The sequence below is a fragment of the Cervus elaphus genome, chromosome 24 (genome assembly GCF_910594005.1).
Source record: "Cervus elaphus chromosome 24, mCerEla1.1, whole genome shotgun sequence".
NCBI lineage: Eukaryota > Metazoa > Chordata > Mammalia > Artiodactyla > Cervidae > Cervus > Cervus elaphus.
Window position 1 is genome coordinate 30588753 of NC_057838.1, and position 144179 is coordinate 30732931.

Consider the following 144179-nt stretch of genomic DNA (forward strand, 5'->3'; position numbering starts at 1 on the left):
CCTTTCTATGGATGGGGCTGGTTGGAGTGGATATCAGAAAGTCTGTAAATTATGGTTTCCCTTCCCTTGCCACTTCCCGTGTCATGTCTGAGGCACACACGTATCATCCAGTCATTCCTCATTCATTTGATCCATTCCCACCCTTCTGTACCATACACAGTGCTGGCACTGGAACTGCAACACTAAAGATACAGGAGTGGTCAATGTCCCCCTGCTGATAGTCATCTAGACAGGAAGACAGATTGAGAAAAGGATCCTCAATGGGCAGGACAGGAAGTGCTGTGATGAAGTCTATGCTCATATAGGGCACATGGCAAGAGCATGGAGCACAGGCTCTGGGAGGCACCTGGAAGTGACTAAGTTTTAAAACGCAGGGGATCAAGCTGGAAAATTGGAGACTGGTGGAAAAGGGGGAAGGAAGGGGTTGCAGATGGAGAGCAGAGTATGAGCAGAGGCTCCAGGAGGGGAACATCATGGGATGCAGAGTTATAAGCAGTGAGGAGCTGCCGTATGAGGCAGAGAGTCACAAGAGACAAGATTCAGCAAAGTGAAGGAATCGCGACCTGGTGGGTCATACTTAGAAGGGAGGAGTTTCTCTTCAAGACTATAGGAGCCACAAGTGGGCCTGCAGAGCTCGTCCCCACAGTGCTTATCTGACGACAAGCATTCTCACATCTTGAGCCGCCTGGCTTCCTCCCACGTCATTCGTATCCTCTGTGGTACTGGAGGATTTCATTGGTTGAAACTGCTGACATCATCTGTTGCTCAAGGATTTCAATCTTGCTATGCTTTAGCCCTTGGAGAGCCAGGACTGTGGGCTTACTGCTTCTCTTCTCCTTTCAAAGCTGGACTTTATTTATGCAGCATCGACAAGGCTCCAGGCAGAGTTCTGCAGGCTCGAAATTTCAGTTATTGTTCTCGGAAAACAAGAGACTCATCTTCATTTCACTGGTTTTTCCAAGCATAGCTTACATAAGACATGCCCAAGATTCCAACCTCTATCTTTTAGCCTCTTTACTTCTATGGAATAAAATGTAGACATCTTCAACATGATTTTAGCAGTGTATGAAACCCTATAGCTTATACCAGCTTTCCTTGTCCCCATTGTTGGGAACTGTGCTGTGCTGTTGTGATTTATAATAAATATATTTGTAGTCTTCCTCCGCCTTAATGGAATAGAGCTCCTAAATCCCTAGGAATTTCCTAAGTTATCATAGCAGTAAAGGTGCTATATTAATGAGGTGATTTCCACATCGGGACTGGTTGCTTGAGGAGTCATCCATGTGATTACAGGGTTAGAATTTTCAGTTCCAGCCCCTGACCTCTAGGAAGGAAGAGGGGCTGGTGGCTGAATAAGTTGCTAATAGACAATGATTTAATCAACTCTGTGCAGTGGAAGTATGTGTATCTGTATGGAAAGCCTCCGTAAACAGTCAGAAGGACAGGGTTCAGAGAACCTTCTGGTTGGTGAACATTCAGAGATTTGGGGAGCATGATGTGCCAGGAGAAGGCAAGGAAGCTCCACATACTTCCTGTATGCCTTTTTCTGTTGATCTTTTCCTCCTGGGTGTTCCTGAGTTATGTGCATGCGTACGTGCTCAGTCATGTCCCACCCTTTGCAACCCCCTGGAGACTGTAGCCCACCAGGCTCCTCTGTCCATGGAATTTTCCAGGCAAAAATACTGTAGTAGGTTCTCATGTCCTCCTTCAGGGGATCTTCCTGACCCAGGGATGGGACCTGCATCTCTTGCATCCCTCTGTTGACAGGTGGATTCTTTACCACAGCACCACCTGGGAAGGTCCTGAGTTATATCCTTTTATAATAATCTGGTAATCTAATAAGTAAGATGCTTCTGTGATGTAAGATGAGCTCTGTGAGCCTGTTTAGCAAACTCATTCCTCTCAAAGAGGAGGTCATGGGAACCTTGGGTTTATAGCCACTTGTTCAGGGTCAGAAGCACAGATGACAACCTGGACTTGCAACTGACTACTGAAATTGGGGGAGTTGGGGGTAGGGGGACAGTCTTGTAGGACTGAACCAATCTGATACTTCTCTGGCTAGGTAGTGTCAGAACTGAGTTGAATTGACTGAATAATGAAGGTGGATTGACTTCCTATGAGCAGACTTTGGGGAGAACCTGGGGGATGGGGAGAGAGAGGAGTACTAGTGGACTACTTATTAGCAGAAAAAGCAATTATTAGAAGAAAAAGAAATACAGTATCTAGTATCTGAATGAATCACTGATTTTATCTCTTTTATGAGCCTTGGCCAATTAGCAGAAGTTGTCTGGACAACTTGGTTGAAGAAGAGTGTAGAGACTGATTCGCTGGATCTGATGGAGTGAAGATAGGGTGGCTACTCAGATGTCATATATTTGACATCCTTAATTTATCGATAGGAAGGGTGTGACCACAGTGGAATCACAAATGGGGATGGGGAAGGCCAGCACACTGCTGTCAGAAGATGTAGCTTAATTCTCCCCCAAGGGTGCAGGGATGAGCTGAAGTCCCTTTTTAAGAATGCATCTATCGATTCCTCAATGCTGAGGGATATACTCAGGGGCAAAATGCTTACACATTAACGAGGAAATATCTTCCTATGGATATTTTCTAAGGGCTCATATTTGAGAGAACATATGCTGTTTGATGCTCTGTGCATGACAGAATTAGGTAACAAGCATCCAGCCAGGTTTAAGTTAGGAAGCAGAGTTGTAGTGACTCTGTCTCTGTAAGACCCCCCTACCCCCACCTCCACCCCCAGTCATGTAAGTTACCCCCATTTGTGAGCCCCATTGCCATTACCTACTAGGCACCTTCTCTTCTTAACTGACTATTTGGGGGAGAGAATCTCACAGACCTCACAGGCTTGGAAGGCCCAGTCAGAGTGCTAATAGAGCGATCAAACCTTAGATGCCACCGTCTTGAAATCTGACTGATGCAGGTGAGAAGCACAACTCCTACCCCATGTGTCCTCCTACACGATTGCAATTAACATTTTATCTGCCCTGTGTCTCAAGTCAAAGCTTTGGCACCAATCCCTGGAGGATGAGGAAGGACCTTAATTACAGAACAGATGCACTGGCTGTGCCTGCTGTATTCCGATGTCACCACCTCTGAGCTCCAGAGAGAGGTCAGGCAGATCCTGGGGCTGTCATGTGGCTCAAATCGAATATTTTAATTTAGAGACTCAGTAAGTTGCCCCATCAATTAAGACTGGCTGTGCTTGCAGCCGACTTGCTGGGGTGCAGCCAGAAGCTTTGATTCATTTCATTTCTTACTGACCCCATCGCACTGCGGAGGGATGGCCAGCATTTCAGTGGGTGGTGGCGAGCTGCCAGGAGCAAAATGAAGACTAATGATTGAGAAAGATTTTAAAGGGTAGGATTGCTCTTTGAAATGACAGCGCATGTGTCATGCTAGATAATTGATGGTGTTTGGTGGGGGGCCAGGGAAAGAGGGGTATACTCTTTTATCATGTGTCAGCAACCAATAAATCCCTCTTCTGAGTGAATTATCCCCAGGCAGGTTTGCTTTGTGTTCAGGTAAATTTCAGTGCAAGCACACAGAAATTCTTCTTTATGTGGTTATTCAGGAGTTCAGGCTCTTTGCATCTCCTGATGGTATCAGTTCATCATTCACTCCAGGAGGGAAGGAGTGTAGACCAAGAATGGGGGAAGGTGCTTCCTTTCAGAGGTAGTGTGGGGCCAACTACTTCCTTTTTGTATCCTCAATCAGGATTCATGCAGATGTGTCTATGTGGAGGAGCAGGGCTGAGGGAGAAAGAGGTGCAAGAGGTGAAGTTGATCCAGTCATGGAGGCAGACGGGCACAGTGACAGTGAGGCAGCCTGAAAACCAATTTCCCTTCACCCTCCTACACTCTTGGTGGGAATGCATTCTTAGGTTGGTATAGCCACCGTGGAAGAGAGAATGGAGGTTTCTCAGAAAACTAAAAATAGATCTAACATATGATCCAACAATCCCGCTACTGGGTATATACCCAGACAAATATATGCAAATACATAATTCAAAAAGATCCACGCACCTCTATGTTCCGAGCTGCATTGTTTACAATAGCCAAGACATGGAAGCAACCTAATTTTCTATTGACAGATGAATGGATAAAGAAGATGTGTATGTACACACACACATGCATGCATGCACACACATACACACTCTGGAATACTGCTAGTTCTTAAAAAAAAACCCCAAATAATGTCATTTGTAGCAACCTGAATGCAACTTGAGGTTATCACACTAAGTGAAGTAAGTCAGAAAGAAAAAGACAAATAACACATGATATCACCTATATGTGGAATCTAAAATATGACAAATGAACTTATCCACAAAAGAGAAACAGACTCTTAGACACAGAGAACAGACTTGTGGTTGCCAAGGGGAAGGCAGGGCAGGCGAGGGATGGACTGGGAATTTGGGGTTGGTAGACTATTAGATTTAGAATGGTTAAACAACAAGGTCCTACAGGATAGCACAGGAAACTATATTCAATATCCTATGATAAACCATAATGGAAAGGAATATAAAAATTATGTATGTGTATAACTGAGTCACTTTATTGGATAGCAGAGATTGGTACAAAATTGTAAATCAGCTGTACTTCATTTAAAAAAAAAAAGAAAAAACACCCTATCTCCCTTCTTTCTCAAACTCACAAGACCTTGTCCTCAGTCAGTATGCAGTGAGGTTACAGTGGGCTCTTTTCCTGTTTCTAAATGTACAAACTTTGCTTTTCACTGGGTGCCCAGTTCAGGGAAGCGGCTGACACTAGATCTGTGGGGACCATTTTTCTGGGCATGGTGAGCAACCCTGGCAGCTTCAGAGAGCAGCTCTTGGCTTTAACTACAGGTGAGTCTTTGGAATTGATAGCAGACAATTGTACAGACAATCCACTCTGTACAAAGGGGAACAGAGGCTCATGACTCACTCCCCATGTTATTGGTCTCAGGTGAAACATAATTTAGAATAAAATACTGTTTTAGCAGTGACACCAAAGCTGCTTAAAATATGCAGTGACTATCATTGACGTTGGCTGCCCCAGTCATGATCTTGCTTATTTACAAAGAAAGGGACTAGCTGTCAACCCTGGCTTTCTTCCACAGTAAATCATGAATAATTTTTGTTAAAGTTTGTATTTGAAATGTAAACATAACTGGGCCATTATGGCCAACTGCCGTCACAAACATGCACATCATTTGTGTGTCCAGATGAGCAACTCAGAGCTGCAGACAAGGGGGTGCTCCACAGCAATGCATTGGTCTACCTCCCTTCCACTGCAGAGTGTTCAGAGTGTTAACAACCAGCAGGGAAGTGGACTCATAACTAAATGTCTCATCAAGGAGCGAGGACAGGATAATACGCAGTTGGCAAAGTGAAGTTTGATATGGAATTAAATCTTGTCTCTGGCTCCAGACACCTCGGTTGGAAATGCAAATCTTTCCTTTTAAAACTTCCTCACACATGAAAGGAACGATTCCCGTGTTTTAATGGGCTCCAAGGGAATTGTGCCCTCCCACGGGCAACTGAAGGAGCATATTTCTTATCAGGTTATTGAGCCTACAACGCCTCTCTTTGCTCCCACTGCCAGCTCCAGCAAGGAAGCTGTGTTTGGATTCCGTCATGTTCTTAAACTTAGACTTATATTAACTCTGAATGATTTCTTGGAGCGTGTCACTAGTTGTGACAGGATAACTCCTGAGCTGAATGATTCTGACTCCATCAGAAGAGCACCTGGGTTTCTTGCCGTGGTGGAAGGAAACGGAGGCGACAGCATGGCCCCTCGGGGAAGCATGCTGTTTACTGTGCTTTTTCATGGAAGGTTTCCTTACAGATCCGACAGTAGACCCTGCGGGGCCCTGGGCCTCAGGTGGCACTGGTTTGGCAGAGGCCCCTGCCATAGGCACTGGCTATTCGTGGGTGAGGAGAAGTGTGGTGTGTGTGTGTATTCTTTGCCACTCATTTTCAAGTGGCTGATTTTGATTCTCGCATTGGGCTCATGCTTATGGTGTCTGCTTTGGGGGACCCCTCCAAAGTTTTCTCGGAAAAAGTTGTAATATGTGAAAGAAGACATCCAAGTAGTCATTCTCGGAAAACCAAGAACCATCTTGGATGTTCTCATGCTTCTTTTCCGGTGTGGTATTTGGGTTGTCATTGGGTTGGGTAAAAGTGTGTGCAGGAACCTTGACATCGCTTCAGACTCTAAACAGCCTACTCACATCTGGCCACTGGCCCAGCTCCAGAGCGTGAATCAGATGGCTGAGGGGTGACACCAGGGAAGATGAAGGATGGGGTGATTGGTTGATGGGAGGCCTGAATCAGAGCCTGGAGACTAAGCTCCTGTGTCCTATGTGACATCCACCCAATTTTGGGTAAAATCATGGTCCTCTTGAAGGTAGTTAGGGATGCCAGGTCTGACTTCTGTCTCTATCATTGACAGTCTGGCTTAAGACTATCCACCGCTCCCTATCGACCCCTTGGGTCCTGTGTGAATGCCGCACCTTCCTCATTTACAGCTGTTTCATTTATATCCGTGGATTGTAGTAAGGGTCTGTTGAGATCAGAAGCATGAAAACATTTTGAAAAGTCAGGGATACTTGACAGTGTAGGCGATCCACCTTCTCAGAGATACAAGCTAAATCCTCTGAAGCCAGATCTTACATGACAGCAAATACATGAAATAGGCTTTCATTATAGGCATTTGTTGGAAAAGTATTTGAACTTGTTGTATACAAATGGACTTGATATCAGAATTGTACTAGGTCAGAGCAATTTCTTCTGAAATGATTGAAATGAGGACCTAATACAGACTAGGCTGAATCTGCTTTTTGTTGGATTTTTTTAAAAAAATTTTTTGTGAGAGGGTGTCTCAAAAGATGATTGGAGTTAATAAGGATCTGATCTCGTTTCTGTTTAAACTGCTGATTCATGTCCCAGAACCAGTGCAAACCTGGGCATTAACATAGTGACTAAGAGAAATAAATGATTTCAAGCCAGCAGCATGATGAATGGTCAGAACAAGTACACACTGGCTCTCACAGCCCTTTATTACAATGTCTCATTAAGCAGTCCAGTATTTCTTACAACACAGAAATAATTAGCCCAGCAGAAACAGGTGAGGATGCCAGGTCTTTCAACTTCTTTGGATATAAAAATGGAACTTGTTGAGGCAGACTTTCTGATGATGAATAACTTGTCTCTTCCTCCTTTTTGCTATCTGTTGAAAACAAACTACAGGGCTTGTTTGTTAGAAGGAAACCTCAGAGAAAATCTAGTCTGTCCCTCCATTTGCACAGATAGGGATATGGTGGCCTTCTCGGATATATGTTGGTCACTCAGATTGTGTTCAATTCTTTGAGACCCCATAGACTGTAACCTGCCAGGCCTCTTTGTCCATAGGATTTCCCAGGCAAGAATAATGGAGTGGGTTGCCATTCCCTTCTCCAGGGGATCTTCCGAACCCAAGGATCAAACCCAGGACTCCTGCATTGGTAGGCATATTCTTTACCATCTGAGTCGCCAGGGAAGCCTATAGAGGAAAGTGAAAGACAAGAAGGGATCTTAACAGGTGCAGCTAAACTAGATGTTTGTCACATAGTAAGTGCTTGATAAATGCTTAATGATAAATGTTTGGGAGGAGGAAATTTGATAAAAGAAGTGGGAAAGTAAGACACTTGGCCGGGGCTTACAGGAGTCCAGAGCTCAGAATTCTAGACCCACGTCTACCATCACTAGTTTGTACAAAGCACATCATTTCCTTGACTCTAAGCTTCCTCCATTCCTATTTTGAATATTATTTTCTGTTCTAGTTGCCTTGGAATAGTACTTAGAGTAGGTGGGGGAAAAAAGTATAAATGCACTTTGGAAAATATCAGCTAGTCTCCTCTGTAGCTAGTAAACTTGTTTTCTAGATGTACCATCAAGATCTGCTGTCTTGAAGGTAATCTAGGAAGCAACAGATAACATCTAAAATGAATATTTCACTTACAGTTGAAGTGAGTGCTTGTTATTTATTTCTCCTCCAATCACCTGTTGTAGGGGGAAACTTATATGTCTAGGTCCCAGCTGTAGGATGGAAATCAGTCTGGAGTATTTTGATCATTAGTGCATATTTCTTATATCCCTTTTAAGATAATATGCAAAGCTAAAAAATGGTGTAATTTCAATTTTATAGGAGTTCAGAATCTAAGACTGTCAGAATAACACTGCCTGGAGTGTAGGGCAAGAATAATGAAGCTACCAAAGACAGAGAAGGATAATCTCCTGTATATAAAAAAAAACAAAACTCTCAGTTTTCAAAAGTGTCCTTAACACATTTCTCTGTTTCTTCTTGATGCTTCACAAGTCGGAGGGTCAAACTCTGTTATATGCAAAGCCAGACTTAGTTAACAAAACAGTTCAGGACTTGATACTCATATTCTGCACAAAAATTCAGCCAAATAACAGCTCACCTAGAGCATTTAAAAATGTGGACATGTGAAAGTCTTACTGACTTTCAATAGTAGTTGCATGCCTTTCTCTGCTTCAGTGGTGTAAAAGTCCCATAATTCTTCTACTTGAAATATGTCATATATCCACAGATTTCCTTAGAGCAATAGAAGTAGAAGTCAAATAGTTGCAAAGACAATTCCCTATGAGTGATAATAGAGTGAAACCTATTATTGCATCTCTTGTCTTTCCAGCATTAAGGTACTTTCCATGTTTCTGTTGGTCATGCCATGACCATCACAGGATTCCCTAGTTGAGAATTCAGACTTGTCCCCAAGGATGATTTCTTCATTCACAAAGGAAACAAGTCTGCTTGGCCACTGTGTATGTAAACCCTTTCTACTTGGAATAGTTTGCCTACCAAGGAGGGCTTTCTTAAGACCAAGCATGATTCCCAGAGCCCCATTCATGTCCACCACCATTGTGTCAGATCAAGGACATCACTCGTGTCCTCTCATGGACAATCACCATGACTGATTATAGGAGGTGTCCAGTTTTTTCATGACAAGCTTGATATAGTCACAATAGCAGGATGTAAAATTTAACCATTATCCCAGATATTAACTACCTTTCATTAATGAAAGCACAGGTTTATATTTCTCCTCTGTTCCCTCTACAAAGTCTGGAAGAAGTAGATTGTGTCTGATGTTATCTGCATTTTGCAAGAGTACATCTTTCCAAGAAGGAAGAGTGGTTTCCCCAGACCAGTGTTTGCCAAATTGAGATGTCAGGCTTCCTTGCAGTTCAAAATGGAGATTCTTGGGTTTTACCTCAGACTGAGTAAATTAGAACTGCTGAATTTGAGTCTCAAAGTTCTAAATCCATAACAGACTTCCCAGGCCATTCTTATGCATGCTAATATTTAAAAAACATGGCTCTTAGCTTTGTCAGAGTCCCAATTATGTACCGACCCATACTACAGAGGAACTCGATGATGGAGAGAGGGAGAGGATGCTCTGATGAGCTGGAAGAAGATGCCAGGGGAAGAACAGGTCTTGCTTCTGCATACTCAGACAGAGGGCTCCTGTTCTCTCTAGATAGAGCTCTTGTCTTGTCTTGTCTAGGTAGAGTTGGTCACCTGCAGGTCATTCTCTCATTTAGGCAGCCATCATCCTGATTGGATGGATTGTCCCAGTGCTGCAGGTGACTAAAGTTGGGTGGAGGACCAGGTAGAAACCCCCCTGATTTCAGCTGACCGTTCCCATTTGCCAGCCATTACTTTTCTCTCCGTCTCACTGAGGCTTGGCTTTACAATTTGAACATCCTCCTCTTGTCTACACAAACACAGCCCATGTGACTGTGCCTTAGCTCGGTGGGTGAGTGTGGGCTGCCTAACGTTCTGATGTCCTACATTGCTTTGCCACAACTCCTTTTGACTCTCTCATCTACACAAATCCATCCTAACCTACTCTTTTCCATCATTACTCACCCCAAAGTGAGTTAGCAGAGTCCCTGCAAGCCCCACTTTCCTAATGTTTGGAATCTTTCTATTTCTAACTCAGAAAAATGTGCGGCTTGATTACTCTGGTTGCTGTGGTTACGGGTCTCATTTCCCTCCAGCTTTGTCCTTTATGTTCTGTCTGTAAGCTTTTCAGAAATCCATCTACTGGGTATCTTGAGGAAATAAAGCGTTAGGACATCAAAGTGGGGCATTCGTAAGCTTCATTTGAGACAATAATCACTAGTGCTCCTGACAGTATATTTAGAAAAGAACTACTGAAAAATTTGTCTTCCTGAATTCTCCCATTGATTCTCCACATTTTCCAGATGTTTTTGCCTGAATATTTTCAGGTTTTCCTGTAGTCCTTATGGTCAGTTTTTATCTAGTAAATCTTAGTGCAGGTCTTAAATATTTCCCAAAGGTTCTCATCTCCATTGGCAGGTTAATGGTCTTCATTCTGATTTTTCTCTTTATTGGGAATTTTTTCAATGTGAAATGCAGAGACTCATCGCAGTCCTCTGTGAGACCCACTGTTGACAAAGTATCATCTGTTTTTAAAATATTTAAAGTATGTTTTAATATTGAAATATGCTGTTTTTAAAATATCATCTTAAGTTTCCACTTGTGCTGTGTGCTGTACTCAGCTGTGTCCAACTCTTTGTGACCCCATAGACTGCAGGCTCCCCATCTCAGGCTCCTCTGTCCATGGGATTCTTCAGGCAAGAATGCTGGAGTGGGTTGCCATTTCTTCTTCCAGGGGATCTTCCTGAGCTAGGGATTGAACTCGTGTCTCCTGATTGTTGGCAGATTCTTTACCACTGAGCCACCAGGGAAGCCCATCTCAACTTATTAGAGCAGTGAAGTGACCTCCATTTTTCAGAGGATTCCCCAGAAATTCCATTAGAGACAGTGATCATTCAGGGTTCTTCTGTATTTGATGCAATCTGGCCCTAATATGTTGTTTTGAAAACATTTCAGGTGGCTAAGAATTTTTGCCTTACAGAGTTCCAGCCTACTCAACAAATTAAATTTAGAAATAAAAAGGAATTGGCACTCCATGTGTCAGCCCTTCCACATGGCAAAAATGTCTCAGTGATTTAGACACTTACCGGTTTTGAAAAATAACTGCCCTTATTTTTTGGTCCTCTTTTCAAAAGTAGATCATTTGAAAGAAATCATCCACAGATTTGAAAAGAAAAGACAAACTGAATGGCAAATTTATGGGTAACTTGAACTTGACACGATGTTGAAGGAGAATTTGTTTATATTCTGGGCAGAGTGGACATGAGATTCTGCAGTTTCTTTACAGAGAAGATGTTTCAGCAAAAGCACAATTGGAATGATTAGTGCAGTCATCTGGAAACAACTTGGATTTTATTTTAGCTCACCTTGTGTCTTTACAGATTTACCTATTCACACTCATGCCTAGAGCCAGGCTGACAGATTTGTCAAAGTAAGAAAGGCATGTGGTAGAAGGCTTTTTAATGCTTGATGAAGCATGACTCCATATGGAACACCATGAATAAATTCATTCTTGGGATTCGTAAATAAATGCATTAAGTGCCTCAAATATTTAATTCACATGTTCCTAATAATATTTGTTGACATGGATGATAATAAAGCATAATGACTCCTAACGTCCTAAATGGGGGTAGTCCCTAGGAGCTGTCATTAGTAGGGAAAGTTTGAGAAAAGGGTTGGTTTTCAGTGGCTAATTATAAATGCACTGCTCTGCTTGAAATAGTATTCAATGGATGGTATAGCCAAGAAGAAATAAAAACAGCTTAGCGATTGTATACTCAGTCAACTGTGTTTTTTCACTTTATGGAATATATTTTGCCCATTATATCTACTGTGGGTTTTTTAGCATCAGAATATTAATTTTAAAGATAACCACAAAGATGTGATGAAGGAACTGTATTTGAGGATACATCTTCAAAATTCAACACACTTAAAAGCACCAAATGACTTTCCCTGAATTAATTGATCTAACAGCTGAACACACGGTCTTCCAAATCTGATTTTCCAGCAACTCTATTAAGAAACTGAGCAACAGTAAAAGACCTTAGCACTGTCTGCTTAGAAAAAGACAAACAAAAAAACTGTGGTTAAAGAAACCAATAACTGAGTTTTTTTTTGTATTAGTATGACTTTCTACTCAATAGAATATATTATTTATTGAGTTACAATGAGGAAGGACACAAACCCTCCATCTCTGACATTTTTAAGTGGTAGCCTGAAGGCCTAGCCTACTTTACTTTCTAAGCTTCCTGGTGGCAGAACTCTTGTTTAAGGCTAAGACTTGATCTTAGTCTTAGTTGTTTGGTCATGTCTGACTCTTTGACATCCCATGGACTGCAGCCCGCCAGGCTCCTCTGTCCATGTAATTCTTCAGGCAAGAATAGTGGAGTGGGTAGCCATCCCCTACTCCAGGGGATCTTCCTGACCCAGGGATCATGCCTGAGTCTCCTGCACTGCAGGCAGATTCTTTACTCTCTGAGTTTATTTTCTAAGGTTCCTGGTGGCAGAGCTCTGGTTCAAACTTGATCTTAGGGAGACACAAAATGGAGCGATAATTTGCCCTGTTGGATTTCTGAGTTCTTGCTCTGTCCTGAAGCACCAAAGGAAGTAAATGAGTTTAAGTGTATTTAATTTTGTTATATTTCTTTGAAAACTGTACATCTGAATAGGTGATAAATCTTTAATTAATCAACACATGGTTTGACCAGAAGACCAGAGTGGATAACAGAGAATTTCCCTCTGTGCTTTTGTTGTTTTGCCATGTATCTGCCCTCCAGCAGGGACTTCTCTGCATTGTCTCATTTGCTAACATTTACAGTATTATTCGGCTATTTGGTTGGAGGGGTTTCTCTTTTTTCCTTTTTCCAGTGTGAGGAATTGTTGACCTTTTGAGTACACTGCGTTTAATGAGGTCCCCATGCTGCTAAATGAACCGAGATGCAAGCGCTGGTCATTCAGGTGATGGGGCGAGAACTGTGCAGCTAAGCTATCTGACTCAGACACCAAAGACATTTTCCTCTGAAGCATTTGGTGTCACTCCTGTGTAATTTGCATGCCGGTTAATATAAGCCTCCAGTCTGTACTGTGTTAAGGTGTCCTGTCTCTTAATAGCCCCTGAGGTGGTAGAGGATGATTGTATGTTTACAGCTGTTCTTCATAACTTACTTGAGAAGGTAAATAGAAATAGGGAAAAAAAATCCTTATTTTGTTTGTGGTCTTTGAAATCTGTACCCAGGAAATAGTCTTTGAAATCTGTATCATTTTGTGGCCCTATTATAAAATTTAGCTGAGTCCCGCATTACTCTAAGTGTGCAAAACCCGTTGTAATGTTACATATTATCACAAGGATTCAGATATACTCTGGGTCAAATTATGGCTGCTAAACTCGATGGAAAATTATTGGGAATTAGTTAATTAATTAATTTGGCTCTGGCATGCTACTGGATAGTGACCGAGTGTCATTAAGACTTCCTGGATGGAATGGCATGTTTGAGGGGCCTCGGAGGATGAAATCAGAGATGGCTAAAATCGGGTAGGAGGTATTCTGGGCATAGAAACAATGTTTGCAGAAAACCTCTTTTCATGGTAGAAGAATTCTCCCTGTAAGTTGTTTTAAAATATGTTTAAGACATCCCAAACAAAGTAGAGCCTTTGGAAATCAGTTCAAAAGCTGTAAAAACTTACTGAGTAAAAGCTGGTAATAAATTTGAAAAAGATGATTTACATAACCTAACACAGTGGTTCCCAGGTCTAGTCCAGGGCAGTGATAGGGAGCTGGCTCTCTGGTGATGGACTGCCTAGGTTGGGACCCCAACTTCTTCTGACTGGTTTCCTACAAGGAAGTTTCCTGCCATTTTTGGGCCTCAGTTTTCTTACTAGGAAAGCAAGATAACCACAGTCCCCAACTGATGGAGTCATGGTAATACTGAGCAACTGCTCCATATGTATTAGCCATTCTTGTCATATTTTTAATTTTTCCTGAACTCACATCCATAGATGAGTTTGTCCAGAATGACCAGGAGAAGCTTCGGAAAATAAGCTTTCTTGATTTCCTAACCTCAGAAATTTTGGTTCAATGGGTAGGGGATAAAATACAGAAATTGAAACTTTTAAAAACTGTGCCCAGCTTGGGGTCTAGTGCACGAGATGAATGAAGAAACTCAACCTGGAGAGCTTTTGTTACTTACCCAAGATCAAAGGGAGATGAGACAGAGACTGGTCCAGGAACTAAATCTTTGAGCTGCGAGAGCTGAAATTCACACCTCTGTGCCTGCTCCAGTTCTTTTAAGTTTCAGGAGACAGTTTAAGTTAAACAGAATTATTATGTATGAAACATAATACACACCGAGGAAACCAGAGTTGAAAGAGGCCCATGTGCCCCAGTGTTCATTGTAGCACTGTTTGCAATAGCTAGAACATGGAAGCAATCTAGGTGTTCATTGGCAGATGAATGGATAAGAAAGCTGTGGTACATATGCACAGTGGAACATTACTCAGCTATCAAAAAGAATGCATTTGTATCAGTTCTAATGAGGTGGGTGAAACTGGAGCCTATTATACAGAGTGAAGTAAGTCAGAAAGAAAAACACCAATATAGTATAATAACACATATATATGGAATTTAGAAAGATGGTAATGATGATCCTATATGCGAGACAGCAAGAGAGACATAGATATAAAGAACAGACTTTTGGACTCTGTGGGAGAAGGCGAGGGTGGGATGATTTCAGAGAATAGCATTGAAACACGTGTATTACCATATGTGAAATAGATCGCCAGTCCAGGTTCAATGCATGAGACAGGGCGCTCAGGGCTGGTGCACTGGGATGACCCTGAGGGGTGGGATGCAGGGGGAGGTGGGAAGGGGGGTCCAGGATGGGGGACACATGTACACCTATGGCTGATTCATGTCAATGTATGGCAAAAACCACCACAATATTGTAAAGTAATTAGCCTCCAATTAAAATAAATAAATTAATTTACAAAAAAGAAAACATTTAGAATCACATCATAAATTTCTATACAAAAACTTTTGTGATTTTGAATGGGTTTGCATACAAATCAATTTTGGGGGAAATTGCAATTTAAACATTATTGAATCTTCTATTGTGAAATTTCTTTATAATTAGGCTTTTCTAACAAATTTTTTCTTTCACATCTTTTATTAGGCTTATTCCTAGGAACTTGATACTTTTTGATGCTATTATAAATAAAGTCTTTCAAGTTTTTTTTTCATATTTATTGACTCTGAAATATAAAAATATAATTGGCCTTGTATACTGATACTTATATCACACAACCTTGCTAAGAACTTATTAATACTTACAGTTCATTAGAGTATCTCTATAATAAAACCATTTGTTGACAATTAAAGTTTTACTTATCCTTTCCAAAAAACAAAAAACATAAGGACGGTGTTAAAGCAACCATAGCAAAAAAAAGAAAAAAAAAAAAACCAAAACACCTTTATTTACACCTATAAGGAAAAAAAAAAAGGAGCTAGAAGGAATTTAATCCCACATGGCTGAAACATAGGTCTATCTAACTGTGGTAGCATGCTCTCAGAAAAGGCTCTCAGGGAGCCAAACGCCTAAGCTGACTGGATAAGTGTTGATCCCAGGGCTAAGTGAGGGGTGGTAAGGACATTTCATTGTCGGAGAAATATGCCGGATGAGGTGCTTTCAGTTACACATACCTAAGTAGCAATTGGAAACCTAACCATGTCTGTTACAGTATTTATTTTTCAAACACCATTTGTAAAAGAGAATATATGTTTGGTTTAAATTTATATTTTATAAATCATATAAAAGCCAGAGTTAAAGCAAATATTAGGTGTATTTTTTTTCTTCTTTTTTGGGAGGCGGTGGAGTTCTTTGCTCTCAAAAGAGATCTGACTCAAAGGAACACTTGTGACTGAGTTTCTGTCGATAACTCTCAGAATATAAAATGGTACATACATATCAGATGCTGCCAGTATTTGGCACATCTGAAGCTATTTGAACAGTTATTCCCAATAAATCTTTCTGGCTTAGAAGGTGTCTCTGGTTTCTGGCACTTAGTGGGGACTTATTGACTGGTGTTTGGGCAAAGGGTTGAATGAATGATTAATTCAGTAAGTAAAGAAGTGAAGAGTGCCATAGCTTTTTGCCATCTTTGACCTCTTTTTAACAAAGTAGTTTGTGGCTTATTGGGCAATTATATTGTCTTGGATTCCTTGCGTTTTAGAAACAAACTGAGACTGGCTGAGGAGATGTTTTGAAAGGGAGGGCATGCGGAAACTGCAGCTCTGAGGACCGAGGCTGAAGGTACAAATGGAAAGCCAGCCCTGGTCCCTCCCTGTCTCAGCCCTTCCCAGCCGGGGTCTCTGAGCTCAAGGCTCACCTTCCCAGAAGAGAGCTCCTGACACCCATCCCCAAGGTGAGCGCCTTGAGGAATAGTCCCACCAAGACTTTACTGCACGGGGGACGAGGGAGTTAGAGCAGTTCTCCGAACACAGTTGGGGTGTTTTCTGGGAAGAGGAGGAGGTAGACAGACACTGGACAGGCAAAATCCACAGAGGTCCAATATGTCAATAAGCATAAACCCTGCCTTTAGTTTCAGAAGAAACTCAGGTTACCAGAGTGAAGAAAGCCATATTTACACTGCTTTTGTCACAGTTGCTTTTTGAACATATTTGAAAACTTAACATTGTTGACACAGGCTTAGTGAAGGACTTGCTGAAAGTTAGTGTGAAAACAGAATAGTTGCATGTTCCCTCAGTGGTCACACTTCATCTGCTCTATTTAGGATAGATGCTGGCTTCTAAGAAAAGTATGATGACTTAGAATATTCAGGACAGATACTGACTTCTAAGAAAGGTGTGGTGCCTTCGAACTTTGGGGCATGGAGGTCAGAGGAGTGGAACACCGAGACAGTTTCTCACTTCAGAAACTTCTAAAGAGCCCAGACCAAGGGGATATATGTAATGATGCTTGGATGGGGGAAGTAGAGAGGTCTGTCCAGGCAGCTGATCAAAGATCAGGTGTTTGAAGTTAGGAAGATTCAAGCAGAGTTTGGAAGTTTCCTCTGTCAGAGACTCAAACAGGGACATGTGCATTTGATGAGGGTTGAGTTTCTTACTGTCTAGTGTCTTTTCCATAACTCTTTTGTGGAGATGCAGGAAAGTGAGTATTAAAAAAACACTTAGTGGTATTTTGAATTCATTATTTTGAAAAGTTCTATGGGATACAGTCCATGAGAGGTAAAGAAATGACTTCTCTGCTTGCCTGCCTATATCATGTTTACTGACTATACTACAGTCAGGAGGAACCAGGTCAAGGATGCAAGATTTCATCAGTTTAACCACTTCTTAATTATGAATAACCATGCAGTGAGAAGAGCTTTTTCAGTGAGGGAAGCAATGAATAATTTTGAATTTTTCAGATGTGTTCTTCTTTGGTGACATTTACAAAGTGTATGTGACATGTGTTAATTATAGTTTCTATGCCATTACTTCTGATTATAGATGTTAGGAAGGCTCCATCTGAATCTGGGGAGCTCTTGTAACTCTCTGTGCTCAGGGTTGCGGACTGGTGATGGCTTAATTACAGGCCTGCCTTGGTCCCACGATAGATGGACAGGGTTTGTGCTGTTCATGTGTTCACAGTTGTGCTAGATGTGTTGCTGTTGAAACCCTCCTTCCATCTCCTTAAAGGGGGCCCAGGCATCAGACTGGGAGCTGAGGAGCATCTTCAGTTTTTTGTCTTCCTTTTTTTTTTTTTAATGACATTTTAAATGTTCAGAAAATTACAAGGGATGATAAACTCCCATGAATTCATCACCCAGATCTGACATTTTATTATACTTACTGTAACTCCCCCTTTTAATTTCTTGAATTGAATACAGGATTACAGATAGAGTTGTAGTCCACTTTGAGGAACACATGTTGGTAACCAGAAATGAAAAGCAAAACACAGTGAAAGGGTAGCTTTCTCAATGCCAACTTCACATTCAATGGAAGAAAATGAAATGCACATTTTCAAGCACCTCATACATGATTGACACACTGCCATTTCACATCCATTCAGTGCTGAAAAACTGACTTTCCCAGGCAAAAAAAAGGAAAACCAAAAACCCAATTGGCAGTGTTTGCTGACTTTGTCGTGTGTAAAGACACCCAGCATGGCTGGTTTTGAGCTATCAACAGTTTAACAACTGACTTGCAAAATTCCTGAGTATTTAACAATCTGCTCTAGTGAGCCTGGACACGCTGGCTCCAGCATACAATTTCATATGTTCAACCATTCAGCAGATATTTATGGGAACAATTTGTTGCTGAAATGTCAGGGAAATCACAGCCTTTCTTTAAAGCAGCCTTTCTACTGGACTCTTTGGTCCTTAGAGATTTGAAGGGATTTTCTTCCTTCTGTGGATATGGAAGCTGAGGCTCAGAGAAGCAGTATAGGCGCTGCTGTTGATAACATGCCCACATCCCCTTGGTGTTCACCTTGTCTGTGCATGTGACCTGATTTACATCTGTCCATACCTGTGACTGCATGTGTAGAACTGTCTGCCCACCTGAGCTTTCTCTGTTAGCAGGGCAGGGAGAAGAGTCTGGGGAATTAGCAGCCCCTGGGAGATGCCCTCATCCAGTGAGGGAGGGAGTTAATGGATGATACCTAGTCATCTCCTTCACCCGTCAGACTAAGTCACCTTGAATTGCATGTTCACACTGATCTTCCACTAGGATCTAGCTCATGGGATTCAGTTCCCCTTAGTGGTAATGAACTTGAAACTGTGCCTTTTTTTGTCTGCCTTCCCTTTGTTGAATCCCTACACTCCTACCTGTATTTCCTCCTATCACCTCTCAGTCCTGCCTCACAGTCTGCCTCTGGGGAGACCCAAACTAAGACAGGCTCCAGTGTCCAGAGCTCTGCTTGCTTTTTCCCACCCCTTGCCCTGCTTCCTGGAGCTCATTCTTTGCCTTCCTTTTTCCAATTCACTGCTGAGAAGCCAGCATTTCCATGAGGGCTGATAGCTCTGGGAGAACTGACCTCTTTCTCACTGGGGTTCCTAGTCTGGACGCCAGGGAAAGAAGCAGATTGACCAGAGATAAGGCCTGCAGGACACTGCATTCAAGGAGCAGATTTAATCCTGGTCCAATTTTGTTTGAATCTGATCTTCCTGTGTGTTAGGCTGAGCTGACCTGGAAAAATCAAGAATGGTGATCAGGGACTTCCCCAGTGGTCCGGTGGTTAAGATGTTATCTTCCAATGCGGGAGGTGCCGGTTTGATGCCTGGTCGGTGGAGCTGAGATCCCACATGTTTCACAGTCACAAAACCAAAATATCAAAGCAGTATTGTAATAAATTCAAAGACATCTTTAAAAATGGTCCACATTAAAAAAAAAAATGATTAAAGACAAAATTTTCTCATGTGCAAATCTAGAGCCCGGAGTTACCTTGAGGAGGCTGACGTGTCCTTATGCTAACAATCACTCCCTCCCCTCTCCCTGACCCCAGCTCTGCTCAGCCATCCAGTGTAGGAAGTACGTCCTCCATAAGGGTCCCCCCACCCCCGACAAGTGGACAGGCCTCCCCCAGTTAACTATTTCTTAGTGACTTTACCTGTCATGTGCTCCTGATACATCACCTATTTTAATTTCATAGTATTTCTGTGCCTTTTTAAAACATACGTGCTCCCCCATCCCCAACAGAAAGTCCACAAAGAAGATATCTCTGTAGGCCTGCTTTTGCTCTATTTTAGGTCTGTAACATTTAACATGGTGTCTGGTATATAGTAAATGATCAGTAAATACTTTTCAAATGAATCCATAGGAGAAAGAAAGATCAAAGACTAACTGCTTGTTCTGTCCGGGTGACCCGAGATGGTGACTCCACCCTTGTTCTTTGTCTTCATTTCTCCACGTGACTTCTTGCCCTTGAGTGTCTTTGACTACAAAGAGCACAAGCCTTGCATAATGTGATTTGACTCGGGAGTCAGGTGTGTGTTAAAATTCTAGCTTAGCTGTTTAGTGAGCTGTGTGGCCTTCAACAGCTTGCCAGAAGTCTCTGTTCTTCAGTTTTTTCATTTGCAATATGAGGAAAGGAGTACCTAGCTCAAAGTGCTGCTTTGAAGAGGAAAAGGTTTAACTTAAGTGAAGTGCTTACAGTAGTTACTGGCTCCTAATAAAAGAAGCATAGACATGTGTTCGCTCAAGATCAAGTCCTCAGTTAACATTGAGCTATTACTACTTTTTAAAAAACAAAAAAGAATGAATTGTGCGTTTCCTCTAAGAAAGCCCTTCTATGCTTGAAGATAAATTCCACGCTCTGATCGTGGCAACATGAGCTGCCCCTGCCAGCCTCGTACTATGTACTTCATGTACTATGCCTCTCTGCCCTCCTGGCTGAGCTCCAGGTCTCTTGGCTCCTGTCCTTTTCCTCAAATATGGCATAGTTCTCCCTGGTCCTACTGTCCCTACTCTTTTCTTTGCCTCAAGTTCTCTCAGCTCTCCTCTGCAAGCTGGTTTGTTCAGGAGTCACCTCTTCACCGGGTCCTTCCCTGATCTAAAGCAGCTCAGCGTCCAGCCACTGTGTCTTGGAGCACTTAGTCTAGAGTGTAATTATCTCATTTAGTTGTTGAATTTCTCTCTCCAACCAGAGAATCAACTCTGAGTGCACTGAATCCTTGCACCTAGAGTGAGCGTCAGTATCCGTACAGATGTCAGGAAGTTGTGGTGTTTGGTTGTAGATAACAAAGCCTGACCCCGGGACCCCCAGGTTTCTCCCACGTGGCCACTCAGCCTTCTTCCCCCTTCCCCTCTATGTTGTGCCCTCCCTGCCCCAGCCTTACACTCACGGCAGCATCTTGCGACCTACATCTCAGCCCCTCCAGTGCTCTGGCTGCTGCCCTGAATTCGTCCCAGCCTTCAGGCCCTGTTGAAATCCTGCTGGTCTGCTACTTCAAACCTTCCAATGTCAGTAAATGACAAGATCTTTTCACTGCCTGGTTTCTTTCTGCCTCCCTCTTAATGACTGTGCCCTAACCAGACTGGCTATCTTTTGTTCCTCAGACATGCCAAGCCTGTCCCCACCTCCTTTGAGTATCTCAGTCTTACCTGGAATTCACATCCCTTACCTTGTACACTAGCCTAGCAGGCTCTCTCTTTGATTTTTCAGTTCGGTGAAACCTCTTATCCCAGTGTTCAATGGTACCCTTAGAAATCTATGTTAATCTATGTTTTGACTTTGTTGTGTCTCTTTAGAGCCTTCACTGCTATTGGAAACCATCTACCTGTCTACAAACCTCCCTATATATCTCACATACTAGAACATACTCTTGTCAGAGTGGGAAACTTTGCCACTCCTCTTATTCATCACTGTATATCTAGCACCTGACACAAATAAGTGCTTAGTAAGTGTTTGTTGAGTGAATGGATGGCAGACTGAATGTATCGATGCCCAGGTCTGTCCCCTTCTTGGGATACAGTGGTCCTCCCCAGACTCTGTGTTGGCTGAGTGGAGTTTGAGGGCATAATCTGTGCCCAGAGACCCTGATGCTCTGGATAAAGCCACTGTCACCATGTTGCTGGCTCAGAGCTTTCCACTGCGCTCTGCTTTCTTCCCTTCCTCTCCTTTCCTGGGTGTTGTCCTGCTGTCAACATCTCTCCCTCAGTCTCTGAGCCAGCAGTCTTTTTCGGAAGTCAGCCCAGTGTGGCTTTAGATACTGGTGAATCCAGGCTCAAATCCCAGCTCTTCCACTTAAGAACCGTGACCTTGACTGAGTCACTTTGCCTCTCTGAGCCTGAGTTCCCTCAACCACAAAAACTGCTGTAGAGAGAAATATCAAATAGCTATCATCTTTTCAGGGGGCCCCTTGAGGATTAAATGAGATACAACATCAAAAGGATTTTATACAACAGGAGGTGCACGGTAACAATTTGGACACTGACAGTCAGCTGTGGTTTTAATTTGGCTTGTCTTCAAGTCCGTCTATCTTTTCAGCTCAATGAATTTTCACCCAGCTTCCCTAATAACTTTCTCCCAGCCAAACCCCTATACTTAGACTTATCCATGAATTAATGACCATGCATCATTTTGAGTGACAGCCTTGCAATTCTGCAGAAACTCAAAATGAGACCCCAAAAAAGAAGCATCTGTATCTCAGCAGGGCTAAGAGCTGTAGCTGTGTGTATGGTCTCATCAACACATCAACCTCAGAATTCCCTTTGCTAGTTTCCCTGGTGGGGAGGGGCTCAGATGCTGAACCATGAGCATCACAGGTAGCTGATACCTCATAGTACGATTTCATCTCTGGTGATAGATGTAGAGTTTCTGTAGAAATGTTCTGATGTGATTATAACGTGTGATTTCTACAAACCCATAGAGGGGAACAGACCCTTCAAAACTAATGACAAGATCAAATAGTCCTCATGGGTCTACTTGCATAGCAGGCAGACCACTGAGAGGCTGAGCCATCTCAACACCTGTCCCAGTCTTATCTAGAATAGAGTATAAATATGTGCTCACCTGAAACACTGGGTCTCGCTTGCTGCCTTGGAGTTGTGCTACTGAATTTGAAGTCCCAGCCCCTCCCACCTTCTCTGTCTTGATGCAAGTTATATATTCAACGATTCAGGTCCTTGCCTTTCTGATATAAACTGCTGTCACTAACAGTTCAGCTGTCGCATTGTTCACAGTGAATTTCTTACCACTCACTTTCCTAGCAAGACCTTGCCTATAAGTTAGAAAGCCCTCTTAGAAGATGAAAGCAAGTACAGGAAAACTGGGTAATAAAATGCTCAGACATAATCATTAGGATTTGTGGAGGATAGTAAGTGATTATGGCTTTGTGCATCTCCCTCGATTCATTAACTTGGAATAAAAACCAGTGTTGTAAAGTAAGCTGTGGTTTAGGAACCAACCCTGACTTATCTTCCAAGCAGGCTAAGATCCTGGAAAAGCTTGAAAGCATTTAGTAAAGCCATTTACCTATTGTTGTCCTTTCTATAATTCTTTGGTTATGAAGTGTTATCTTTCCAAATATCCCATGAAAAGAAATTAGAAAGAGACCAAGATGCATTGCATCAACAGGTAAGAAATCACACCATTCTGGAAACACCACTTCATTAAGAATTTCAGTAATCCATGCTCATGCTTTATTGTGGATTAAAGCTTTATGATTGAATCTATAGGACGCTCCTAAATCATAAGTAAATGTGAAAGTCTACTTCTGCCTCTAATTACTTACAACAGTTTTCCTAGAATGATGAGAAACCTTGTTTGTGGCAAGGCCTTCAGCCAGATGCACCATGTACAAAAAAGTGTATAAATTTCATGTTTCAAAAGTGGATTCCTGCAAAAATTTAATTTTGACTGCCTATCCCAATCTTGATGGAAAGCCTTTCTTCATAACCTCCTCAGTTGTGTGTTTTTTTTTTTTTTCCCACATGCATTTCCTAAGCTCTGCAGATGTGCACACGTAGGAACACTGCTGTATTTGTTATCTACTGATGTTTAATAAATCACCCCCAAATCCGTGACTTAAAACCATATTTTTTATAATTTTGTATTTATTTATTTATGATCTTTGGCTGTGCTGAGTATTTGCTGCCGTGTGGGCTTCTCTGTAGTCGCGGCGAGCAGGGGCTACTCTCTAACTGTGGTGTGTGGACTTCTCATTGCAGTGGCTTCTCTTCTTGCAGAGCACTGGCTCTAGGCGTGTGATCTTCTCGTTGCGGCTCCTGGGCTCTAGAGCACAGGCTCAGCAGTTGTGATACACAGGTTTGGTTGCTCTGTTGCTTGTTCAGGGGTCAAACTCTTATCTCCTGCATTGGCTGGTGGATTCTTTATCACTGAGTTACCAGGGAAACCCAAGCAGTATTTTTTTTAAAACTTTTTTTTTTTAATTTCACAGCAGCATGGGTCAGAACTCTGGGCATGACTTAGCTGAGTCCTATGCGTTCCCAACGAGGTTTTTAATCTTGGTTATTTCCTAAGATGGCCATCTCATCTTAAGTCTTGGCTGGGAGGGGATCCACTTCCAAGCTCACTCAAATGATTGTTGTCAGGATTCCCTTCCTCATGGGCTGCTGGACTAAAGGCTTCAGTTTCTCCCCGTCTGTTGATCAGACGGGGTCCTTTGGTTCTCTGTCACATGAGTCTCTCTACAGGCTAGCTTGCAACAAGTAGCCTGCAGGGTCAGAGAAAGGAGACACAATAACGCAGTAGGGAGTATGAGCAAGACCGAAGACAGGCATTTGTTACCTAATCTTGGAAGTGACATCCCTTCTGCCAGATTCTCTTTGTTAGAAACAAGTACTGTGTCCATTTACACACAAAGGGAAAGGGTTTCTCAAGGGCACGAATACTGGGATCTAGGGCTCATTGAGGGCCATCTTAGAGCATGCTTCTCAGAAATGCTTAGAACAAAAATCTAAAATTGTTTCGAATCTAAGGTGACTTAATTGCAAAGTAACAGCACTGAACTGTGTAGAGAGAGACAATGTATCATGATGTTTAAATACACAGAATTAGGTGACAGGCTGGAGTTCACATTCTAACTCTACAGTGTCCAAATTTATAAGAATTTGGACAAGATATTCAGTATCCATCTGTAAAATGGAGATAATTTCTGCCTCACAGGGTAGACAATACAACATTTTCAGCATGTTGCTCATTGCATAGTAGATAGAATTAACAATAGTAGCAGTATTCTGTGTGACCTATACAGATCAAATTCCATTTTTGCCCTTGACTTGCTGGTTGCGTGAACCAGAACAAGTCACTCCATTTTACGGTGTCTCTTTTAGTTCGGAATGCATTTTGCTATTAATACAAGTAACAGAAAACTACAGTGGCTCAAAAAGAAGAAAAAGAAAAGATTATTCCTCTCTAATAGCAAGGCATCTGAAGAAGATAGACTCGGGTTGAATGGGTAGACTGACAATGTGGTTTGAGACCCTGGCTCTTTCTTTCTTTTTCCTTTTGCCCTACTTGGCGTGTCGGCCTCTGTGTCCATGCTTGTTCCTTCATGGCTGTAGCAGAGCTCCTCCTTCTCCATCCTCATCTCTATGTTTCAGCAGGAAGACAAGAAGGAAATCCCTAAGATCATGGTAAGGTGAAGTGTTAGAACAGCAGGTATATAGGCACCAAGAAAGCAACCAGTCCAAGGTTAAGGAGGATACAAACAAAGAAGGCTCCAAAATTTGTCCAAGAATAAAAGGAAACTTATAGGCTACTTGATATGATAAAAGTATATTGAGAGGAGATTTATGGTTGTGCTGTAAGATCAAGCAATGGCTTATTAATAGGAAGGCTGAAAACTAGCTGGACAGACAAGAAGTTGAGGCAATGCTTAATTCCAGGGGAAGCAAAATGTTATACAAGGGAAGGCAGTGAAATCACAGAATGCTCCAAGAATCTGAGAACTGTGAGCAGTATTTACAAAGCCATACCACTGAAGATTGGTTTAATACTCAAGAAGTACTGGGGGGAGGTGTGCTTGTTTTGTGGGGGTAATATAAAATAGTCAAACATTCATTTTTAAAAATATCAAGTTAAATACTAGAAAAAAAAACTATAGTATTAACACATAGGAGATACATGTTGCTCAGAAATGTGGAGGTTGATTTTAGAAGTTGCAAGTGATTTTCTCTGGGCAGTCAGCCTCAGGGCTAAGAAGGGTTGAATAGACAATGCTAATTCATCCTTGCCTCAACCCCATCACAAGGCAGGGAAAAGTCCATGAGGCTGAGTATAAATAGATGTGGCAAGGAAATAAGATTGAGAAATTAACTATGCTTTAATTTTTATACTCTTATCATGAAAGAATGAGAGCCATATTTCCTTGCTTTTTCCCAGGGATTTCCAAGGAGAAAGTTAAATTAAGCATTTCTTTGCCCGGGAAAGGGAGAGCTAAAAGAAGTTCAGCCTCATTTTAAGGGGAGATTTTCAGTTTTGAAGAGTAGGGCAGAAGAGTAAGAGTGGCCAGTCCTGAGACTGATGTAACCCCAAGGACAGTGCAGGTCCTCTAAGGTGGGGACTGATGATAAACTTAGCCTCAGAATCCAGTAGCTAATCTGAACCTGAAATATCTGAATACTGGGGCATTTGAGACTTGCAGCTTTGAATGAGCCAAAGCCCTTGATCAGCAAACACTTTTGTGAATATCAGAAAGCCCTTCCTCAAATTTCTTATGCTGAATTAGTCTCTTGAGGATTCCTGTACCACCTAGGAGAGGGAGGAAGCCCCTCTGATGATCAGTATTGGATCTCTTGTCAGCCCTAACAGTTGGTGTTCCAACCTGGCACATACATACAGCATACTTTCTTACCTGGTATGAAAAAGATAAAATTGTACTTATTTCTGCAACTTCCTTTGCCTTAACCTCTTCCAGCCTCATTCCAAATAACCCAAGCTGCTTCTTGCTCTGGGCATCTGGTAGACCATTGGTGACAAACAGTCTAAGACCAACTACCACCCAGTGGCAGATGACAGACTGCAGGGTGTCAGTTTCAAAATCATTTTGAAAGTTTATGTAAAATACCATCTACTCTAGCAAAGAACAGTGAACTCCTGAGCAATTTTATAGTGCATTCTTCCATTCTTCATGGTCAACAAGGGTTATTAGAGTCAAATAGATTTTTTCTTGTGGGTGACAAAGACAGCATAGTTGTTAAGAGCAGAGCTCTGAAACAAATTGTATTCAGATCTGAGATGTACCACAAAAAATTTGTATGATCTTGGGCATATCACTAAAGTTGTCTAAGTCTCAGGTTTTACCTTTGTGAAATGGACAAAAGAAAAAATGGTAGGTAAACACTTAACACCTCTTGAAATATACTAAACTCACAATTCGTATTTATATTATTAGTATTTCTCTTCATAAGAACTTTTTTCCTTGTTTCTGGCCTGTCAGTAGTTGGATGCTGGCTCAGTCTGTCTTTTCACCTTTTCTTTGTAGCCTACTTATACAAAAATAGAATGGAATAAAAAGAAAACAAAACCAAAAACCAGATGGAAAGTCTAAGTTAAAGTTATCTGCTAAGTGAAAAAATACATTGCCAAAACCTTCCTACATCTAAATGTGGTCTGATCACTGTATCTCTAGACATGCAATTCCCCCCAGCTTTTGCCCACAACTCTTGGCTCTAATGGGCTATTGACTCAAACTTAATTTGGTTTCCAGGATATGGTTTGTGTGTGTGATGTACAGTTTGCAAGAAACACAGGGCTAGTTTTGTTTTAGGAAATGAAGATTAATAACCAGCAGCTGGCCCATTAATAACCTAGGGTGTGTGGGACAAAAACAAATTTTTAGATATATTTGTAATCCTATAAATATTGGTGAAGCAGTAAACTTCTGATTCTAAATTAGTTAAATTTCAAAAGCCATAAAACACTTTTACTGCTGCTTTCCTCTTCTAAAATATCCAGGTGGGACCTTCAAAGAATAACGTCTACTGTCTTCTTTTAAACCAATCTCATTTTTGCGGGATCTGTGGAGAATGGATTTGTATTAATACTCAACTTCTTATTTGAGGATCAGCATAAACTGGTAACTCCTAAGGTGGCACCGTCCGACGTGAACATAACGTGTTTGTGCCATGTTCTTACCCTTTTTCAAGTCTGAGTAGTCTGGAAGAGAATGTTTTCACTTTGCATTTTCAATGTGATTTCCTCCTATATGTTCAGATGTGGCTTCAGTCTGGGAATGTTGCCTTTTCTGTACTCAAGAATCAGAAATCATCATTTTTGCCTTCTGTGGTGCTGTTTACAAATAATTTCCCTGTCTTTTGTTCTTTATCCTAAAACCATTCTTTACCAAAGGTATCGTTATCCCCTGGTGAGGAAAACAAGGTTTAAGGACATTGGGTCACTTTCTAAAAATTAAGTGATAGAGATGTAAGATCTCAGGATTCCAGACCTCCTGTTTTCATTATGATCCGGAAGGCTCTGGGTGACAGAATGACTTTATTACCTTTGCTCTCTGCCTTATATTCTGTCATGAGATTACTCAGCATTCCTTCCCCTCCTCCTTCTGCTCTCTAGAAGCACTTTTCTATTAATCTTTTTCTAAGTTTCAGTCCCCCTCTCCCAAACAGACACTGACACAAGTTTTGAGTGCAAGCTGTTTCTCTGGGGGATGACCCAGGTAGCACAGTGAGGGAATAAGGAGGTAAGTCAGGTGGGAGGAAAATCAGTAAATTGCGTTTCAGTGAGTGAGTTACCACTGTGGGCAACCAGGTCTCAGTTCTACCAGACATGCTTTGTAAAACCCATCTCAGAGTGAGCCCAGGAAGAGGTAGCCAACTCCTGTTCATCATTGGTTAACATTTGCTTCTGAGGGTGTTAACTTACTATTTTGCCATGCAGATGGGCTGGCAACCATGCTCTTGGGGCCAGAGAAAGTCCTCAGGCAGAAATACAGCACTTGAGAGAGGGAGCTGTGTGCATATATGATTTCTGTCCGCTGAAGCTGTGGTTTCTGGTTAGGCAGAGGAATGTGGAGGGTATGCACACTGTCTGCTGTAGCCATTTATTGTTTTGTGTGAATTCTAATTATTTATAACCCTTCTTTCAAGGCATTTGCTATCCTCTCTCAGGCCCCTTGCTTGTGACAGACAACTGAACACACATCTTCTTTATCCATTCCTCTGTTGATGGACGTGCTTTAGTTGCTTTCATGTCCTGACTATTATAAATAGTTCAGTGAACATTGGGGTGCATGTATGTTTCTGAGTTATGATTTTCTCTGGGTGTATGCCCAGGAGTGGGATTGTTGAATCCTATGCTAGTTATATTTTTAGTTTTTTAGGAAATCTCCATTCTCTTCTCCACAGTGACTTTTGTTGTTCAGTTGCCCAGTCGTATCCAACTTTTTGCAACCCCATGGACTGTAGCATGCCAGGCCTCCCTGTCCCTCACCATCTCCTTAATTTTGCCCAAGCTCATGTCCATTGCATCAGTGATGCCATCCAGCCGTCTTGGTCTCTGATGCCCTCTTCTCCTTCTGCCCTCAATCTTTGCCAGCATCAGGGACTTTTCCAGTGAGTCAGCTGTTCACATCAGGTAGCCAGAGTATTAGAACTTCAGCTTTAGTGACTTCAGCTTCAGTTGGTATAGTGACTGTACCAACTTTCATTTCCATGAGCAGTATAGGAAGATTCCCTTTTCTTCACACCCTCTCCAGCATTTATTGTTTATAGATTTTTTTATGATAAAATTAATTTAGAAAAAGGAAAAGAAAACTGAATCCAAATTGGCTTTGAGTACAGGAGGAATTTATTGGATCATATAGAAGGAAAGTCCAGTTCAGTTCAGTTCAGTTCAGTCCAGTCACTCAGTCGTGTCTGACTCTTTGAGACCCCATGAACCAAGCTCGCCAGGCCTCCCTGTCCATCACCAACTCCTGGAGTCCACCCAAACCCATGTCCATTGAGTCGGTGATGCCATCCAACCATCTCATCTTCTGTCTTCCTTCTCCTCCTGCCCTCAATCTTTCCCAGCATCAGGGTCTTTTCAAATGAGTCAGCTCTTCACATCAGGTGGCCAAAGTATTGGAGTTTCAGCTTCAACATCAGTCCTTCCAATGAACACCCAGGGCTGATCTCCTTCAGGATGGACTAGTTGGATCTCCTTGCTGTCCAAGGGATTCTCAAGAGTCTTCTCCAACACCACAGTTCAAAAGCATCAATTCTTCGGTGCTCAGCTTTCTTTATAGTCCGACTCTCACATCCATACATGACTACTGGAAAAACCATAGCCTTGACTAGACAGACCTTTGTTGACAAAGTGATGTCTCTGCTTTTTAATGTGCTATCTAGGTTGGTCATAACTTTCCTTCCAAGCGTCTTTTAATTTCATGGCTGCAATCACCATATGCAGTGATTTTGGAGCCCAGAAAAATAAAGTCTGACACTGTTTCCCCATCTATTTGCCATGAAGTGATGGAACTGGATGCCATGATCTTAGTTTTCTAAATGTTGAGCTTTAAGCCAACTTTTTTACTCTCCTCTTTCACTTTCATCAAGAGGCTCTTTAGTTCTTCACTTTCTGCTATAAGGGTGGTGTCATCTGCATATCTGAGGTTATTGATATATCTCCCGGCAATCTTGATTCCAGCTTGTGCTTCTTCCAGTCTAGCGTTTCTCATGATGTACTCTGCATATAAGTTAAATTAGCAGGGTGACAATATACAGCCTTGACGTACTCCTTTTCCTATTGGGAACGAGTCTGTTGTTCCACGTCCAGTTCTAACTGTTCCTTCCTGACCTGCATGCAGGTTTCTCAAGAGGCAGGTGAGGTGGTCTGGTATTCCCACCTCCTTCAGAATTTTCCACAGTTTGTTGTGATCCACACAGTCAGAGGCTTTCCAGAGGGAGGTCTCTTTTAGGTGTTCCCTGATACAGGAGCCCTTTGTCTGTGTTTCTTCTGTGTGGTGCCTGTTTTCAAAATGGCTTTTTTCATGGTCAAAAGTGGCTGCTGTCAGCACCTGTTTCTATAATGTTCTAGGTTTAAATCCAGTAGAAGAGTGAACATTTTGTTAAGTTAGAATGCATAAGACAAGTTGTGAACTTCATTCTTACTGGACTACTTCAGGTCATATGTCCACCTTTGAACTTTGGGATGTGATGTGCTGTGTCAGTTGTCTTAGACCTAAATCTTAAGTCACACCATGAGGCCAGATGGGCTCAAGTTGGGGAGAATTGGATCTTCAAAAGAAAGTTGAGGCTGTCCCCTGCAGTAGGAATAATAGATATTGAGAAACCAATAAACCTCCAAAATAATCACCTGAGAAAGTGACATGTCAATATTTAGCTCTAAATGTCATTTCTTAAAAGTGTTTTAGATGTCTTGGAGCAGGAATGGGATAGAGTATAGTGGACAGCATTCACTAATATAGCCCAAGAGATGGTGGACCCTGCTCCATGCTTGAGTTGCTGGGTTCTTTTAGCCATTTTGGTGGTTGCTAATATATGTGTTCAGGAAATCCCTAACCCACTCTGCAGTTGTGCAATTCAGAGAGAATGTCCTGGGCTCACACTGTGGGCAAGGCTCACGTCCTCTGCCAGTGGTCCATCCCCCTGTCCACTGCTCTGCCCTTAAGTTCTTCTCTCATCATTGTCTATTTTGGATGAATCACATCAGTCAGTCCCACGAGGATATTGGAATGCAGCGTTTTTACTCCTTACTCACCTGCCCTTTCGCCTGCGCAGCCAGCCCCTGAGTCATCATTGACTGAACGTCTTTGTGTGCCATGAAGAAGACAAAGACTAATACAGACAAGTATTTTGACTTCAGAAGGCTAAAAATCTAGGAGGGGGTCTTAGGGGAAAGAAACAGTTACGTACAAAAATATCTAATGTGAGAAATCAACCAGTGCCATTAGTCATAAATAGATGAATCCCCACTCATTTCAGAAAGAGAAATGATTTCTGGTTTCCTGGGTAGAATCAGGATGAAATCTGATGGGAAAGGGAGAGTAATTAAATTAAATTAGTGTTTACATTTGGGGATACTTGAAATGTGTGGCATAATCAAAGTTCTTATTCCAATAAATTAAACATATCCATTTGAAGTGGCAGCTTTTGCAATTCAGATTATTCCAGATTATGACTGATGTTTAACTCATTCTCTAGGAACGTGTTTTTTTCTGTTTTACTGAAATAAATATATCTAGTTTAGTTTTTATTTCACCTGATGTGATCCCAGCAGGACGAGTGTCAGTATTTATTCTCCAGCAAGAAACTGACACCTTGAATGTGAATGAGTTTGTGGAATAATGTAGCCCATGGGGCCGCTGCCATCATGTCCATTCTGGAGTAAATTAAATACAACACTGAGGTGGAGATAGGATTTAAAGATAAGATGTAAGAGCCAGAAAGTTTAACACTAAGCACAAATTAGATCATTAGACCATAGAATCTTTTGCAACCGGGAGTGTCATTTATTACTTTTTGTACCTTCCTCCAACTTTGGGTTCAGGCTCTGGCACATAGTAGGTGTTCAGTAATGGAATTTAGGTTTAATTCCTTGGCTTTCTCTGGAGATTCCACCGTTAATGAAGAATTGTGTGTGCACCAACATCCCCTGCCCTGCTGTAAACTCTTCGAAGGCAGGGACCAGGTTTGACGGCTCTGTTCTTCGTTGTGTCCATCTGCAGCTTGGAGCACATAGAGGCTCCAAGACGTCGGTTTATGGTACTTAATGTTGTTAAGTACCAAAGTTACTTTCAGCATACCCAGAATATGAACCAGGGGTTCTCAAAGAGCTCCTTAAATCCTCATAATGTGAAGTATTAACGTTTTCAGTTCTGTCTCCCGAATGAATATTGTTCAAGTGAACCTCAGTTTTCCTGAACCATAAAACTCAAAGTTGGGCAGAGGGAAGATAATATCTAATGATTTCATAGGGCAGTTGCAAGGGTAGTGTGAGTTACCATGTGGAAGTAACTGGCAGAGGCCTCGGCACATAGTCGGAATTCAGTAAATGTCAGGTGGTTCGATAAAGTCAAGCAGATCTTATTTTGAGGTCTAGCTTTTGCCTGTGAATGATATTATAAGCAATACATAGCTAGTGACTTTTAAACTGATTAAGTTTCTCTCTTTTTTAAAAAATTATTTATTTATTTTATTTGGAGGCTAATTACTGCAAGGAGATCCAACCAGTCCATCCTAAAGGAGATCAGTCCTGACTGTTCATTGGAAGGACTGATCTTAAAGCTGAAACTCCAATACTTTGGTCACCTGATGCAAAGAGCTGACTCATTTGAAAAGACCCTGATGCCGGGAAAAATTGAAGGCAGGAGGAGAAGGCGATGGCAGAGGTTGAGATAGTTAGATGGCATAACAGACTCAATGGAGATGATTTTGAGTAAACTCCGGGAGTTGGTGATGGACAGGGAGGCCTGGTGTGCTGTGGTCCATGGAAGCGCAGAGAGTCGGACATGACTGAGTGACTGAATTGAACTGAATTACTTTACAACATTGTGATGGTTTTTGCCATTCGTTGACATGAATCAGCCATGGGTATACATGTGTCCCACCATCCTGAACCCCCCTCCCTCCTCGCGCCATCCCTCTGTCATCCCAGAGCACCGGCTTTGGGTGCTCTGCCTGCTTCATGCATCAAATTTGCACGGGTCATCTATTTTACATGTGGTGATATACATGTTTCATTGCTATTTCTCTCATATCGTCGCACCCTCACCTTCTCCCACATGGTCCAAATGTCTGTTCTTTACATCTGTGTCTCTTTTGCTGTGTTGCTTATAGGGTCATTGTTACCATCTTTCTAAATTCCATATATATACACTAATACAGTGTATAGGTGTTTCTCTTTCTGGCTTACTTCACTCTGAATAATAGGCTCCAGTTTCATCCACCTCATTAGAACTGACTCAAATGTGTTCTTTTTTATAGCTGAGCAGTGTTCTATTGGGTATATGTACCACAGCTTTCTTATCCATGTGTTTGCCGATGGACATCTAGGTTGCTTCATGTCCTAGATATTGTATACAGTGCTGCAATTAACATTGGGGTACATGTGTCTCTTTCACTTATGGTTTCTTTGGCGTGTATGCCCAGCAGTGGGATCGCTGGGTCATATGGCAGTTTTATTTCCAGGTTTTTAAGGAATCTCTACACTGTTCTCCATAGTGGCTGTACTAGTTTGCATTCCCACCAACAGTGTAAGAAGGTTTCCTTTTCTACACACCCTGTCCAGCATTTATTTCTCTTATTTAAGCAGCTGCTGGTTTTGTAGTTGAAGGCTTTCAGTAGATGAACCTAGAGTTTGATTTTTCACAGGGAGTCAGTGTAAGAAATATCTGGGTAATGTTATGTTTCTGATTCAAAATGGTGATTGTAGAAGATGCCCAGTTCAGATGTTGTTGGCCCAGCTGGGGCATCCTTCCTCCAGGGCAGGGAGTGCTGGCTGCCGACAGCTCACAGCTGTGTCCTGCATTGGAGAACTGCCCTTCACAGACAGGACTGTCTCACCTGGAGATACCTGGGACATTAGGTCTGCCTCCACCTTCTTCATAGCCGCTGGCAGATGTTTCGACACCAAAGTTCCCTTTGCTGCAAGTAAAGTTGACTTCTGTGGTGTCATTCCACTTCAGAGCTCCCCGTGGATCAGGCTGAGGCTGGACCACAGTCAAAACCACATCTTAGCTGGGCTTTTCTCCCTGCCCTATTCCATCTTCCTTCCTGGATAAGGGTCCTAGTTTCAGACTCTGATTTTAGGGGTCCCAACCTAAGTTAGAGATGGACTGAGCCACAACAAAGAGATGTATTGTCTTGTTTGTATGGTTTTCAATGTAAGACAGTGCTTTGTTAAATAATGGCAGCTGGCATATATATTTCCATTTGTATTGTGTTCTTCATTTGCCAACTTTCCCCTAAAATAGTTCCACTGGGAGCAAGGGTTATTGTTTCCCCCCATTTTCACAATGAGAAAAACAAAACCCAGGTTGGTTACCAGCTTGAATGACCTCATGAACCCAGGTCCTCTGGTGCCATTCTTTTTTCCTCTTCATCGTTGTCTCTCCTCTTCATCCTGGTCTTTCTCTCCTGATGTGCTCTTTTAGTTGAAATCTTCATTTTGTGGATGCAGAATCACTGACATTGCTGTGCCATTCACTTCTAAACACTGAAGTTTCTGGATCACCTTGGATTCTGTATACCAGAAAGCGAAAATGGAACAACCCATTTGAGATGGCTGATACCATCTAAATGTCAGAGTGTTATTGCTCTGGGCACAGGCCACTGCAGAACTTCCAGACCAAAGACGAATGGTTAAAATGTGTTCTGCAGGAAAGTGTATGATATTTCATGCAAAACAGAATACAAAAAGTCTTTGCATAGACAAACAACTTCTCAGAACTTTATTTTTCAGAGAAGATAGTGTGGGCGGAAATGTAAATCCTTTGCATGTCTGTGTCAACGAATGGGTAACATTTAAAAATGTTAATTGATACTAGTTAATTTTACCACCAAGAACTTATTAGTTTGTCTCTAAAAATAGTATTTTTAAAACTAGTATAGTTTGCAGGCCTTGGGAATGATAGCTTACTGTGAGAGAGGAGAAACGTAATATGTGTCTCAAGAGTAGATGCCTATCAAAATAGTTTTATTTATACAGTCACTGATTTCTAGATAATACTGCCTCTGACAAAATCATAGCAAATTTTATCATGTCTTGTGTATAACAAATCTGACACCATGGTGACATGGCGGTCATTGAAAGATGGGGATAAAAAATTTAGTATTTTAAATCACAGCACAGCCTCAGAGAGAGAGAGAGCAAGAGACTGACAGATTGATTGGTCTAGGAAAAGTGGTTAAAGACCCTTTACTGAAATGCTGTCCTTAGCCATTACTTGGCACTTGTTTATTTCTAAGTTTTATTTTGTCTGTAACAGTTCACTCTACCAATATATAAGATAATTAGCCTGCACTTTAGTGTTTTGGCTCGGAAACGTTATCCATTGCATGGTGTAGCAGGATAATCACTTGATGTGTTTGCTGGTGTGTCTTAATTCCCAGTAAATAGTTGTGTGTGTTTTTTTTTTAAATCTATTGCCCTTCCAGGCAAGTTACAGCATCTGTTGTTTCAGGATACACAGTTGAGGCACATCTCAAATAACATAAAAGTCAAATCCTTTGAGTTTTAAAGCAGACTTTTCAAGTGCATCACAGATAGAAAAGTTTTGAGACGGATAACTTTTCAGTTGGCAGAACCTGACCTTTGGAGCTTCTGAGTCCAGGGCACTGAGGCCCTACATTTTCAAACATAAATAGTCAGGCCCTGCAGAACATGGGGCTGGGTGGAGCCAGTCTCCCTGCCCTCCCAGAATAGATAATGAGCCTGTAAGAAACATCTGGTTTAAACAAAGCAGCAGAAAATCACCTGAAGAAATAGAAAGACAAATCCCACCTTCAGTGGAAGGAGGAGATGGTTGAAACCCAAAGCATGACATGGTTGGAAAGGCAGACCAAAGAAATCCAAGTTTCATAGGAGTGTATGTGTGAGAGTTTCCTAAGATACAGTTTCCTAAGATCTTAGGGGTATCTTAAGAAATTGCAGATCTTAGGAAACACCTAGAAAAGAGCAAGCAGGCTTCTTTTGGTGACCCTGCATTCATGTATGTATGTATTTTTGGCTGCATTGAGTCCTAGTTGTGGCGCACGCAAGCTTCTCTCTGCCTGTGGTGTGTGGGCTCTGTAGTTGAGGCACATGGATCAAGTAGCTTGGTGCGTGGGCTTAGTTGCCCCATGGCATGTGGGGTCTTAGTTCCCCCACCAAAGATTGAACCCACCTCCCCTGCATTGAAAGGCAGATTCCTAACTACTGGACCACCAGGGAAGTAACAAGCAATTTGACTTTGGTGTGAAAAACATAAGTGCCTTGGGGGTAGGTAGGGCTTGGGAAAGAGGAATGTGGGCAGACAGATGGAGTCACCCTGGATTCAGTTTCAATCTGAGAAATCGCAGAGGTGGGTCTAAGTGAAGCATCACAGAGCAGCCATGTTTGCTGACAGCATTCTGCCACTGAGGCAGCGGAAGAAATTTATAATATGAATAATCTCATAGCCATTTTTTCTGTTGTTGTTGCCATTGTTTTTTGTTGTTGTTGGAGAGATGTAAAGGCTGAACAAACTCCCCAAAACTTGGGTCAAAGAAAATTCCTGCCTGCTTGGAACACACTCTTCATCTCTTATCCATATCTGGCTCATAAGAGTTTATCTCCTTCAAAGATGAGTAATTAAGAGAAAGTAGCACAAAACCATAAAAACATCCTACAAGAGTAAAACATAAACAGGAAGACAGCAGGAGATACAAATGACAAACGTTGTAGAGAGAGGCTGATCCTGGTGGGGAGCCAGGGACATTTGCTAGCAGAGCCCCTGAGAAACAGCCCTGCTCTCTCCCCTTCCACTCTCCAGGCCCACTCCCCACCCAGTTTTGGCAAAGAGTAGGGTGAACAGCATTTTAAGTTTGGGATCTCCAAGTCAGCGCACCCTGGTCTGAGGCTGGAGAGGTAGCAGATCTTGTTTGTCGAATTCCTCTGTATTTAGTAGGTCACTGGTTGTACTGCATAAACAGATGCCATGGTGTGCTCGGGGGGAGCAGGCCACACACCCTCAGAGAGACTCTTCTGGTCCCAGAGACACCTGAGAGAACAGCCAGCTGTTTCTATCCCTCCTACCGGGCACAGAGTCCTTAAGTGACAGCTAGAGCCAGATAGACCTTGCCTTACATCATGGGCAAGTGTGAACAGAGGCTGGAAGGACTGGTGATGTTCACAAGAATTACTAAGCAAATAAGTGATGCTCAGTTTTAGATTTGTGTAAGGAAACAGATCACTCACCTAGAGCCAGACATCCTGGAATGTGAAGTCAATTGGGCCTTAGGAAACAATACTCTGAACAAAGCTAGTGAAGGTGATAGAATTCCAGTTGAGCTATTTCAAATCCTAAAAGATGATGCTATGAAAGTGCTGCACTCAATATGCCAGCAAATTTGAAAAACTCAGCTGTGGCCACAGGACTGGAAAAGGTCGGTTTTCATTCCACTCCCAAAGAAAAGAAAATGCCAAAGAATGGTCAGACTACTGCACAATTACAGTCATCTCACACACTAGTAAAGTGATGCTCAAAATCCTCCAAGCTAGGCTTTGACAGTACATGAGGAATCAGAGATCAAACTGCCAACATCCATTGGATCATAGAAAAAGCTAGTTCCAGAAAATCTACTTCTGCTTTATTGACTATGCCAAAGCCTTTGTGTAGATCACAACAAACTGTGGAAAATTCTTAAAGAGATGAGACTACCAGACCATCTGGCCTGCCTCCTGAGAAATCTGTATGCAGGTCAAGAAGCAAGTTAGAACTAGACATGAAACAACACACTGGTTCCAAATTGGCAAAGGAGTACGTCAAGGCTTGTATGTTGTCACCCTGCTTATTTAACTCATATGCAGAGGACATCATGTGAAATGCCGGGCTGGATGAAGCACAAGCTGGAATCAAGATTGCCAGGAGAAATATCAATAACCTCAGATATGCAGATGACACCAACCTTATGGCAGAAAGTGAAGAAGAACTGAAGAGCCTCTTTTTGAAAGTGAAAGAGAAGAGTGAAAATGTTGGCTTAAAGCTCAACATTCAGAAAACTAAGACCATGGCATCAGGTCCCATCACTTCATGGCAAATAGATGGGGAAACAGTGGAAACAGTGAGAGACTTTATTTTTTTGGGCTCCAAAGTCACTGAAGATGGAATTAAAAGATGCTTGCTCCTTGGAAGAAAAAGCTATGACTAACCTAGACAGCATATTAAAAAGCAGAGATATTACTTTACCAACAAAGTTCTCTTTAGTCAAAGCTATGGTTTTTCCAGTAGTCATGTATGGATGTGAGAGCTGGACTGTAAAGAAAACAGAGTACCAAAGAACTGATGGTTTCAAACTGTGGTGTTGGAAAAGACTCTTGAGAGTCCCTTGGACTGCAAGGAGATCCAACCCGTCTATCCTAAAGGAAATCAACCCTGAATATTCATTGGAAGGACTGATGCTGAAGCTGAAACTCCAATACTTTGGCCACGTGATGCAAAGAACTGACTCACTAAAAGAGACCCTGATGCTGGGAAAGGTTGAAGGCAGGAGGAGAAGGGAGGATGAGAGAATGGATGAGATGGTGGATGGCATCACTGACTTGATGCACATGAGTTTGAGTAAGTTCCAGGAGCTGGTGATGGACAGGGAAGCCTGGTGTGCTGCAGTCCATGGGGTTGCAAAGAGTCAGAGATGACTGAGAGACTGAACTGAACTGAACTGAAGGAAACAGAACCGATTGTGTGTGCATGCGTGTGGCTGTCTGTGGAGAGAGAAAGAGGGGAGGGAGGGAGGGGTAGAGGGAGAGTGAGGGGGAGAGAGAGCTGCGTTTTAAGGCACTGGGTCCTGTGTGGACACCAGCAGGTCCACATTCTGCAGGGCAGACTGGCATCCTGGAGATGGAGGGAAGAATGGATGTTGCAACCTCAAGTTTGAAGGCAGAATTCCCTCTTCCTCAGGGGAGCTCAGTCTTTTTTCTCTTAATGCCTTCAGCTGATTGGATCCCTAGTCCTGTTATGGAAAGCAATCTGCTTTTCTCAAATTCTAATGCTTTACATGATATTTTAAAAAATAATTTATTGATTTTAATTGGAGGCTAATTACTTTACAATATTGTGGTGATTTTTGCCATACATTGACATGAACCAGCCATGGGTGTGCATGTGTCCCCCATTCTGAACCCCCCTTCCTCCTCCCTTCTCATCCCATCCCTCAGGTTGTTCCCAGTGCTCCGGCTTTGAGTGCCCTGTTTCATGCACTGAACTTGGACTGGTGATCTATCTCACATATGGTAGTATACATGTTTCAATGCTGTTCTCTCAAATCATCCCACCCTCACCTTTTCCCACAGAGTCCAAAAGTCTGTTCTTTACATCCGTGTCTCTTTTGCTGTCTTGCATATAGGGTCATCGTTACCATCTTTCTAAGTTCCATATATATGTTTCAATATACTGTATTGGTGTTTTTCTTTCTGACTTACTTCACTCTGTATAATAGGCTCCAGTTTCATCCACCTCATTAGAACTGATTCAAATGTGTTCTTTTTGATAGCTGAGTAAAATTCCATTGTGTATATGTACCACAGTTTTCTTATCCATTTGTCTGCCGATGGACATCTAGGTTGTTTCCATGTACTAGCTATTGTAAACAGTGCTGCGATAAACATTGGGGTATACGTATCTCTTTCAATTCTGGTATTTTTATCCAAAAATTACCTTCCCCATGACATCGAGACTGATATTTGACCACATATCTGGGTCCTGTGTCCTTGGCCAAGTTGAGACATAAAATTAACCATCAGGACCCCAAACCAGATCCCCAAAGCTTCCATTTCCTGTATTGCCTTGGTGCTTCTGTGCATCTCTGGGGTGAAAGGAAGGGTGGACATAAGTAGATAATCTGCCACCCAGGAGATGGGGGCTCAAAGGAAGACTTAAATTCAGCTGTTGGAGAAATAGTCACGTGTCTGAAACACCCGGGTGTGAGAATTGACACCTGTGCTTTGACCACTGTGGCTCCAGAATCTCTGCCTGGCAGGCCCCCCCTTATGACCTTCCCTCCTCTGGACGCCTCTGTGTGTCTTTGTAACTCAGACCCCACAGGTTCTCCTTTCCAGGAACCTCTCTCCCCCAGAGTGCCCAGTGTGACTGCATTCCTCTTGTCTTTGGTGATGATTTGCTTGTTAAGCCTCCTTCCCTTGGTTTCCTTTCCTTTCTCTCCTGGCATCACCTCCCCAGTAAATTGCATTCCTCCAGTCCTTTTCTCAGGGACTTCTCTTAGGATGCTCAAAACAGTGTCCCTCCCAAGAGCCTTTTTTCCTTTAATCATATCATAGGTGCTTGACAGACAGTCACCATGAGAGACTGAAGTCAGACGCATAGAGGATTATGCAACTCAGGTTATGAAAAAGATCAGCTTCACGGGCTGCAAATCTGCTGAGACCTGTTTTCTCCTTGTCTTTCTTACTTGCCTTATTGACAGTGCTATGTCATTGCTAATGTTCGAGCTTGAAATTTCACTGACCATCAGTTCTCTCTGCCATTGTCAGACCTGTACCCACCTCCCTCCAGTATGTGAGGCCAGTCTTTCAGATTTTTACGTAAAGTGGACAGTAACCTATCCATTACATCAATTTGATTCCTTATTATAATTCTTTCAAAGTAAGTGACAAACACCCAACACCACATATATCCCTCCCCCTTTTTACTCAGTCTATTGGTTTAACAAATATTTATTTATTGAGTGTTGTAGAAGCTGGCAATGCAGCAGCAAATCCAACAAGGAAATCCTTTCCTGCACAGAAGAGCACGCTAAACAGGTGACGTTTAAGCAAAGACCTAACGGAGGCACCAGTGTAGACATGCATGGATCTTGGGAAAATTGCCAGCAAAGGGCCTGCGTGCATACACACTCACATGCACACACACACACATTTGAGGGGTTCACAAAGTAGAAGGCAGGCCTGAGAGGCAGGCGGAGCAGGACGAAGGAGGAGGCACAGGACGTGAGGTCTGAGAGGTGAGGAGGAGGTAGGCCACAGGTCAGGTGAGGGCCGTGTGATGATTTTGCCTTTTACTCTCACGCGATGTGAAGCCACTGGGATCTTTTGACCAAAGCAGCATCCTGCTTTGAAAGTCGTTGGCTTTCAAAGGGTCACTCTGCCTGTGCTGCAAAGTGGGAGAAAGGGCAGGGACACAAGCTGAGATGCCTCTGGCATGATTACAAATGTCATAGTTGGTTATTAATCTTTGACATCATTTTAGATACAAAACAAACATAAGAAAAATAAGTCAGTAGATCCTTCCCTGTGGGGGACTGGGGGTGGGGTGGGGGGAATATGCCTCTCTGGTGTTCTTTCATATAATTTCTTCCTCAACCAGAAAGGAGCTTAATTGCACAGTGGCAGCTGAAGACCATTGTTAACCAAATAATAAAACAATTTCAGTTTAGAGAGAGGAAGCTCCAGCCATGGAAAAAGAGTCAGGCTCTCATGGGGAATTTCCTTGGAAGCCAATAGTGGCTGCTCTACTTTTGTTTGGAGTCTTCCTGTTGCATGGGGAATGGGAGTTCATGTTCGCTAACAGCCTCTGGAAAAGGAAGGACTCCAAGCTAAAAATCCAGAGACCTGGAATCTCAGTGTGGCTCCATCACAGCCTTGTCAGGTCACCTTGGGGCACATCATGCAGCAGCTCCGTCCTCTGGTCTGCAGGTCTGTAGGACGTGGGGGTGGTGTGGCCCCTCCACCCCATTTCAGCAGCGTGTTTGGGGGCCTCCTGAGAGGCTCTCCTTGGGCTTTCCTGGTGGCTCAGATGGTAAAGAATCTGCCTGAAATGCAGGAGACCCAGGTTTGATCCCTGGGTTGGGAAGATCCCCTGGAAAAGGAGAATTTTATGGACAGAGGAGCCTGACAGGCTACAGTCTATGGGTCGCAAAGAGCCAGACACAACTGAGTGATTAACACTTACCTCCTGATACTCTGCATCTGAAAGTGACCTGTAGCTGAGAAGCATCACTTGATGCAGGGCGTCCTCATTAGTTTTGTCCCAAATACTAAAGGAATAAGGCACATCGTAGGAAAGAGGATGTGACAGACTGACAGGTGGAGACAGTAAAGTGATAGCTGTCATTTACCTTATTTTGTCCAGCAGTGGCAAACATGGTCCTCCCATTAAGATTCAGAAATGTCACATAGTAACATCAATTTTCATATAAAAGGGATCACATGCAGAGGCTCAGGGGTGGTTAGCATCACGTCCAGTTATGTGGATGGAGTGAGTGGCAGAGACTCTAAGCTGGATGAGTCGCTGCAGCGACACTGTCTGGTGTGGTCGGAGGAGGGCTCTCTGGAGGAGACACGTGAGTGGTGGGAGGAAGCCATGGTGGCGTTGAGGAGAGGGTGCTCAGGGCAAGGGACAAGTGAATGCAAAAGCACCCTGGTCACTCTGCGAGCCGTGTCATTGACGTAAATGGGTTGTGAGGTAGCAGCGCGGCATATTCAGAGACATGAACACATATCCTAGACACTCAGCGCAGCTGGTCTTTGGCCTGTAGTCCCTTGACCTGCTTCTGAGTTGCCTGCAGGGAGGGTGGACAGTTCCCCCAACGCACAAGAGCTGCTGGACTCCATGCCTGCTCTGTCTCTGCTCTGCCTGCAGGTGGTGGTTTCCAGCAGCAGGAGAACCTGCTTTGTCTTTCAGTGGGAAACTGGATATGCTCTTGGGAACAGCCTTCAGCCAAGAGGGACCCCACCCAGGATAAGTGCCCGGCCTCCCTGGTCTCTGGTGGCACAGTTCTGAGGGGTGTTCCCTGCAGTTTTTCGGAGGATCCCTAGCAGGGCTGAGCTCTGGTTGCCCACAGTGGTGACCCCCTTATTTACACACCCAGTATTTTTTTTTTTATTAGTTGGAGGCTAATTACTTCACAACATTTCAGTGGGTTTTGTCATACATTGATATGTATTAGTTTCTTGGGGTCACTATAAAAATGCACGATGGCCTGGCAGGCTTAAATAGCGCATGTATATTATCTTTGTGTAACGCTGGAGGCTGGAAGTGCAAGACCAAGGAGTCGGCAGGTTTGGTCCCTTCCAAGCCTTTTCTCTTTGGTCTTCTTCTACATCTTCACATGATTTTCTATGTCCAAATGAACTCTTCTTATGAGGATACCAGTCATACTGGATCAGGGCCCACCCATATGGCCTCATTTTACCTTCATCGCCTCTTGAAAGCCCTATTGCCAGTGACAGACACTTTCTGAGGTACTGGGGTGAGGACTCCATCATATGAATTTTGAGGGGACACAATCCATCCCATAACACACCCTTTCATGACATCTCTCTCCTGCCTGTCTGTCTCCCCACCCCCTCCTAGGTCCTCTCCCAAATATACCAGTTGTAACCAAGTCTCTGTCTTGCGTCTGCTTTGAGGAACCTGAACCAAGACAATAGGAAGTGATTAAAAACTGAGGATAACTGCAGAGTGCAAGTCTACCTATAAATATTTCCATTCATTTTAGAAAAATGGCAGATAAGCAAAAAGCTCTAGGTGGACCAGATAAACGCTCCCACTGTCCCAATCTCATCTGATCATCTTAGTGCAATCTCTGGGCCAGATGCTTTTTAGGTTCAACTGTTATTTTCTATGGAGTATGTGTGTTTGCACACGCATATGTGTGTGTGTGTGTGTGTGTAAGGATGTTATCCCCTTGAAATGTAGAAAATATACATGATTTAAAATAATAAAAAAGGGCAATATTAACTGTGATATAATTAAGCATGCTGAAGCTTTAAAGAGGTTCTTACATGTTAATCTGAGAACATGACCCACTGCTTCAATAATGGACCCAGCTGAGTTATGCCCAGGTGGATCAGAGTTTCTGCCTGGGAATTGTTACACCCCATACGAAAGGGCTATGAGTGATATTCTCTCACTCAGCGTGGCTTTGCAGGCCGCGGTGCCAGCTTTTCCCACTAGAGGGCAATGCAACCACAGGAACAATAGCAAAGTGTTTTTTTTGGCCCAAAGCTATTGAATTAGGAAGCTCACTGCAGGGAGATGGCATTTCCAGTTGAGATCACAGATACCCCTTTTGGACTTCAGTGTGAATTACACTCATCACAGCCATGGGTAGGATGCTGAAACAGACGGCTGGGTTCATAACCGGCCAGAGAGGAATCTGGGGTGCAATTTTCAGAGACAATGGGTAGGTTATGCAATTGGTAATAAATCTTCTTTCTTCAAACCACCTCCCTTCCCAGTATGAGCTCGCTACAGTAAGATGGAAAGGGGGCTAGAGTTTTTTTAGATCAGAACTTTTTGGCTCTGGCTTTCTTGGAACCTCCAATTTAAAGTAAGTTACTGACATCTGATTTCTTCCTCTTTCCTAATCTATAGAGCAGGAAGAGTGAACTCTGCCTGCAGAAATTTTGATAAATAAAATGTTGGAGGATTTTGTAAGTCTTAAGGGACTAGCAACCACGGGGAAGAAAGGTTATTATCAAGGCTAACCATGTTAGACTATTCCTTGTGAAAACCTTCCATGAATGGTATACTTACTAAAATTCTACTCTTAGATCTGCATTTCTTTGGACTAAATTGCTTCTTTAATGAGTCCATTCCCCTGGAATGGCACGTGTACAGTGAACAGTTATTAAGAATAGCATTGAAACATGTATATTATCAAGTATGAAACAGATCGCCAGTCCAGGTTGGATGCATGAGACAAGTGCTCAGGGCTGGTGCACTGGGATGACCCAGAGGGATGGGATGGGGAAGGAGGCGGGAGGGGGAATCAGGATGGGGGACACATGTAAATCCATGGCTGATTCATGTCAAAGTATGGCAAAAACCACTACAATATTGTAAAGTAATTAGCCTCCAACTAATAAAAATAAAGGAAAAAAAAATAAAACTCCGCATTCAAAAAATGAAAAAGAAAAAACAAAAAACAAAAACTCATCAATATTTGATGTGTTAACTTTGAGGATTGGTGCCTCTGACTGTGAGCAAGAGCCAAGACATCTTTATGTGGGGAAAGGTAAGGACATTTTAATAAGGGCCAGTGATTCTCCACTGGAATAGAGTATCAGGCCCTGATCTTCAGAGTAAATTGTGGCCAAAGGGAGGAAAGAAAAAGAAGACAAGGCTGAACCTGAAGGAGTGGCCCAACCTCACAAGTTTGCTGGATAGAGCCAGCTCTTAGAAAATTTCATTTACTTTCTGAATCATTAAGTCCCTGCTGCATAACAAATATCTGAGGTGTCTGTATGGTAGCAAATTTACCATTACTGCAATAGTGAAGCATTTACTGTGCATACCTTGTTATCCTGTTAAGAAAACAGAGAAGGAAAAGTACGGGTTTCCGGACTAATGAGTAGATGGAGGGATAAGCAGTCCTGCATGATCACCCCCATGAAGGCAAGAATGGATTCTTTTTGTTCATTTCTTTACACTCAATGGACATGAATCTGAGCAAAGTCTGAGAGATAATAGAGGACAGGGAACCCTGGTGTGCTGCAGTCCATGAGGTCTCCAAGGGTCGGACATAACTGAACAACAGTGTATACTCATTATTTGACACATGGTAAGTGCTAAACACATAAATGAATGGATAAATTAATGGATGAAACCACATTATTGTATCTTCTCAAAGTATGTTCCTTTGCCCACTTCCATCAGGTCGCCTGATCCTTTTAAATAATAAGCCTTTACTATGTAGAAGACATTGTTCTGATTACTTTTCACATATTACTTCATTTAATCTTCTCTCAGCCCTGTGAGATAGGTAGGTACTATTTATTATTATTTTCACTTTCCAGATAAGGAAACTAAGGTTCAGAGTGGTTAAGTCGCTTGTCCAAAGTCACACAGTTAGTACTTGGCTGAGATGAATTTGAACTCACACCGTTTAGCCCTAGAGTCAGCACTCAAAATCACTTGATTGTGTGGCTTCCCTCTGCCTAGAAAGAGTGAGGCATGTCAATAATATAAAATATCAACAACTTAGATTTTTAAATGAAAAATATAAAAACAAGATACTGGCCATTGTGTTGAATATTATACCATTATGTCCAGAGAAAAAGAGATTCAGATATGTTTGAACACGCACAAACTCTCGTAAGGGGAGAGAAGCCACCAGTGCTAACTCAGAGAGGGACGTTCGAGAAACGGGTGTCAGAAGTGGAAGAAGACATGCATTTTTGTTCTGTGATCTTTTGTTGTAGCTCCAACTACTTTTATTTTCTTTAAAAAATTTCCCTCTCAAACATGTAGCTTTAACTTTTGTATGTTTGCTTATTGATTATGCACAAGTGCTACTGTCAATGCATGTATTAATCATTAGTAAAGCTTCTTTCTCTGTTAGAGGAAAAGATAGGTAACAGTAGTGTGAGGAACATTTCTTTCCTGCATTCCTCTTGACAGTGCATGTACCCTGTTTCAGAGATGCCTTCAACAAGCATATTGTTAGTGAATTTCCAGCACCTATTCTGCCCTACTCCTATGGTGACCCCTGAGACCCAGCCCAGACCCTCTGAATGAGAACCTCTGCAAGTTGTTCTTGGATAATGTGCATGGTTAACAAAGACTAGGAGATTCTTCTATATTCTCTTGTTTGGAATCTCTATCCTAGCTGTGGGCCAGAGAGTTTGAATTCCCTGAGAAGATGTAGGATCTTTCCTATAAGCTTTCCCTCTTATCTTTCAACCAAACGAATTCTGTTTGCTTGTGAAGAGGAAGTCACATACCCTCTCCCTGATGTGGTTATCTACACCTTGATCCCCCCTGCAGCCTCATCCCATCCTTACTTGTTTTCTTCCTTTGTGTTATCAAAAGACAGTCAGAATTCTCTTGTTGTTGTTGTTATTAGAAGTTTAATCCAGTAACTTGGCATATGCCATTGGACTCTCAACACTGATTTTGTTATTTTATTTTATAGCCTCTCTTTCCATCTTGTATGTCTACGATTTTTACTTTGTGAGCTCCATGGAGTGCCACTATGGGCCCAAGGTGGTCTTGTAATTCTTTTGTTCCTTTCTTGAGATTTTTTTTTTTTTTTGATCATCCTGTTGAGCTTGCATTTTAGGGGAATCTAAAACTACTCTGTCTGCTCTGGTTCCACTAACCAGTCTCCTAAGTCAGAGCAACCACACTTCAGGTGCTCAATGGCCACAGTGAGTTAGTGGTTACAATATTAGACAGCACTGCACATTACAAAATATTTCCATCACCACAGAAAGTTATTTTGGAGAGGTTTTTTATACAACCTTCTAGCTGTCAATCTTTGCCCTAAAAAAATGTTTGAATCTGCTCTTCTACAGCCAAACTAAAGGAACATGAATTTATCTGCTCTCTTTTTCAGTTATTTGGGCTCCTGAAGCTTATTCCACTTCCCCTGTCTGGCTAGCACCTCCTTATGGTAATAACGTGAGCTAGGGAGGTAGGTGCCCTCTATACTCTTACTAACTTTTGAGAGTGAAAATTTTCAGTTTGAAGACATGCAATGTTAGACATTAATACCTACGTGCTGCATTTCTTAGAAAGTTACTTGAGGATGTGTCTCCACAAGATGAAAGGATATAATAGTCATGCATGAGGTGTATTAGTCTCTGTGCTCTGATGCGTCTGAGTCTGCGAACGCATCGACTATAGACTCAGTAGATAGAAAGAACTTGAGCTCTTAAGTCACATTACTTCGACTTCAATCTTAACTCTTTCCTTTCATAGCTGTGTGACATTGGACAAATAACTATACTTCTTTGTGCCTTAGTTTTGTTTTTTATAGCATATGGAAAAGTATTTTTAATAATACCTTCATGTATGTTATGATGATTAAAAGAATTATTCATTTAAAGGGGTCCGTATGGTGTCTGGAATGTTGTGCTGCTAAGTCGCTTCAGTCCTGTCTGACTCTGTGTGACCCCATAGACAGCAGCCTGCCAGGCTCCTCTGTCCCTGGGATTCTCCAGGCAGGAATACTGGAGTGGGTTGCCATTTCCTTCTCCAATGCATGCATGCATGCTAAGTCTTTTCCGTCGTGTTCGACTCTCTGTGACTCCGTAGACGGCAGCCCACCAGGCTCCGCTGTCCACAGGATTCTCTAGGCAAGAATGTTATGAGCGCTCAGTAAATGCAAGCTGCCTGCATCCTCTTCCTTCTCCCTCTCCTCCTCCCCTCCTCCCCTCACTCCTCTGTCTCCTCATCACCCTCATGTACAAAGCATTTTACTGGGCCTTGGGATTTTGAAGATAACTGGGAATCGTTTGTTCACTCTCCTCACAGAATTGAGAAGCTAGCGTAGGAAAGAGAGAAGTAGTCAAGCAGATAGAAAAGGGCGATGGCCTGGCTGCTGATGAGTGTCACCCCCTGTGTCGTGCTCTGAGTTTTCCCATCATCCTTCTGCCTCAAGTTCAGGGCCACGTGACTCTCTTTGACATTCCGTGAAACTGACGCCCTATGTCTTTAGCAGCCTCCCATCAAGCATTTGTGACACCTCTAAGACCTGCCTGTCCCCTTCTGGATATAATCTCAAATTTCCTGAGTCTCCCAGGCATTGTGAATTATATTTCGAACATTCCTGCAGACATACACAGCTAAACGTATTTGGAATTTCACAGAAAAGGGCGAGCCCAGGGTGGCCCCTGTGGGAAGAAACGGTAGGTGCTCTTCGGGTCTCTCCTTGCATCTCGTTTTAGGATGAATGTAGTCTACTTGTTTTCCAAGCCAGAAGGCACTCGCTCTGCTTTTGCTTCAAATCTATGCACTTTAAAAAATACCATGACATTTTGCTTCTGAGACAAAAGTCAAATGCCAAAAAAAAATTCACCTCTACAAATGTGAGTATTAAAAACTTAATTTATAAATGCAAACAAGATCAGCTGCCAAGATGCCAACACAGTTACCTAGTTTGCAGACTTGGAGATTGTGGGCAATATTCTTCATGCCTGCTCTGCACCTGTGTGTCTGCTGCCTTACCGGGGATTGAGAGAGTCGTTCGGTTGACATTGGCATCCTTTCCTGTCTGAATACTTAAATACAGCTGGTGGGCTGGAGATTACAGTTCTGGAATTTATTTAGAGGGAAAACAGGAAGTGAGGTGGTGTTTAGGGCATCTGGTGTTCTGTATGCTGTACTTACCTGTGTCATTTGGCAGGGTGCCCCTCCCGCTTTCCATGATGCCTCAGTGGGGCTGTCAGTCATAGCATTCACTTTCCCCCACGGCCCTCCAGGGATGAGTCTCTCGTTCAGATTGTGCTAGGCATGGAACCTCTTGCCCCTGGGAATAGCACAGGAATATAAGTAGATGCTTCCCAAGAGGAAGGGATTTCTCTCGTGCTTCAAAGGTCAGAAGAGCTCACCAAGTACTTATGGAATGGATAAGAATCTCAAATATTAGTTAAGAAACCATTTGTAAATTTGTAAAAGGATGTTGGGAGATGGAGAAGTTCCTGATTGCCAGAGGAGGGGCTGAGCCTAGGGGAGGTGAAGTTGGGGGTGTTGGGATCCATCTTCCCCCCTGGGAAAGACAGTCTGAGGATACAGGGAGGAAGACAAGGTGAGGCAGGAGAGAGACCAAGCCCTCCTCCACCACCTGTGTCTTGGTCCTGCCTAAAGATGGCGCCATACCTTCCTTTCCAATTTGCATGATCCAGTGCATTTCTTTTTCACCTAAGCTGGTTTGATTTAGTTTCCTGTTACTTGTTTTTTTTTTTTTAAAAAGGCTTATATCAGACCTTCCTAGTGATGTAAAGGAATGGAACAGAGCCAAAAAGTGCACCTACAAGTTGAGAAGGCAACCGATTAAGCACAGACATTTTTCTAGAATGCTGGGGTAAGCTCAGACTTCCAAATGTGGCCCATCCTCTGCCTCATGGCCATTCTTGGCCAGTCCTCTGGAGTGGACACTAACTCAGTTTACACATGCCTGTCTCCCTCTCCCTTTGTTTCTCTGCTGATAGTAGCATATGACTTTCAGACTTTGACTTGGGTTGTTAGGACACAAAATCTGCTGATTTACTGAGGTGATAGTTGGTACACTCATCGATAACAGAAGGCTGTGCAAGGGTTTAAGACTCAAGGAAGCTGAGATGCTCGGGCAGTAATTCAATAGCTTTGCCGTCCTCAGCCAGCCCCTATGGTGTCAGGATAGAGCTTTTCTCCTGCCTTGGCTGGTGTTCTTTGCACCATTGCCCACCCCCCTGCCCCCTGCCCCAGCTGTCAAGTCTTCCAAGTCTTCCTGGTCAGCTTCTGGGGAACATAGGACTGTGGCTGTCCTCTCAGCTGACCACTCCCGAGGAGCCTCAGTTCTCAGACATCACTACCACCTTTTCAGACTCTGCTGCCAGCGACCCAGAAAGGAAAGATCACACCCACCCAAATCCCCAGTGTGTCCACAGAGGGACGTCCATGAAATGTGTGGGCATGGCCCACCAGGCGGCTCAGGCCCTGCTCCTTGCTCTTCCTAGCTTCTCCAGATCTTTGCCAGACTTTGCAGCCTCGTGCTTCCTGCTGCCCGTGTTTCCGCCCCCCCTGAGCACATGGCCTTGCCCCACGCTCACCTCCTGTGGCCTATTATACTCCTGAAACTCAGCCTCTTTACCTTGATTTCATCCCAAATCCACACACAAATCTGTGTACACTACAAACTTGGCTGCGAGTTAGAGGCTCTGGACACTGTATATCAGAGTGGCCACAGATGGGTGACGTACATTAAATAAGTTAAATACTGAACATTTCTGCTTTTGATTGTCACGCTGCTCATCACCATCCCACTCTCCTTTCTCTAGTCTTCTCTCCCCTCTCTTTTTGTCCTCCCCACACATCTTGTTTATTTCCTCTTCAAAGCAGTTTACTCCTGTCCACCCCATTCCATCAGGACCTTGTGTTCTCAAAGACTCAGCAATCTGAAGACTCTCTCATCCAACAGGAACTCTGATACCTGCTGTTTAAATGATTGTTTCCTACTCTACCACTGACATATAGTTTAATTGATGTACAAATGCATATTTATCCATTCATTCTCCCTCCCTCATCATGTATATGTGTGTATGTACATATGTATATACATATGTATGTTGTCTGTGCATACACACATGTACTATACATATAAATCTTGTGTATATATCTTGACTTCTCTTGGTCAAGTGTCTTTACTTGTAAAGTTAGGGATATATGCTTTCTAATACTCCAACTCTACTAGTTTTTAGTAAGTAGACTGTATTTTTGCATATACATATGGTATGGTATATGATAGGTGGTTAATAATTAGTTTTTGTTTGCCATATTTGATATTTCCATTGCTTTTAATGATAAGATAGAGTGTCTTTACTTATTCAGTGGCTGTGAAATGTTGCAGTAATTGTAGACTTAACTTGAACTTTACAATGTGGTAAAGTTTCTATTTTTGTCTCAGAGTTCACTAGAATAATTATTAACATGAGCAAAACTAAACTGATAGAACATTACTTGATCTCTAAGGTGTGAAAGCTGCCCTTCGAGTTCCGATGTCCCATGGAATTTGACTCTTCATGTCCATCATTGACTTGCCCCCAGTGGTCAGCTCAAAATGGACCTAATTTCATGATCTGCTAGGGCTTCAGGAACTGACCCAGTGGCTCCCGATGCCACCTGAGAGCATCATCAAATTCCATGAAAGAATATGGTTTCTGGTTAGAAAATGATCTTTTAGAGCATGGAAGCATTGTCTGAGGTTGTCTATCTAGGTGAATCTGGTTGTTTTGCAGAAAATACATCAATTCTTAATTATACATTAGTGTTAAAAAAAAAAGGCATGAGGAATTATTTCAAAATCATGACAGAGTTGAGCAAACTCCCCTTTTTTTTACATGATTTGATTTTTGTGAATTCCAGTTTTTACCTTTTAAAGAAATTATATATCTTGTCAGGCTGCTGCTAAATCACTTCATTCGTGTCCGACTCTGTGCGACCCCATAGACAGCAGCCCACCGGGATCCCCCATCCCTGGGATTCTCCAGGCAAGAATACTGGAGTGGGTTGCCAGGCAGTGTGAAAAAGACCCCTGTATTTGGGTTTCTGTCATAGTGCCAGGTTCACTAGCTGTGTGACCTTAGGAATTCAGCTTAACCTTTTAAAGTCACAGCGCCTGGTTGCTTACTTGGATGTTGGTCTTCAGTCTTTGAGGATGGTAATACTCACTTGAAAGCTCTGCTTTAAGGATGAATTTCAAATCCTAGAAATTCAATTGATAAATGTATATTGGTGACATTCATCCCTGTCGTCTCTCCCTAATCCTCCACCAGTTACCCTGTCCCGTCAAAATCTAGCGAGAGTATCAGCAAGGCTAGGATTTCCTGGGATCGCAGAGCAGTCCCTTTACCCCTGGCTCTAGTTCTGCCCTGGGACATATGGCTGACTTTCTGTGTTCGTCTTCCTGAAAGGCAGCTTTATCCGTCTACTAGGCCAGTCAGTGAAGCAGAGCTGGTTAAAAAAATTCAGGAGCAAGAATCAAATGGAAGGCTGCTGGGAGAGCTCCACAGCTAACTATTTGTTGAGAATCTGCTCTGTGTTCTTGAGTGCCTCCCACGCAGAAGTCAACAAGTCAGTCGTAGCTCATTGATATCATTAATTGTTATATTTTTAACAGTGTCAATAGGGTCATAGAGAAAGGACATCCAGCTCCACCTGGGATGTAGCCAATAAAGCTTCGCGTGGTTCTGGGTCTTAAAGCTAAACAGGACTTGACCAGGCAGCATGGCAGAGGGCCTTCCAAGGAGAAAGACTAGAAGAACAAGTGCTTGGAAATGTTGTGGGAAAGATTTATAGCTTGTTACAACTATTCCTGCTTTCCAAAGAGTTTAGGGCTTATTGAGTGAGTGAATGAAAGTCGCTCAATAGTGTCTGACTCTTTGCAAGCCCATGGATTATACAGTCCATGGAAATCTCCAGGCCAGAATACTGGAGTGAATAGCCTTTTCCTTCTCCAGAAAATCTTCCCAACCCAGGGATCAAACCCAGGTCTCCTGCATTGCAGGCGGATTCTTTACCAGCTGAGCCACAAGGGAAGCCCAAGAATACTGGAGTGGGTAGCCTATCCCTGCTCCAGTGGATCTTCCTCACCCAGGAATTGAAGCAGGGTCTCCTGCATTGTGGGTGGATTCTTTACCAACTGAGCTATCAGTGAATATTAGTAACCCTGATTTTACGAAACAATGATAGGACTTTCATGACAAGTAAGTTAAAATACAGGACATCTGGTTAAATTCAATATCCAAATAAATGAGAAATAAGGCTACAGTGTAAGTCTGGCCCGTGAGATATTTGGGACACACTTACACTAAAACCTTATCTGTTGTTTTTGAGAAATCCAATTTTTATTGAGCGTGCTGTGTTTTGTCTCGCAACCCAAAACCAAAGGGCTGATCATAGACTGTTTTATGCAGAGCAGATGTCTTAAAAGAAGACCAAAATTATGATTGTTAGCCCTGAGTTCTGTTTCAAAATCAGACCAGCCAGACGATATCTTCAGCAGAGTTTCTGACAAACTTTCTGTGAAAGGCCAGATAATGAATATATTAGGCTTTGGGGACTATATTGTCTTAATGACAGTTTTTTAGCTCTGCCTTTGTAGTGTGAAAGCAGCCAGTGCATCAACAAATGAGCATGGCTGTGTTCCAATAAAACTTTATTTGCAACAATAGGTGGAAAACCTACCGTCATGGTTTGCTATTCTCTGTCTTGGAAGTTGGTTCAAAAAGAAATTTTTGTCATTGTAAAAGGTTACTTACAATTCAGCAACAACAAAAACAAATGCCCCAATTAAAACTGGGTAAAGAATTTGAATAGACATTTCTCTGAAGATACACAAATGACCGATAAGCATAGGAAAAGATGCTCAACATCACTATGATTAGGGAAATGCTAATCAGGACCACAGTGAGATCCCAGCTCATACCCATCAGGGTGACTTTTATCAAAAATAAACAAACAAACAAAACAGCAATTATAACCATTGTCAAATTGTGGATAATTTGGAACTCTTGTGCATTGCTGGTAGGAATGTAAAATGGTACAGGAAAGAGTATGGTGGTTCCTCAAAAACAAACAAACAAAACAAGTTGAATTACCTTATGAGCCGGAAATTCCCCTCCTAGATATACATCTAAAATAATTGAAATCAAAGAACAGATATTTGTATAGCAATGTTCATATCATTATTCACAGTAACCAATAGGAGGACACAGCTTAAATGTCCACTCATGGATGGATGGATAAACTAAATACGCACGCATACACTAGAGTATGAATGAAATTATGATAAATGTCATAGCATACATAAACTTTGGAAACAGTATGCAAAGCAAAGTAAGCTAGATACCAAATGACAAATATTATATGATTGCACTTACAAAAGGTACTTAGCCAGATTGATAGATCCTGAAAGTAGAATAGTGGTTACCAGGGGCTGGGGGAGGGAAGAATGGAGAGTTAATGTGTAGTATGCACAGTCTCAGTTCAAGGTGGTGGAGAATCCTGTAGATGGGTGATAGCGATGACTGCACAATGATGTGAATGTACTTCATGTCACTGAAGTGTACACTTAAAGATAGTTAAAATGGTCAATTTTATGCTATGTACATTTTACTACAATAAAAAAGCTACTTGCAGAGGTTTATCTGAATAATCATAAACTGCTTTAAGACATTCAATGTGACCATATTCTATTTATTTCTAAACCATAAACAATAGTACAGATTATAGTTGCTTACAAAATTCCAGTAAATACAGGAATAAATAAGGCATGATGTGACAAAATTGAAAATGTCTTCCCGGGGCACAGACAAGTTAGGTCTCCAAGTCTCACTGGAGAGCTTTCTCTCTCAAACACTATGGGTGGAGGTTGTAACTTTGATGATACTGGAATGTTAACTCCTATCTCTGTATTAAGGTGAGATATCCGTCTAGTCTAATGTCTGGGTCAAGGACCATGGTAGACACTCAGGATAGAGGAGGGCATCATTAAGCCTGGTTCTCGTTTTCAAGGGTTTTTGATAGGGTGGAGAAAATCACGCTAATGAACCCTTCTTTGAGAGGCAGCGACACCCATTTTTTGTCTCATGACAGAATTCTGTCACCTGCTTTCTCTTTTCGCCAGCTACCATTTTCCACTTGCTTTTTAGCCATGATCAATCCTTAGAAAAAATGTGTTGCTTTTTTTTTTAATCCTCTGCCTCTTTCCACAAGAACATGATAAAATGGGAGTAGAATATCAGAGCCATAGAAGAGAAAAGCTGAAGGCTCAGTGACGTCATATGCCCTCAATTCCAAAGCAACTTACTACATCTAACCCCAAACTCTTACTGTTTCTTTTTAAAAGGCAGTGGTGAAAATGATTCCTTGAGTTCTGGCAAGATTGATTTTCCAGAATGTTGAAATTACTCAGAATCATTGCTTCTGACTCTTGCCTATGGATGAAGCATTGTCGATGCGATTTAGAGATATCATTATGTGAAAATGGATTTCATTTTATAGTAAATTGTCAAATAAAATCATCTGCCTTTGAGATATGCTAGATTCTTAGGCCACTGGCAGAATTTTATGTGGATAGAGGGAGGCTGCTTTGGACTTATTGATATATTTGGTCAAAGTACTCCCTATTGTGTGATAAGTGACCTAGATATGTATTACTGATGCCAGAAACACAAACAACACACACACACGCACATGACTTAAGTGTGTGCTCTTTTCATTCATATGCATAGTTATGTAATAGATACGTCTCAAAATATTTATTCACTTGATTTTACCACTACCTTTAAAATGAAAACTTTCTAAGAGCAATATTCAAAGCTTTTAATTTTTTTTTCAGGAGTGAAAAATATGAGTCACCCTCTGCTTTGCTTACTAGTCACTTCTCCACCCACTTTTGCTTGTTTAGTCACATTCATTACTACCAGTATTCCTGAGAGGGGCCACAGCCTGTTTCCTCTGGAACCCTGCAGCTATGCTCACCATCTGCAATTCCATGTCCCCTCCACTGGGTGAAAATGGAGGAACCTTCATAAAACGCTGATTTCCTCTGGCTGCCCCTCTGACTTAATAATGAGTAAAGGGCCAGCCCATGGGTTGCTCAGTATATGACCTGAGCTTATCTTTTCAGGCTACTCTCCTATCACACCCCCAACACACATTTCTCTCCATGCAGACTGACCACATTCATTTTGCAAAAATTTCCATGGTCTCCCTTGCTCCATGCCTTTGCTCCTGCTGTTCCCACCTTGCGGGAGTACTTTTCCGTTTTCTGTTTGACTGGTTAAATCCTGGGAGCATACTGTAGTGGAAAGAGATCAGACTTTGAGTTTGGCTGAGCTATTTACCTCATTGCCCAGTGAATATTATGTGCCTCTGGCTCCTCATCTGCAAAATGACTTAGAAATGCCTACCTTTGAAGGTTCTTGTGGTGTTTAATAAGACAGCATATGGAAAAGCATTGGGACTTAGCAGTAGTTGCTTCATTGATAGTTTTTCTCGTTATTCATAGTATTACTATTATTCATAATGTTAACCTTATGTTTATTGATTGTACTGCCCAGATAGTCAGCATCTCTTTCATATAGGGACAATAAGGGGAATCTTTATTCACTCTTATATCCACCTAATTCAGTGGAGAATGGAGCCAAGCTTTCTAGCCAAGGTGTTGGATCAGTGAGAGAAGCTTCTTGCCCAGTGCATGCCACGTGGGTGTGAAGTTGGCCAAACTTTCTAAATATACCTGGTGTCTGGTAGTACATTCTGTAGTCCATTCACATGTCTTAATGTACCTCTGTTTTATTTGAGTATTTATTTATATATAATTCTAACACCTGATGGTTAGGGAAAATAAATGAAGCTACACTGCTGTTTTAAATGTACTTTTGTAGCCTTGGACATGTGTGAGAGTGTGGGAGAGAGAGAATCCTGACATAGCAAAGGTTTATTTCAATTACTACATAGTTATATAGTTTATTTATATTTACTATTCTTTATCCCAGAAAAGATTTACGATGGCTTTATACAAACACTACCTAATCTGTCTCATTACCACAGGCAGTTGAGAAATACTGTAATGATATCTTTATGGGATCCATTTATGATATGGAAACTCTAGATGATATACTTCTTTTCTCTCATTTTTCATTTTAATGTTTATACTTTTATTTTTTCTTAGCTAATTTTTCATGTATTTAATGAATCACATTTCCTCAGATAATCAAGGCTGCTCCTCCCCATATGACCCTTCCCTCCAGATTGTTTTGTCTACTGGAACAATCTCCCTCATCCATAGGCTTGCAGAAATCATTTCATAAATCCAAGGCCTTTCAGAACTCCCCAATACCTATTGGATGGACACCAAGTCCCTGAACATGGCATTTTTAGGATCCTCCAGCTATATGGTGCCAATCCCCTGCATTAATTTGCTTTACATACATTGATTGAACACCAGCTGTATACTATATGCTGGGGTACTGCAAGCAATACTGTGATCATCTTGACCATGGTTCCAAGTAGCTTACAAGTGTAAGAGGGGAGATAAGATAAATATGGTCCAAAGCATAGGAAGGAGAAATGGTTTCTGATTGTGTGGTGTGTGTGTATGGGAAGTGGTGACCAGACAACTCAGTTATGCACACGTAGTAGGTGCCTACTCACTGTGATAGGCACATGGATGGAAGATGGGATGGCCCAAGCTGTTCTCTTGAGAGGTTAATAAGATAGAAGGGATTGCATTGGGTCTGGGCTCTACATAAGGAAATAACATGTAATTGATCAAAGGAGATGCAGGGAGGTATGAACCACGGGTGCCTTTAGGGATCATCGGTGAGAAAAAGGTGCAGACAACCACAAATGGAGAAACTGGCAGAGAATCAACAGGATTATCCGAGAGGAAGGGAACATTAAAGATGCCAGTACATTTTCTAGTCTGGCACAAAGGTGTTCCTGGTATGAACAAAAGGGAAATCAAGAGGGGCTTTAGGAGAAGAGCTTTGGACAACTTGACTTTGAGGACCCCAGTGGGTCATTCCAAGGGAGTATTCTAAGATGGCAGGGGGGAGAGTGTAGACGTTTGCTGGAGTGGAGTGGAGTGGAGTTGACAGATGGGGCTCTTTGGCCTGGAAGGCATGGTCAAGCCAGAGGCAGGAGTGAGTTTGCTCTGGCAGAGTGTGTGGAAAGGGAATCATTTTCTTCTCTCCTCTTGGACCTGTGTTCCAGAGCCCACCTGGAGCTGCCACCTCTGCACTGTTTTTGCTCTCCAGCTGCCTTTGGCATCTTCTTTTTACTTAAGTGCACCAGATGGCGGCTGAGTTCCCAGGTGTTTCTTTATCATGAGCCACATACTGGGCACTTAGCTTGAGATACTACAGAAATGGGTCTTTACAATATTGTCCAAGCCCCAGCCCCACTGACCTTTCTTTTTTTTTAAGCTATGTAGTATATCCTGCTTAATGTCTGACATTTAGCACAATGACTCCTGGTATTTGTATTCATCTTTGTTGGATTTGTTGGGTACCAGGCTTCCATTGTGGCTCAGTGGTAAAACATCTGCCTTCAATGAAGGAGACCTGGGTTCAATCCTTGGGCCAGAAAGATGCGCTGGAAAAGGAAATGGCAACCCACTCTAGTATTCTTGCCTGAGAAATCTCATGGACAGAAGAGCATGGTGGGCTACAGTCCATGGGGTCAAAAAGAGTTGTTAGATACTAGGCATCTCCCCATCTAAACAGTGGGTTCATTGAGAATGTTCTACTCTAGTTTGAATTCCCCAAAATCCTGACACAGTGATTTGTATACAGTTGGTCTTGTTTCAAAGACTATGTGAGTCTGCTTTTATTTACTAATATTCTCTCCCCTGTCCCATTGCTACCCAGTTCTTGATCTCTATTGGTACCACTTCTTACATATCAAATTTCTAGTTTGATGCCTCAAAAGTCTAGATGAAAATATAACTTGTTATGACTCACAAATTATAGAGAGAATTTTAATAGATACTTCTGCTCTTCCTGTCATTCAAAAAGTTAAAGTGCTTTCTACATGCTAAATATATGAAGATGCTATAAAACCACAGTGAAGAATGATGTGATAATTAATACCTCAGTAATTAAACACCCAGCTCAGTCCATGGTGGGTGCTTTGGTGCAGTTGCCGATGTTAAAATCATTCTCCTTTTGTTACATTGACAACACTGTAAGAGAAATCTGGGTTATTTTTTCTTGAAAGATTTGAGACCATGGAGTCATAAACTTGAGAGCTTTGAGGGCAGCATATACTTGTCTAGCAAAGGATAAAGTAATTCTTTCTAAGGAGCAATTGTGAGTAACTGAGGGCATTCATGACACTGTCTTGATAAGGTTTTGGGTACTGTCTGATTAGTGAAAAAGTAAGACAGACAGTCAGAGAAGGCAATAGCACCCCACTCCAGTACTCTTGCCTGGAAAATCCCACGGACGGACGAGCCTGGTGGGCTGCAGTCCATGGGGGTCGCTAAGAGTTGGGCATGACTGAGCGACTTCACTTTCACTTTTCACTTTCATGCATTGGAGAAGGAAATGGCAACCTACTCCAGTGTTCTTGCCTGGAGAATCCCAGGGACGGGGGAGCCTGGTGGGCTGCCGTCTGTGGGGTCGCACAGAGTTGGACATGACTGAAGTGACTTAGCTTAGCAGCAGGACAGACAGTGGCCACTGCAGACGAAGGTTGTCAGATGACATGCTTGCTTTCTCGGGCCGTATCCTCATCTACAGATGATGAAATTCAGTGTTGGCAAAGAGACACTTTCAATAAATGAACATTTATTGAGGCCTACAATGCTCTAGGCCATTTACCATATAGCATCATCTTCCACAGCACTTACATGCCTTATTCAGAAGAAGGAAAAGTATTTCAAAGATCCTTAGCACAAGACACGTGGTAGAAAGTACACAGCCATTTTTCTCTATTTTCTCATGTACTAGAAAGAAAGAAAATACACATAGGTATTTATTTTCAGTTTACTCACCCAGCGAAAAACTGAATGTTGATTTCTCAACCTACCAAGCCAAATGTCATTACTCTTCACACCTTTGGATTTTCACAAATGTCACATCTCCGCTGAGGAAGAACTTCACTCACATTTTTGAATAAGACCGTGTCTGCTCAAGATGGAAGCCCTAAACCTGGGTGGCTAATACCAAGTCTTTTGAATTTCAGAACAAGCAGAAACTAATTCGTGAATTTGTTCATTTTTCTTTCCCGGCTACAAAGCATTTGGTAGACATTAAGTTCTCAGTTAGCTCACACGTTGACATCCCCCGAGTGTTTTTAGTCTGGATATTAAATAGTCTGATACAGATGGTAGAAGGATTCTGGCTTTAAATTTAAATTTTAGATACTTTAATAGGCATGGCCCAGGTATATAGCACTGTGATTAATGGAGCATCTGAAATTATGCATTATGTTCATGAAATTTAGATTGGCCTGTTTGCTTGGATCTATGTTCAGTAATACCCAAGGGAGAGAACTCTGCAGAAAGCCCAAATTTGAGACCAGGCTCTGTCTCTTAACTACTGTAAATAAGTTTTGGAAACTTGTATTCAACATCTGTTTCTTCATTTAGAAAATAGGTACCATAATGACGCCTACATTTTAGGGATACTATGAACATTAAATACATATTTTGTTGGAAATCATATCCCATGGCCTCTCATCAATTTTGATTATCTGTTGATATGTAACATATAACCCTCCCGGTTCCATACATTAAGGTGATACTGGGTTACTGTCTCCCATGATTCTGGCAGTTGGCCGTGCTTGACCAGGTAATTCTTCAACCCCGTGCTATTAGTGGCATCATACGGAGGCTTTGGTGGCGCGGAGCATCCGAGGTGTCTCCCTCTCTCAGTTGGCAGTCACTACTGTCAGCAGATCTGTTGTGGCTGCCGACCTGGGTTCTTCATGTGGCCTCCATGAAATGTGACCGCTGGCTTCTGAGAGAGAGTGCTCCCAGTGCTCAAAGGGGAAGAAAACAAAACCAACCTTTCTTCATGAGGTGTGGAATTAAAAAGCCCCTGATTGTTGCATCACTGCATTCTGCTAACCATCACTCTCCCGTGGCCACCTCTGATGGGAATGGGAAACGAGAGAATGGGAAACAGCTCCATCTCTTACTTTGAGGAGCAGCATGTGTAAATGAGGTGGAGAAGAATTTGGGGGGCCACCCTTGGATGCTCCATGTCACCTGATCACATAGAGAATAAAATCTAAAATATTTACCCTGGCTTCTTGGGAATCTGTCCCCATCTCCCAACACCTCCATACTCTCGTCTTTCTCTTCCCTCCAGCCATACTGATCTTGTTGTTCTTCAGATATGCATATTGTACTCCCATGCTGGGGTTCCAGTGTGTTCCTTCTTTCTGGAATGTTCTTACTCTAGCTTTTAGACTTGCTCACTGACCTCACTCAGGAGTTCACTCAGACACCAACTCTTAGAGTTTTTTCATGACCATCTCATCAAAAACAAGTCAAGAAAGTCTGCCCTCTATCATTATTTTAGTTTTCTTCATATTTTTTAGTTTCTTCAAAAAGACTGTGGGATGAGAACATGTGAAGTATCTTAAAACTTTAGTTTTCTTACCAGTCACTATTGGACATTCTACTTTCTTTTGCTCACTGTCTTTTCTACTGGAAATAAGCTCAGTGAAGGCAGGGATATTCTTGTCTTTACTAGATATTTCCCTTGTGTAGAAGTATATCTAAACGTAGTAGATCTTTATGTGTGGGCATACATACATACATTCAGGAATGAAATGAATGAATGTGAAAGGACTTTGTAGCTTGTGTAGATTATTATTTTTATTATTGGCTAAAGACATAGTCCACTCTTTTTCTTTCATGATGTATTCTTTTTATTCATGAAGACATTTACTGAAGGCATGCTATCTGTAAGGCTCTGTGCTCATGAGTAATTGCTTCAAGAATTAATGTGGATTCATAGCATTTGATTTATAATTTGTTAGTTTGTATTACACATGATAACAAAGTCTGGATTAATTCTCACAGAGGGTTTTCATTTAATTGTCCTCCACAGATGTGCCTTTTAAATCCTACATTTCAACCTTGCTGTTACATGCCAAAAAATCACATGCCAGCTTTGCAATTAAATGCCTCAATATGGTTATACCTGTATAGATTATCCTGGCATAGAGGAGATAAAACTACTGTGTATTAAATGTCTGAAGTGCCCCATGAATGTCTGTATCTTATCAGCACCATAGCCCTGTGAAAGAGAACTTATCCCCCGTTTATAGAAAAGAAAATAGAGGTTCCAAATGCCTTGATTCTTCCAGTTCTCTGGTGCTTAGCTAGTATCTAGCACTGAGGAGCTCAATAAATATTTGTTAAATACTGAACAAAAGACAAGTTAACTAAATTGTTTTTTAAAAATATCACCCAGAAGGTGATAGACCTGAATTTGCACAGACCTGAATTTGAGCCCAAGCTGAACAAGCTCCAGAGCTAAAATTATTTCCGCCAGTCCAGAGCAAGTCCTGGTGGTCTTAGCACCAGTGTCAACTCTAAAAATTAGAGCAGAGGAGGGATCTTAGAGGCGAGAGTTACAAATCCATTTTTGAAAGTGGAATTGCATCAGGAAATAATATAATTATTCTAACTGACAACATTTTATATTAGATGCTACAGTTGGTTCGATGTGGGACATCTGTTTAACATCATACACAAAATAAAACTTTCCCTTTGACATATTTGGTTCTTGAGTCTCCTAGAAAATGCTGGTGATCTACATCCTTTGAATATTAATGAAGCAAATTAGCTCCAAAAATGCCCTACTGTGTCTCAACTCCAGGAACCAACAGGACTTATTAGACTCCTGTTGATTAGAAATGTTAAAGTGAGTTTTCTTTCTTTTCATTTTAATTAAATAAAGTTGACAGGCTTTCTTGATTCCTAGTTGGCCAAGCCTGCTGAAGTGTGGAATGAAGGGGGAATGGTACCTTCTTCTGAAAAACCTTTGTAAGGTTGCATTGGGTTGTATTCTTTCTTAAAGGACTCGAGGAAGCAATCAGTAAGTTTTAAGACAAATGGAATCCAAAGGTTTTAGCTCTTGGGAGAAAAGGTAGACAAAAAGAAGATAACCCCTCATATGATTGCAGATGAGTGGGTGTGGAGATTACAATTTGGGTTAGGCCTACTGGCTGCGTGTCATAACACAGTGTAAGCAGTAAGCATGATTTTAATTCTTCACCACCCAGTTGAACCATTCCTAAAGACCATAGTGATTCAGTGGCACTTAATTTTACTGGTTGGATGGATTGAAGCACAGCTGTAAATATCTCGTGCAAGATCAAAGCTGAGAACTCATCATCCAAGCTGCATGGAGCTAGGGAAGACATATACTTTGATTTCTGTCTTTTATTTCCAGTCTCACATAAAAGCATCCTAACCTTAAGTTGTACTATTTTTTGGTTGGTTTATAACCATATAAATACCTCCTGAAAGTGCAACCAACAATGACAGGATATAATGACCTGGAGAAAGACAGTTTTGCAAGGTGTGGGAAAATTTATTACAAGGAGGTCAGAAAAGAAGAGGTATACCCCTATAGCCCAAGTCCTTAAAAGAGAGATTTCCTATGGACTAAATCTAGAAAGATTCCAGCTAAGTAGATTAAGGAAGGCATCTGAACATCATGTTTTTCAGATATCACATTAGAAATGGACGTGTGTGTGTATGTGTAAAGTATTATAGAATAGCTCCTGTAGAATCATATAACCCAAAAGGTATCCTCCAGGGTCTAGACAATGTGATGTCTCCCTTTCCAGAAAAGCACTCATTTTCCCCTGAGGAATTGCTCATAACATCCACCCACATTGTTCAAGGGTGAAACCACAACTCTGGGGTGCACATTTGACTACCTATCACTTCTACAGGGGTCCCACCTGACTGTGGCAGGGAAGCCTGGGACGTAGAGGGACGTGGTGCTAGCTTCATGAAGTGAGAAAGGTCACCTTTCCTCACACCTGTCCCCAGCTTGCATGAACCCGTTTGCCTCAGCAGTGGCTAAAATAAAAAGTGGGACTGAGGATTTGCCTGGGTGAACTTTCTAAGTGTGCTGTCAAACCTCCAAATAACCCCACATAGGTAGATGGGAGGCTTCCCCGGTGGCTTAGTGATAAAGAATCTGCCTGCAGTTCGGGAATTGCAGGAGACAGAGGTTCGATCCCTGGGCTGGGAAGATCCCTTGGAGGAGGGCATGGCAACCCACTCCAATGTTCTTGCTGGGAGAATCCCATGGACAGAGGAGCCTGGGTGGGCCACAGTCCATAGGGTCGCGCGGAGTTGGACACGACTGAAGTGACTTAGCACACACACAGGTAGATGGGAAAGCTGAGGCTCAGCAGGGGTGAACTCTGTGGCCAAGGACATACAGCTCACTCAGTAGGAGATTCAGGCCCCAGACCCCCTGTTTGTCTCTCTGGACAGCCTTCTGAACTCACATATTTTACCTCCTCAGTTGCTTTCATTAGAGACCAGTTCTAAACTCGCACTCTTGCTTAGGGAAAGAATTCAGGAGCCAAACCTGATGATTGCAGAAGGAGAGTGGCTGGATTTACCTGATACCAACAATAAAAACCCCCAGTGACAAATGTATAATATTGATGGTTCAGCCAGAGGCGATAGATTATCAGTTGTTCATTATCTAAGTATCATCTGATCTCATAACCCTACAAGCATCGTTCCTTTCCCTCCCCCCACCCCAAACCCACATACACTCAGCTTTTACCAAAATAGCTTCAGGATGTTTTCTCCTCTTCTCTTTAAAGCCGGCACGTATGGTAGAAGTGAGTATGGAGTCTTTGGGAAAGGGGGAAAACTGCCTTACACAAAATCGCTGTGGAAACTTAAGTCTTGGTGGAAGGGAAACATGAAAACAGCTTGGTTCCCATTGTCACCAGTGTACAAATTGTCTTTCTGAATTTTTGTGCAGTTGAGCTGGGGTGGATGAGGTGGGTGCTTGGAGGACCATTGAATCCTTAATTATTCCTCTCCGGGGACTTACAGGTTAGGCCAGGGAATGCGTTCACTCCTGATTATTCATTTCTGTGGCATACCTTTGAGGCAGATTATATACACATATGTTCCTGTGGCTTCTCTTCTCTGGTTATATTTATAAGTCTAAGCATCCTTTTCATGCTCCATTGGAAAAGCCTCATGTGGTTGTCCTTGGCCAGGTTGCTTTGACAATAAGAAATCAAGCAACGTTGGTAACTGCCTCTTGCTCCTGCTTTGGTTTAGGTAAATATTAGCAACCTGAGAATTGTCTGGAAGAAAAGTGCCACTCTGGAGTGCTGTGGAAGGAAGAGTTGGCAGAATTTCGTGTTGTCCTCTATTGTGTTTTTCTCATCTCTTCTGTGGGCTCTGTGACCTTGGGTAGGTTGCTGAGACTGAAAAACTCCACTGATTACAAATGTTAAACAGAGTTGATAATCTCCACCCCACTCTCAGGGGCTCTGGGAGGGCAGAGTGAGGCAAGTGCATTGGAAAAGGCCTTGTAAACTGTTAAGTGCCTTGTAAACTGTTAAGTGCCATGCTGTCTGAGATTCGGCAAATGATAACATTTTTTCTCTTTGACCTTCAACAAAAGAAAAGCTAAGGGTGTGAATTTCTGTTGTAACTCAGTCAAGGCCATTATAATGTGGGAGAAGAGACTTATATCATCCAGGTGTGTGCCCACATTACCCAAGGCTAAACCCAGAGAGTGGCGAGAAATGATGTCTTTTTTCTTGTCTTTGGGAAATAACTCATGATAGTAAAGTTGTTTGGTCATTTTCCATGTGTCAGGTTCTATGCTAAGAGTTTTCTATACATTCCTCATGTATTCTATCAGCATAAGCAACGGGGAGGGGGATGGAATGAGAAACAATGACAAAGTCAACCACAGTGAAGGTGGATGAGGCTGACATAGCACTCATTTATTCCACTAATATTTGTGGAGTCCCTATTATGTGCCAGACACTGTCCTGCATAGCATGTATCTTCATGTTTGTTATTGAGACTGAGGTATGATGACATATGGCCGTGCTCAGAGAGGCAGCTGTGAGGCGATATGGTAGGTAAATCCTGGAAAAAGCATCTGTTTCCTACTCTCGGCTAGGGAGCCCTGGCCTTCATTTTGCAAATCAAAACCCAGGCCAAAGGCTTGGAGCTGCTTGAAGATGAATCCTCAGAGGTCACTAAATGCTGCTAAGTGAGTGTTTCCATTTTCCATCTGTCACTCTAATCACAGACCCTGTGCTTTTTTCAGTCACAGCAAGCTCCCACCTCTGGGGGACATGGGAGCAGACAGGACCCCTCTTTGCCAGCTCTTTGTTAAACGTGATTCTCTGAAAGCTCCTCTCCAAACTCAGAAGGAACCTGGAGCTGCTGGCCTGGGCTCAAGCTCCCAACAGAAGCAGCTCAAAAATGTCATGTGGTCTCCAGTAATTAGACCCGCCAAACCCATCACCAAGGAGAGCCAGCGCACTTAGGCAATTAGTGATGACTTGGCTAGTGTCCACCGTTACCAGATGGCCTCCACAAGTCTCCTGCTTTCTCAGAGAAATTATACATGAAGGCAAAAAACATGTCCTTTAAAGGCATGGACAGAGTAAGCATTCTAGGCATGCAGTGGGAAGAAAAGATATGCACTCTTTATCAACATCAATTACATGGCAGGCTTGGAGGCTAGACATTCCCTATGTTATTATGTCAACTCTCACATCATCTGTATGGAGTAACTGCAAAGATTATCTTCACTTTACTTAAGAGAAAACCAAGGCTTTGAGAGCATGTCCAAAGTCAACCAATAAGACTATTTAAAGCTGGGATTCAAACTCAGTTTTGTCTGGCTGCAAATCACACTCTGGAATCACATAGGCCATTCAGTACTAATATGGTAGGAAGACCTCCTTTCAATATGTCACTTTTCCATCTTAGATTATGCCCCTCTGTTACATGCTTTTGTAGCACATATGAAGTCTTTTATTTATAGCTGTAACTGTCATATGTTTAAGGCCTATGCTCCCCACTCGATTCAGTCAAGGCAGGGCCTTGTTTTCTTCATCACTTTGTCCACAACTCTCTGCATTGTGCCTGGTGTATAAAAAGTGGTCACCAACTACTTGTTGAGTGAATTAATGAAAGCAAACTGGCAAGAAAGAGAGTGAAAGAAAGAAGACACAACTCACAAGAATATGAAAACATAATTGGGTTTCATATTTGAAAATATATAACAGTGGTTTCTGGTGAACCAGTTCTCTGCAAGAACTGACTTATTGGAAAAGACCCTAATGCTGGGAAATATTGAAGGCAGGAGAATAAGGGGACAACAGAGGATGAGATGGTTGAATGGCCTCACCAACTCAATGAACAGGAGTTTGAGCAAGCTCTGGGAGTTGATGATGGACAAGGAAGCCTGGCGTGCTGCAGTCCATGGGGGTCACAAAGAGTCGGACATGACTGAGAAACTGAACTGAACTGAGTTCTCTGCAAGGGGGAGAAACTGCTCTGATTTGTAGCGTTTGTCAGTTTCCATGGTGTAAATACTCCCACTGTGACCAGTTTCAAACTACAAACACATTATCATTGAATGCAGAGTTGGGAAGAGATGCACAGTACTGGCTCTTGCCAGATCCAGCAGGACTTTGTCAAGTCGGTGAGAATCCAGAGGAAGTCAGTCTGCTATCTGATTTTAATTCTCCCCTATCTATAGATTGAAGATCTAGACTATTGATTTCCATATTCTCTCTCTCAACTATGACACTCTTTAAGCAGACATATGATGCTTTCCATTCTCCCACTCGGTTGGGGTGATGTGAGTGAGGAGGAGGGATGATGGAGGACCGAACTTCCATAAGACAAGAGTGAGGGTTCAGACTGGCATGCTGTTATAACACCTTGGCTCCTTGCTTGCCTTTCTCAGGAATATCTCCCAGTGCTTTAAAAATAGGTCACATTTTTTTACATCCAAATGAAGGAATCAGCCTGTTTGCATCTCAAGTAAAATACAACTGCATGTCACCAATTTCTGAAGTCAAGCTTCAGCAGATTTTGGAAAGCTAGTGCTTAGCATTAGAAATCAGCTAAATATAAAGCATCCTGTTACAAAGATAGCCATAGAGAGACTTACAGGTTTTATGTTTGAGGAAGACAGATGGATGCAATGAGAGCAAGGTGATGCCTCTATTTTATGGCCTCTGCTTACTTAACCACCCCTTCTCTTCTTTTACGTTTATAGTACACAGGCTTCTCATTCCAGTGTAAACTTAAGTTGTTGCAGAATAGTTTAGGGAGAACAGGAAACTGTTATTGGTACTATAATCTGTCAGAATTGCATTTCTACCTTTGCAATATTTTGAATGGGTGATCACTTGGTCTTAACATCTCATTATCACAGGACTGCTAAGTCACTAGCTCAAGTGTTCATTCTGTAGAAAATTGAAAAACACACTTTTTAGAAACAGAACATTCTTTCAAGTAAAGTCACTGTGATTTGAACAGTTCTGCATAGACAGTCTATTTCAAGAGCTTTAGAGACAGAAGATGAGCTGTAGATATTTGCCCTCTTCCGGGGTGCAGTGAAAAGTGGATCATTCAGAATGCTGGCAGTCATTCAGACTAATTAGATCTTTGGCCTTGAAGTTTGTCTCCACTCAGTTGCTCAGTCACTCAGTTGTGTTTGGCTGTTTATGACCCCTTGGACTATAGCCCACCAGACTCCTCTGTCCATAGGATTTTCCAGGCAAGAATACTGGAGTGGGTTGCCATTTCCTTCTCCGGGCTCCATCCCTTAGTCTACATGTATAGTGCATGTGTTTCAAATTCAGACGTAAAGGCATTCGTTGAACCACCAGAATTTGTCAGGCATTTTGCAGGGGTAGGAATAGGGAATAGATGAAAACCAACTTCGCTCCAGAAGTTCTCAGTATGGTACCAGAGGACAGAGAGCTGAATGAGTAGTCAAGGAGGAATGTGACTTGAATAGAAACAGAAATGTGTAGGAGAAGCACAGGTCTTGGGGACATGTAGGGAGAGAAGCCTCTGGAGTCAGATCAAATTTCTTTACTATCTATGTGACACTAAGGGCTTCCTAGTGGCTCAGAGGGTAAATAATATGCCCGCAATGAGGGAGACTTGTGTCGGACCCCTGGATCAGGAAGATCCCCTGGAGAGAATGTGACCTTAAAGAAGTTCCCTCACCCTATAAGCTTATGTTTTCCTATATACAAAAAGGAGAATAATAATCATGCCTATCAATCAAATTGTTTTGAGGATTAGTTGAGACGATACATGTGGAACACTGATATAGTCTGTGACATATAGTAAGCACTCAATAAATATCAGCTATTTTTGGTTATTTTCCTTGGAGTCTCATTTGGGGTGGGGTAAACGGGAGTGGTTATGGTTAGAGGTGGGGATGGGAAAGGGAACTGCAGGCAGAGTGACAAAGACATGAAGATGTGCAAGACCATCATGTATATGTGGATGATGTTTAATAGACCAGATTCATCTGACAAGTATTGGGAAATGGGAAGAGATGGAGTTTAAAGCAGAAGACTGGAACAAGCTTGAAAAGAACTGACAACCTGAGTGAAGAAAGTAACCTCAACCTGAAGGCAACAGGACCCTTTGGCATTTATATGGTGACGGTCACATCTGCTGGGGTGACACTGGATGGGGGAGGGAAGGAGTTCCGAGGCAGGGAGACTATTGAGGGGCTTGTGTCTGGAAATCCATATTAGGAGACCACTGGGTTTGAATGGCAGTTGACACCAGGGGGGTGGGAGAAGGGCTCCCACAAATAAATGTACAGAATCAATGATAAAGACTTAGGGAACCCCATATTTCAGAAATGCCAGCAAAAGAAGCACTGAAACTAATGAAAGAGATAGCAGGGCAGCCACCACAGGTCTAGGATCAGAGCGAGGGAGCGAGATCAGGCTTCATGAAGACAAGGAAAAAGGATGTTTCTGGGAGGATGGGGTGGGTTAGCATTGTCAGATACCACTGGGATGCCAGGTTGGCTGAGACTTGAAAAGAGGCCAAGAAATTGAAGCAATTAGTGGTTCATTGATGGTCTAATTAGAGCAGTTTGAGTGGAGTCCTAGATTACAGCTGAAAAAAAAAAAAGGGCGAGGGGGAGACGGAAAGGAAATGAAGTAGTGAGTGTGTACAACTCTTCAAGGAGCTGGGGACTAAGGGATGAAGAGGCAAAAGTAAGTTTGGGGCAGTGTGAATTGGAAGTTAAATAACTTAAAAAGATTGGGATGCTCCAAAGCTTTTAAAGAGGTTTGGTTAAGAAAGAGGGGTTGAAAAGAGAGGGCAGATGCCTGCAGAGCTTAGAGAAGAGTAGATTGAAAACTGCAAGTAGAGAAATTGTTTGTTGATGGGGGAGGAGACCATCTTCCCTGGGTCAGGAGGGAGGAAAATAAAAACACATAGGAGAATGCTAAAGTTGGAGGTGGTGGCATCCTGGCCTGAATTTCCTCTGTGGCAAACAATAAGTTGTCTGTACAGGTCGATACTGGATACTTGACTAGATGAGTAAGTTTTGGAGCAGCCCCCATTAGACAATGAAATGTGAATAGAGGTTAAGGAGAAGACTTGAGAACATTGTCAAAGCAGAAAATGTGATACAGCCAAGATGGCTTCGTTTTGATTTTTCTAGCATTTTGTGGACATCCTGGGAGAATTTTCAGAGAAAAAAAAAAAAAAAAATATATATATATATATATATATATATATACATACATATATACAGGATGGATTCAGGTGAGGATTGGCAAGAGAAGGACACAGCAGAAGGTTGTAGGGTAGAAGAATGGAATCTCCAAAGGGTTATTATTGATGTGGCTATTAGTGGGGACCAGACTGTCAGGGGAGGAAGAAGAGCTGGGAAGGGCTCAGAGGCTGGTATACAAACACAGTAGGGAATAGAGAAATGTGAGGATGTTCCCCTTGCCGTCTTCACTTCCCATCATTCCCTCAAGATGCCACATACCATCTGTGTGTGTATTTCCATCAGCAGTGTACTTACATAGGAGAGCAAAGTAATCAATGGTGAAAAATGGCACTCCAGAACATGCTATGGCAGTGGAGGTAGTGCTGTTTATTCATTGCATACCTTCTATTAGAGCCTTTTAGAGTGACACAGTATTGCCATGAGAATGGAACACTCCCTTCATCCAATAATCTTACAATTTGATTTCTAGCCTCTCTGGAGGGAGCTTACTTTTATTTTCCTCTTTACTTCTTCCCCATTTTACACGTATATTCACAAATTCAAGCAAGCAAAATGTTCCCGTGAGGTGTCTTTTTTTTTTTTTTCCCCGTGAGGTGTCTTAATGGTCAAAGCAGGAATTACCAAAGTAACTTGGCAGGTTCCACGGACACTGATCTACTCATGCTTGTCTTAGAAATGATCTCAGAAATTCCTCCAGTGGTAAACTCCAACGTGAGATTAGGCATTTTCTTCTTGCTGTTCAAAGTCGAATATGCTGTGGTGGAGTTGCATCATTATGCCTTGAAAGTGAAACTGAAAGTTGCTCAGTCGTTTCCAACTCTTTGCAACCCCATGGAATATACAGCCCATGGAATTCTCCAGGCCAGATTACCAGAGTGGGCAGCCTTTCCCTTCTCCAGGGGATCTTCCTGACCCAGGGATCAAACCCAGGTCTCCCGCATTGCAGGCGAATTCTTTACCAGCTGAGCCACCAGGGAAGCCCTTCATTATGCCTTAGTGTGAATGAATTCGTGAGATGACTCATGGAAGCTAAGGATTATAGAACGTAAATTCTTTGACTGACTCATTAAAGAATTATAATTGTATTTGATAGGACAACTTGACAATAAACTTACTAACAACATAATCAAATGCTGTTAATCTTGCCATCCTTGGCAAGAAGGAAAGGGGAATACTATCAACAGACTGTCGAGAGGTGTAACAGTCCTCAGTTCAGTTCAGTTCAGTCACTCAGTCCTCTCCAACTCTTTGTGACCACATGGACTGCAGCATGCCAGGCTTCCCTGTCCGTCACCAACTCCTGGAGCTTACTCAAACTCTTGTCCATTGAGTTGGTGATGCCATCCAACCATCTCATCCTCTATTGTCTCCTCCTCCTGCCTTCAATCTTTTCCAGCATCAAGGTCTTTTCAAATGAGTCAGTTCTTCGCATCAGGTGGCCAAAGTATTGGAGCTTCAGCATCAGTCATTCCAGTGAATATTCAGGACTGATTTCTTTTAGGATTGACTGATTTGATCTCCTTGCAGTCCAAGGGACTCTCAAGAATCTTCTCCAACACCACAGTTCAAAAGCATCAATTCTCCGGCAGTCAGCTGTCTTTATAGTCCAACTCTCACATCCATACCTGACTACTGGAAAAACCATAGCTTTGACTAGATGAACATTTGTTGGCAAATTAATGTCTCTGCTTTTTAATATGCTGTCTAGGTTGGTCATAGATTTCCTTCTGAGGAGCAAGCGTCTTTTAATTTCATGGCGGCAGTCACCATCTACAGTGATTTTGGAGCCCCAAAAAATAATCTGTCACTGTTTCCATCTATTTGCCATGAAGTGATGGGACCAGATGTCATGATCTGAGTTTATGTAATGTTGAACTTCAACCCAACTTTTTCACTCTCCTCTTTCACTTTCATCAAGAGGCTCTTTAGTTCTTCTTTGTTTTCTACCATAAGGGTGGTGTCATCTGCATATCTGAGGTTATTGATATTTCTCCCAGCAATCTTGATTCCAGCTTGTACTTCATCCAGCCCAGCATTTTGCATGATGTACTCTGCACATAAGTTAAATAAGCAGGGTGACAATATATAGCTTTGATGTACTCCTTTCCCAATTTGGAACCAGTCCATTGTTCCATGTCTAGATCTAACTGTAACAGTCCTACAGAAGTTTAAATCTTTACATGCTTTGTTTTTCTCCTTAAATATTCATTGTTTAATTATAAAGTTTTTGTGCTGCTACCAAGGGGTGTAACCTTTTACCAAACAAACTTTAAAAAAAAAAATAGTTATTATTAGAAGATGTATTTGTTATTATAATCTGTGACATACTGGAAAAGGAAATGGCAACCCACTCTGGTATTCTTGCCTGGAGAATCTCCATGGACAGAGGTGTCTGGCGGGCTACAGCCCATGGGGTCTCAAAGAGTCAGACACAACTGAGCAACTAAGCACATGACATATTATTGTTTTGGAAAGTTAAATTCTCTCTCTTAGGCTACAGGGGCTTCCCTGATGGCTCAGATGGTAAAGAATCTGCCTGGAATGTGGGAGACTGGGGTTTGATCCCTGGGTTGGGAAGATCCCCTGGAGAAGGAAATGGCAACCCACTCCAGTATTCTTGTCTCGAGAATTCCGTGGACGCAGGACCCTGGTGGGTTACAGTCCATAGGGTCACAGAGAGTCAGACACAACTGAGCGACTTTCACTTTTCTTAGACTATGAATGAGCTCAAAGCCTCGTGGTGATTAACCTGCCATGGTGAGAATAAACTCAACAAACTCTTTATTGATCTACTACTATGTATGGTTATGTTTTACTCTAAGGTAGCATTTTATCTCTCACTACTCTTGATAGCCATTGTGACAGGTAGGAGGTGATACCTCATTGTGGTTTTGATTTGCATTTCTCTAATAATTAGCAAAGTTGAACATCCTGTCATGTGCCTGTTAACCATCTGTGTGTCTTCTTTGAAGAAATATCTCTTTAGGTTTTCTGACTATTTAGATTCAGTTTGTTTTTTTTTCCAGTACTGAGTTGCATGAGATTTTGTATATTTTGGTTACTAACCCCTTGTCAGTAACATTTGTTTGACAGTATTTTCTACCATTCTGTGGATTGTCTTTTCATTTTGTTAATGGTTTCCTATGCTGTAAAAAAGTTTTTAAGTTTGACTAGGTCCCATTTGTTTGCTTTTGCTTTTATTTCTTTTGCCTTGGGAGACTGATCTAAGAAACTATTTCTACAGTTTATACTCAAGAATATTTTGCCTATGTTCTCTTCTGGTGTCATGTCTTATATTTGGGTCTTTAAGCCATTTTGGGTTCATTTTTATCTACAGTATGAGTGACTTCTAATTTCATTAATTTACATGTGGTTGTCCAGCTTTCCTGCCACCATTTATTGAAGAGACTATCTTTTCTCCATTGTATATTTTTGCCTCCTTTGTCATAGATTAATTGACTGTAGATGTTACCCATTAACTTTTAAGTGGCAAAGCTGGGGTTTAATGTGTGACTGTTGTGACATAAATTTGTGCAATCAGCCATGAATTTTTTCTATTTCTACTTTTTGAATTTTTATTTTATTGTTTTTAATTGAAGTCTAATTTACCCACAATACTATGTTAGCTCTAGGTGTGCATCATAGTGATTTGATATTTCCGTACATTACAAAATGATCACTACCGTAAGTCTAGTTACCACCTATTACTTTGCAAAGTTTTTATATTATCATTGTCTGTAGATTTAATCACTGTGACTCATTTATTTTGTAACTGCAAGTTTGTACTTAATTTCTCTCATCTATTTTTCTCATACCATACCTCCTCCTCTCTAGCAACCACCTGTTCACCGTATCTGTGAGTCTGTTTTTGTTTTGCTTTGTTTGTTTTTGTTTTATTTCTTAGATTCCACATTTAGTGAAATCATACAGTGTTTGTCTTTCTCTTCCAGATGTATTTCACTTAGTATATTACCCTCTAGGTCCATCTTTGTGTGTGTGTGTGTGTGTGTGTGTGTGACATTTTTTTCCATTCATGTATTGATGCATACCTAGGCTCTACTGTTGCTTTCATAACTTGGCTATTGTAAGTAATGCTTCAACTAACATAAGATTAATATATCTTTCTAAATTTGCATTTTTTTCTTCAAAAAAAATACCCAGAAGTGATATAGCTAGTTATATGATAGCTCTATTTTTAATTTTTGGAGGAACTTCTATGCTCTTTTCCATTGTGGCTGCACCAGTTTATAGTCCCCCCAACAGTGAACAAGTGTTCAATTTTCTCCACATACTTGCCAACATTTATCTTTTTGATAATAGCCATTCTGACAGATGTGAGGTGATATCTTTGTGGTTTTGATTTGCATTTTCCTGATAATTAGTGATGGCATCTTCCCATATATCTGTTGACCCTCTGTATGTCTTCTTTGGAAAAATATGTGTTTTTTTAAATCTGATTTTTCTCTTTTTGATGTTGAGTTGTCTGAGTCATTTGCATAATTTGGATGTTAGCCTGTTATCAGATATATCATTTGCCAAAATCTTCTCCCTTTCAATATGTGATCTGTTTATTTTGTTGATAGTTTCTTCCCTGTGCAAAATACTTTTAATCTGTATTCGTCTTATTTATTTTTGCTTTTGTTTCTCTTGTCTAAGACATAGGCAAAAAAAAAAAATATTGCTGAAATAATACTGCCTATGATTTCTTCTAGGAGTTTTATGGTTTCAGGTTTACATTTAAGTGTTTAATCCAGTTAATATTTTTATATGGTATAAGAAAGTCCAGTTTGTTACTTTTGCATGTAGTTGTCTAGTTTTCTTGACACTGTTTATTGAATAGGCTGTCTTCTCCTCACTGCACATTCTTACCTCCTTTGTCATAGTTTAACTACACAGTAAATAAATGTGGGTTATTTTGTTCCATTGATATATGTGTTTATCTTTGTGTAAATACCATATTCTTTTGATTACTGTAGCTTTAAAGTATAGTTTGAAATTAGGAAGCACCACACCTCGAGCTTTGTTCTTTTTAAAGATCATTTTGGCTATCTTCAGTCTTTTGTGTTTTTATACATATTTTAAAGTTATTTTTTCTAGTTCTCTGAAAAATGCCCTTGGTGTTTTGATAGCAATTGCATTGAATCTATAGATTGCCTTGGGTAGTATGGTCACTGTACCAATATCATTTCTTCCAACTCATGAGCATGGCATATTTTTCCATTTGTTTGTGTCATCTTTGACTTCTTTCATCAGTGTTTTATAGTTTTTCAAGTATAAGGCTTTTATCTCCTTGGTTAGATTTATGTCTTGGTATCTTATTCTTTTCGATGCAGTGGTAAATGATATTGTGTTCTTAATTTTTCTTCCTGGCAGCTTGTTGTTGGTGTTTAGAAATGCAGTACATCTGTTGATTAATTTTATATCCTGCAACTTTACTGAATTCATTTATTAATTCTAATGGTTTTTGGTGGTGTCTTTAGGATTTTCTCTATATAGTGTCATGTCATTTGGCAACAATGACTGTTTTACCTCCATCCTTCTAGTTTGGATCCCTATTATCCTTTTCCTTGTCTGATTGCTATAACTAGAATTTCCAACACTATGTTGAGTATTTATGATGAGAGTAGGTGTTCTTGTCTTGTTCCTGATCTTAGAGGAAATGCTTTCAATTTTTTGCCATTGAATATGATGTTAGTTATGGGCCTCTCATATACGGCCTTTATTATGTTGCTGTATGTTCCTTCAGTAACCACTTTATTGAGGGTTTTTAAAAATCATAAGTAGACATTGAATTTTGTCAAATGCTTCTGCATCATCTATTGATATGATTGAGAAGATATTTTATTCTTCAATTTGCTAATGTTTTGCATCACATTGACAGTCTTACAAATATTGAACCATCCTTGCATCCTTGGGATGAATTCCACTTAATCATGGTGAATGATCCTTTCAATATATTGTTGAATTCAGGTTGATAATATTTCTTTGAGAATCTTTGCATCTGTGTTCATCAGTGGTATTGGCCCAGGCCTGGTGCCAGTCCCCAGGTGTGTTGGGGGATGTGGTCCCTGTGCTGCTGGCTGCTTGGCCTTGGTGTCCTGGGATTGGTGCTGACTGGCTGTTGGGTGGGTGAGCATCCAGTGCTAATAGACTAGTGTGAGGACTCCAAAATGGTGTTTGCCAGCCCCACTCTCCTTGGAGTGGAGGGCATGTTCCTTTCAAACTGCCACCTCTGCACCAGGACTCAGAGCATGTGAGATTTTGAGTGATCCCATTACGAGTGTTGTCTCTGTTTCCTGAAGCTTTCTATCAAATCCCACTTGCCTTCAAACCAGACACTCTTGGGACTTGTCTTCCTAGTGCGGGACAACCATGCTGGGGATGGGGGAGCCCAATGTGGGTCTCAGAGCCCTCACTCCTTGGGAAGAATATCTGCAGTTGTGATTATTGCCTCATTTGTGGGTTGCCTAACCTGGCATTTGGGTCTTATTTCGACTGCTACTCCTACCTGTCCTATTGTGGTTCCTTCTTTATATCTTGAGTTGTGGAAAGCTTTTTATGCTAGTCTTCATGTTGTTTTCATCGATAGTTGTTCTGTAAATAGCTGTGATTTTGGTGTACCTGTGGGAAGAAGTGAACTCAGGGTCTTCTTATTCTACCATCTTGGCCATTCATTCTCTTGACACTTTTTAACAGTAGCAGATTGGGGATCCAAGTTCAAATTACCTAGAATTCCTTTTATTTCCTTTTCTTTTTTTTTAATATAAATTTATTTTAATTGGAGGCTAGTTACTTTACAATATTGTATTGGCTTTGCCATACACTGACATGAGTCCACCACGGGTGTACATGTGTTCCCCATCCTGAACCCCCCTCCCACCTCCCTCCCCATTCCATCCCTCTGGGTCATCCCAGTGCACCAGCCCCAAGTACCCTGTATCATGCATTGAACCTGGACTGGCAATTCATTCCACATATGATAATATACATGTTCCAATGGCATTTTCCCAAACCATCCCACCCTCACCCTTTCCCACAGAGTCCAAAATACTGTTCTATACATCTGTGTCTCTTTTGCTGTCTCGCATACAGGGTTATTGTTACCATCTTTCTAAATTCCATATATATGTGTTAGTATACTGTATTGGTGTTTTTCTTTCTGGCTTACTTCACTCTGTATAATAGGCTCCAGTTAGAATTCCTTTTAAAAACATGATAATCGCTCATGTTTTAAAACCTTGCAGTTACTTCTCCAGCTTCCCCAACTCTGCTCCTCATTTTGCTGGTGCTGAGCTGATCTCAGTACTGAGCTTAATTATTTAGGAAGCTCCCCAAGGCATCTTTTCCCTTCTGATTCAAATCTGATCTCTCTGTGGCCTCCATTAAAGAGGTGCCAAGATGTAAACAATTACTGTGAACTATGTATTTTAATAGATATTTCAACTTCATGGAAGATGTGAAGAATTCTGAGAAAACAGAGTCCCATCATCTGCAAAATGATGTTTCATCAGCCTGGAGTTTTATTTCTCCGCAAGAACACTTAAGTCCCTGGAGCTGTTTTAATCTTGCCTCATTAAAAGTTAATATAATTTGAATTGGTGCTATTCGTTTTGTATCTGAACACCTCATTTACCCAGCTCAGCCTGGGTCTCTGTACACCAAGCCCATGTGGAAATGCATGTATCCACTTTACCTTCATTCAAGTTGCAGGCCCAGATGGGAGTAATCAATAGCTGATCGTTGATAAATGGTTATCATTACAGAGCACACAGATTCAAATGTCAGCCAAAGAATGGATGCCAGCTATTTGCTGTTGGATAATTCAGGAATGTCAGGAGGTAACAGAGAGAGATTGCTATGCTACGTTCATTACCCAGCCCAGGGGAGGAGTGTTAAACATTAATATTTGAGCTCTGAAAGTATCAGAAACTTGATGGTCAGGAGTACTTTGTAAAGGGAATGAGAGGAAGCTTAGTAAACCCACATTTCTCCAGCATGTACTGCAAAGGATTACTAATGTCTGAAATCCCTATCTTAAGAGTTAAATTCTTTGTCCCCGAGTCCTGTATGGTGGGACAGCATATGATCAATAGAAAAAGAGAACAGGCAGAGCAGTATTTTTAGACTGAGAAGTTATCCATGCGTACTGGAGGCAGCTTCCTGAGTGTCATCATCATTTCCTTCAGGACCCCCACAGTCATTTAATTCATTACTCATTTGTATCTTTCCTTTTTTATTCATTTATCCAAAACAATCCATGGAGCTCCTACCATATTCAAACACTTGCTGGGACAGGAATACAAAAATATAACAAAAGCTAAAATATGAATCTTTCCTCTGTAGTGCTTATATTTTGTATAGCTGGAAGACAGATTAAAGCATAATAGTTATTAAAATGTATATAGTAGGATAACTTATGGGGTAAAATCCATGGAGTTATCAGAACATGGATCTGAGTGTATGTGAGGTGAGTGGTGAGGGAGGGGCAGAAAGTGTCCTATATGAAGAAATGTGCAATATTGATCTTGAATAATGAAAGCTTCACCATTCACTGGGTGCAGAAAATAGACAAAGCAATTTTCCAAAAGAGAATAACTGTAAAAGCTTTCTGCATGTGAGCAGGAAGATTCATTGCCTTGAAAAATAGTGGTGTGTGAGTTGATATAGTGTGGATTGAAATCAGAATAAGCAGGGAAATAGTACCATGCTGAGAAGTGTTATATTTTGGTCTTGTGTCAAATGTCTCCTACAATTTTTTTTTTAACTTATAAAAACATAGAAAAAATGAGTCATCTGTATGTTTCCATATTGTATACAGAGCAGTCTCAGGAAGTACATGGTGATTACAAGGCAGGGTGGAAGTATTTAAGTCTTTGAAGCTAGGACTTTTGTAGTAACCCAGGTAAGAGGTGTTGAGGGCGGAACAAGCACGTCTAATGTTGATGTTTTTCACTGAGATGGAGAATGTGGATAAAGACTAGGGATAACGATGTACATAAGGAGACTAGGGAAAGAACAGACGGAATTCAAAAACTCTGAAGGAATTTCTGTGAGGGTGGAAGGAAGGACTGGAAGTTGGGGGTTAGATCTTAGCAGAGATATCAGAAAGCAAGGTCAGGGTTTGAAATAATTATACAATGGGTTGATAAAATGGCGGGGTTGAGGAATCATGGGTAAGTGAGTGGAGACCTAAGAATGAAAGCATGATGAGTCTGCATAAATACTGGGATGAGCAGAGGAGAAGCCAGTAAAGGAGACACTGTAGAAATGATCAGCAAGGTCAGAGGGAAACTGTGACGGTGACCCAAAATAAATGCTTCTGTCTTACAACTACAATAATAAAATTTTCAAGGAAGAAAAACTTAAGTTGTTCCTTACAATGAATGTAGTCTATTAATTACTTGTTTTTTCCCCCATTTATATGAATAGTCTCTATTGAATTTTAGTTGACCGTCTACATTATGCTAATAGGAGATGATGAAATTTAGTTGTGGGCAGTGCTTAGTAATTACTTCAGAAGAATGTAGAAGCATACTAGTAAAGCAGAATGCAAAGACTTCCACCATCATTATCAAGAGAGTTTTATTTGCTCCTCACATAAGGAGAAGACCTCATTGTCATACTTACAAGGGTGGTATGTTTTAATGACAAAAGAAACTTTCAAAGTAGTGGTTCCTCTATTATATTTTGTAATTAATCTTGGGCTGTAACCAGAGGGAGTATGTATCTCAGTTTTGTTTTGTTTTTAATTTTTATTGAAATATAGTTAATTTACAATGTTGTGTTCATTTCAGGTGTACAACAAGGTGATTCAGTTATACATATAAATGTATATTCTTTTTAAGACTCTTTTCCATTATAGATTGTTACAAGATATTGAGTATAGTTCCCTGTGCTCTAAAGTAGGTCCTTGTGGGTTATCTATTTTCTATATAGTTAGCGTGTATATTATAATGCCAAGCTCCTAATTTATCCTCTCCCCCTTTCCCCTTTGGTAACTATAAACTTGTTTTCTATGTCTGTGAGTCTTTCTGTTTCATAAAAAAGTTGATTTCTCTCATTTTTAAAAATTCCATGTATAAATGATATCACGTGATATTTGTCTTTCTCTCTCTGACTTACTTCACTTAGTATGATAATCTCTAGGTCCATCTATGTCACTGCAAATGGCATTATTTCATTCTTTTTTATGACTAATAGTCCACTGTGTACATATACCAGTTCTTCATGTCTCACTTTGATGCGTGGTCTCTTGGCACTGAGTGACCCAGGTTTATTGAGTTTTACTCGTAAGTATCTCATAGTTAGACAGGAAGGCTTGATAAGTAATGTCTGATCTCTCAGCACACTCATTCATTCAGCAAGTTTTGTTTTGTTTTTCCTTAACTCTCTAGGGATTATTCTAGATTTGAAAAAATACATAAAAAACTAACATCTCTCCTCTCCTAGGGTTGTGTTTATATGATGCCAGAGCAAGAAATGCAAAATCAACCAATAAAACCCTGATACTGATAACTGCTGTGACAAATCATGGTAGAATGGGGGATCAAGAAAAGAACAGAGGCCTCTGGGTCTCACACGCTGTGATGTGTCAGTGGAGACCCCAGCCAGTGGGGGTTCCCTGGGGGGCGGGGATAGCATTTTGCTCTTGAGCACGTGCTCTCAGCAGAAGCTTCTCTCTTCCATGCTGGTTCCTTTCTTTCTCTTCTGTGTGGAGCCCCGTGATCAGCAGCTGGTCGGTCCCAGGAACTCACAGAGCCCTACTGTGACTCCTCCAGTTCTTCCCTCTCTCGGGCAGCTCTTCTGCCACACCGCTGTGATGTATCACTTCATCCTTAAGCATCCCAGAGAGAGGACAGCTCCCTGGGGAGTAATCCTCTCTAGCTGTGTATCCCTGGCCAACTAGCTTTTTGCTTTCAGTATTTACATTTAAACTAGTTTAAAACCTGTAACAGTAATACATAACACTGTGGACACATTCAAACAAAAGAGAGGAGCATCGAAATACATTTTTTTTGGTCTGAGACACTTCCCCTTGGTCTTCCCAACTTCCACCTACTCCCTAGAAGATATAATAACTTTTAACAGTTTCTTCTGTATTTTTTGTTGCATGTCAGAGTGAGAGGTCCAGGCCTGACCCCCACCCTGCAACAAACACTAGAATGTCTTAGCAATCATTTTATATTGGGGTGTGGGTTCTACTAAGCTTTGATCTTAGTTACTCGAGAACTTTGAATATAAGCTGCGTGTCAAGAGTAAGAGGCCCTGGCCCCAGGACTCCGAATAGTAGCAATGTGGTGTGAAATAACAGACTCTGGGGACTTCCTTGGTGGTCTAATGGTTAAGACTTGTGCTTCCAGTGCAGGGGGCCAGGGTTTGAACCCTGGTCAGGGAACTGGATCACAAATGCCACAGTGAAGATCCTGTGTGCTGCAACTAAGAAAGACCTGGCGGAGCCATAAATAAATAACACCCCAGACTTAAGAGAGGAAACTGACACGGATAAGTAGGCTTGTAGTGGCAAAGATGATCCTGACATGGCCCCATTCCAGAACAAATTGTGACATCACTGGTTCGCTCTCTTCTTTTCTCTGCTCCCAAACCTCACTGGTGATGCACATCTCTCAAGCTGGATTGACTCCGCATCCTCTTGATCCTCCCCATGAAGAGTGAGCTCTGTCTCTTCAAATTTGATCCTTTTCTATCTAAGGCCAGTGAGGCCTCTAATTTGCATTAAATTAAATAGGCTCCCTTGGTACATCTCTATTAATTGCATCTTTTTAAAAATAAGTTTTTAGAAAGACAATTTTATATGATCACACACAGAAAGCCAGTACACATTTGAATAAGTAGAATACAACTGTAAAAATACAACAAATAACGTTATTAAATTATAGCTAGAGTCCATTGCCTGACAAGTCTCTGAGCCTGAAACCCACTGTTTCTTTGTGTACATGTAGTAGCAAGGGGAGAAGCATTTATCTTTCAGATATTTGAAAGAAGAAAAGAATTAAAGCCGATGTATAAAGATAATTAAGAAGTATCTTTCTCAATAAAGGGTGTGCCACCCAGGTTCTTCAGAAATTTATGGGATATACAGCCTCAAGTGTTGTGGTCAGTGGATAGATGGGCTTTCCGCTCCTTCAGGGTTTGTCTTAGGGCAGAGAGCTCCCCAGCCCCTGTTTGTGTCCTCAGAGCAGTGCATACGGAGCCCCCGAGCCAGTCTGGCTGTTTTGGTCCAAGGAGAATCACTCTGACCGGCATCATTAGTACTAGGGCTTCCTGCCAGGTTGTTTGGAGCTTTCTTGAGTCTTCATCATCAACTGACTTGTCCCTCTGGTCCTTATTCCTTCCTTCCTCTTTGTTTGGAAGGAAGTTTTCACTTTGGTCTCAGGTTCAAAGGATTTTTTAACAAAATGAGTCAGTCGTTCTATACACATAAATAATACCAACATTTATTAGAGAATTATCTAGCTTACTTTCAGTATACTAACGTTAAAAGAGAAGGGAAATAGAAACAGCAGAGGATACATCACCAAATTGTGTTTTGACCAACATCCAGACTCAGACAGCACTGGGGGGTCCCGTGTCACAGCACATCTGCAGTCCCAGGAGCGCAAAGGTCGCGGGCAGCACATGGTGAACCCTTAGGGTGAGACTTCAAAAAGTGCACTCCAGGGGTCCTGCTTATAATCCCAGGATACAAACTGATACCATCGTCAATTTGTGAACATATTGCAGTTCTGGTTTCATGTTAATGCTGTTTGTTCTGTCATGTACAACTTGGAATGTTAAGCCTGGGGCTTGGTTGGCCAGACCCCTTCCAGGGGCTCAACAGTCTCAAGACTGGTCCCCTATCTTTTTTTTTTTTTTTTAATTTTTTTATTAGTTGGAGGCTAATTACTTCACAACATTTCAGTGGGTTTTGTCATACATTGATATGAATCAGCCATAGATTTACACTTATTCCCCATCCCGATCCCCCCTCCCACCTCCCTCTCCACCCAATTCCTCTGGGTCTTCCCAGTGCACCAGGCCCGAGCACTTGTCTCATGCATCCCACCTGGGCTGGTGATCTGTTTCACCATAGATAGTATACATGCTGTTCTTTTGAAACATCCCACCCTCACCTTCTCCCACATAGTTCAAAAGTCTGTTCTGTATTTCTGGTCCCCTATCTTATCTATGGTTGCAGCAGGCAGTCAGGACACTCACAGTAAGGGCGGTGTCAGAAGCAAAGTCAGAGGCCTGGTTACTCACAGTAAGGGCAGTTTAGAAGCAAGGTCAGAGGGCTGCTCTGCTTGTCTCTGAAGCCTAATCAAGACTATGTATTTAATTTCCCTAACAGTCTTTCTTCATCAGATACTGATTCTTTTTTTTTTTTAATTGGAGAATAAAAGCTTTACAATGCTATGTTCGTTTCTGCCATATATCAGCATAAATCACCAAAGATACACACATGTGCCCTCCCTGTTAAACCTTCCTCCCACCTCCCACCCATCCCACCCCTCTAGGCTGTCACAGAGCAAGGGGCTGAGCTCCCTGTAACATATAGCAGACTCCCACTGGATATTTTACATAGGTAATGTATATGTTTCCATGCCACTCTCTCTATTCATCCTGCTGCTCCTTTCCTCTCTGTGCTAGATAATGATTGTAATAAGTGAATCACACCCCAAATTCCATGTTAGCATCTGCTTCTGGAATATCCAACCAGAGACAATGATTTAATGTTATTTATTTTGGGGTCAGTTTGTCACCAAATTTATGTCTGGTGCAACCAAGAGAACCTAAATATGGAGTCAGACAAATGTAAAATTCAGTATTCTTATTACTTTATATGAGTTTTTTAGTCTCCAGAAATTCCCAATTTTATTAAATCTAAAATAATAATAATTCCTCACAGAAACTTATACACTGAGAGAACCCAGAGGAGGAATTTAGGGCAGGGACTTTCTCAGGGAACATTCTGGATCTAGGTCATGTACTGTATCAGTGCTGTCTAATAAAGATAAGCCACACATTTGACTTACTTACACAGCTAGGCTTCCCAGTGGCTCAGTGGGTAAAGAATTCGCCTGCAATGCAGGAGACACAGGAGACATGAGTTCGATTCCTGGTTCAGGAAGATCCCCTGTAGGAGGGCATGGCAACCCAGTCCAATATTCTTGCCTGGAGAATCTCATGGACAGAGGACCCTGGCGGGTTACAGTCCATGGAGTCACAAAAGAGTTGGACACGATGGATGCAACTGAGCACACACTTGCACACATACCTTTAAATTTTCTAGTGGCTACATACAAAAAAGTAAAACACAGTTGAAACTAATTTTAGTAATGTATTTTACTCCACCCAATGCTCCAAACATACTGTATCATTTCAACTTAAAGTCAGTAGAAAATAATTAATGTGATGTTTTACTTTTTTTTAGTATTAAGTCTTAGAAAGCTGGTATCTATCTTACCTCAGAGCTCATTTAATTTGGACAAGCCATGCTTTTGATGCTCAGAAACTACATGTGATCAGGTGCTGCTAGAATAACAGCACAGTTCCAGAACAAATCTCGAGTTTTCTCTCTAATCCACTGTGAACCATCAATGAAAGAGCTTTATGGGTGGCTAATATGGCATACAAAATCTAGACAAGGCCAGACTGGGATGGAGTCCGTGGAGGGATTTCCTTCGCAGGCCTCATGTTCTCTCATAAATACACTTTATCTGCAGAAGCTCCCAGCTAGGATACCAGACAGATAATTGGAACATAAGCACCATTAATTTCAGAGTAATTACTTTCCCAACTTTAACATAAATATGATTCAGGGTTATATGTATAAAATTGCATCCTTCATCAAAGATCTTATAGCAAAAATGTGAAGACGTCTTATTCTCAAGTGATCAGAAGGGAAGTAAAGAATTTCAAAGGAGGTTTGGATAAAAGAAGGTAGACTGCAACGTCACGATTCTTTTGGAGACTGGCAGCGTTAAAGCAATGCTTTTTCTGCTATACAGAGGGTATTGAGGAGGCATTAAAAGAGTTATTAAGAACAGGAAAAAATATTTTCATAGCAAAGGATTATTAGCCTATTTTCACCCATACAGTCACTGAATCAACAATTTGTTGCTAACAAAGCAAGAAAGTGTTAACCTTTATTGAGGGCTGATCACATGGTACTTACTGTTCAAAGTGCAAAGCATGGATTGAACAAAACATATAGGTAAGATTATAATCCCAATATGATGTTGGAGGAAACTCAGATGCTGAGTTTAAGCAAATGCCAAGGGTCACACAGCTAGCCAGGGAGAGAATCAAGACTCCATCTTGGGTATTTTGTTTCTAGAATTGCACCTTTAACCATCATTAGATGGTTTATGGAAAATCAAGATGAATCAGAGTTAGTTCTTCCTTCTTTTTGTACTGGATACTTAGCAGCAGTGATATGATAGGCATATAAATAAATGGGATAGAAAATAGTGTAATAGGGTAAGAAGTATGATGGAAGGAAGTTCAGGGAGGTTTAAGCAGAGCATCTGGATGTGCTTAGGAACTCCTTCCTTGATTTACAGGTGAGGAAAATCAAGTCAAACAGTAGTTTATTAACATGTCCAATTGCTAAGTGACAGATCCCTTTTAGAACCAACTCAGTGTTACCTGGGAGAGCGCTGAACCAATCTTTGTACCCTCTTTCCAAAACAGAAGCTATTGTTTTAATAATAGCAGATTTCTTTTTGTTTCTTTTTATCAAAGTGCCTCATGCACAAGCTTCTTAGGTTGTTAAAGTTTCCACTTTGTTGAACACTGTTTGATTAACATTTTACAAAACCAAATCATTTGCAAATCCTATCTGTGGTACCCAAAATAATAATAATTCAGAAAGTCAATATTGTGAATATGAGGAAAGAAAACTGTCACCTCTCCCTATTGCACTCTATTCACTTGAGAATATGTGTGGATAAGAATTGAGGGAGATATATATATATATATATGTATTTTTTTTAAGCTGAAAAAATGGGAGGATTTATTGCTCTCAGATTGTCATCTCACATCTATGAGGATGGATTTTATGTTTTTCAAAATATCTTGCTCATGAAGATAACTCATTTTAAATCCAGGCATAGTTCTTCTGATTATCTTGGGAACTATGTCTGCAGATGTTGCATTGAAACAACTGGGGACTCCAAGGCCACAGTTTTCAACACACATTCTGTCATTCCCTAATAACATTGTGTCACCTAAAACTGTTCTTAGTGCATGTTTGGATACTGAAAAGCAGTACTTCTCAAACTTTCTCTAAAGTTTCCTTGGGTGAAAAATAAGAGTTCCATAATCCAAGACATTTGGGAAATAAAGTCAACAGGTTTCTTTACTCTAAAACCTCTCAGGGATTTTAGTATGCTAATGTGGGTGTTTAATCTACAAGCATTTGCCTAAAATGTTTGATCCAAAGCTCCCTCTCTCCCACCACCCCTTCTCATTTTCATTTATTGAGGGATAGTTCCTAGGTCTAGAGTTGGCCTAAACACATTAATTTAAACCATGTAAAATTGCCAATATCTGACCACTTTTATCCTGCAGAAAGGGCAACATCATACTGCTTACTTAAATAGTTTTGGGAAGTTTGAGCTTAGTTCTGAGAGCCATACAGAATTGTATTGTACTGTATTTTGGTGCCTAATTCACCATCTTTCCTCACCTTCACCCCGAAGTTAAACTAGGCCTGTTCTCGACCTGTATGATAATTCTGCTTAACAGAGTGTCTCTGTAGGTATTAGCCCATGTAGGTGGGCCTCTTGTGAGCAAGTGGGAATTCTTGATTATTAATATCAGATTAACTTCATGGCAGTCTCACACCTCTAATGATCTGCTTTATTGGAAAAATTCCACCCTCAAGGCTTGAGACAGTTGGATGTAAACTCGCTGCTCTAATGCTAGGTGCATTTAACTTGCAGAAATCAACATTCTCAGTGAAAGGGCCAAGTGTTGTTCAGTCGCTAAATTGTGTCTGACTCTTTGTAACCCCATGAACTGTAGCCCGCCAGGCTCCTCTGTCCATTGAATTCTCCAGGCAAGAATACTGGAGTCGATTGCCATTTCCTTCTCCAGGGTATCTTTCCGAATCCAGGGGTCAAACCTGCATCTCCTGCTTCATAGGCAGATTCTTTACCACTGAACCACCAGGTAAGCCCAAAAGGGCCAATACAGATAATTTTTTAAATGTACAAAAAGCACACAAAAAGCAGTTTGAAAATCTAAACTCAAATCACATGGTCACACAAAGGAATAATTTTACAGGGTATTTTCAGGTGAGAGGGAATATAGATTGGATTTTCAGAGGCTGGAAAATGTTTTGATGGCCTCTGGATAAAAGCACAAAATGCTTGAAATTGGATCTACTTTAGGACACGCAGCCTGTGTGCTCCCAGAGCTGCCTAAGTGCCTGTGTGAGTCCTTGCGAATGGCACCGGCGGTCTGAGTGGGTTTACCACACAACCTGTCATCCTGGGTTCCTTGTTTCATCACCAACTGTGGACTCCACCTCCAGAGCCATACTCTATAGCTGGTACAGAGTAAGCACTCATTAAAAGTTTTTTGAATTGAATCAAATCTTTCTTTCCCTGTTCACCTTCCTGTGGTTAGGACATTAAGCAAAAAATTAGTCAGAACAAATTGGTGACCCAATTTGTTGGGTTACCCAACAACCCAACATCAACAACCCAAATTGGTGGAGAGAAAACAGAAATACATTTCATTACCTAGATAAACAGAGAGTGGTGTGTAGGTTGCCTGCATTCCCAAAATTACTTCCCTAATCATTATTTTGCTTAGCATATGTTAGAGAAGGCTTAATTGAACAAACTTCCAACAGCTTGGCTGTAGTAAATATCTTTTTTTGCCCTGGGTTTTCAAGTGGAGACCAGACAGACATGTGGTCCTGCTCTTGAGAGTTCTGTACAAGGAAGTCTTTTACTGGTGTCAGATGCGTGTGTTAATTGAGCGATTTTTCCCAACCTTGATTAAAAACCCCATGATGCCCTGAATAGATTTGCCTTAGAAACTACTTTGACAAGGTTTACAGATCAATTTCACTTGCAGAGCTTGGGCTTTTGTTTGGAAGGGGGTTTTCATTTTTTGCTCATTTAGTTTCTTCCTGGTACCCATCTGAACAGCATCCAGAGAACAATGCTAGACCTAATTTGCTCCTGCAAATGAGAGCAATTAAAATAACTTGACAAAAGTGATGGAGGCTCTCACATGATTTACAGGAGTGCAGTATAATAACTCTGTTTATTCCTTTCTCCTCTGACTTGCCAGTGGCCTTGGAAGTTTAGGTGTTAAGTGCCCCCAGCCCAGTTTTGACTAGCCTGCTCAGTCCTGGGTCCCCACTGAAGACAGGTAGGTTTTGGTATGACCTCTAGTGCTGGAGGAAATGGGTTGGATGATCCCAGGTCAGCTTTAGCAAAAAAATGCTTTCAGTCAAACCACAGGGATCTGCTACTAAATTGCTTTCCCTGGTTCAAGAGAAAGGTGTGTGTGTGTGCATGCATACTCTGTTTCTTAGTTAAAAAAAAAAAGAAAAGAGATGGCGTGTATAGTAGGAAGAGCATGACAAGCTGACGAGCTTTGGAGTTTGATGGTCCTGGATTCAAATCCAGTTTTGATCACTACATTTGGGATCTTCGATTCTGTTGTTTAATCTTTATGAACCTGTTTCATTGGACATGACACTGGCTTGCATGAGATTTTCCTTGTGTGTTTCCTTTCAACCTCCCGTTTCCCCACTCCACAACTCTCTATCTCTGCAATTACCTTATTTTAGTGCCCCCAACAGGCTGAATTCTTCATACTTCCCGGCATTTACCTGTGCTGTGCCTCTTGTTTACAACCCCTCTCTCTCCTCCCATCCTATCTATATCTGCCTAAGTCATCCTTCAAATCTCAGCGTGAATGCCACTTACTTCCACTGGTCTTTTTTTTTACATTCTCCCCACAGTCTAAATTAAGTTGCCTCTCATTGCCTATTTTTTTATAGTCTTCTCATATTGTATTGTCATAGAATTAATTGTAGTTCACAGACATGTTCATATGGTAATCACCCAACACTCTTGATTATATCTCCCTATCTCTCTGTCGTAATTCTCTTTAGAATGCTTACTAATTTCTTATTAACTTTTGTCCAACTTATTATTGTCTACTCTTCCTCAGACTATAAGCTTCAGAAACCTAGGGACTTTGTTTTATTTACAGCTGCATCCCCAGCACTCAGCACAATGGCCCTGGAATGAAGCTGGAATTAAAAAAAAAAACATGTAGATTGAATGGATGTTTGAATCAATGGTGGGTGCATATGCCCTTTGCTAGTAGTTGAGAAAATCAGAGAAGGTGGGTATCAAGCACCTAATATAGTGAGAGACAGTCCTGGCAGGGGAACAAAAAGGTTGCTGTTACTGACATTTATGAAGAGGCATATCACAAAGAAGACAGGAAAGGTTTAGTCCAAAGAAATCTGAGTGTATTTCGGGACTGTGAGCACATCCAGTGTAATATCCTGTACCATCTCCCTAAAGGGGTCTGCAAAATCCCTACCATGACCCTTCATCCACACCACCTTACTCCCGTAGCTGCACCCCCTCTCTGGCAGATGGGACCATGCAGAGTTCATTGAGCAGCCGCGCAGTTTCGTTATTCTAGCTTTTGCACACTGCCCGAAGGTTTTATCCTTCCGCCTGAAATAGCAGTTGGGGTGGGCTGAGTTAACCCCCACCCCAACACACAGTTAGGGATTCCTGATTTTACAAGTGAGTTTCACAGAATCCCCACTTTTATTCAGGGCCAAATGAAACATGTCTATATCAAATTCTTGATGAATTATCACAGCTATTACCGTAATACCAGGTTATTGATCTTTTTCTTCTTAATTTTCAGAGACACCCTCTATTGAGTTTGTGAAAGATCCCTTCACTAAGACAGAAGAATTGAGTCTACAATCTTAAAGCTAAGATACTGAACCAAAAATTACCTCTCTTTCCCCTTCTTATGCTCTGAATTGGGAAAATAGAGAAAGAACAAGCCCAGGATACAATGAGATACTATGCATACAATGGATCCAATGAAATGGGCCTTCCATGTTTGAGTTGGGTCAAGTGAGGAAAAAGTCATTAAACAGAACTTTAGTTTTAATAACAGAAACAGTCTTTTCTCAGTTAGCCGTTATTTTTTTCCCCAGTAGAAGTAGATGGATAGTCTTACTACATTAATACTATATTACTTGGCAGCATAATATCACAAGATCCTTTTTGGAGGAGGAAACTGAGGTTCACAGAATCATCTTCGTTATAAAACACTGAAACGGTAGCTTGACTTGGCAGTGCAGAGACGCTGTGCTACAGCTCCATAAAGCAGGTTAGTAACTCAAGTGCCTACAAAGTTAAGCTGATGGTATATGTGGGGAAAACAGATCAGCTTAAGGAGAAAGTTATTTTCCAATGAAAAAGAGTGCCTGTTCAATGATAAATGGCAATGGTCAACTGACCTTGGAGTTTGAGGAAAATAGGGAATGGTAGAGATTGTGACCAGTCAGAAACTAATCTGAAAGAGGTTATCTGCTGTTAAACCCTACCCAGTTGTTCCAAGAGGATGAGCTTGGTTATTGTCAGGTCTTCCTGTGCTTTAATAAAACCTAAAAACCTAGCTTTTGGGGTGAGGTTTCCCAGTTTCATCTGTTAATGTCAATTAATGACAGTTATTTAAATTGCTTTTATTTGCAAATATTGGGAGTGCTCTGAAGGCTGCTGTGCCATGAAATCATTCTCCTTCCCTGTATCACTTATGTATGATCAGGTCCTGAGTCTGGAACCACCACTTGAGCACAGAATACTCGGTACTAAACTTGGCTTCTTGTAAGAGGGGCCAATTGTGGCACCATGAGAGCTGATGGAGTCCATTGCTGTCTTGTGCCAGGCTGCGTAGACCCACTGCTCAGGAGTGGTCTCGCTCACTTCACTTCACATACCCCTTGGCACCACTCCTGGTAATGCAGAAGGCTGGACCTTCTCAGTCGCCGTCTCAGTAGGCAATCTCAGAGTACTAACTTGAGGCTAGCTTTCCTGAAATGTGGTGCCTACTTACTGAACCATTTGAACCCTCCGGTTACTTAAGAGTCTTCTTCAACACCGCTGTTCTGAAAGGCCATATTAACAGGTCTGTTTTCATTCTTTGTCCTATGTGTTGTACGGGCCCCATCAGTGCAGGATCTCATGTTTTGGGCTTTAGGCAAGATTCTTCCATTCCTTCTAACATTTTTCCCTCTAGATTCTGTCTTTCAATAGATCTCTTATCAGTTGAATTTTGCACTTCTTGAATGGATTCTCCCACTATTCTATTTTTTTCCCTCAGTTTTCCTTCTGTATGCCCATTTGTTTTATTTTCCAAGAGATACTGCCATCTATATGGTAAATGGTGCTTCCCAGGGCTTCCCTGGTGGCTCAGTGCTAAAGAATCTGCCTGCAGAGCAGGAGCTACAGGAGACACAGGTTCGATCCCGGGGTCAGGAAGATCCTCTAGAGAAGGGCATGGCAACCCACTCCAGTATTCTTGCCTGGAGAATCTCATGGACAGAGGAGCCTGGTGGGCTACAGTCCATGGGTTCGCAAAGAGTCGGACACAGCTGAAGCAACTTAGCATGCACACATGGGACTTCCCGGGTGGTGCTAGTGGTAAAGAACCAGCTTGTCAATGCAGGAGATGTAAGAGACATGGGTTCGATCTGTGGGTCAAGAAAATCCCCTGGAAGAGGGCAGAGCAACCCACTCTAGTATTCTTACTTGGAAAATCCCATGGATAAAGAAGCCTGGTGGGCTGCAGTCCAGTGGGCTTGCGAAGAGTAGAACACAACTGAAGTGTCTTAGCATGCACATATGGTAAATGGAGTTTTAAAATGTTGACTATTGCATTTTTAACTTTGAGGCTTTTCTTATTCTTTCATTATTCCTTTCTAAAATAGCATGGTAATCTTATTATATGAATGCAGTGCCTTTTTTTCCCTCTAACATGGTATTGGTTACCTTTAAGAGTTTTCTTTCCCTCCATTTATCACCTTTCTGTATTAGGAGTTTTTCCTGCTTTGTCAGTAACTGTCTCCCTGTTACAGGCTTTCTTTAAGTGTCCAGTGGTCTTTTGTTGTCTACACATATTAAAAGTTAGGCAGAAAACTAACTCATATGTACAGGGGGGCAGGGAGATCAGTTCTGTCGCTCAGTTGTGTCTGACTCTGCGACCCTGTAGACTGCAGCACACCAGGCTTCCCTGTCCATCATCAACTCCCAGAGCTTGCTCAAGCTCATGTCCATCGAGTCAGTGATGCTGTCCAACCATCTCATCCTGTTGTCCCCTTCTCCTCCTGCCTTCAATCTTTCCCAGCATCAGGGTCTTTTCCAATGAGTCAGTTCTTCACATCAGGTGGCCAAAGTATTGGAGCTTCAGCTTTAGCATCTGTCCTTCGAATGATTATTCAGGATTGATTTCCTTTAGGATTCACTGGTTTAATTTCTTTGAGGTCCAAGGGACTCTCAAGTGTCTCCTCCAACACCACAGTTCAAAAGCATCAGTTCTTCAGTGCTCAGCTTTCTTTATGGTCCAGCTCTAACATCCGTACATGACTACTGGAAAAACCATAGCTATGACTCGTCGGACATTTGTCAGCAGAGTAATGTCTCTGCTTTTTAATATGCTGCCTAGGTTGGTCATAGCTTTTCTTCCAAGGAGCGAGTGTCTTTTAATTTCACAGCTGCAGTCACCATCTGCAGTGACTTTGGAACCCAAGAAAATAAAGTCTGTCATGGTTTCCCCATCTATTCACCATGAAGTGATGGAACTGGATGCCATGATCTTAGTTTTCTGAATGTTCAGTTTCAAGCCAGATTTTTCACTCTCTTCTTGCTTTAGTCAAGAGGTTCTTTAGTTCTTCCCTTTGTGACATAAGGGTGGTGCCAACTAATAAAAATAAATGAAAAAAAAATAACATTAAAAAAAAGGGTGGTGTCATCTGCATATCTGAGGCTATTGATATTTCTCCAGGCAATCTTGATTCCAGCTTGTGCTTCATCCAGCCTGGCATTTTACATGATGTACTCTGCATATAAGTTAAAGAAGCAGGGTGACAATATACAGTCTTGATGTACTCCTTTCCCAATTTGGAACCAGTCTGTTGTTGCATGTCCAGTTCTTGACCTGCCTACAGATTTCTCAGGAGGCAGCTAAGGTGATCTGGTATTTCTGTCCCTTTAATAATTTTACAGTTTGTTGTGATCCACACAGTCAAAGGCTTTGACATCATCAATAAAGCAAAAGTAGATGTTTTTATGGAACTCTGTTGCTTTTTCGATGATCCAACAGATGTTGGCAATTTGATCCCTGATTCCTCTGCCTTTTCTAAATCCATCTTGAACATCTAGAAGTTCACAGTTCATGTACTGTTGAAGCCTTGCTTGGAGAATTTTGAGCATTACTTTGTTATCATGTGAGATGAGTGCCATTGTGTGGTATTTTGAACATTCTTTGGCATTGCCTTTCTTTGGGACTGGAATGAAAACTGACCTTTTCCAGTCCTGTGGCCCTTGCTGAGTTTTCCAAATTTGCTGGTGTATTGAGTGCAGCACTTTCATAGCATCATCTTTTAGGATTTTTAGGAACAGGGTGAGGTCCTGGTTGAATGGTGATCTTCTCTTTAGAATGGTTCAGTATAGTGTTAGGTTCAGTATAGTGTCAGCTGCTTCATTAGAGAGCCTCCAAATTCAGTTGGTATTTTTTCTGTCACACGGAGAGTCCCCAGAGAATTGCCCATTACTTTCTTTCTTTGCTTTTTTGCTTTCTTCCAGTGGTGACTGGGGGTGGAACAAATGGTTCTGACTGGTAGTGTTCTTGGAGCCGAGTTGCACAGTGCTGACAGAGGTATCATTCAGTGTGATTTTCCTTAAACTACTTGCTTTCTACTCCTGGCTTCTTCCCCAGTCTCCATGGAGTATTCATATCAGAATTCAACGTGCTTCTCTTTTGATTTCTCAAAAAGATTTCTAGATTTGGTCAAAGAAAACAAAAATCTAAAGCTTTTAGATTTAGTCAAAGAAAAACAAAATTGAGATTGCCTAGTAAAATTTGAATTTCAGATAAATGAGGAATACTTTTTTAGTATAGGTGTGTCCCATGCAATCAGCTGGTATCTGAAATTTGAATTTCACTGGGCCTTTGTGTTTTATCTGGTGACCCTACCCACATCATTGGAAGAAGACAGCAGTAGCCTGGCTGCATCACTGTGTGAGGTGGCAGGGATCTGGGGGAGCCCATGGCTCTTTCACCAGCTTTCTGCCTTGTTCTTCCTCCTAGCCTCATGGTATCTGATGTTCCCAAGCTCTCAATCCCTCATGCAGTTCTGCAAGGCACATCTTTTTCCTCTCATTGACTTGGACATCTGGTCTGCATACTTTTGGCCTTTGGGTTCCTCTGTGCTCCCACTGTATTTCCTTTCATCTAATATGCAACTGATTATAGGCTGCACCATCCCTTTGTTGACCTAATGGAAAATCCACAACATAGGAGTTGTGAGTTTGTGTTATTTAAGTTCTTATTGAGGACTATAGCCTGGGAGACAGCTTTGAGGAATTTTTCCAAAGACTTAGGGGAGGAGTGTATGTATGTGTGTGTGTGTGTGTGTGTGTATATATATATGCACACACTCACTTTTTGGCTAAGAAACACATGCAGTCAAGCATACATCTTGATAAAAGATTACTACTACTAATAAAGAACAGATATCTCAAGTTAATGATTTTAGTGCTCTCCTATTTATGGAAAGATGCAGGTCATTGAAATTCTTCCTGAGATATGCATCTAACTGGGGCCTTTTTATCTGAAGCACAGAGTGCCTTTTATTATTATTATTTTTTCATCCTGATTTCTCAGAGTGCACTGTCATTGGGGGTTGTGACTTCACCCTTGTACGACTCGATGATGAGTGACACTCTCTGTTCTTTTCTATTCACACACTGTCTAATGAGTAATGGCAAAGGGGAAACATTGCTGTCAACTGAATTTATAAGATGCCACCAGTTGTAAGAGTCATCTTGATCTTAGAAATGTTCAAGTGTGAAAAAAACAGGCACCTTTTAAAACTGATGAAACCTAGTCATTCTTCCGTTGTTTCTGAGTCTTCCCCAGATTAGTTATATCTCTTATTTACTGTGATCTTGCCTTCCATCCTAGTCCATAGAGGAATTTCATGGGTTTATTCTTCCTTATTCCTCTAGTATTCTTTGATTCTATGGAACTGTCAGATCAATCTGTTGTTTGGCAGGAAGAGGCACGCTCTCTGGCTGTGAGTTTTCCTTCTGTTCCCACCAGATATTGGGCAGCCTGGTGGGAATGGACACCAAGAGCTGCTTGGCTCAGGAAAGTTCCAGCCTCACCTGTTGCCCAGCCCCCTGCCATCGCTACTGCAGCCCAGAGAATACTTCATTCCCACCCCTCTCTGCTGTGACCGTGTAACTGTTTCAGCCAGAACAGGACTTTTGAGGCGTGAGCAGCTCATTTCAAAAGGCAGGAGGTGGGGCAATAAGCCCCCACGCCAGGTGAAACAGCAGGAATAACAGGAGCCAGTTATCTTGCTCTATTCTTGATGCTCATCCTTCAGAAACTTTGCTGCTCTCCTTTCTACCCTTGCCCCCTTCCTCCAGTTATCTCTGCCACCGATTCTTTTCATTCTGTTCCAGTGTTCCTTTTCCTTTTCTTTGCCGGCCTTGGACCTTTGTTTTCTTTCTTTCGTTCATTCAACAGTATGCTGGTTACTATGTGGGGCACAGCAGTGACTCAGACAGGCAGCAGTCACCAGGTTCATGGAGCTTATACTCAGTGGAGCTGGGGTGGTGTCCAGAGAATAAAAGGGTAAAGTATCTGATGTGTTGCAATGTGAACAGTCCTATGGGGAGGAACAGCATGCACGAAAAGTGACTGGGTAGAAGGGTAGGGCATTGCTGTTGTAAACAGGATGCTTTGATAAGTTCTGAGAAAGTCAGGGACCTCTAAGGAAAGGCTTGAAGGAGATGAAATGGTAAGCCAGGCCATTATGTGGGGGGTGGAGGAAGCATTCCAGTCAGAGGGGACAGCAGATACAGCTGTGCTGAGGCAGGGGCATGCCTAAGAAAGTTTAAGAGAGAAAGAGAGAAAAAAGAGGCCATAGGGGCTGGGTAGAATGAGCAAAGATTTTGAGGCTAGAGGTGGGGGAGGGAGGGCCCACATCAGGTGGGACTTTTTCATTATCCTTATGTCTCCTGAGCTTCTGCTTGACATGATGTGAGAAGCCTCATGCCCTCACCTCTGCATTACTTTCCTCTCAAGTGAAGAGCATTTGGCAGAGAAGGGATGGGGTGTACTCTGTATTTCCTCAGGATCTTATGAAGGCCACTCTGCTTTCTAAAAATCCTCCTCTCTTCTAGTTTCCTTTGAAAAACTCAGTTTGCTATCCTTACCACCTCCCATCAAGCGCCTCTCTTTCAAGCTGTGTCCATTCCTGTCTTCAGCTGTGTATGACTCCTGTTTTGGTATCTCACTGTATGCCTGACCATTCATTCAGGACTGAGAATCATAAAATATCCATGGTGTTCTCAGTGCTTAATTTTTAGCTCAGGGATTTAATCAGACAGATTACCCTTTATCTCATGTATGGTGACTGATGTTCACCAGCTTTCCCTTGAGCTAAAATGTAAAGTAACATATTTCTTTGGGGAGCAATGAGAAGTTTGTATTAGTTATAGCTAGGGTACTATTGTTAACAGCCAATCAAATATAATCCGTTAGCAAGTGTCAAGTATAACCCCTGCACTTGGAGAAGAAATTTATCAATAAATGGTGTAAATGTCCTCTACAGCATTGTCAGTATAGGAAGAAAACTTTCTTGAGTTCTTTCAAGGTTGAAAGAGAGCTCAAAGAATACGTTTTGATCACATTCATTCAAGATGAGAATCATAAAATAGAAGCCTGATTAAACAAAGCACCTAGCTATCACTTATTGTAGAATCTCAGGGCTAGAAGGAAGGCCTGGCTCAGGAATCTGGCCCAGCTGCTTATTCTATCCTGGTACCATCTCAGGTGTTTGGTCCATCTTTTCTGGTACACGTTTATGGATGAGGTGTGCCTATAATAGCTGCAGCATTTTCAGAAATCTGTAATTTCCCCAAAGTAGCTCTTTTCCTTGAGCTGAACTCAAGTGCTTCTTCTTATAATGTTCATTTCGCACTTTGGGGACAATATGGAACAAATTTGCTGTAACTTGCGGTTTTTGTCTGTCTTTCTAATTGAAGCCAGATTTCTCATCCACAGTGAACCTTCTCTTTTGACAGCAAATACCTCCTTTCACCTTGGTTCCTTTAATCCTTCTTCCTTGGGCTTGACTTTCAATTTTTCCACCTTCATGCTCACTCTCTGTTGTCTGCCTTTCAGTCATCTTCCTGCTGACTGGTAGGGAAAGGGAGCTGGTGGAATTTAATGGTTCGTCCTGGGTGTTAATGCTTCTGGAAGGTTCCTGGAGAACATTGCTACAGTATGACAAGAAAAAACAAATTGGGATTTTTGGAGGTGTGAGATTTTATTTACTTATCCCAAATATCATGAAATCTTGTGCTTAAGGAAGCTCAGAGATAGTATACCACAACACACTCATTTTGCAGGAGGAGAGGAAGTGTCTTGCTGAGATCAGACAGACAACAGAGGTGATGGTGGCACATTTGGGAGTCAGGTCCTAACCTGTATCCCCTGATTGGCAGCTTAGTGTGCCTTCCATGGGAATGCTCTGCTCCACTTGCCTGTTAGTGCTAGGTTCTAGCTGGGGACAGTGCTTCCCTGGTGAGTCTTACCATAGAGTGACCCTGGCTGATGCGAGTTTATGAAACACACTGCTTCAGGAAGCATGCTCTTATAGCATCAGGGAGGCAGGCATGACCCCTTCTTAGATCAACGCTTCCACCTTCAGAGTGAGAGATGTGGTGGCTAAATCCCTTCTGCACCCCTCATTTCCTTAAAACAGAGGCTGGTAAACTATAGCCTTCAGGCCAAAAACAACATATGACCTGTGTTTATAAATGCAGTTTTATTGGGACATAGCCATTGCTTGCAGTTTCCTGGAGGGGGAGGCACTAGTGGTAAAGAATCTGCCTGCCAGTGCAGGATACACAAGACATAGGTTCGATCCCTGGATCAGGAAATTCGCTTGGAGTAGGAAATGGCAACCCACTCCAGTATTCTTGTCTGGGAAATTCCATGGACAGTGGAGTATGGCAGGGTACACTCCATGAGGCTGCAAAGAGTCTAAGACTGAGTGAGTGAGCAGCCATAGGAACATAAAAGTCTGCTCCTGGTTATGTATCTCGAAAAAGAAAAGCAAAAAACAAGCAGTAATTGGAGAGCATCCTAATGTTGATAGCAACATTATTTATAACAGCCAAGACATGGAAGCAATCTAAGTGTCCATCAGCAAATGAATGGATAAAGATGATGTGACATTTATACACACACACACACACACACACAAACACACACATACCCACACACAATGGAATACTACTCAGTTGTAAAAAATGAAGTTTCGCTATTTGAAGCAACATGTAGGGATTGGGGGCATTATGCTAAGTGAAATAAGTCAGACAGAGAAAGACAAATACTATATGATATCACTTATATGTGGATTCTAAAAAATGAACAAACTAGTGTATACAACAGAAAATAAGCAGACTCAGGCATAGAGAACAAATTAATGGTTACAGTGGTGGTGGGGAAAGGCAATATAGGGGTGGTTAAGTAGGACGTACAAACTACGGGGTATAAGATTGGCTGAAGGATGCGCTATGCAACATGGAATGTAGCTGATATTTTGTTATGACTGTAAATAGAAAATAACCTTTAAAATTATATACAAACAAAAGAAATTTTTAAAAAGAACATAGAATTCTGCTTCTTTTCATGTAGTGATTTATACATTTCATAGTCTGTGTGTATCATATTTCATTTTTCATTTAATCACTTTCCAGTATGAGCCATCCTTTCTTTGTAAAGTGAAGTTCCAAGGGTATGGATTCTAAAATGTTATTTTCCTTCCTTCTGTATGTGCCAGCATTTTCCATCTAGTAGGCAGGTAGGGTTATCCAGTTTGAGGACTCCATAAAGAGTGAAGGGATTTCTTAACCAAAATTTAATAAAACTTGTCTATAGCACTGGATCTACATTCTATATATACTGTCTTCTCTATAGACATCTATACACATTGTCATACATGATAAGCTAGTGAGCTAGGGTGGCAGTCATTTGTATTAACTGTATTTTAACTTATTTGTTAACCAATGTAATTAATTTTAATTCTATTTATACACTTAAGTGACTCAGTCTGATTTTCCATATGTTGACAGTGGTAAGTATATAATTTTTGCCTTATTTTATCTTGTTTTGAAGTAGGATCTTTGAGAAACTCCTTTCAGGAAAGATCACATCTTGCTGGGAGTCAAAACTGAAAAAAAAATCATTTTTCATTGTGTAGGACTGGGATGCATTTGTATTATTATAAGTTCCCAGGGACTGAGATACATTGTTCTGAAATTGCTGTTTCATCTCTTTACACCTGATGTTGTGTTGAATACATAGCCACAGGCATCTGAAATTGAATATATGTATTTATATATAAAATTGCAAAATACTTTTCTCTATATTTGCAAGATCTCTGTTTTCATAAGATACTCAAAATCTGTCTTAATTACCTTTCTCTTTCCTAAGAGAATTCAGGAAGTTTCATGACTTATACCAGGTGTGACTAGAAAAGGTTTGTTTCAGAATGTTTATACCTGTACTTCTTCAGAGTGACAAGTGTGACTTTTTTGAATCTGTGCTGAGATTGATCTACGACTGAAGAGAATTTAGAAAATTCACAATTAAACCACGTAGAAAGGCCTGAAGCTATTTCCTTTTCTTTGTAAAAATGAAGCTCCAAGGACATGAATTGAAAAAAAAATAATATCTCCCCCAAATTAATTGAGAATAAGGCTGGATTTAGCTCAGCAGTGGTTGCTTAGCAACCACACTACATGTTGGAAAGAGGATGTGGGTGCTTTAGCCCCTGGGTACTACTTAAGGCACTGAGTTTCCTTGAAGGATGTGGAAAAAGAAAAAAAAATAACATAGCTCTGTGCTCTTTTGGAAGTTTATATTTAAAGGTGCCTGTGATCTAATACCATATGCTTGGATGGACTTGAACCTTTTATATCAGATTCAACGTTGAAATTCAGCTAAATTGTCACCTCTTTCATGAAGCTTTCCCTAACCCTTCCCAGTGACCCTCAGAATCCAGGTCTTGTCTTCTTCCTCTGTGCTCCCCTCATCTCCTGTATTTCATTATCATCACAGTTGTCACAGTGTCCTAGGATCATTAACTTGTTCACTTATCTGTCTGTATGCCTTTCTGTCCTATGCGATTGTAATTAGGGACTGTCTCTTGGTTTTTCTGTGTATCCAATTCATAACCCCATGTCCTGTTCTTTGTAGATGTTCTGTTTTTGTTGAGTAGATGGATAGATGCAGAAATGAATAAATCCAAATGCCAGGCTTCAGTGAAGATAACTGCCTATTTTAGCAGATGTATCAAGGACTCTGTAACATGTCCATAACGTGAGGGGAGCACTTTGTGGCCTGTTTCAAGCCTTGTTCTAAGGAGTTTGTTGGAGTCAAGTTGCCTCCCCCCTATTTCCTGTGTTCTGCCCTAGAGGTTGCCCCAGCCGTTGTGGTTGGTTGTTAAAATGAGTTCAGACCATCTGCTGATGGGCTCTGACTTCCAATCCCAAGGTGGGTGAGCCTGCCAGCTTCTCCCTGCTTGTTGGACTTCGCCTGTGGCTTTTCGCTCTTTCTTATTACTCAAGAGATGCTTCTCCCTGCCTTTCATTTTGCTGTTAAGTCATCTTCATCTAGGATTGACATAGGAAAGTTTCCTTGAGAAGACTGTTGATTCCCTGTAGCTGTTAACACGTGTATTTATGACTGTAATAACCCAGAATTCCCCCAGATAATCCTTAAAAAGGACATTATACATCAGGCTGTTTCCTGAGTAGGGAGCTATAAAGGAAACTCATTTCTCATATCTGGGTCTTCACCTCTGATGTACTGGTGAAAGTGAAGCGAAAATTGCTCAGTTGTATCTGACTCTTTGAGACCCCATGGACTATACAGTCCGTGGAATTCTCCAGGCCAGAATACTGGAGTGGGTAGCCATTGCCTTCTCCAGGAGATCTTCCCAACCCAGGTTTCCCACATTGCAGGCAGATTCTTTACTGTCTGAGCAACCAGGGAAGTTCTAAGAGATTTTAGGTCAGGACTGTTTACAGAGGGTCAGCCAGAACAGAGGGAAACTAAGAGAGATTAGGTACCACTCTGGGGTAGACATAGGCTAGGTTTAAAGGACAAACAGGGAAGAATCAGTACCAGATCCTCTTAGGACACAGAGCATGGTGGAGAACAGTGGAGAGGGGATTTGGAAAGGCACGTGGAAGGGACTCCACACAGCCATCCAGACAGATTGCACACATCACGGGCCCTGTTGGTGGAGGCCATGCTTTACTCCAAAATAATTTAGGGAAAACGTTTTGACATTTTCTTTTGAATCTTCCACTGCTTCTGTAGATACTTTCATCTTGTTTCTCATTGGCATCAGCCCATTACTAGTTTGCTCATTTAAGGGTTGTAACACCCTATAAACACTAATAAACACAAAATTTCCTTGACTTACTGTTATCTTTGGGATGAAGTCCACCTTAATGGCATTTGAAGATATTCACACTGACTTGTTACTGTCTGGGTAGCTCTTACTCATCTTTAAATTGACTGGATGCCAGTGGGAGCAATCTGTGATCCCCTGGTTTAGGTAAGGAATGGAGTTTCCTGGACAGACTACTGCTTAGGAAGGGCAGGTCTCTGAGCAGTTTCTAGAATCTCAATACCCCAAGGTGAGCAGGTGCCTCTCTAGAACACCAACATTGATGTGACTTAGCTCCCAGTCCTAGGTTTCACTTCAAGTTCTCTGGAGAGGCAGTCTGATTGGCCCAGCTCAGGTTAGTGGTGTACTGCTGGTCCAATTAGGTTTGGTCAGTAGAGATACAAAGTAGCCAGTGTTGGCCCTGGGAACTTCTTAGGGAGTTAAGAGACAGTTCTTAGAAGAAAGGATCGAAGATGAGGTAGACAGATGCCTTTAAAAGTTATCTAATATAAACACCTCGCTTAATTGTGAATTTTTTATTAAAAATTTTCAAAATGTTTTATTGAGGCATAATTCATGTAAAGTATATTTGATTCTGGCATACAATGTTATAATTTGATGTTTGTATATACTGTCAAATGATCACCATAAAAAGTCTAGTTAACATCGTCACCATATATAGTTATACATTGTGTGTGTGTGATAAGAATTTTCAAGATTTATTCTCTTAGCAGCTTATAAATATGCAACGCAGTATTAGTAATTGTAGTCATCATACTGTGCATAGTATCATCAGGACTTATTTATTTATAGTTTGGAGTACTTTTTGACTGCCTTCATGCATTTTGGCCAACCCCACCTCTGGCAACCAAAAATTGTGATCTTTTAATTTATTTTATATATTCATTTATTTCTGACTGATTTTTTATTGAAGTATAGTTGATAAACAATATTAAGTTTCAGGTGTACAGCATAGAGATTAAGTATTTTTAATAGATTTTACTCCATTCAAAGTTATTAGAAGATAATGGCTATAATTTCCTGTGCTGTAGGATATATCCTTGTTGCTTATCTGTTTTATACACAGTAGTTTGTATCTCTTAGTCCCTTACCCCTAAGTTGCCACCATGTCTCCCTGCTGGTAACCAATTTGTTTTCTTTCTTTTTTTTTAAATATAGCTATCTATATATCTATCTATCTGTATATATATATGATTTAATGTATGGATGCATCACATTTCTTTTTTTTTTTTAATTGGAGTATAATTGCTTTGCAATGTTGTGATCTTTTAAAAGGATCCATGCTGTTGTGACTGTTACCTCTGACACTTGGAACCTTCTTAAGTCATATCCTCAAAGGAACATGAAGATCAATGGGCTACTTTTGTTTTTTGTGCTCTGGTGAATCCACAAAGATAAGACCAACTAGTATAATTATCTCTGAGGAGATAAATAGGAAGTTTTTATTTCAGGAGCTTCAGTCTTTGAGAATCTTTCCCTTGGGAACAGAATGATGAATATTTGGAGTACTCCAAGGCAGAATAATGAATATTTGCTTTTCCTTTCATTTTTTACATTTTTCCTGAGCCAGAGGCAGCAGTGGATTCTGCAGTCATTTTGGTATTCCCTAGCTATTCTTGTGGGCACCTTGCCTGATTCAGTTATGCTTTATAAATTTTAAAATGCAATTGAAGTCTCTTTACTACTTTATCTCTGAGTCTGAGAAATATAAAATTGAAAAATATAGTGGAAGCCTGTATTAGTTAGGATTAAATTCAGCTGGATATGGAAAAAACTCAAAGAACAGTGGCCTAACTAAGGAAGGAGTCTTTTTTGGCTTTAAAAAATTTTTTTTTCCTACTCTCACATTAAAAAAAAAAAAAGCACCAGTAGTTGGTAGTCCAGAACTGGTAAGGTAGAGCCACATTTGTCAGTGACCCAGGTCGGTTCTCTTTCTGCTCTTCCATCCTTAGTATGACTTCCATCATCAAGGTTGCCTTATGGTCGTTTGAGATGATCATTGTAGCTCCAGCCTTCACATTCATGTTCCAGGCAACATAATGGAAGAAAAGAAAGAGGAAAAAATGTAATTCCCCACTGAGTGAGCTCCTTTTAAAGAATTTAAGGGAGGAACCCCACACTGTAACTTTTGCCTAATATCTCGCAGGAAGATGGGGAATAAAGAATTTTAGCTAATTTTTTTGAACATCATTTACAGTTGAGGAGTGTGTGTATACACCTGTAAGTTCCATAAGCTGATTAGGCTGGAGCTCTATTTGCAGTTGGATTCCATAGGGCTGGGCAGAGTGGACTGCATGGCTATAAAATCAGACCAATCTAGGTTTGGATCTTGGTCTGCCTCTTACTCCTTGGATGTCCTTGAGCAAGTCAGGGAGCTTTTATTTTATCGTCTGTCCAATAGAGATAATAATAGAGCATACTGTATAAGGATCAAAAGAGGTGACATAAATACATACATTTTTATCTAATTAATAAGTTTTAAAATAAGTACCAGTAATTTTATTTCTTTTAGTGTCCCTTATGGGTTAAGCTTTGTGTCAGCTTTTACAAATGTCATATCACAACAAGTTTGCAAAATATTTTACAAATGAACAAATCAGAAACTCAAAGAGGCTAAGTAACTTGACCCAGGTTATACAGAACTGAAATATTAAGCTCCTCCCTCTCAATTAAAAAGAAGCATATTTTTTGAGTCTAATGATTCTGCTTTTTCTTCCAAATTAGATTGTCTCTTTTAGATCCAGGTTACAACTGGATACACAGTACATACGGGTTTCTATAATAACAGACCAAGTTCTGGTCACATTTTCCTTTACTGATTGTATTCACTGGCAAGTATCAGGTGCTGGCAGAGATGGTGAATTGGGCCTTTAAGCCCTTGGACTTGGTGTATCCTGGGAAAGAAATGGGACTCTGCTATAACAGAAAAATGAAAGGGTTTTTATGCCTAAGGCATTTTTTTCAAAGTCTCCCTGTTTCTGGCTGTCTCCTAGTTAACCTATGTAGCCTTGGACTGAAATGATCTGGTTAGATCCTGTTGTTCTCTATCTCTGGCATCTGCTGTGGTAGTTATAACGGTGGGTTGGACTAATATGATATGTCCATGGAGGGTATATGTTGTATAATGCCCTCATGATTTCCTTTGACGGTAATCAATGGATTGCCAGGACAGAGACAATCAAGGATGCTCTCAGTGCCACAGAAAATGTGTCTGAATTCAGAAGTGAGGATCAGGGCAGAAAAAGCCATTTGTAAGCTGGAGCCTAAAGGATGAATAGAGATTTGCCAAAGAAAGAGAAGCTGGAAGAGTATTCTAAGCAGAAGGACCAGTCTGGGCTCTGTTTGAGCTCTTACTTGTGGACACCTGTTTTCTGATTATTCCTGCCCTTTCTTACCTTTTAATTTTTGCCTTGGCTCTGCCAGGGCTGGCTTTTAGCTGCCCCCTCTGAAAGCCTCATCAAATGTGGATGCCACCACCTTTAACAATATGCCATTGGGATTATGTCCACCTAAAGCCAATGTTAACAAACCCTTCTCCTGGCTAGCTCTAAGACAGAGATGGCAACTAGGCTTTGTTTCCTGTGCCAATGCTAATAGTTGGCTGGTAGTAGCCTGGGCAGATCAAAGGATACTTGAGGATTAGTGGAAAGAGTCCCATAGTTAATTAGTGATGCTTTCCTAGGTTCAGGAACAGAATCCTGACATGTAGCTATTGGCATTCTTGAGTCCAAAACATTCCTTCCTTTCCATTCTGTTTCAATAGAACTAGGAAAAATGTCAGAGATGAAGCAGGGTACCATCCAGAAAGCACAGATGATAACATCTCCTGGCCCTTGTTTGTAGCCCTGCCAGCCTCAGCATGTGAAATTTGGCTTTTGGTTATAATAAAAAGCTGGCTCCAGAGTTCCTTGGGCCATCTCAATGTTCCCTACATTTGCAAGCCCCTCAGACACCCAGCTGCTTCTCCTAAAATACCTGCCAACAATAAAGTGTGTGCTGTAGAGGATGCTCCTTATGGAAATAGCTGGGGAGAGGCAGAAATATTATCTGTGACACAGAGTTGAGGATGCCACTGGTCAACATGGACTTGATTCTGTGACCTCATCTTCATAAATGTTTCCTGCTAACTCACAGAGTAACCAGCCATACATAACAGTCTACTTTTAAAAAATATTAAATTTTTTTTCTTAGTAATTTTCTCTAATTATTTCTCTGTGTAAAAATTTTTCTCAGTCCTGTTGACTGCCTGCACACTGTTCCAACCCCTCCGTCTTGTACTCGACTTTGCAGCTGCACAAGTAACTATTTCACTCTGTTTCTTTGTCTATTCCAACTTTTCCACCTGAAACCCTCTTCGGCTTCACTTTGACTGTTTAGCTCTTCCTGTTCAAACTCCAGACCTTGCTGGATCCTTGCCAGCATCACCCATATAACACCCCCAGTTTATCAGCCTTTCTCATCAGAGCCATCTCTTTGCTCTTTATGTGCTTATATATTATTGCCCATGGGATATTGGTCATAAATAAATCATATGACTTGGCAGACTTTGAACTTGCTGTGGTAGGGATTGGATCTCCATGTTCTTTTTTTTTTTTTTTTTTTTAGCTTTAATTTTTTTTGGAGCCATGCCATATGACATGTGGAATCTTAATTCCCCAAGCAGGGATTGAGCCTGCAACCCCTTCATTGGAAGAAGTTTTAACCACTGGGCCACCAGAGAAGTCCTGGATCTCCATCTTCTAACAAGAATTTAAACCAAAGTCTGGTTACCTCAGATGTTTAATTTAACTTAATCATTGGGGAAAACACACACACACACTACAATGCTCTTTACATCATATTTTTTTCACTGGGTTCTGTGAACATCTGGAGGGGTGAGGAAACTTCTGGCTAATCAAATACAGAGATATATACCCATTTCATTTGTTGTCCTTTGAATTCTCTTTCTTAGGTTATAGTCAGGACAAGGAAGAGTAGGACTGAAAAATAAACACTTGAAGTTACTTCAATGCAGTTTGGTGGGACCAAAGATATTTTGTTTTTATTTTCCTCAGCAAGGTTCCAGGCAACATCTTGCCTAGTTATGTTAACTGAATTATTCAGATTGCTCATGAGTTAATATTGTCTTATTTCATGTTTCCAGCTCATTAACTAATAACCAAAATCCCAAGTAATTAAGACATTTAGAAAGTGCCACTAAGTGCCATTAAATTTAGTCTCCCTCCTGGGTCTCTTGAATAGCTGGGTAGAAAACACTTAACCCTTGGCTCACGTTACCTTTCTAGAGAATGATCGTCATCCTTCTGGCTTCTCTCCAAATGCACTGGGCTGGTTTCCTATACCCTGGATTCCCAAGGCTTTGTCCGCTAGTCACTGTCATGCTGTTTGGAAACATGCTGTCAGTTAAAGGAGAAGGAGAAAGACTGTGGGCTCCCACCTGTCCAAACATGCTTTTTTTTTGCTTGCTTTGATAGCAACGAACATTCCAAGCACCCCACACACCATAAGCTCCATTAGAGAAGACAGTTAAACTCCTTTTTTTTTAATTAAAAAAATTTTTTTAACTCCTTTTTAACACCAAAATTAAGAAGTGAACCCCCAGTGTGTTGGAATGTAGAAAGCTCTGTCTTTAGAAGATTTGAGTCCTTAGGTGTCTCCTGCTGTCTGCATCTGTCAATCTTGCTGTTCTCTCAAAAGCACAGGTTTACAGTTGACCAGTTATCCCAATAAGGCTTCTCTTTCCTAATTAATCCAACAGAAGTCCCAGGATTGAGTGCAAAGGGACCACTAAAAAAAAAGTGGATTTTTTTTTTTTAATATTCCCTGACTAATACTGTGGTCAGAGGGGCTAAAATTTGATAACTGACCTGCCTGGAATCATGGGTGTGTCCCTGTAGCTGGACCTGAGCTCAGCTCTACCCCAATGATAAGAAATGGTGATGAGGAGAGCTAATTCTGCAAAGGAAAATCAGTGTTTCTCCCACATTAAGGGTGGAGGAATGCAGAGTTGAAGAAACATCCACTACCACTGACTGACAGAATTTCCATTAGGAAGAAGAGAAACAAAAGAGCTAGAGAACCCATCTTTCTAGATCCAAGTCCTTCTAGATCTGGTCTGATCCCCCTGGATCTCTGCCTGGTATAATAGTTCCATGTCTGACCTGGTGACTGGCCCAGTCACTGCATGCAAATCTGAGGGATCAACAGGGCTGCCCTGGATGCAGGCGGTGACGAGGAAGGAAAGCTTAGTGGTCTCTGGATGTTTGTATACTCCCCCAACTTGTAAGGCTTGTACAGGCCACGTTCCTATAGCTCAGAGCATTGTACCTTGTGACCTTATCCCAGGACTGTCTCCCATGGAGCTGCACAAGTACCTAACTGTTGTTATAGTGATGATGCATCATAGTGACAGAGCATGCGTTGTCTGTCTGCTAGTGTGACTACCAGGGAGACATGATTGATATATTTCTTTCCTCCCAAAGCAGACACCCAAACTTGAAATGGTTGTTAATATAGTGGCTCTGGTTGAGTAGTAATTATTGTTGACCATGAGTAAAGGAGGCAGGGTGCCCATTTCCAAAGTTTATTTCCTTTTCCACACTCAACCAGTGCTTCATTTGAAAATACTCCCAGTAGAAACAAAGCCACCATTCTCTGTCCCTTTCCCTCTTTTTTAAGATACTAGAGTCTCAAGATAGTGCACCCCTTTGAATTTACAAAGCTTTTCACTTGCAAGTGAACCTAGGCCACTGCTCTCCATCTATATGAACACTTTATACAAGGGGCATCAGGACACTGGTATTTTTTTTTAAAAGTTCCCAGCTGTTTCTAGATACCCCTGATCTAGACAGTCTTCTGACTTGGCATGTCTGAATCTTCTAAGCCCTTCCATGATTACAGACAGGGTTGTCTGCCATCTTCTATTTATGTTGTATTTTTGTTATGACTTCCTGCACTATTTTGCAACAGCTGATTTATTCGTTCACTTCTCTCTGTAAACTGTGCCCCTTTCAGGCATAGACTCTGTCTTGTCTTGTTCACCTCTGTATCTTGAGCACTTAACACAGCATCTGTAACCAGGTGGATGTTTGGTAAACCTTAGCTGAATGAGTTGATTCTGTGCTCTTCTCTCAGAGGTCCTTGTTCTAGGCATTATTGTTATCACTCCTGTCTCATCAAGTCAGAAACTGAGGCTCTCAGATGTTAAGTGCTATGTGCAGAATCTAACTTGAACACAGAGCTTCTGGCCCCAGGGCCATTTTCCTCTCCAGAACATCATTCTTAATGGAAAGTAGATACAATTGCTGTTGTGTGTGGCTGAATCATATGAAATTATAGGATAAAATGGTCAGAACTTGAAGTTTCATAGGCCTCAGTCTCATAATTTTGTTGTAGACTTTATTCGGGATTTGACTTTTCGTTAGAAGAAAGCAGTACCCGGTAGTCAAAACACATGGGCTGAAAATCTCAATGGGCTTAGTTGATCAGAAAAAACATGTACCTAGAAGGCTGGTGAGCAGAAAATCAGACCTGATAGCTCTTCACAGTACAGATTTCAATAAAGTATGTTGTTGGATGAGTTCAGTTTAATGGCTGTGTAGACATCAACTTTCTGGATTGGGGATTTTCTCTGTCAGTGTTTGGAGTCATCAGGTAGAAGTCAGTTCTGTAAACTTGTGGAGCCACAGGGTTATGGAGTCTCCACTTTCTCATGGAGTCTGATCACTGTATGAGGACTTAAATAACTGAATTTAAGCTTCTGCGTTGCTGTGTGACATTATAAAACTCTCATCTCTTTGAGCTTCACTTTATCTGCCAAATGGAGAGAATAACTGCTATCTTAGCAGATTACTCTAAGGTCAAAAATAAGTATATTATCCATTAAAGGCCTTACAAACTGTAAGGTAGTGAACAGTCATCTGATGAGATTATTGTGACTCTTCCCCCACCTAGAACTGAAAGGCCAGCAGGCTCACTAAACCCAACATTAAAGTATAAATACTTGAATGAACAATCTAGAAGGCTTTAATGATAATACATGAGCATCCTCTTTTTTTTAATGTGAGGTCCCCTCTGGCATGAATACTTTGTTACAGTCAGTTCATTTCCTGTCTTTCCAGCAGATTAACTGCTTGTCTGAACTCCTAAAATAGGAATGATGAGCCTCTGAGGAGATGAAGGGACTCCATGATTAACTCATCTGTTTTTGTCTCTTGTAGTGAGAAGTTACCACCACGCCCAGAGTGGTGTTCTTCTCTGAAGGGCTGTAATTCTCACTTTATAGCCAGTGGCAGGTGGACACTCGGGCCGACAGTGTCACTGAAGAATTCACTCCCTAAGACCTAGAGGAAGAATGGCACGAGCAGTTAAGCAACCTTAAACATAAACCACCGGTCCTGTCTCTCTGTAGATTTCTTGAACTTCACCTAGACTTTCAAGATCACAAACTTTGAAGTTGGGCCCAGCAATCTATGTTGTAACAAACTTTCTAAGTGATGCTGACGCACATTAATGTTTGAGAAGTATGGTATATCTTACTGGACAGATCAAATCCATCTCTCTTTAAGTAGGGTAGGAATCAAACTGCAACATGTAATATCTCCAGTTAATTCCTCTTTCCCTGGATATCTACTGAGAGTTCTATGTCGATTATGCTCAGCTATGTTTGTGAGACTTTACTGATGGAATAAGTAAATGAGTGGAGAAAACTGGGTGAAAGTGAGACTCTAAAGTAATATAAATTTTAAAAGAACTTGTCACACTTAGTTGAAAAGAAAGACTCTGGGAAGTATAGTGCGATAAGAAAGTGAGGTGTGGACAAGACAGCCAAATGAACTGGTTCTTCTAGAAAAAGACAAAGAGGTAAAATCTGCATGCCCCTAGTTGTTTAAGCCATCAATTCAGAGTCACTTTTGACTCATTTTCTTTTCGTCAGTGGCCACTTCCAGTCCATTAGCAAATCCTATCAACTTCACCTCTGGAATATATCATCACCTCATCCACTTCTCCAAGTTTATATTATAGCTGCCAAACCAAAGACATTTTTCTCCTGGGACACATCTTGCCTCCTAACTGGTCCCCCAGCTTCCACTCTTGTCAATGTACTTTGCATACGTTCAGAATTAGCTTAAAGCATAATTCAGATTAGTCACTCCCCCACCTGCTCAGAACTCTCCAAAGGATGTTCTTTGCATTTAGAATAAAAACCCTTCTTCTAAACCTGGCCTGTAAAGTTCAGACTCATCTGAACATTAACTGCCCAGTCTCATTTTCCATCTGCTCCTCCCATAATCTGCTCCAACGACAATTTTTTGGGTCGCTTCCTCAAGTCTTCCAGCCATGTTCCTTTCTCCAGGCTTCTTCACATGCTATAACTCTGTGTAGGATGCTACTCTTTCAAAGCCCGCTCCTCTTTCTGCCTTAGGTCTCAGGTTAAATGAAGCATCTTCAGAAGGACTTTTATTAGTGAATCTGTCTCAAGTGACCTTTCCCAGATTCATTCAGTACATCTCCACTCCTCCTTTGGTTCCTGCTTAGTATTAATCACAGTTCGAGACTTGATTTTTGTTGTTGTTGTTGTTGCTCATTTCTCCCCGTAAGACTTAACTCCTCAGAGATTGAGACCATGTATGTCTTACTCAGTTTTCTTTCTGCCCCTGCAACGGTGATGGTGATTGATCCATAAATGTTGAATCAGTGAATGGTGGCACATGATTCTTTAGACAGGTAGATAGACATTTATGTATTTAGTAGCAAGCTGTTCAGACAATATTTATTTAGGTGATGAACACAAATAATTCAAGAAAATATATGCAGATAGCTAAAACCATTATTTTTTTTTTTTGAATTTTTTTTTTTTAATTATTATTTTTTTTTCCAGTGGGTTTTGTCATACATTGATATGAATCAGCCATGGATTTACATGTATTCCCAATCCCGATCCCCCCTCCCACCTCCCTCTCCACCCGATTCCTCTGGGTCTTCCCAGTGCACCAGGCCGGAGCACTTGTCTCATGCATCCCACCTGGGCTGGTGATCTGTTTCACCATAGATAGTATACATGCTGTTCTTTTGAAATATCCCACCCTCACATTCTCCCACAAAGTTCAAAAGTCTGTTCTGTATTTCTGTGTCTCTTTTTCTGTTTTGCATATAGGGTTATCGTTATCACCTTTCTAAATTCCATATATATGTGTTAGTATGCTGTAATGTTCTTTATCTTTCTGGCTTACTTCACTCTGTATAATGGGCTCCAGCTTCATCCATCTCATTAGGACTGGTTCAAATGAATTCTTTTTAATGGCTGAGTAATATTCCATGGTGTATATGTACCAGAGCTTCCTTATCCATTCATCTGCTGATGGGCATCTAGGTTGTTTCCATGTCCTGGCTATTATAAACAGTGCTGCGATGAACATTGGGGCGCACGTGTCTCTTTCAGATCTGGTTTCCTCAGTGTGTATTAAGAAGGAATTCAGAGTGAAGAAAAATATGTGTTGGAGCTCAGTCCCCTGCATAATGCATCTCTCCTTTTATTTATTTATTTTTTTGCTACTGTAAGAGTGGCTCTTAGAAGGATATTTAGAAAGTGTTGCTTCATGTCATGTAGTTACTCTTCATGTTGTGCCACTCTTACAATAGTAAAAAAAAAAAAAATAATAATAATAAATGCGAGAACTGACTCATTGAAAATGACCCTGATGCTGGGAAAGATTGAAGGCAGGAGGAAAAGAGGACGACAGAGGATGAGATGGTTGGATAGCATCACCAGCTTGATGGATATGAATTTGAACATGCTCCGGGAGTTGGTGATGGGCAGGGAAGTCTGGTGTGCTGCAGTTCATGGGGTTGCAAAGAGTTGGACATGACTGAGCAACTGAACTGAACTTATTGATTTCAGTTGTCTGCTGAAACTGGCTCATCCTGGTTCATGAGAGCAGACTGTGAGCCTCTCTTCCTAATACCATGACCTCATGTTCCTAGTCTGAAATCTGTAATGGTGGAAGAATTTATCCCATGGCAGCTGACAAAAACTAAAACTCATAGTTTTTTTCCCCTAGAGAACTTGTTATTAAACATTTTCCAGCATAATACTGATAGTCATGTTTCTTAGGTTGTGATTCCCAGAAACAGAACCATCAGTGAGAATTTGTGAGAAAGTGATTTTCTGGGGATTATTCCAGAGATGAGGGGATAGTAGGGGAGTATGAAAATAGGACCATTAAGGGAAGAAGATCAAATAGGAATGTGAAATCAAGTAAAGCCCCACAGAGTTTTCCTTTGGCTGAATCCCAGGGAGAAGCTCTGAAAATAGAGCTGTCTAATCAGGAACTAGGGTTCTGGATTATTTGTACTCTCACCTAGCACTTATTGGTTGAGGACTTTCCCTTGAAGAACATGTAGATTCTTAGGCACTTCCTGTTTCTATGGGCAAAACAATAACAACAAAGAAAAAAAAAACAAGTTCTGAGAGCAGGGCTGTGACAGAGACTCAGGTGCTGGTGTTGGGAGCAAGAACACCCCAAAGCCCATGCATGCACAGCCTGCTGACAGCCCTGCTACAGAGCACCTCCAAATGTTTAGCTTTGATTCCCTTACCCAGGAATATGGAGGTCTGGCGGATAAGTAGCTATGGCACTGGACCTCAGATTGTGTAGACTGACAAGTTCCCAGGTGATGCCATTAACACCACTCATGAATCACTTTCAGGGGTCAAATGCAACATTGTGCTTTACATTATTTTGTACCAGAAGGCCCAGTTTTATTTTGGATATTCAAGTTGACTTTCATGGAATCATGCTTTACAAAAGAGTTTGAGATAGAAGAAATTTCCAAGAAACACTTGACTCGACCATTGAATTTCCTCAAACAGTTTATCACTGAGGTCAGCCATTTTGTTACAGTACTTTAGGTTAGCAAGGGAGGTTTCAGATCCCTGGTACGTCTGGAACATAAAGACGAGGTGAGTACCTAACATTTTTTTGAGCTTGTCATTGGACCAGCAGCCAAATCTATTGTCCAGATACCAAAGGATGGTTCTTTTTCTCTATATCTTTTGGCTTCAAGTTCACACATCCATTCAACAAGCGTCAGTTGATCCCTTGTTATTTGCAAGTCCCTAAGGCATGCTGGAATGCTAAAGTAGGAAGTCAAGAAACACCTGGAGTAACAGGCAAATTTGGCCTTGGAGTACGGAATGAAGCAGGGCAAAGGCTAATAGAGTTTTGCCAAGAGAACGCACTGATCATAGCAAAAACCCTCTTCCAGCAACACAAGAGAAGACTCTACACATGGACATCACCAGATGGCCAACACTGACATCAGATCGATTATATTCTTTGCAGCCAAAGATGGAAAAGCTCTATACAGTCAGCAAAAGCAGGACCGGGAACTGACTGTCGCTCAGATCATGAACTCCTTATTGCCAAATTCAGACTTAAACTGAAGAGAGTAGGGATAACCACTAGACCATTCAGGTATGACCTAAATCAAATCCCTTATGACTATACAGTGGAAGTGAGAAATAGATTTAAGGGACTAGATCTGATAGACAGAGAGCCTGATGAACTATGGATGGAGGTTCGTGACATTGTACAGGAGACAGGGATCAAGACCATCCCCATGGAAAAGAAATGCAAAAAGTCAAAATGGTTGTCTGAGGAGGCCTTACAAATAGCTGTGAAAAGAAGAGAAGCAAAAAGCAAAGGAGAAAAGGAAAGATATTGCCATTTGAATGCAGAGTTCCAAAGAATAGCCAGGAGAGATAAGAAAGCCTTCCTCAGCGATCAATGCAAAGATATAGAGGAAAACAACAGAATGGGAAAGACTAGAGATCTCTTCAAGAAAATTAGAGATACCAAGGGAACATTTCATGCAAAAATGGGCTGAATAAAGGACAGAAATGGTATGGACCTCACAGAAGCAGAAGATATTAAGAAGAGGTGGCAAGAATACACGGAAGTACTGTACAAAAAAGATCTTCATGACCCAGATAATCACAATGGTGTGATCACTCACCTAGAGCCAGACATCCTGGAATGTGAAGTCAAGTGGGCCTTAGAAAGCATCACTATGAACAAAGCTAGTGGATGTGATGGAATTCCAGTTGAGCTATTTCAAATCCTGAAAGATGATGCTGTGAAAGTGCTGCACTCAATATGCCAGCAAATTTGGAAAACTCAGCAGTGGCCACAGGACTGGAAAAGATCAGTTTTCATTCCAATCCCAAAGAAAGGCAATCCGAAAGAATGCTCAAACTACTGCACAATTGCACTTATCTCACACGCTAGTAAAGTAATGCTCAAAATTCTCCAAGCCAGGCTTCAGCAATACGTGAACCAAGAACTTCCAGATGTTCAAGCTGGTTTTAGAAAAGGCAGAGGAACCAGAAATCAAATTGCCAATATCTGCTGGATCATCGAAAAAGCCAGAGAGTTCCAGAAAAACATCTATTTCTGATTTATTGACTATGCCAGTGCCTTTGACTGTGTGGATCACAATAAACTGTGAAAAATTCTGAAGGAGATGGGAATACCAGACCACCTGACCTGCCTCTTGAGAAACCTGTATGCAGGTCAGGAAGCAACAGTTAGAACTGGAAATGGAACAACAGACTGGTTCCAAGTAGGAAAAGGAGTACGTCAAGGCTGTATATTGTCACCCTGCTTATTTAACTTATATTCAGAGTACATCATGAGAAACACTGGGCTGGAAGAAACACAAGCTGGAATTACGATTGCTGGGAGAAATATCAATAACCTCAGATATGCAGATTATGCCACCTTTATGGCAGAAAGTGAGGAGGAACTAAAAAGCCTTTTGATGAAAGTGAAAGAGGAGAGTGAAAAATTTGGCTTAAGACTCAACATTCAGAAAACTAAGATCATGGTATCTGGTCCCATCACCTCATGGGAAATAGATGGGGAGACAGTGGAAACAGTGTCAGACTTTATTTTTTTGGGCACCAAAATCACTGCAGATGGTGATTGCAGCCATGAAATTAAAAGACGTTTGCTCCTTGGAAGGAAAGTTATGACCAACCTGGACAACATTTTGAAAAGCAGAGACAATACTTTGCCAACAAAAGTCCGTCTGGTCAAGGCTATGGTTTTTCCAGTGGTCATGTATGGATGTGAGAGTTGGACTGTGAAGAAAGCTGAGTGCCAAAAAATTGATGCTTTTGAACTGTGGTGTTGGAAAAGACTCTTGAGAGTCCCTTGGACTGCAAGGAGATCCAACCAGTCCATCCTGAAGGAGATCGGTCATGGGTGTTCATTGGAAGGACTGACGCTGAAGCTGAAACTCCAATACTTTGGCCACCTCATGCGAAGAGTTGACTCGTTGGAAAAGACCCTGATGCTGGGAGGGATTGGGGGCAGGAGGAGAAGGGGACGACAGAGGATAAGATGGACAGATGGCATCACCGACTCGATGGGCATGAGTCTGAGTAAACTCTGGGAGTTTGTGATGGATAGGGAGGCCTGGCGTGCTGCGATTCATGGGGTCGCAAAGAGTTGGACACGACTGAGCGACTGAACTGAAGTGAACTGAAGGAATGTTTTGTTAAGAGAAGTGAATCAAGTGAAAAAGAATAGACATGTCTCTTGCTTTCTGTAAGTTTATCATCTAGTGTGTTGACTTATAGAAATAACTGGAAACTGGTTTCAAACTTATCAAACATCTTCAGTGTTTAATATGGGTGCTTAATGGTTGACACAGCTTGAATTACCTCCTAGTTACATTTGTCTTGTGCAACCAGCTTGAAGATGTGAAGTGGGTGCCCATGACACAAATTCCACAAAGAAATAAAGTAGAAAATTATTTTTAAGCCTTGTCATTGGTTATGGGAAGGCATTGATGCTTTTTTTCATGCCAACTATACTCTTTATTTTTATATTCCTCAATGAATGCTAATAAGACATACCAGTGCAGACTGCCTTAGGCAGGAATAAATATTATGTACTTGCAGTAATTAATTTATGGCACAGTGTAGTCAGTAGGGTAAAGTGAGTTTGTGAAATGCTCAGAGTACTTGACAGCTTCTTATTGAAGCAGAAATAAAATGTAGTCAGTAAATGGTAAAAGGCTGAAGAAAGTGTTTTATCACCACAAGGGTTATATTAAGTAGTTGGAGTACTTTCCTACTTAGCCTAGAGGTTATGCATTCATATTATTACAATGTGAGTGCAGTATTTTCTAAACAAAACAAGTAAACAATGGAGCAAAAGAACAGTTCATGAATATATTCTTTGAAAATAACTTTTCACTACCAGTATGCAAATGAGCTTCTAGATAAATTAACCCATAAGTGAGTCTGCCCAGAGACCCCATCTCAAGTATTTTGCTTCAAATACATTGAGGCAACAGTAGTTCAGAAAATGCCATTTCATAGACATACAGATGGTTTTGCAGGTAGTCATTGTTAGGATAATGATGCTGACTGTTTCCAGAATCCTCTGCCTCTAGGAGTGGGGTTTTGTTGGTAGTGGTCTTACTGTTTTCTTTTAGATTCTCCAGAGTGGACCCTGTGTTGGAAAGCCTAGTTAGTGCAAGTAGTTTGAGGGAACACACATAAGAGAAGGGGAGTGAAGGAAAAAGTGAGGCAAAAATACTATTTCAGGGTATGTGTTGCCTCAGCTGGAACCCACAGGGACCTCTGCATTGTGTATCATGATGCAGAGTTAGACTACCTTGAGAGAAGGGTACCTCCAGCAAGTGGGGAGAGTAGGAACTCTTTAGAGTGAGGTGGTGCCTCTTGGGCAAGGACAGCTCTTGTTTTGGAGAATTGGAGAAGGAGGAAGCCGAGATCTAAGACGCAGAGCAGCTGCAGGATCGTGCCTGAGCCCCTCTGCTTATGGCACAGACATCACCCACCGTCTTCCCCTGGGAGGTGAGAGAAGGAGGAAAAAATGACAAGTTGCTTTATGGACTAAGTGCTGTAACTACAATATAACAGCAAAACTGATGACCTTGCATTGATTAGAAAATCTTGGCCACAAGACTGCTTTGGTTCCTGGTATTACTGTTAAACTTTTCCTTCCTAAGTAAGTTAAAAGTTAATCCCATAATGATCCCACACTTCTCTGATCAAGTCTTGGCATAAAATGCTCCAATAGGAGATAAACGAGTGGTTACAACACTGGGGGAAATTGACCAGTGAAGAATGAGCTCATGCACTGGATGACAGAATTAGGTGGGGCAGGGGTGGGGGGACAGATGAATCCTTGGTCACAAGGTGGCACTACTACTGTGATGAGCATATCACTTCCTTTCTCTGTGGGAATCTTTGCAAACCCAAGTTGACTCCTCCCATGTTGCTCAGACTTTGCCTCAGTGATGGCTGGAGCTTGAAAGCCCTGGTCTCAGCAGGGTGACTAACACTGATGTCAGCCATCAGCCACAGCTGTTCTGAAGAAGAGCCTGGATGACGATTTTCTGTGGTCTAGAACATGGGCACAAGCTTGGGGAAACATGGATGGATGATCCTGTTTTCTTTGCCCACTCTCTTATAATGTAGGCTTTCCCTGCCTTTTTCAAAGTCACTTGGGGTTACCAGTGTCTCTCTTTGACCAGCCTTCAGGTGCTGCTCAGAGGGACGTGGGTCAGTGCCCTTTCCTGTATTCCTCTAGTTGGTTTTGAGAGCATCTAGAACACTAGACATCATGCCTTACACAGACTGATCCTTGACTTCTTCCCTCTGTTTGTTCTCTGTTGTTCCTTTCACTCTTTTTCCTTATATTTCCTTATTTTCTCCCTCTATCCTTTATTACTTTATCTTCCACTCTTATTTTTTTGCCATCACTCTGCCTTCTTTCTTCTTCCTCTTATTTATTCCCTATTTCACCCTATTTCACCATTTTCTCCTCCCCATTTCATGTTACATTCATCCTGACATTTGCCTTCTCCCCTCTTGCCTGCTGTCCCTTCTTTGACCTCTCTCCTCCTCACCCTTCCTCCTGCTCATCCTTTTCATTTTACATTTCACATCTGCCCTCTCTCTTCTGTCTTCTTCCCTCTCTTTGGTTTTCACAGCCCATCTTTGAGTTCCCAGGTAGTCAGGATGCCTGCCAGTCAGATGGGCTCCTCAGGCTCCAGTCTGACCCAGAGGCTCAGCACAGGGACAAGGCTTGTTGTATTTATTAATTCAGTGAAAGTGATGCAAGCACATGATCAACATGTGTAAAACTTCAGTAGAAGGCACTGGGGATGTGCGAGGCAAGTAATTTAGCAGGGCTCTGGGCCTCCTTCCAGACTGCTTAACACAGGGTCAGTAATGTTGGCCCCTAGCCTGCCAGGGTCTCTGTGTTTTGGGTGAGCAGCTCTACAAGGCTTAAGGATTATTTTCCAGATCTCCAATTCTTGGTTCTTGGCATTCTTTGAAGAACTCACATCGTGCTGGTGTGAGTTCACCAACCCCATCAGCCAGCTTTGAGAAAGATCTGTCTCCACCACTTCAGTCTCATCACACATAACATCTGTCTCTCATGCTCCTTTGGCAGGCAGAGGGTTTGTTGTATTATGCACCTTGGAATATTCAAAAGATTATATAACCACCAGGCTATCAAAACCAGGAGACCAGAAATAATGGGAGCATCTTTTTCAAGGACTTTTTCCTCAGTTCTGATGTTAAGGAGGACAAAGGTGTTTGCTGAAGAATTTTAGACAAGCATAAAAATACACAATCACAGTCATAAGTGTATGTTGAAACCTCATACCATTGTAAGGACTGACTGTGTCAGTTTGGTTGAGTGGAAGTGGAAGTATCTTTCACTTAGTTGAGAAGAGTGGGAGTAAGAAATATCTTCTGACAGAGCCTCCCACAATCATTAATCAATTTTGTGATTCATCAAAGATCTGTAAATTGTTGAGGGTATTGCCAGAGAGATGCGGTTTATGTGTGACGAGATGAAAGCAGAGGATAGTGTATCTTTTAGTGATATGATAGGGTGATATGTTAGCCCCCAGAGTGAGTAGATAGAGGGAAGTGATGCAAGTCATATTTTCATGTTGTTGATTTATTCACCCAACTAGATGAGTAGTGAATTTTGTATCAGAATGCCGGTTGGTTATCCTAGGAAAACATCATCCCATGGCATACCTTTCTCATTATATCAGTGCACTTATTAAGCTATTGAGTGCACTAATTATAAGCTAATGAGTGCACTAATTAACACAGAGAAGCTCTTCTCACTAGTAAGCATGAAAGAGCTAACTAACTCCAGGAAACTTACACAAACTTGGTGGTTTGTGGTATGAAGACTGGAAGTTCAGAGGCGCACAGCATCGGAAACCTAATGGGGAAGGTTGCTTGCTGAAGTCAAGGAAAGATGCTTATCAAGATTTGGACACCTCCATATACTACTCTAAAAAGCCAATGTAATTACCTTATATTGTTGCAAAATCTTCGTTTACTTGATAAGCTCTGTCCCTCGGGTCTAAGGGTTGTTATAGCCAAATCAACTCTTTGGATATCTCAGAATGTTCAAACATAGTCTCCTGCAACACAGGTATGCCTCCAGAAGCCAAAGAAATTTCAATCTTCATTTCCCTCTGCCGCTGTCAGCTCTCTGTCTCTTCTATTTTCAGCATTTACTTTCAGAAGAAGAAAGGTAGCTTCTTCTTCATTTGCACACAGACCATCACAGCTACTCCCCAAATGGTCCCTATGGCCACCAAATCCACATCTTTTTACAAGACCCCTCCTCTAGCCAAATTTTCCAGTCTATTCTGACCCAAGTGCCCAATATCTTGAGAGAATACTTGATTTGCTCCACATTGGTCATCTGACTATGTCTGGCCCAATCACCTGTGACCAAGAGGTGGAGTCACAGGCACACACATGACTATGTTCATTCATTTGGTAAAGGGGAGATTAGTCCTCAAAAAACGTGGATGTGGCTGGGTGGGTACTTCCAAAGATGTCTGCTCAAGTTTGAGACAAGGAACAGTACCAGAAAGATGATCGTGGGTTGGAATTGTACAAGATAAGTGGACCTGTAATCATATCCAAATTTACAAGTAACATCCTGAGGGGCCTGATCTCTCAAAAAGTATGAAGGTTATACACAGATTTTTTTAATTTGTAGAAATTTACCATAATCTTCAAGATAATTTCTATTTGACAGTACAACTGCCAATTTAAATCTGTGTGATGGTTTTAAGTGGATGCTAATGTTTATCTTTTCGGTTCACTAAGTTCAATGTGTTTTAAAAGATCATATTGAAACATAAACACTACTGCCAATTATTTGATTCCTATGATTAAAAAGTTCTTTTCTCTCAATATATAAATTTAATTATCTTTTCACTTACCAGCTTTCCACTTTCTTCTTGAAGGAAATGTGTCTAATTTTCTGCCTTTCAGGTTGACTTCTTGCTGTGCCAATAGCTTTTTAAATAACCAAAGTGACCTACATTAAACCCTGAGGTATGAATTTTATAAATAAAATTTATAGCTCTGTCATCATTGCCATTCATTTAAGCACACAAACCCATAACTCTTCCTTCTCTAGCCCAGGCCAATCAGTCACCAGCTCCTGCCAATTTCTCTTTCTTGATGTCTATCAAATCCATCTCTTTCGATATCTCTTTCCTTCAATCCTCTGTGTCCAGTGCTGCTTCAGGAATATTCCCCAAGCACAGGTTTGCTTTTGCCTGTCCCTTCTGCTAATGCACTTTTAAGGATTCAACACTGTTTTCAGAACCAGACCTACTTTGATCACCCTTTTCTTTGAGAATATTCCTACTGCTTAGCCCTCACTCCCCTACCTATCCGTAAAAAAAGCTGAAAAAACAAATAGAATGAAAAAGAAGAGGCAAAGTCTGGTGTAGAATTGTGTCTAGTTCAGGTAATAAAGCTAAATTCTTCCAGCTAAATGAGGGAAAACCCACCTGCATTTATCTGGTTCCAGCTGTTTCATATTCTTCCCTTTTATATCAACATACTGGTCTCTGAAATGACTTCAGAGCCTTCCAGTGGCTTCTGAATGGGTCTGCCTATAATTTTGCCTCCTTATCTATCATGTATTACATGGTTCCATTAGGGTATGAATCAGAGGCGAGAGTGCCGGATTTGATTTAAAAGCTTTTCCATTTCTCCTCTTAAAATTCCTCGTTCTGTAATAAATGTTAGTTTGCGTTTGCTCATAAAGTTATTTTATGAGGAGGTGTTTTGCAGTTTTTTTGTTGTTTTTTCCTCTGTGGTTCTAGAAGATAAAATTTGATATCTTTTTTTTCTTGTATAGTCCTTGTGCACATTTAAAGTTTTTCTTCAAGAAAGAAAAAGTAAATTTACAGAAATAAATTAATGTGTTCTAGAAAAGAATTAGAGTCAGAAATTGTCCATGGCATCTGGCTTGTGGTGAGATACATGTATCTGCTCTTGAGCTATTAGGCCCCAGTTGGTTTCCTAAACTCTCCCCTTGTGTTGGGGGTATGCATAATCACTGTGTAGATAACCCGTTTCTGGAAACCTCAGTTCTCCTGCTTTTCTGACTTCCTAGTTTGCAACTCTTGTAGAATGCATAGCGTCTCCTGGGGATCCCCTCAACAAATATCTATTTTGAGCACCTACTTTGTTCCAGGTACTCTTCTTGGTTCCAAATCTAATGGGAAGATGCCCATGGAAGAGTTGAGGTTTTACAGACTCATAATTGAATACTAAATCCATTTCTCAATAAAAAGTTAAATTCTTTACATGTTGTTTAAACATTCTCTGTGCTTCTGTGAAAATGGGGGATAATAATAAAACACTAGCCGGAAAGAACTTGACCTATAACGCCTGATGGTGGTGGTTTAGTCACTCAATCATGTCCAACTCTAGTGACTCCGTGGACTGTAGCTCACCAGGCTCCTCTGTCTGTGGGATTTTCCAGGCAAGAATACTGGCATAGGTTGCTATTTCCTTCTCCAATATAACCCATAATCAACATATTACCAGGGACTTCAGCCTTTATTTATCCTGGGATTTGTCAAGTAGTGCCAATGCTAGGTGGATGCAAGCTGTGGTCTAGGTTTTCCTATAAAATAAACAGGCATTAACTGAGCCCCTACTCTGTACTAGAGACACAACTAGAAGAATGACACAGATCCTTCCTTCAGGGTGCTCACAGTTTATTGGCTGCATGGAGGGAAGAGGAATAGAACACCTATATTAACAAATAAACGTGTGGTTCAGGATAGTCTTGTCCTTGTGCATTTTCATTCCTTTCCATCTTACTCCTTGATGGAGGTGGAGGGTCTTTTAGCATAATAACCCTGGGAAGTGATCATGTGAAAGGTGATCATTATTTCTAGTAATAAGACTAATATTATTGTTAAAACAAGCAAGAACTAACCTTAACTGAGCACTTATGTATCAGGTACTCTTCTAAATGCTTTATATTACATTTTTAGACTCATAATTTTTTCATGGAGTAGGACTTTTCATTATTTTCTTTGTAGTTAAGGAACCTAAGACACATTAAGTAACTTGCTTAATGGTTCAAAAGAGAATTTGTCTTGTAAATGTGAATGCCATTTCAGCCTTGGATGCCTGAGGTAGAGGTCTTCCTTCTCTCAAACAGAGGATGATGGGATGGTTTGATGGAGCCATAAACTTGTATAAGGGCAAAGGGGTAGATTCTCACAGCAAGTAATGAAGGGGGAAGTGACTTGGGGATGCCCCATCTAAAGTGGGCAGTGTTTGGTCAGAAAAGGCTCCCCATGGGAACAATGGAGAATATCCTTTGATTTGGATGCTAAGTATGTTTGAGTTTTGCGGGAACTCAGAATTCTTTCTTTCTGGTATGAACCCTCTGGATATTGCAGAACATGAGTCTTCTCTATCATCTTCCATCCTAGGTTCTAAGATAAACCTTTTGAGGGAAAGGCTTACAAGGAAATGATCAGTTTTACTGGATGAGTGGGTTTTGAGGTAGGGAAGTCTTCTTGGTGGAGGTTAAGCTGAGTCTTGGAAGGTAAGTAAATAATTTGCCAGCTGCCCTTGTGTGTGCATGCGTGCATGCTAAGTCACTTCAGTCCAACTCTTTGTGACCCTGTGGACCATAGGCCACCAAGCTCCTCCATCCATCAGATTCTCCAGACAAGAAAACGGAAGTAGGTTGCCGTGCCCTCTTCCAAGGAATCTTCCTGACCCAGGGATTGAACCCATGTCTCTCATATCTCCTGCACTGGCAATTGAGTTCTTTACCACTAGCACCTCCTGGGAAACCCAGCTGCTCCCACCACCCCCCTAAAAAAAATAATAGGGATAAAACGGGCATTCCTGACAGAGAAGTCAGTTTGGGCAATGGTACATAAGTAGCCGACAGTCTTCAGAGAAATTGCAGGAAACTTCACTTGGTTAGACTTGTCCTGCTGGGGTGATGTGTCTGGAGGTGCTGGCATGTACAACCTTGTAAGCCATGTTTTGGAGTAAGATATTGGGAGCTGTTGAGAATATCTTAGCGGAGGGGGTAACTGGTCAGCTTTGGTTTATGAGGGTCACTCTGACATGATACAGGGGTGGCTGGAAGAATGAGGCATCATGCTTCTTCTTTGCTTCCAAATCCTCTCTCCATATAGACATGCAAAGTGGAGCTCCTCTTTACATTCATCCCTTTGAACTCATCTTGAATGGATCAAAGGAGAGGACAGATAGCTAACACATGCATTTGTGCCTTTGAGCTTCTCAGGAAAATGACAATGGAATGAATATTGTTCATGCAACAGATGGAAGATCACTTGTAGTTTATATTTACATCTGTGAGAAATCTGAAGGATTGAGTGGTTTATCAGTACTTCTGTTGCATGTGCTATAAAAATCCACTGGCTGAATCAAGGCTCAGTGACAATTATGAAACCAGAATGCACTACTCTATCTCATCATTTATTATTTAATTAACAAATATCAGTTTAGTATTTACTATTAATATATGTTGAATAGATGGTATACTATGTGCTGTGGGGTATGCCGTGATTATCACAAATACTAATAATACCAGTAATAATGTAGTGTGTGTGTGCTAGGTCATTTCAGCCGTGTCTGACTCTATATGGCCCTATGGACTGTAGCCTTTCAGGCCAACATTTATGACATCATAACTTGTATCAGTCATTTTGCGAAATGCTTTACATGGGTTACCTAATTAAATCCTTCCCCAAAACACTAAAAGTTAAGTGTCACTATTATTTTTATTTTATTGATGAGGAAACAAACCCAGAGAGAATATAGTAAGGGGACTGGGGTTTGAAATATGTCTGACACCAGAACTTGAGCTTTTAGTTTGGTACTCAAAAGAATTTAGATTCTCATTGAGGAGATGAGCCAATAAAATGGGAAACGATAAAAATGTCATAAGACGGATACAAAATGATTGTAAATGAGTTCAGAACAGATAGGTGACCACATTTAGCTTGGGAAGATCAGGGAAGCCTTTGTGGGGAGAGAGTACTGGATCTTAGATTGGATTTCTCTGGAGGCAAGCCTTGAGACAAGGACTGATGATTGGTTTATTTGGAAGATAATCCCAGAAAGCATTGTCAGGGTTGTGGGGAAGTAAGGAGGGAAGGATGGTAATAATGAAAATGTTCTAGAACTGGTCAGCACTGTGGATCACTGAGGCTGAATACCAAAGGGGACTCCAGAGGTAATATGTTTTGTGTTATTTTTTTTTAATTTTTATTAGTTGGAGCCTAATTACTTTACAATATTGTAGTGGTTTTTGCCATACATTGACATGAATCAGCCATGGATCTACATGTGTTCCCCATCCCGATCCCCCCTCCCGCTTCCCTCCCCATCCCATCCCTCTGGGTCTTCCCAGTGCACCAGCCCTGAGCACTTGTCTCATGCATCCAACCTGGGCTGGTGATCTGTTTCACCCTTGATAGTATACTTGTTTCAATGCTGTTCTTTTTTTTTTTTTTTTAAATCATAAAGTAAATGTCTAAGGAAATTCTTGTTTTATTTATGTATTTATATGGACTCCTTACACAAATAACATTCCTGTCCTCCTAAGGGTTTCTTCTATAAATTGGAATGGCCGAGGAAAAGCACTAACTTTGACGTGATTATACATGTTCAAAAGAGAAACAGGGAGTGAAGAGAAAAGCGTCGGAAAAGTCTTCGACTCTGGGGCTCAGCACGTACAACAGATGCCGTGGACAAAAGATTCATCCGGGTTGTCGGGTAGTTCTGATGCCGAGGGAAGACTAGGGGAGCCCACATCCCACCCTCACCTTCTCCCACAGAGTCTAAAAGTCTGTTCTGTACATCTGTGTCTCTTTTTCTGTTTTTCATATAGGGTTATTGTTACCGTCTTTTTAAGTTCCATATATATGCGTTAGTATACTGTATTGGTCTTTATCTTTCTGGCTTACTTCACTCTGTATAATGGGCTTCAGTTTCATCCATCTCATTAGAACTGATTCAAATGAATTCTTTTTAATGGCTGAGTAATATTCCATTGTGTATATGTACCATAGCTTCCTTATCCATTCGTCTGCTGATGGGCATCTAGGTTGCTTCCATGTCCTGGCTATTATAAACAGTGCTGCGATGAACATTGGGGTGCACGTGTCTCTTTCAGTTCTGGTTTCCTTGATGTATATGCCCAGGAGTGGGATTGCTGGGTCATATGGCAGTTCTATTTCCAGTTTTTTAAGGAATCTCCACACTGTTCTCCATAGTGGCTGTACTAGTTTGCATTCCCACCAACAGTGTAAGAGGGTTCCCTTTTCTCCACACTCTCTCCAGCATTTATTGCTTGTAAACTTTGGATAGCTGCCATCCTGACTGGCGTGAAATGGTACCTCATTGTGGTTTTGATTTGCATTTCTCTAATAATGAGTGATGTTGAGCATCTTTTCATGTGTTTGTTAGCCATCTGTATGTCTTCTTTGGAGAAATGTCTGTTTAGTTCTTTGGCCCATTTTTTGATTGGGTCATTTATTTTTCTGGAATTGAGCTGCAGGAGTTGCTTGTATATTTTTGAGATTAATCCTTTATCTGTTGCTTCATTTGCTGTTATTTTCTCCCATTCTGAAGGCTGTCTTTTCACCTTGCGTATAGTTTCCTTTGTTGTGCAAAATCTTTTAAGTTTCATTAGATCCCATTTGTTTAGTTTTGCTTTTATTTCCAATATTCTGGGAGGTGGGTCATAGAGGATCCTGCTGTGATTTATGTCAAGTAGTGTTTTGCCTATGTTCTCCTCTAGGAGTTTTATAGTTTCTGGTCTTACATTTAGATCCAGGAGTAGTAATATGGAACATACTTCAGAGCTATGCCACCCCCTGGTGAGGAAGCTGAGATATTCATACTCCTATGCTAATCTTTTATTGACTGGAGGCTGCTTCTGGCTTTATAACTCCCAATCATTTCCAGCCAGCCCTAGGCTCATGCCCTTAAGGCAGGGAGTATCCAGTGCTTTCAGTATGACGAGGTTGGAATGTACTGCAATGATGACTACTGAGGTGACACGGACCAGGTACCATTAACATCAGCTATAACATTTGAACTGCAGACACCTCTAAAGAAGGCAAGATATGTAGTCTTTATTTTTGTCAGCTGTGCACTCAGTTAAAAATCCGGGGCTCTACTTTAGAGTCGGAAGGCAAGAGCAGTCATAGGAAAGCAAGAAACAGTCTTCTGCTACAGTGTTGCCCAGAGACTGGTTCACAGGGAGATTTGATCTATACAAGAGAAACCAGAAAAGTTTTCCCTGAAGAAATATTTACTAAGCTGAGCTAAGAAAGCTGAGAGCAATCACGGGTATGTGCACATGTGTGTGTCTGTGGATGGGATGGTGGCAGCAAAGGCTTGAAGCAGAAGAGGGCACAGCGAATTGGGAGATCTGAGAGCAAGGCAGTATGTCAGGGGGTGGGGAAGAACATGGTGAGGCTGGAGAATGAGGGGGTGGGGTCCGAGCAGAGCTGGCGTACACTAGGCTGTGGGCCAGAGGCGCTTAAGCATCCCTCGTGAATAAGGTGTTACTTTGACAAAGCTGACAGCATTGTTACAGAAGAGACTGGAGTTAAAGGAACTTGAGGTGCCATCGCAGGAGGTAGTTGTGATGCATGAATGCGATCTGCCATTCGGTGCCCATGAAATCACACCAGGTCAGTGGCTATCTGTGTTAACAGGATGCCTTTGACTATAAAGAAACTTAACTCAAATTGAGTTAGGCAGAATGGAAAGTCTTGCTTAGATGCCCAGAGAGAGGCGTGTGGTCAGGCCTCAGTGACGTGGGCTTTGGCTCTTCTCATGCTGTCCTCCAGGCTTCCAAGATGGCCCCGCAGGTAAAGAATCCACCTTCGCTGCAGGAGGTGTGGGTTCTATGGGGGTTCTATGCATGTTCCCTGGGTCAGGAACATTCCCCTGGAGAAGGGTATGGCACGCACTCCAATACTCTTGCCTGGGAAATCCCATGGACAGATGAGCCTGGTGGGCTACAATCCATGGGGTCACAAAGAGGTGGACATGACTGAGCAATATTTGGATTATACTGTCCTTTGGACACTTCTTTCCTCTGTTTCAATCTTGTTCTCAGCTTGGCTTTCTTCATAATCGTAAGGTGGGCAAGGTGACGCTTTTTCTAGCAGAAGAGAGATAATCCATCTCCCTAACCATAGGATAAGGGTTCTTCTCTTTAGTCTTAATATACTACCTTACATGTAGAGCCCACCCCTGGACCAGTGATGATTACCAGGAGAATTTCCAGGGCAGATTGGCTCAAGCTGGAAAACCACTCACCATAATGGAGAACAGGAGTACCAAAATTTGCTTTGACTATGGATGGAGTTTTGTGACATTGTACAGGAGACAGGAATCAAGACCATCCCCAAGAAAAAGAAAGGTAAAAAAGCAAAATGGCTATCTGAGGAGGCCTTACAAATAGCTGTGAAAAGAAGAGAAGCAAAAAGCAAAGGAGAAAAGGAAAGACATACCCATTTGAATGCAGAGTTCCAAAGAATAGCAAGGAGAGATAAGAAAGCCTTCCTCAGCAATCAATGAAGAGAAATAGAGGAAAACAACAGAATGGGAAAGACTAGAGATCTCTTCAAGAAAATTAGAGATACCAAGGGAACATTTCATGCAAAGATGGGCTGAATAAAGGACAGAAATGGTATGGACCTCACAGAAGAAGAAGATATTAAGAAAAGGTGGCAAAAATACACAGAAGAACTGTACAAAAAAGATCTTCATGACCCAGATAATCACAATGGTGTGATCACTCACCTAGAGCCAGACATCCTGGAATGTGAAGTCAAGTGAGCCTTAGGAAGCATCACTATGAACAAAGCTAGTGGATGTGATGGAATTCCAGTTGAGCTATTTCAAATCCTGAAAGATGATGCTTTGAAAGTGCTGCACTCAATATGTCAGCAAATATGGAAAACTCAGCAGTGGCCACTGGACTGGAAAAGGTCAGTTTTCAATCCAATCCCAAAGAAAGGCAATCCCAAAGAATGCTCAAACTACCACACAATTGCACTCATCTCACACGCTAGTAAAGTAATGCTCAAAATTCTCCAAGCCAGGCTTCAGCAATATGTGAACGGAGAAATTCCAGTTGTTCAAGCTGGTTTTAGAAAAGGCAGAGGAACCAGAGATCAAATTGCCAATATCTGCTGGATCATTGAAAAAGCCAGAGAGTTCCAGAAAAACATCTATTTCTGATTTATTGACTATGCCAAAGCCTTCAACTGTGTGGATCACAATAAACTGTGGAAAATTCTGAAAGAGATAGGAATACCAGACCACCTGACCTGCCTCTTGAGAAACCTGTCTGCAGGTCAGAAAGCAACAGTTAGAACTGGAAATGGAACAACAGACTGGTTCCAAATAGGAAAAGGAGTACATCAAGGCTGTATATTGTCACCCTGCTTATTTAACTTATATTCAGAGTACATCATGAGAAGCGCTGGGCTGGAAGAAGCACAAGCTGGAACTAAGATTGCTGGGAGAAATATCAATAGCCTCAGATATGCAGATGACACCACCCTTATGGCAGAAAGTGAGGAAAAACTAAAGAGCCTCTTGATGAAAGTGAAAGAGGAGAGTGAAAAATTTGGCTTAAGACTCAACATTCAGAAAACTAAGATCATGGCATGTGGTTCCATCACTTCATGGCAAATAGATGGGGAAACAGTGGACAAAGTGGCTGACTTTATTTTTCTGGGTTCCAAAATCACTGCAGATGGTGACTGCAGCCATGAAATTAAAAGACGTTTGCTCCTTGGAAGGAAAGTTATGACCAACCTAGACAGCATATTAAAAAACAGAGACATTACTTTGCCAACAAAGGTCCGTCTAGTCAAGGCTGTGGTTTTTTCAGTGGTCATGTATGGATGTGAGAGTTGGACTGTGAAGACAGCTGAGCACCGAAGAATTGATGCTTTTGAACTGTGGTGTTGGAGAAGACTCTTGAGAGTCCCTTGGACTGCAAGGAGATCCAACCAGTCCATCCTAAAGGAGATCAGTCCTGAGTGTTACTGAAAGGACTGATGCTGAAGCTCAAACTCTAATACTTTGGCCACCTGATGAGAAGAGCTGACTCATTGGAAAAGACCCTGATGCTGGGAAAGATTGAGGGCAGGAGGTGAAGGAGATGACAGAGGATGAGATGGTTGGATGGCATCACCAACTTGATGGACATGGGTTTGGGTGGACTCCGGGAGTTTGTGATGGACAGGCAGGCCTGGTCACAAAGAGTCAGACACAGCTGAGTGACTGAACTGAGCTGAATCAAGGATCACTTCTGGAGATGAAGATGGAGTTGTAGAAGCAGAGTGGATTCCTATGAAAATAATTATTTTGAAAGGAAGAAGGGAAGAAAAATGATGCTAGGCTGATGATAAAAATATGTACTCCTGTACTACTTCAAAATAGCCACAGGAAATAACAGGACTAAAAATTAAGGGATTTCAAAACATAGCTTTTCTTAAGTATGTTTATCTGAGGCATCGTGGTACTGCAGATAAAAGCCTAGACTCTGAATCTGAACATTGGACTCCAGAGAAGGGCTCTGCCATTTAACAGATGGATCATCTTAGCCAACTTAAATTTTAAGGTAAACACTAATAATCATCTCTGCCACAGAGTTGTGCAGATGCTGAAATTAGATGATGTTTGTGGAAATCTAGAAACAGTGCTGAGTTCATGATAAGAAACCAATAAGTTGAAGCTAGTGTTATCACCTCCTTGCTTCGTACAAGATACTTCTCTGCCAGTTATGCTGAGATATAGCAAGAACTTGTAATATGATTGGGACTTCCTGCCTTTAAGACATCTTTGGGAATTGGTAAAATTAATATATATTTAAAATGACTCCTTCTAAACGATCAGTTTATAAATCTGGGTTTTGAAATGTAAGGAAGGCATTAAAAAGAGCTTTCCTGATATGAAAGCATAACCAGGCTATTAGTGTTTCCTTATGTAAACATTACTGAGCCCCTTCAAGGAACAGATGGGCTTAAATATAAATGGATGAAGTGAAAACCTAGGTATAATCAGTGGGATGGTGTAATGACACTGTTGTTAGACTGGGGATGCATATATTTAGAGAAGACCTCAAACACCTATCACTGCCCAAAAATCATTATAGGAATCAAGGCTGGGGAAGCTAAGAGAACTTGCTTCATAACGATGATTCCATTGCGTATGCTAAAACACATTCAGCCATTTTGTAGTTGTGCAAATCTCTCTCCTGAGAGAATGAGAAGATTTTTCAAGGCAGCTAAACCCACAGAACTGATAAAATGGAAATGAAATTAATGATACAGTTTTTTATATTCTCTCACATTCATTGACAATAAATCACATGAAGCCGCAGCATCTTTGCATTTATCACACAATGGTCTCTTTCTTCCTAATGGCTATACTTAACATCTTTCAGTACTACAGAAGTAGATTGATTGTGTAGAGTCTGGGAAAAGGCAATATTTGCTCATAAATAGCATCAGAGAATCATGCCCACACTGTGCAACTGACATGTGCCTTTAGGACTGCTGGGAAGGGGAGAAGTTTCAAATGGGAGAAGTACAGGACATGATCCATCTTCCCTTATATGTTTTAGTTCATCCGCTCGATGAAAGTGCACTGTTCTATTGTCAACACTGTGAGGAAGGTCAGGTTGAGAGGACATCTATCTTTTTGTCTTTTCTTGCATAAATTATATGGAAAAGTGAAAGCTGATGCTTCAGGCAACTCAGGGGCTCTTGAATGAAAGTGCATTAGCCCTGAAGGAAACAAATGAAAAAAAAAAAAAAAAAACCTCTAAAAATGGCAAATATTGTTTCTGCTGATGTACTACTCTTTAATTTAAAAACACTTTGTGTGTGAGAGTGTCCTGGGCATCTCCCAACCAGAGGGCCAGCGTTAACCCAGATACACAGGATAAAAGGCTTTTTTCTCTTGTCCTTCTTAGTCTTTAGAGTCTAAACTGCTCCTTTGTGGAATCTGAGCAAAGATAAAGAAGTTTGTACTGGGACAGAAGAGTGAAATCATTTTGAAAGTGGTAGTGTTCGCCCAAGGCTGTACTTCTGTAGCCCAGGGGCGTGTGTTCCCTGGGGCTCTGGCCGGCTGTGCCTGGTGATACAGGAAACCTCAGGATAAAGTTGAATGTATTTTAGTGAAACATTTGTTCTACTTGAGGGTTGAGTGAGTGAGTGAAAGTCACCCAGTCCTGTCCAACTCTTTGCAACTCCGTGGACTATACAGTCCATGCAGTTCTCCAGTCCAGAATTCTCCAGGTTGCCATTCCCTTCTCCAGGGGATCGTCCCGATGCAGGGATTGAACCCAGATCTCCCGCATTGCAGGCAGGTTCTTTACCAGTGGAGCTACCAGGGGAGGATTATTATATCAATTAAGAATACATTTCGCTGCAAGTAACAAAAACAGTGGCTTAACCAAATAGGAGTTTAATTTACTTATATTAATATAACAAAAGTACTAGCATTTGAAAATTGGTGCTTTCAGGGACTCATATTATTCCTATCTTTTTGCCCTCAGCAGCCATCCTTCAGCTGTTCTTTGCATATCAGCTTTTGTTCTGCTTCTTTCCCTAGTGGCATTGCAGTATGGCTGCCGTACTTCCCCGGACCAAGGCTGCATACAGATAGGCAGTACCAGCTGCCTCTAGTTTCTTTGTAAGGGAAGAAAAAGCTTCCCACGATCCTCCCCCTAAAGGTTCCACTTCACTCCCAGTTGCCAGAATTGGAACAGGTTTCATTCCTACTTCTAGGGCCAATTACACATCAGAAATAAGAATTATCTTAGTTGGCCTAGACTAGTAATGATTCTATATTTGGGGTTTATCACACCACCATCCTGAAAAGAAATCCAGTTCTGTTAATGAGGAGAAAGTGCCTATTTCTTTGTTACTCAGTTAATGAGGTTATGCATAGGCAATAATTGATATTTTAAAAGTTCTAAAATAAAATAAGGGTACATAGTATAACAAGTGACAAATTGCATTATATTTGAAGACAATATTTGCAGAAATTACATGCTTTCAGCATGCATTTCAACTTGCTTTATTGTGTTGTATAGCTGACCTTCCTCCCCCACTGCCCTTGTCTGATCCACTTCCCACATAGTAATAAGGTGATCTTTGAAAGGTGTAATCTGAATATGCTGCTCCATTGCTTAAACCCCACCAATATCATCCCAACAGTGTTGGGATAAAGTCTAAAGTTCTTATTGTGACTTTGAAAATCCCTCGGAGTCTGGTCCCAGACTCTTCTCTCACCCCAATTCATGTCACTCCCCCCAGTCACCTTCGAGACCCCTGTTGTACTTGCTCAGTTCACCAGAGCCAGGCAGTCTTGCCATTGAACCTGGTATATGCTGCTTTCCCTCTCTGGGTCCCTCTACTCCCACTTACTATACTTTATTTCTGCTGGATAACTTCCAGCCATCGTTACAACTGTTGCTTCTTCTGGGATGCCTTCCTTGATGACCCCTGACAAGATTTGATGAATATATATATATATATATATATATATCCAGAAAAATAAAAACACTAGTTTGAAAAGATGAATGCACCCCAATGTTCATAGTAGTAGTATTTACAGTTACCAGGATATAGAAGCAATATTAAGTGTCCATGAATAGCTGAATGAAGAAAAATGTGGTATATATACACAATGGAATACTATTCAACAATAAAAAAGAATGAAATAATGTTATTTGCAGCAATATGAGTGGACTTGTAGGGTATTATGCTAAGTGAAATAAGTTAGAGAAAGACAAGTACTATATAATATCACTTCTCTATGATATCTAAAAGATAAAACAAACTAAGGAATATAACAAAAAGGAAATAAGACTCACAGATATAGAAAACAAACTAGGAGTTACCAATAAGAAGCGGAAAAGGGGGGCAAGGTAGGGGTAGGAGATTAAGAGGTATAGACTACTATGTGAGAAATAAATAAGCTACAAGGATATATTGTACAGCATAGGAAATATAGCCAATATTTTATAGTAACTGTAAATGGAGCGTAATCTTTAAAAGAAGTGTGAATTATTATGTTGTATACCTGAAACATAGTACTGTAATCAACTATGCCTCCATTAAGAAAAAGGTTCTGGTGACCTTAATTTTTGCTTTCTTAGTACCCTCTTACTGCATGTAGAGGTTTTTAAATATATATATTTATTTTCATTTATTTGGCTGTGCCAAGTCTTAGTTGAGGCTTGAGGGAGACTTAGTTGTGGCATGCAAACTCTTAGTTGCAGCATGTGGGATCTAGTTCCCTGACCACGGATTGAACCTAGGCACCCTGCATTGGAAACAGGGAGTCTTAGCCACTGGACCACCAGACAAGTACCTAGAGGTTTTTAAAATTTCTTTTGTTTAAATCAGAGTCACTCTGTGCTTTTCAGGACATAGAATTTTTTCCATCTTACCTACTTGGTCCACCATTGGTTTCCTACTGCCTATCATATTACCTGGCACTCAGTAGGTGTTCCATAAATGTCTTTTAAAATTTATTTTATTTACTTGTTTCTGGTCGCATCATGAGGCATGTAGGATCTTAGTTCCCCAACCAGGGTTCAAACCCATGCCCCCCTGCAGTGGAAGCAAGGAGTCTTAATCACTGGACTGCCAGGGAAGTCCCTCCATAATGTCTTGATATTTAGTTACTTGAAGTTTGTGTAAGTACTCTCAACTCACATATTGACAGCTTGCTAATTATAAAGGGGAAGCTTTACCCCTTCCCAAAAAGTTTGAACAATAAAACCCAGACGTTAAGAAAGGAAAGTATCGTATCACAGGCATTTGGCCATTTGCCAGATACAACCCCAGTGCCCAGTTGATCAGGAAGGTTTAGCAGGAGATGAGAATTTTATCACAGCTACTCCTAAGACAACCACCTTTTTCTTCAATTAATAAGGCTTCTATTTTGCTTATGACTTGTTTTGTAAAGATGCCTGTCATCTCATATTTAAGGATTTGTTGCTTGTTTTGTTTCCCTTCAAGTTTACAAATAAGAGCACGGGGCCTAGAATACTCATGAAGCTTGTTTTGCTTCTCTGAGCTCTCTCAGTTTTTTTGGTAGGTCTTGTTACCATCAGTCTCAGGCAGACAGAAACCATGTAGCAGGAAAGATCATGCCTGGGAGCTCTAAGGGACTGGCCTTGTCATTGGTACCTCTGGATTCATGGTTCATGTTTCAGAAGGAAGACAGGCAGAGAAAGGAGTCTTCTGAGCACCCAGATTCAGCCAAAGCTGACCCTAGACAGTTCCTTGAATTCTCAACTTTTCAAGTCAGTAAATGTTTGTTTGTTTGTTTTGACTGTTTTCAGTTGAGATTTTGGTCATTCACAAGTGAATAATGAATAGAATATTTGGAACTGGGGGATATAATGGTTGCCTGGCTAGGAATGTCATCTTAATCTCTGACCAGTGGTGAGAAAGAGTTATTTTCACCTAAACCACTGAGTATTTTATTATCAGAAAAGAGGGGAAAGAGGCCAGGGGACAAAAACATAGAAACAAAGGTATTGAAGGGAGCCATCTAAGTTCCTGAATGCGCGGAGCTACAGAGAAAGACTGACCAAAGACGCCTTCTGATCGCCAGCTACAAGACTCTGATAGGGCCGTAACTCCTGCGGCAGAGGCAGTCCACATCCTTACACACTTGGTGCCTCCAGGGTCCCACAGGCCAAGCAGCTGCGCCACCTTCATGCTCAGCTCTCACTGGGGCAGAGCTGCCACAGGCAAAAGAAATTCTTGCATCTATGCACACAGGGTCACTTCGGTCATGTCCAACTCTTTGCAATCTTGTAGACTGTGGCCTGCCAGGCTTCTCTGTCAGGGAGGGGGACTCTTCAGGCAAGAATACTGGAGCGTATTGGCCAATACTGGTTGCCATACCCTTCTAGAGCACTATATTTCCTGCTGCCCTAGCCGCCAACTCCCCTGAGAACTTGGTGCTGCCAGAACCCCTGTGACCCAAGCAGCTGTACCACCTCTACCCTTGGCTCTCATAGGGGCAAACCCAAGTCCTCCAGGGCAGCCTCAGGAGCAAACCCCAGTGGACAACCCACCTGTAGAGGTGGAAATAAAACCACAATTGAAACCCAGGGGCAGTGTGGCTAAGGAAGAAGACCCAAAACCTTTCCACCAGCTGTACAAGCTGCAGATTAAATCCACACAATCAACTAAGCAGACTGTGTTGATGGAATATATAAAAGGTCATCGAGAGCTCCCACAAAAGAAAACACACTAGCTCTGATAGCTGTGGACACTGGAAGCAAGAACGCACAGGAGTAGGACCTGTAGGATTAGAATCTGAGCTGCCCCCACAGCAGGTCCAGAGACCAGCACAGTGTTGGGAGGGCATTTGGGGGGTGAGGTGGACTGTGACTCCCAGCGAGGGAAAGGACTCTGACAGCAGTGACTCAAGAAAAACATTTATAATTCTTATGTTTTGACTTGTTCTATGGATTTTTTTGAATTTTTTTTTCTTCCTCCCCCCACCCTCCTCTGTTGTAGATGTTGATTTTATTGGCACTAAGAAATCCAATTAAGCTTTTGAGCTTTTTTTTTTTTTTTCTGAGTCACATTTTTTATTGTTGTCATAAACCTCTGCCTCTATGTTGGGCTTTTGCAGTTCTGTGGAGTTTTCCTCTTTCTCTCTCTCTCTCTCTCTCTCTTTTAATTTTAATTTTTAAAAACAATTATTATTTTTCTACATTTATTCCTTTGTGTGCTTTTCCTACTGTTCTTTTCCCTTGCAGTTAATCTTTAATGTATATAAATCTTCTTTATCTACCTCTATTTAACTTTGCATATCTATTCTTTCTTTCTCTCGTTTTCTCTCAACACATTTGTTAGTTTTATTTTCATTGCTTTAGTCCCCAAATGGCACCTTGCTTTAATTTTGTTTTCCAGTTTGTGCTTCAACTAGGTTTGTTCTGGTAGATATAATTTGTAGTATCCTTTGTTTGCTGGGTCAATCTGTTGTACATTTTTCTGTTGGACTCTCTTGATTTTGCTATTGATCACTCACCTAGAGCCAGGCATCCTGGGGTGCAAAGTCAAGTGGGCCTTAGGAAACATGACTACAAACAAAGCTAGTTGAGGTTATGGAATTCCAGTTGAGCTATTTCAAATCCTGAAAGATGATGCTTTGAAAGTGCTGCACTCAATATGTCAGCAAATATGGAAAACTCAGCAGTGGCCACAGGACTGGAAAAGATCAGTTTTCAATCCAATCCCTAAGAAAGGCAATCCCAAAGAATGCTCAAACTACTGCACAATTGCACTCATCTCACACTCTAGCAAAGTAATGCTCAAAATTCTACAAGCCAGGCGTCAACACTATGTGAACCATGAACTTCCAGATGTACAGGCTGGATTTAGAAAAGGCAGAGGAACCAGATATCAAATTGCCAACATCCGCTGGATCATTGAAAAAGCAAGAGAGTTCCAGAAAAACATTTATTTCTTCTTTATTGACTATGCCAAAGCCTTCGACTGTGTGGATCACAATAAACTGTGGAAAATTCTGAAAGAGATGGGAATGCCAGACCACCTGACCTTCCTCTTGAGAAACCTGTCTGCAGGTCAGGAAGCAACAGTTAGAACTGGACATGGAACAACAGACTGATTCCAAATAGGAAAAGGAGTACGTCAAGGCTGTATATTGTCACTCTGCTTGTTTAACTTATATTCAGAGTACATCATGAGAAACGCTGGGCTTGAGGAAGCACATACTGGAATCAAGATTGTTGGGAGAAATATCAATAGCCTCAGATATGCAGATGACACCACCCTTATGGCAGAAAGTGAGGAAAAACTAAAGAGCCTCTTGATGAAAGTGAAAGAGGAGAGTGAAAAAGGTGGCTTAAAGCTCACCGTTCAGAAAACTAAGATCATGGTATTCGGTCCCATCACCTCATGGGAAATAGATGGGGAAACAGTGGCTGATTTTATATTTTTGGGCTCCAAAATCACTGCAGATGGTGACTGCAGCCTTGAAATTAAAAGATACTTACTCCTTTGAAGCAAAGTTATGGCCAACCTAGACAGTTTATTAAAAAGCATAGATATTACTCTGCCGACAAAGGTCTGTATCTGTTCTTTTCTGTCTGGCCCCCTCTCAGCATCCTGTTTTCTTCCCCCCACCCCAGATTTATCCACCTTCTATATATTGGTAATTCATTTTGTCTTCTGTGCAGTATTTTTTGAGTACAGTACAGCATACTGACATTTGGGTTGTTTCCAGTTTGAGCTCTTTTGAATATAGTTTCTATAAACATTGGAAAAGACCCTGATGCTGGAATGATTGAGGGCAAGAGGAAAAGGGGGTGACAGAGGATGAGATGGTTGGATGACATCACTGACTCAGTGGACATGAGTTTGAGCAAACTCCAGGAGACAGTGAAGGACAGGGAAGCCTGGTGTGCTAAAATTCATGGGATCACATAGAGTCGGACACAAATTAGTGACCAAACAGCAGTTACAACAAATAAACATTATAGACTGGTGTCTTCTGTAGGTATGTGTTTTCATTTTCATGGGTAAATACCTCCTCTGAAAAGTAAAGTGGAAGTGAAAGTCTCTCAGTTGTGTTGGACTCTTTGCGACCCCACGGTCTATAGTCTGCCAGGCTTCTCTGTCCATGGGGTTCTCCAGGTAAGAATGCTTGAGTGGGTGCTATTCCCTTCTCCAGTGGGTCTTCAAACACCTTCTCTACGTTATCATAATTTTAAAATTCTCAGTGATTAAAATGAAAAAAAATTCAGTAGTTTCATTATTTTAAACGAAGATATTGCTATCATGATGCTCCCTTTAAAACCTCTATCAATTTAGAACAAAATTTAAAGAAATGTTAGTACTTTGGCAAAATTAGGTTCATCAAGGCATAATTAAGTAAATCACATACTTATTAGCAGTGGCAAGTGATTATAATCAAATCAGTAAATAACCTAAACCTACCAAGTGAAATACACAGTATCAGCAACTGTGGGATACACATAAGTACAGTTGTTTGCATCATGAAAGACTCTAGAGTCTGGACGGGAACAATGTATTCATGTGACTCAATCAGAGACATGAAAATAGAGATGAAATCCTAAGCTGTGTGGTATACACTAGCAGTAATTCAGAAGATCAGAGAAGGTGGATGTGGAACAGTGATTATCAGTGATGCAGCTGTAGATTCCAGAATGAAATCGTTGCAGAGGAGGAAATACTCCAGCTTCTCTCCCCAAAGCAAAGGGAGTTTACTGATTCATTTGGTCAGAATCTATCCCTGGGTCAGGAAGATCCCCAGGAGGAGGGGATCTTCCTCTTCCTCAAGAATACTGGAGTGTTCTCATCCCTCCTTTTGGCACAGCAACCCACTCTAGTATTCTTGCCTGGAGAATCCTCATGGACAGAGGAGCTTGGCAGACTACAGTCCACAGGCTTGCAAAGAGTCACACATGACTGAACTGACTTAGTATACAGTCACAATCTCAGTTGTGTGGCTCTGTGGGCTACTGGTTACTACATGACAAAAAGGCAAAAGCCAACATGTATCTCACTCTCTCTTTGTTTATGCAGTTGAATGAATAAGACATGGGGCTGCTATGAGATGTGGGTCATCTCTCATTATGTAGACCCTGCAGGGATAATTGAGCATTCTTGGATTTGGATTTGTGAGATGTTATACTAGCTTTCTTCTCAAGGCTAAGCTGATATTTATCACAGACACTCAAATATATATATGACTTAGATAATTTATTTGGATTTCTGGTTTGCCTCCCTCTTTGGCTTCTGTCTTCCTGTTTCCTTATTTTAAAGAAAAGAGACCATAGCAAAAATCAGCAAAACCAAAAGCTGGTTCTTTGAGAAGATAAATAAAATTGACAGACCATAAGCCAGACTCATCAAGAAACAAAGGGAGAAAAATCAAATCAACAAAATTAGAAATGAAAATGGAGAGATCACAACAGACAACACAGAAATACAAAGGATCATAAGAGACTATTATCAGCAACTATATGCAAATAAAGTGGACAACTTCGAAGAAATGGACAAATTCTTAGAAAAGTACAACTTTCCAAAATTGAACCAGGAAGAAATAGAAGATCTTGACAGACCCATCACAAGCACAGAAGTTGAAACTGTAATCAGAAATCTTCCAACAAACAAAAGCCCAGGACCAGACAGCTTCACAGCTGAATTCTACCAAAAATTTAGAGAGGAACTAACACCTATCCTACTCAAACTCTTCCAGAAAATTGCAGAGGAAGGTAAACTTCCAAACTCGTTCTATGAGGCCACCATCACCCTAATACCAAAACCAGACAAAGATGCCACAAAAAAAGAAAACTACAGGCCAATATTACTGATGAACATAGATGCAAAAATCCTTAACAAAATTCTAGCAAACAGAATCCAACAACATATTAAAAAGATCATACATCATGACCAAGTGGGCTTTACCTCAGGAATGCAAGGATTCTTCAATATCTGCAAATCAATCAATGTAATACACCACATTAACAAATTGAAAAATAAAAATCATATGATTATCTTAATAGATGCAGAGAAAGCCTTTGACAAAATTCAACATCCATTTATGATAAAAACCCTCCAGAAAGCAGGAATAGAAGGAACATACCTCAACATAATAAAAGCTAAATATGACAAACCCTCAGCAAACATTATCCTCAATGATGAAAAATTGAAAGCATTTCCCCTCAAGTCAGGAACAAGATAAAGGTGCCCACTCTCACCACTATTATTCAACATAGTTTTGGACGTTTTGGCCACAGCAATCAGAGCAGAAAAAGAAATAAAAGGAATCCAGATTGGAAAAGAAGAAGTAAAACTCCCACTGTTTGCAGGTGACGTGATCCTCTACATAGAAAATCCCAAAGACTCCACCAGAAAATTACTAGAGCTAATCAATGAATATAGTAAAGTTGCAGGATATAAAATTAACACACAAAAATCCCTTGCCATCCTTTATACTAACAATGAGAAAACAGAAAGAGAAATTAAGGAAACAATACCATTCACCATTGCAATGAAAAGAGTAAAATACTTAGGAATATATCTAGCTAAAGAAACAAAAGACCTATATATAGAAAACTATAAAACACTGGTGGAATAAATCAAAGAGGACAAGAATAGATGGAGAAATATACCGGTTCATGGATTGGAAGAATCAATATAGTGGAAAATGAGTATACTACCCAAAGCAATCTATAGATTCAATGCAATCCCTATCAAGTTACCAATGGTATTTTTCAGAGAACTAGAACAAATAATTTCACAATTTGTATGGAAATATAAAAAACCTCGAATAACCAAAGCAATTTTGAGAAAGAATGGAACTGGAGGAATCAACCTGCCTGACTTCTGTCTCTACTACAAAGCCACAGTCATCAAGACAGTATGGTACTGGCACAAAGACAGAAATATAGATCAATGGAACAAAATGAAAGCCGGGAGATAAATTCACGCACCTATGGACACCTTATATTTGACAAAGGAGGCAAGGATATACAATGGAGAAAAAACAACCTCTTTGACAAGTGGTGCTGGGAAAACTGGTCAACCACTTGTAAAAGAATGAATCTAGGACACTTTCAAACACCATACATGAAAATAAACTCAAAATGGGTTAAAGATCTAAATGTAAGATCAGAAACTATAAAACTCCTAGAGGAGAACATAGGCAAAACACTCTCTGACATAAATCACAGCGGGATCCTCTATGACCCACCTCCCAGAATATTGGAAACAAAAGCAAAAATAAACAAATGGGACCTAATTAAACTTAAAAGCTTTTGCACAACAAAGGAAACTATACACAAGGTGAAAAGACAGCCTTCAGAATGGGAGAAAATAATAGCAAATGAAGCAACAGACAAAGGATTAATCTCAAAAATATACAAGCAACTCCTGCAGCTCAATTCCAGAAAAATAAACGACCCAATCAAGAACTGGGCCAAAGAACTAAACAGACATTTCTCCAAAGAAGACATACAGATGGCTAACAAACACATGAAAAGATGCTCAACATCACTCATTATCAGAGAAATGCAAATCAAAACCACAATGAGGTACCATTACACGCCAGTCAGGATGGCAGCTATCCAAAAGTCTACAAGCAATAAATGCTGGAGAGGGGGTGTGGAGAAAAGGGAACCCTCTTACACTGTTGGTGGGAATGCAAACTAGTACAGCCACTATGGAGAACAGTGTGGAGATTCCTTAAAAAACTGGAAATAGAACTGCCATATGACCCAGCAATCCCACTCCTGGGCATACACACTGGGGACACCAGATCTGAAAGAGACACTCGCACCCCAATGTTCATCACTGTTTATAATAGCCAGGACATGGAAGCAACCTAGATGCCCATCAGCAGACAAATGGATAAGGAAGCTATGGTACATATACACAATGGAATATTACTCAGCCATTAAAAAGAACACATTTGAATCAGTTCTAATGAGGTGGATGAAACTGGAGTCCGTTATACAGAGTGAAGTAAGCCAGAAAGAAAAACACCAATGCAGTATACTAATGCATATATATGGAATTTAGAAAGATGGTAATGATAACCCTGTATGCAAGACAGCAAAAGAGACACAGATGTATTGAACAGTCTTTTGGACTCTGTGGGAGAGGCGAGGGCTGGATGATATGGGAGAATGGCATTGAAACATGTAAATTATCATATGTGAAACAAATCGCCAGTCCAGGTTTGATGCATGTCATGGTGCTTGGGGCTGGTGCACTGGGATGACCCAGAGGGACAGGATGGGGTGGGAGGTGGGAGGGGTGTTCAGGATGGGGAGCACATGTGCACCCATGGTGGATTCAAGTCAATGTATGGCAAAACCAATACAATATTGTAAAGTAAAATAAATTAGTTAGTTAAAAAAAATAAAGAATAATGTGGTGTAGAATCTGAGTCCCTTGCCATGATGCCATTTATATGTCACCCATACATTCACTACTTAAATCTAGAAATAACATAAATGTTTTTAATGAGGAGTTGGAACAAACTGTAGATTTTAAAAAAGATACTTATTGACTGCACTGGGT